The 144179-nt window shown below is 41.4% G+C and overlaps 6 protein-coding genes and 1 long non-coding RNA gene across 9 annotated transcripts; 1 reads left to right on the top strand and 6 right to left on the bottom strand.

Moving 5' to 3' along the window:
* Positions 1-2348: 2348 nt before the first annotated feature.
* On the bottom strand, positions 2349-13201 carry laptm4b (lysosomal protein transmembrane 4 beta). The gene is made up of 7 exons (XM_026156904.2): positions 12933-13201; positions 11518-11635; positions 8452-8525; positions 8235-8357; positions 7893-7991; positions 6178-6273; positions 2349-3063 (listed from the first exon to the last, which is right to left on the bottom strand). Exons 1-7 carry the CDS (start codon positions 13023-13025, stop codon positions 2989-2991), a joined length of 678 nt encoding a protein of 225 aa, XP_026012689.1. The 5' UTR covers positions 13026-13201; the 3' UTR covers positions 2349-2988.
* Positions 13202-19433: 6232 nt separating this feature from the next.
* On the bottom strand, positions 19434-25572 carry mtdha (metadherin a). Of its 2 annotated transcripts, none has more exons than XM_026156541.2 (12): positions 25121-25572; positions 24302-24400; positions 23937-24048; positions 23549-23710; positions 23228-23290; positions 22829-23002; positions 21825-21908; positions 21368-21439; positions 21146-21273; positions 20933-21043; positions 20749-20848; positions 19434-19857 (listed from the first exon to the last, which is right to left on the bottom strand). In XM_026156541.2, exons 1-12 carry the CDS (start codon positions 25493-25495, stop codon positions 19790-19792), a joined length of 1548 nt encoding a protein of 515 aa, XP_026012326.2. In that variant the 5' UTR covers positions 25496-25572; the 3' UTR covers positions 19434-19789. The 2 variants fall into 2 exon arrangements, with proteins under 2 accessions (XP_026012326.2, XP_026012327.2); XM_026156542.2 differs by having other exon boundaries at positions 21825-21902; positions 25121-25558.
* Positions 25573-26994: 1422 nt separating this feature from the next.
* On the bottom strand, positions 26995-32435 carry rrm2b (ribonucleotide reductase M2 b). Its single transcript, XM_026156916.2, has 9 exons — positions 32263-32435; positions 31544-31708; positions 31243-31359; positions 30810-30943; positions 29594-29688; positions 29338-29471; positions 28218-28322; positions 27676-27789; positions 26995-27577 (listed from the first exon to the last, which is right to left on the bottom strand). The coding sequence occupies exons 1-9, from the start codon at positions 32293-32295 to the stop codon at positions 27425-27427; spliced, it is 1050 nt and encodes a 349-aa protein (XP_026012701.1). The 5' UTR covers positions 32296-32435; the 3' UTR covers positions 26995-27424.
* Positions 32436-32616: 181 nt separating this feature from the next.
* On the bottom strand, positions 32617-35694 carry LOC113015000 (nuclear transport factor 2-like). Its single transcript, XM_026156890.2, has 5 exons — positions 35555-35694; positions 34103-34223; positions 33940-34011; positions 33672-33770; positions 32617-32892 (listed from the first exon to the last, which is right to left on the bottom strand). The coding sequence occupies exons 2-5, from the start codon at positions 34205-34207 to the stop codon at positions 32776-32778; spliced, it is 393 nt and encodes a 130-aa protein (XP_026012675.1). The 5' UTR covers positions 34208-34223; positions 35555-35694; the 3' UTR covers positions 32617-32775.
* A 104-nt stretch (positions 35695-35798) lies between these two features.
* bloc1s4 (biogenesis of lysosomal organelles complex-1, subunit 4, cappuccino) lies at positions 35799-41756 on the bottom strand. The gene is made up of 5 exons (XM_026156889.2): positions 41346-41756; positions 39617-39688; positions 39419-39520; positions 37771-37905; positions 35799-36829 (listed from the first exon to the last, which is right to left on the bottom strand). Exons 1-5 carry the CDS (start codon positions 41685-41687, stop codon positions 36731-36733), a joined length of 750 nt encoding a protein of 249 aa, XP_026012674.1. The 5' UTR covers positions 41688-41756; the 3' UTR covers positions 35799-36730.
* A 3965-nt stretch (positions 41757-45721) lies between these two features.
* Positions 45722-81630, bottom strand: pard6gb (par-6 family cell polarity regulator gamma b). 2 transcript variants are annotated; one of them, XM_026156102.2, is made up of 3 exons: positions 81281-81630; positions 73202-73424; positions 45722-47305 (listed from the first exon to the last, which is right to left on the bottom strand). In XM_026156102.2, exons 1-3 carry the CDS (start codon positions 81350-81352, stop codon positions 46242-46244), a joined length of 1359 nt encoding a protein of 452 aa, XP_026011887.1. In that variant the 5' UTR covers positions 81353-81630; the 3' UTR covers positions 45722-46241. The 2 variants fall into 2 exon arrangements, with proteins under 2 accessions (XP_026011887.1, XP_080152709.1); XM_080296583.1 differs by lacking the exons at positions 73202-73424; positions 81281-81630 and adding an exon at positions 47513-47659.
* A 57075-nt stretch (positions 81631-138705) lies between these two features.
* On the top strand, positions 138706-140780 carry LOC145423784 (uncharacterized). Its single transcript, XR_013904821.1, has 2 exons — positions 138706-139012; positions 140561-140780. It is a non-coding gene; the product is annotated as an uncharacterized LOC145423784 (long non-coding RNA).
* The last annotated feature ends 3399 nt before the right edge of the window (positions 140781-144179 follow it).

Genomic DNA, 144179 nt, shown 5'->3' on the forward strand with positions numbered 1-144179 from the left:
ACTACAAGAGGTTAGTGAGCATAAGCTGGGTATTGGAGGATGGCATAGGGTACTATTTGACTTAGGCTGGGGACCCTGTTTAAACTATTTAGAGCCTGATATCTCTATTATTATACATTTTTGGTTGTAAAAGTGCTTTCTGTGGTGCTTTTACTTTAGGTGAAAACCAATCAACACTTCCTGGAAAAAGAAGAAATTAAGTTAAAGCATAACAGCTCCTCTATAAATAATTTCCCCCTCGAAAACAGACTCAAATTCAGCACGGACTAGATGTTTTAGCTTTTTTATTATTCAGAATTAAAGACGTGAGCTCATGCAGATCCAACAAGAAAACAGAGGAGAACAGTCTCATAGTGACTAATAAAAAAGAGCCATCAGCCATCCACTGGTCCAGACACTGTCCAAGCATTAAAGCCTGCAAAACTTAGCAGAAATTCTCCAGACTCATGAAAATGTTCACCTCTGCAACTTTGCAGACAGATCACACAACAAAGATGGAAAACACAAAAACAACCACAGATACAGCAGTTTTCAGTGAGCGCACACTGAGTTTAAAGTGCAATTTCATGTTCAGCTTTGTTGGATTTGCAGAAGCAGAGGCCATAATTCACACAAACAAGGATGAGGACAGAGGGGCTGACACATGGCTACACTGTGGACTACAGTATTAGTATCAAATAGAACAAAACTACTTCATGGTGCACATACAGCTGTGGTCAGACATTTACACACACTCATCTTGAACATGAATGTTGGGTTAAGTTTTGGCTTTTATAATGATATATTTGAGCTGTTGTTTTTCCAGGGAAGAATGATTATACAGCTTAACTCCGTAAAGCTGTAAGGAGAATTGTAGATTTGCACAAGGCAAGGCAAGGCAAGGCAAGTTTATTTGTATAGCACAATTCAACAACAAGGTGATTCAAAGTGCTTTACAGAGACATTAGAAACAAGAACAAAGTTAAAATTGTCACACAGTTGGGTTGTTCCAACAGGGCAATGACCCTAAACACACATGGATAGAGCAGGACAACCTTAAGCTTATGGAATGGCCTTCCCACAGCTCTGACCCCAACCCTATTGGAAATCTATGGACTACATTTAAAAGTCGGTTCCATACCAGGAAACCAACCAATTTAAATTAATTTTCCTGCCAAGAAGAGTGGTCAAATATCCAGCCAGAATTATGCTAGAGGCTTACTGTTGTCTAACAAAAGCGTCTAGTTGAGGTACCACTTGCTAAGAGACATTTAACCAAATACTAATGCTGCATGTATACATCCGAGGCTATGAGAAAATTCAAGATAAATTGTGCATCTAGTTCTTGTATTTTTAAAGTAACTAAAGATGTATGTTGTGCAATCATTCCACCCCAGATAAAGAAGAGTTCAAAGAAATCATTAAAAGCCCAAAAGTACCAGGCCATTCTAAGTAGATGCAAACTTCTGACCACATCTGTATTTCCAAGCCTAACAAGTTGGTGAATGCACTGTTGCATAGACTGAATAATAAAATGTAATCCATGTAAACTGATTAAATACATTATATACTGTCTACTGACTGTTTTCCTAAACGGTTCTTGACAAAGGACAAGCATTTGCACTGTTTAACTAGCGTCATATAATGTATACTGATTTTGTGTTATTATGCTGAACTACTGCTTTAGAGTCCCATCCAATGTTTTCATTTCAAGAAAGTCACCAACGCAGGAAACATCTCATCGCCGCATGGGAAAACTACATGTTACGACACATACATGACCTAGGAGTTACATGATAATGTCACACGCAGGCAAGCGCACATAAAAATGTAAACACACACATAGAATCTGCATGTGCAGCAGCATGTCACAGAATATTTATAGGAAATGCCCTCAGCCCAGCTAAGTTAGCTCAACTAAAAAGATCAGCTCACACACCATGATCCATGTACAAAAAACAAACAAAGACGCAGTCGATGCTGTTGCAGCCAAAACTCGACCACAACACGAGACAGATGGGAACATTTCCACATATTTATCATTATCATTACTCACACACGTTTCTGTGTATTGGGTTTTTGAATGTGTGTCAGGTTTGTGCTAAGGTCTTCACTGGATTATCACAAACCTTTTCAATTTTGAACATACGAAGGAGGCGGCGAGGAAGGCAAAATGGAATACTGGGATTTAAATCAACGGTGCGAACGGGTTTACGCGGCCAGTTGATGGGTTATGGGTTCACATACTGTGGATACAAAAGGAAGACGAGTAATTAGCGGTCGCAAAACCTTTCTTGAAACACTTTCCCAGCAGGACGAGCAACATCAGCACGCCGGAGATATTTTATAAGAACAGGAGATCCTTTTAGTATTCGTGTGATTTCTCTCAGTTTTTACTGTGATACAAAAACATCTTACAAAATTTACATTCAACTAAGGAAATTTTTCAATTTCTGAAAAAAGTGCTTTTGTATAACTAATAATGTAAGTTTCCTTCTCGCTATTTTTGTTGCTTTGTCTCTATTCAGGTAGTTTGTTTCTAGACAAAACACTGCAAAGGAGGTTCACAGTAATGTGGGTTAACAGTTGGTGGCCAAACCGTTGCACTTTTCACGTGAAGAAAAGTGCACATTAAGTCAAGTGATCAAGGCGTGCAGGAGTCACTTCCAAGGAACAGCAGCTACCCAGAGGATTGGCTGAATTAGCGTTGGCGGTGGGGTTGTAGTCTGAAAGCTGATGTGATGCTGTCCTTGGAAGAGGACAAAGGGGACGAGAAGAGGGGGCATATGTCACAACAACCGGGAGGGTGGTGGTGGAGGAGGGGAGTAGAGTTTATGGCAATACTGGCTCAGGTCGGCCTAATTTACTCTAAAGTTGGCAGGAATCCAAGCTGGACCAGCATCTAAGACATTGTTTTTCCAACACGATGCAGCCAGCATTGGAGTCCTACTGCTGTAAGGAGATGTGGTCGGAGGATTGGGGTACATAATCCAGCAGTGAGGGTATATCTCATGCCTCCATATACTGTGGGGGAGGCTCCTTTGGTGGGATGGCAACAGCTTCCTCGTATGGTGGCAGCAGAACCTGAAGTAAGAAAACAAAAGTAGCTGAGTTCCAAATAATCACTTAAAAACATGCTGGCACTCTTTGCTTTCACTTCCACTTGGCAAGTGCTTACACACAAGTTGGCAACATCCATACAAACTGTGAGCGACCACCTAAATGCTAGGTGACCCATGCAAAGAGTTTTCAGGGCAGTATAGACTTCTCTCTGAACAATAAATACAGAATGAAGCCTCACAAAACCACTCACCAGCCAGTGGGGAATACATATTTTTCCCTAGCAAGCAGTGGGCACCAGGGGATCACTGACCAGTGTCTAGAGCCTGTGTCAGTTGAGCTTTAGCAGCTGATTTCACTGCGACTGCCAGCAACATCTAGCAACCAGTTGACAAATACTCATTTTTTCCCTGGCAACTGGTGATTGTTAGGCGGTTGCTAATGGTCTCTAAGGCTGTGTGACCAGAGCCTGAAAGCGATGTGCTGGTACTGTCCAGAGCCTACATGTTGTACCCATTTACTGACAGCAGGGGGCCAAAAATGTGAACAACTGGTCCATGGGATGCTGTGTTTATGCTGTTGTTAATAGACAAAGAGCTTCATTGTAGTCAAATGAAGCTACAAACAATTAAAGCAGTTTACATTTAAAATGTACTGTAAATATTTCATATTGTACAATTTGTAGAGGAAAGAGGAAAAACACACAAACACACACACAGGGCCCTGCTTTACAGGCCAGGCTGCACTCCTCTCTCTATCAGAGCTCCTTCTCTGTAAATGGTGTTATAAAACCAGTACTGCTGCTAATTCAGTGAAAGTGTGAGAAAAAAAAGAATACGCTCCGAGGGGATGGAACTGTGAAACAGCCAGGGATGGCCGGCAAACATATCACAGAGAGGGTTTGAAATAAAGCAGACAAGCAGACAATTATGTAACATGTCCAGGAGAAGGGGAAGGACAGAGGCATATAAAGAGAAGGGACAGAAAAAAATCCCAGAGAAAGAGAGAGAGAAACGACCCTTGTGCATTTTAATGGCATTTATATAAAAGCACTGCAGATAAACAGCTGGGTACTTGATGTTGGTGCTTGTAAAAAGCCATTTAGACACACCTCCAGCTCCATAACAGTAAAAATAGACGCAATGCTCCATTCAGCTGTGTGTGGACACAGGAAACACAGCGATAAATCCACATCATTATTAAGGCCAACGAAAGCTATTTTAACCTCTTTATGTGACACAAATATTTGTTGAACTTAAACCATTTGTTGTCACATAGCTCTCTTATTGAAATTCACAATGCTTATGCGGCAGCCTTCAGGTTTTTCAGCTTTCAAGTCTTTCTTTTAAAGAAAAATAAATATTCTGAATAAATATTTGAATTTTTTGGATTTTTTTTACATTTATTCAACTATATACACAATGATAAATTAATACATTTATATATACACAGAGAGATGTTTTGGTTTACATTAGCCAACTAGAGTGTTTCTTTTTAGATTTGTTTCTTGTATTTAATTAGATGTTTAGGTATATTCATACATTCACTGTGATTTTCACAGGATTTTCACTGATTTTATAAATAATAAATGAAGGAATCTCTGTACGTGTCTCTCTGTGTTGACCTTGACCTACTTCACATTTGCATGTGCGTTTCTGGGGACATAAAGAAGTCTAATATCAAGGCAGTGACTCTACATTTACCTGCTAAATTATTTTCTTTTTTCTTCGAATATATCTAAGAGTCAGTATAATTCTAGATTAAGTATTTGCTTGTTTTCTTAATCTTCTAATTTAATTACACTGAAATAAACACACTTGACAGTGGAGAGAGTGACTGGCACGTATCTGATAGTTGCTAAAAGGCCATATGATACACAATATGACTTCAGCCCCTGCTGGATTAGCTGCCGGGTGTGCAGTCTGTTTCACAAGGTGAAAAACGTCAGCAGCGTGCAGCAGGGCCATGGCGGCACAAGGACAAAGTGACAGATGAAGTGCTGCGTACTGAGACGACAGCGGCTGTGAGACAGATTAATGTCTTGTGTATCATCCTGGAGGATTACAAACGGACAAATGGAAACCGTGACTATGGTAAAGCCTTTCAAAAACCTTGTGAGTGATCGCTGAGGGGGAGCATGTGGAGTGGACTATACCTAACTCTAAAAAGCTAGCCAATCACACCTCAGGACAACCTACAGGGTCTACGATACAGTGTCCCATCACTGACTATATACAGCATAAACTAACATTAAAGAATTTAAGTACAATTACTAGCCACTGTATAACCTGCAATGCAACTTAAGTACATAATGTGACACATGTAGACAATTTATACATTTTAACCAGAAGGCTCTTAATCACTTTCATTTCTCAATATAATAGCGCCTCACTGGTTAAACCTTACTATATAGTAATTATGTATTTATATAAAAAGTTGGACTCTACAAGATTTTATGCTCAACACATACCAGCTTCATCTTTGAAAAAGGCAAATTTATCCAACAAAAATGACTACTGCCGTATTTAAAGAAACATTTTTAACGTTCACTTTGGTGCTACTGTAAGTTGGCTTCATGTACAGCCAGCAAAAACATTTTAAGAGACAATAAGTTCACTTATGAATGGATCACTTTGCTTTCTGCATTCTTTTTAATAGATAATTTAACTGAAATAACACAGACACTGAAGAAAACATCTAAATCTGAGGTTAAACAGTTACACTTTAAAATCTATGACCAGTAACCAATCTATAAACATTATTTTGTCCATATTATTATTTTGTTTATGTATTTAAATCAAAGCGACTTAGAGTTCTTTGATTTTTTTCATTCTGAATTTATGAAAAACTTCTAAAATGCTCTTCTGTGAAGAGTTTGTATTTTTATTGCAGCTAAATAATCCCTGATTATTGTCGAGACTAGAATTTGATATATTTTAGTGAAGTTAATGTGTCATACAACGAGATGAAAGTGACTTTTCTAAGTGTACATTTTTGCTAATATAATGAACAGAGAGCTTTCAAACCAAAGTGTAAAAATCAATGCTGTGCAAATGCAATAAAATGAAGTTCTGACAGCAGAAGGACTGTTAGTGTGTCCTTGAGGTGAGACGCTGGTGGGTGGCTAAGCGGACTCACCGTGGTGTCGTTTGTGGTGACATAAACCAGGACCTCCGTGGTGCCCCTGCCGCTCACATATCTGTAGCAGTTCCACACACAGCCGATCAGGTAGGCCTGTCACAGGAGGTGAGAGCAAACACACAATGACCTTTAGAAACACTCTTCATCATTACAGATGCTGCTTGCTGTGATCTCATCCATTTATCAACATTAGGCATGACGATGGCAGAGATGCATCATATTGCTGTTACAGACTGGTGACACATGGTGATTCAATTCAGCTGTTAAAAATTAAGACAGTTTTATGTTTGGACATTTTCCTGGATGTGCCTCTAACATTTGACCAAAAGCTTCTCTGAGCCTTTGCCTGCACTGAGGTTTGTTCAGCTTGGCAAAGGAAAAGGAGTTCCATTGTGTATGTGTGTGTGTGTGTGTGTGTGTGTGTGTGTATGTGAGCAGCCTGCTGAGTCCTCTGCCAGCAGTAAGAGCAACTAACAAGAAAGCCAAGCAGAGCATAACCAATTACTTTAGCATCTTCTGAGCTGACCTCTTCAAAGAAAGCAGCAATCTACATATATTTGAAATGCTGACAGCACAGCTAGCTCTACTCCTCGAGGATGTTTATTGGGTTTTTGTTTATCATTTTTTCTCTGCTCACTATTCAATATTTTTTGTTTGTTTATGAGGAAAATAATGAGTAGTTGCACAGTGGCCTGGCAAAATCTGCAGTTAACTATCTTGTCCTTTTACTTTGTATGCCTCTTCTCTCTCTCTCTCTTTAGTCACAGAAACATTCATCCATTCACATTTCCTCTGCTGCTTCATCTTCAGCTCCTTTCTCCCTCCAGCTTTTCCTCTTCCTGCCTGTGACATTTATGCCAAATGCAGTCAAGTGGAGGATGTTGGCTTTAGCAGGGACTTTAGCAGGTGTTTGCTATGTTCTGACAGCTGAATGTGTCCTTGAGGACTCACATCTGGCGTCTTTCCAGCAGACTCACATATGATCTACATAGAAGGCAGCAGCTCATACATACTGCACATTCAACCCATTAATATAAATGAGCTTCAATCCATTTTTCTTGGCAAACGGCACAGATCTATAAGCTCTTTTTAAAGCAGACTTTTTCAGGGAATAAGCAGCCAGGCTATCCCACACACTGAAAGCTCAAGATTCTAAGACATGACATTTATAACTCTTTTGCCTGCGAGTCCACTAGTGTGTCTTCCAGTGGCTGCTTCCTGTCATAAAATTCCAGCTCCGGCTTTGGATATCTGCCGAGAACACTTCTAATCTCAGCTTAGAAGGGAAACAACTTGATTTGATTGTACAGATGACTGCAACTTCATGCCCCATCTCGTCCAAGAGCCCCAGAGCATCGCTCCGCCTGGAAAATCATCCAAGCATTAAAGGAGAATTTGTTTGATGGGAGTTGGTTTCCTGCTGTCCCTGACCCGCTGCTCTCTGACTGTGTGATGAGCTCAAGAGGAGCATTTACAATAGCACATTCATTAAACATGCCATATGGTTGATTCAGCTATGAGATGAGCACAGTGTGAGACTTAATTGCCTTAATTACACTACAATGTGAGGAACAAATGATAAAAAAAAAAAAAAAGGATGTTTCCAGAGTGAACAAATACTCAGTGAGTGTTCTGGAGTATTTGTTTTCTGTGTATTTGTACAGTTTTATACGAGATACAAAAGCAAGCTATGCTAGAATATTTATCCTTACCTTGAAGGACAGGATGCAGCCGATGAAGAGGAGGACTGCAAAGACTAGGCACATGTTGTTGGTGGACATGATATCCTCTTTGTATGGAAATGTCCCCGGCTAGAAGGGAAAGTGAGACAGGAGAAGATGAAATAAGTCAAATGTAAAAAGCAAAGAGAAATGTTGGACCTAAAACACACAACTGGCCCTTCAAAACATAAATAAAGAAATATAAAATAAAATAAAAAATCTCAGTTACTCAGTATATTAGCACCTAAGCTAATAACTAAGCATCTTAAATTCCCATTAAGATGAAGACAGCTGTTGAGGTGGATATTTTAGTTGGAATGAAACAGTCCTCACCAGCTGCTGGAGATAGTCCTGCACCGTGTTGGGGTAAACCACCACACTAATGGCTACCAGTGTATTAAGGGCAAAGTCAAATATTTGGTAGCAGAAGAATGGAATGATCCAAGCAGCGTGTTGCTATAGAGGAGAGATTCAGATCAGATAAAAACACTCGGTTAGTTTTCCCAAGTTCAGATTTGTGCTTGAATGTCATTTGCTTTTGTTCGCTCACCTTGTAAGCACCGTATGTCGCCATGCCACATATAAGAATCATGAGTAGGGATATTGCAGTGGCTATGCAGATATCTGAGGAAAGATAAACATACAAAGCAATGGCATGAGAACATGTCACCTTTAATGCTTTCTCTGAAAGACATTGACATTGTACTCATTGGTGATCAGATCAGTGACTGATCTACTTTACAATTAAGCTCTGATGGTATAATGGTTAGAAAATATATGAAAATTTTCTGTTTGAACTATACACACTGTGTTGAAAGGGGCAGATTAGCTTTGTTTGATTTTTGTAGGACTAGATTAGACCAGCTAATCAGAGTTTGTTTTTATCTGTAGGAGTTTTTGATGACTTGTTTTGCTCCCACAATAAATCCTGCAATTAATAGGCAATGTTAATTACCCTGTGGCCTCATTAAAGTAAACTATCCACACTGCAATCCTTTAAAATTGACCATAGAAAACAGTGACAGGTAAAAAAGTCATATTTATACATTTATAAATTATAAATGAATATCTGGCATCACACCAAAATTTAGCTGGGAGACTTAAAAATTTTTTTTAAAAACATCGCTGCATTTAATATTAATTTGGGTTGCTAGGAATAAATTCAATTGTGAGTAATATTACAGGTTAAAAAGAAATATTTATGTGTTAACACTCTTATAGACTCCTACACCTTTTCCAGGTTGTTTCCGTGAAATCTATTTGGGGTGAAGGCTTTTCTGCTGAGGTGTGCTGGAATTTTTTAGATTAACATATATTCATGTCATGAAATGTTGTCACGGTAAATGTTTTACAAAAGAAAATATTTCTGATATCCAATAATACAGATCAATGTTAATTATCAGTCTTCCGGTGCACTATCAACGTAGCCAGACTCCTGTTCACTTTTCCTGCTACCTGAAGCCAACTCAACAAACAAGAGAACAAGTACACCTTTCAATACCAAGCATGACTCCAAACACCACAGATCACATGCTAGTATCTACATCACACAACACGATCAACATGTGGGTATCATTATGCAAGAGTTGTCCTTCTCACGTTCACATTACAGCTGTGAGAATCCCGATGCAACACTAGTCGCTATCAGTGTAGCTCTCAACAAACATCGCTAACATGTGGCCGAACCAGGATATCTGTGTGTATGTGATGGTGTGTAAGAAGGATCCCAGATCACTACTGGGAGACGCTATACTGACTAATAAGTGCTTGTACTGACAGTGAACTATATTAGTTATTATTCCATAACTTCACAAGCTTCACCCTGGTAACACCCAGGAACAGAAGACATGCTTTTAAGCAACACAGACACAGAGGTTCTTACATACTGCATATAAACAATAAACAATACACGCATACATAAACAGACTACCACTCTAACCAGTGCCACATAAGCTTTGTGAGAGGAGACTCTGTCAAGATGACCGTTAATCCGAAAGAGAATTAGAGCAGTCATTTTTAATCAGAGTAGCCGCTGACAGTATCTGTGGTGCTCCAGAGGCGACTGTGATGATGATAGCTGCTGGAGGGGAAGCACTGAAAATACACATGCACGCTGATTTGTTCTCTACGGTGCCCAGCTTACTCAGCTATGTCTGTGCTGAGAGCAGCGTTCTCAGAAACGAAGTGGTTGGCAGAAAGGACAGATGATGCTACAGCTGCAGAAACACGTGGAGTTGCATGGACATGACAGTTGATTTTTAACGAACACCAGCATACATTCATATACTACTGTTAATGAGCTACGAAACTGATGCTGCTGATACATCTTCAGCATCGACTGATCATAATCATTCTTGGCTTCAACTTTGCAGAAATAAATGTTTAATTATATGCGTAAAACTACCGAAAAATGACTTGCTTCTAGCGCTGCCATCTAGCTTCTCAGGTAACATTTTCAGTTGAATCTCTCATGGAAGGAGAGGAATTGAGTAAAGTAAACACCACACGGGTTTTCCTTTCTATTCCTTTATAGTATAACTTAGTTAGCCACTAACCAACCATCTTTTACTTGGTCAGAAATCACAGGAAATTCCTACAGACACAAAATATGAAATTCTGGGTCAATGTCAATACTGATATAGTCTATCCTTGTTGTTTTTAAGCACAAATATACAGCACTTTTTATACGTCTTTGTAAAAAATTATCCTTCTCAGCTGCATATTTCTTTGAACCTGAGTATGCTATTTTTAATAAATGTATAGCATTCATTTTTTCTTATGTTGTAAATTTGCTCTGTACAGTCTTCTTCTTTTTTAATGCTATATTCTTCACTTTTGTATGGCTCTGCATGCTCAATCTGTCTGTTACTTTGCTGCTGGAATATGTGAATTTCCCCATTGAGGGACAAAAAAGGATATTTCTATTCTATCTTGTTCTTATTTTTCAACAGGAGCAAATACAGACAATTTCAAAGTCTTTCAGCTCTTCATCACACTGTTTTCCAAAATTTAGTCAACGCAAAATTTACACAACAAATAAACATCTGTGCCTGCTTTTTTATTTGCTGATACATCACATTAGTTTGGCTATTTCCAGTCTGTTAAATAATGAGAGACAGACACATTAGCTTTTCTACACATAAACCAATACATGCATAATCACTCTCTACAGGCTCATTCTGAATGAGAAAAAGTAAAAATCCACACAAGCGTTTTTGGTTCTACCCTTTCTGGATATGGCTGACAGCAAGAAATCCAATCAGTGAAATCCAATCTCTGAAGCACAAGAACAGGCCCTAACATTCACTTCTAATATTCAGTGGTACATCTAGAACAACCAGAAATGTTTGATTTAAAGTTGCAACCAACTTTTTTTTTTTTTAAATCTCCTATATATCCACTAATAAATTAATCAATCAGTTCCCTTGTGGATAAAATATCAGAAAATTGTCTTGTTTTATATAATCAACAGCCCCAAACACAAAGCCAATCACTTCACAACAGTAAATCCTTAAACTGGAAGAGCTAAAACAAGGCATGGGTTGACTTTCTACAGTCTGAATGCTTCGTTGAGGACATTTATCTTTTAATAACGGGAGGATTAGCTGCAACTTACTCGCATCGTCCATGACGTCGATGTCAGTTCCCAGCTCGGAGCTGGTAAGGTGGTAGCGGTACTGAACTGGGTCATTAAGAGCTGACAGCAGGATAAGTAAGACCACCGCATTGATGAGCTGTGAGGACAGGAGAATCGATATTACAGTTGAACAAAAACGTGCAGTTAGTAATATAACTCAGATAATGTGACAGCTGATTAGTAATGATAAGTTAAGATGCACTGAGCGAGTCAGGCAACTATAAAATAACTCTTGTTTTCCTCTTACACCTTCTTGTATTATTTATTAATGCAACTTGCACTACTCTCTTGCACAATATCAGTTTTTAAAAAATCTTTTCTTTAATTTAACCTCATTTTTTATTTTGTAATCACCTTTGTATATATAAAAATATTTGCACTACCTCTACCTCACACTATAAAGTCCTCCCTACGGATCTATGGGACTTATTTATTGTTTATTTATTGTAGACTGTACTATTGATTATTCTTTATCCTGCTCCTGTAACACAATAATTTCCCTTTTTGGATCAATTAAATATCTATTTATCTGTCCTGAATGAGGTATCATTTAGAGGTAGGACAAGGTGCAGATATATTTAGGAGACAGGTGTTCAAAAAGATTGGTGACCAGTTTGACAATTGCCAGACAATAGAAAACAAGGCAATATATCTAAACTGCTTTCTCCCCTCTTTCCTCATAATCATCACTGATTGTTAGAGCTCTAATGTTATGGGTAATTTAAGGAAAGTGGTATTGATGTACTGCTGAGCAGCTTCAATACAACATACTGGAATTCAATACAACAGAAAACCATAGGACTGGGAGAACAAGCTCATCGGTCTTATGTCACCACTTTCACCTCATGTGAACACATCTCATGGAGGTTTTTGTTGCTTTTTATGGCCTTGTTGATCGGTAGTAGCTCAAAATAAGGGAGGCTTATGAAGATCGGGGATTTCACCAGTCTTACCGAACTATGTTTACGACTTTAAGTTATCCTTTCGGGTGGGAAATATCGGAGACAAACTATATTTAACTGGGTAAACATGTGTAGAGATGGAAAAGGAGGCATCAACAGCCTAAAACTGTAAGCTTAGGATTATTTTAGGAGGAAACACAAAAATAAAAAAGAAACGAATTTGTTAGACACTTTGTTTATATGCTTATATAGCCAAAAAACAACAAAAAAAACCCCAACAGATGCTAAAGGTTATTTTGCTAACATTTTTTAATTATTTCATACGCTGGCACCCTGTTTTTAACATAAGTGAAAAACATGGAAAACAGATGGAGTTAGCTGTCTAATTAACATGACTCGATATTTATTAAATATTTTTAGAATTTGTCCCACATATTCAGCCATATTCATTCACGTCTGGGACCTGACGTGAGATGAAAAAAAAGGACTTACCATATACCATATTCCCAAAATAATGGTGCCTGTTCGTACATGGCAGCAGAGGCAGCAGCTCGTCGAGTACCACCGGTCCCACGGCGAAATCATCTTTTTGTCCACACACTGAATTTCAGGTTATTTCATGAATGCCGTCGAAAACAACTGACTAGTCAAGGCTACGATAACCGAAAAAAGGTGGGAAAGATAACGTCTTCGTTGCTAGGACCGCCGCCACATCCAGCGTCTGTTTGAGGAGATGTTTCAGCAAGTGGGAAACACAGAAACAGAGAGCCGTTAATCTGGCTCACCCGGAGTCACGTGACCACGGGAGGATTTTTTTTTTTTGGCCGGGATGCAAACGCTTCATAATCACGAAATGTTTCAGCAGCTCTTTGTTTGTCCAGTTTTATCTTCCACGACACATATAGCTTAATTTTATTTCCTTTGTTAAAACAACCAAAACGTTAAGTAATAGAAAAAAAGTAGAAAAAGCTCAGCATTAAAAATAAGAACAAAACAATTCAACAGTTCAACGACCTTAAAAGTCAATATTTAGAACAGCCACCTATATTCTTCAACACAGCCATGAACTCTCTTAGGTAAACCTTCTTTTCATGTCTTTAAGTAGTCTTTAGTAATAGTTCTCCAGGCTTCCTGAAGGCCTTTTAAAGCTCTTCTACCTTTTCTTACCTTTTGTTACCTTTTTTTGTCCCACACTGCTTCAATAATGTTGAGCTTTGGGAAGGCCAATCCATGACTGATTTAAATCAGATATTTCAAATATGGATTCACCACAGGATCTGTGATTGCAGATTTTTTTTTTTTTTGGCATACCTCAGCCATTTGTCCCCGTTTCCCTTCACTATTAAATGTCAAACTGAGTTGTTTTTTTATTGATGATAAATGATGTTTTTTACGACAGACTGCTAGTATTACAGTAATACTGCTAGTAAAAGAGTACAATCAACAGATACAATTCAAATTTATTTCTTTGGTAAGATGTTATGTGTAGACAGCTCAGGTTCATCCCTTGAGTTATGTGCCTTTTTGTGTTTAAATGATTCATAGGTCAGTGTTAAGTAAATTAACAAACAAAGAACATTCCTCTGAACATGGTCAGGTACAAGGAATGGACTTAAAGAGAAAATGCACCCAATGTCCAAATAAAAACTTTGAAAAACCATCAGAAAGCCTATTGCTCACGACCATTTAAAAAAAAAAGTTTAAAAAAAAAAAGTGTGGCTATGCCAAAAACATTACTGATTCATCACTGATTTGTTTTTTTTTGTTGTTTTTTTAAATATTTTTTCATTGTTTCAGGTTTCAATATATAAATTTCTAACTAAATCTGTTTAATCAAAAAAGCATTGTGTTCAGAAAAAGGAACAACAGGTCAAGAGAGACCGTCACGGCCCTCTTTTTTGACACCATATGCTTAACACTGAAACCAAAAGAGATAATTTCATTGCACCATTTTTTTCTTGCTTAAACAAAAGCCTCAAAAACCTATAGATTGATGTGCTTTTTGTAATGTTAAGAGCATGAAACTCCAGTTAATCTTGTGCCATTTTGTCTCTGTCTGTGCAAACATCACAGACCAAGCCTGACAGATGGGCCAGTGACCACAGCTCTGCTAAGCTCCAGTGGGTGGACAGCATCATCGGCACATTAGGGGATTTTCCTCTTCTGCTGCCATGACTTAACACCGATCAGACATGCTGGAATAAGACAAAATCTCAAAGTCATGGTCCCATTTTCCAGGCTGAATAGATTTTCCATATTAATTGTGAGTGTGTCGGAAGTTTTATTATACAAAGGAACGGTCCAACTGTCTATTCTTTTTTAGAATAGATGAGCAAGTTGCTATGTTCTTGTTTCAGTTTGTAGCTGAATCAGACCTCTGCATTTCAGACACAGGGATAGATTTTTTTTAAAGCAGCATTAGCAAATGCTTTTCATAGCAAGGCTTTTAGCAACCACAGTACCATCCATTACAGAGTGACCTTCTCTATTAATACATCTGCCTCTCATACACACACACAAAAAAGAAGAAAAAACCCCACAACAATCCCCCCAAAAAAGGGAAGAATGGGGGAAAACCATGATGGTCCACTGAAGTGAATGCGAATGGACAGTGAGCCAGAGATTGTGAGAGATTAAAAGCCGGCAAATCCTAAATGAACTGAGAGATAAAGGATGGAGAGAGATGAAGCGAAGGAGGTCAGGCTCTGTGAGCGTGCCACGCGACTGCCTAACCACATTGACGGATGCAGTGTTTTGGCCGCAAGAGGGTCACTGTAGCCAGGGTCTGACAGAGTCCTGACTAGTGACACAGATTTGTACTGTAGCAAGCAGTGAGTCCTCACTTTAATCATGCCAGAATTGGGATTACTTTGACGGCAAACAAACTACATTAGAAAGAAAATACGAACAACAGGGAACTGTTAACAACTGTTAACAACAGTAAACAGAGTAATGGTACCATTGAACATTACTTATTGATTTAGCCATTCCATACTTGATGGTTAACATGGCACTATTAGTAATACTATTTCTATGTTTCAGTGTCACTGACTACCATCTGTATAGGCTACATATAGCATATAAACTATTAACTGCTAATATGAAATATGACATTTCTCAAAGTCTGCACTTGGATAAAAGTTTAGCTCTCTGGCAGAGTGAGTGCTTTTTAAAGGCAGTTTTTATAAAAGAAAGCTTGCGGTGTTCCACAAGGCAGTAGTTAAGGGCTACTTTTATTTTCAATTTTTTGAAAAGTATTTTGAAGATAATGTCAAAAAAGTATGCATGTTGATGATGCAACATATGCATCACCTAAATTAGTAGTAAGGAAAATTTATGTGTTGGACTTGCAAGGCATTACTAAAAGGCTGCAAATTAATAATACTATATAGTTCATATATATATATCAGATCTGGAGCATGCTACTGGCTGATCATCTGGTCAAGTGCTTTTTAAAAAACATCTTAAAACCCCCTCCAAAATAAAACCCTGAAATTGCATTGAACAGAGCAGCCAGCTCTTCATTATTCTTGCTGTACAAATGTTTACAAGAAGCATAAACAGCTATCCTGGCTAAATGTGGAAGATAAATTTAAGGCAAGCCTCCTGGTAACCATGCAAACTGTTTTATGGAATCATACAATAGACTTCTTTCATGATGCCATACACTCACTGGTCACTTCAATAGGTGCACCTTGGTAGTCCTGGGTGCGACCCTCTTTTGTCTCCTGTACAGTCTTAATTCTTTATTGCATAGATTCAACAAGGTGCTGGAAACATTGCACAGATATTTTGCTCCCTATTGACATGATAGCAGTGGCTGCAGATTTTGTGGCTGCACATCCATGATGTGACTCCATCTTTCCACTATGCCTCAAAGGTGCTCTCTATATGTTTGAGATAAGGACTCAACATGGTCAGCAACAATACTCAGGTAATTGTGGCATTTAAATTATGCTCAGTTGGTACTAAAGCGCCCAAAGTATACCAAGAAAACATATCCCACACCACTACACCATCACCAGCTCAACAATTGATACAAGGCAGGATGGATCCATTATTTCATGTTGTTTACATGAAATTCTGACACCACTATCTGAAAGCCGTAGCAGAAATTGAGACTTATTAAATCAGGCAGTGTTTTTTGGTTCAATTTTGGTGACCCTGGTTATTTTGGTTAGCTGACTGGAGTGGCACCTCGCATGGTCTTCTGCTGCTGTAGCTCATCTGCTGTGAGATTTGAGGCGAAGCTCTTCTGCATACCTTGGTCATAATGTGGTTATTTGAGCCTGTCTTTCTCTGGCCTGCTAACTGAATATTTTCTCTTTTTTTGAACCATCTTCTGTAAACCCTAGAATAGTTGGTTGGCACCACCAACCATGTCACGTTCAAAGTCACCTTTCTTCCCCATTCTGATACTCATTTTGAACTTTGACATCTCATCTTGACCATTCCAACATGTGTAAATGAGTTACCGCCATGTGACTAGTTGATCAGATAGTGTTAATGAGGAGTTAAACAGGTGTACCTAATAAAGTGGCCAGGGATGGTATGTTTTCGCATTTGGTTAATTTTTACATATTAAAGAAAAGTGGCAAAGCAGCTGTTTAAGGCACAGGTAATCGATCAAATCAACAATACACTTCACATGAGAATCTCATGTTAGGAGAATCTTTTTAAAAGAGTTAATAACACCAAAAACCTTCTTCACGATATGAAGGGAAGGGAAAAAAAACATTTCCATGACAATGTGATACAAGCACTTCTCATTTAATTTTCATCTTTACCAAACAAACATAGAAATTTCATTTTTATCTCCTCATTAAACAAAACCCTTCACAAAAAAACATTTCCTAGAGACAAGTATATAAATACGTTGATTGAGTCATCATCATATTCATCAGTAAAAATTTAACAAAAGGGCACCTGAAACCACAGTGACATATCACTTTATCCTCTGCAATCTACCAGGTCTACCAACAACTACCACCATCAGCTGATCGACGCCTTGATGCACTACATCTCACAAAAACATGGTAATGTCCCCTTAAACTGGATGCCCACATGAAAGCTGCAATTCGTCTCCATACAGAAAGCTATTACAGTATAGATACTGAGTGGTACTATGAGTGGACCAAGTACTAACATTTAAAGCAAAAGTTTGATCACTTTATCTCATTCTATTATCAAAGTCATGCAAAATTAAATCAATTCTGACACCAAAACTTGCAACTGGATGGAAACTATAAAAAGGACTCCAACGCACTTTCTATACAACTACAAGTTAAGGCAATGGAATTAAATTCCTTTTATATATGTCTGTAATTCTGTGAGTGTATGTATGTGTGTGTGTGTCTTGTTTAAAATCAAATAGATGTGGAGTTAAAGCTGCTCCACGTCATATCTCTAAGTATATCCTCATTCTCAGTTTAGGTCAAAAACATTTAGCCCATCACACATCTTGGAACAAAGGTCCAAACTAAAAAGATTAAAATAGTTCACAATATGCAAAAGATGATAAAAACATTTCTTCAAAATCAAAAGGAACCAAATACAGCCTTTTGCACAGTGCAATTACAGAACTGGAAAAAGCCCTTACAATCTGTACATATGGCATGGCTTTTTCTAGCACAAAAGTGGAAGAAATGTTTAAAAAAAATCACAAGAGTTCAGAAGTGATCATTAGGTATGGAAAAAAATCTAAATACAATCCAGTCAGATAAAAGACAGACATACTCAGGGCGATATTGTTTATAAAAGTACAGGGATTACACATTTGTAGTCCTACTGCAGTATAGTTTAATCCCACTAGTAACTTCACAATACAGTGCCTCCCGGTGGTTCATATCAGTTACTGCAGCCTAGATGTACAGTTAAGTCTCCAATGGGGATCCAGAACCAGTTGTTTAATATCAAAAATCCAATCTGTCATTCAAAAAGACTATATATCATATCATTTACTAACTTTCAGCCTCCCAACATTTCCCTTCTGACACCCTGAAGCTCAGACAGAAGTGTTTTCATTTATTTGTAGCAAAGCTGGGTTTTGTGCATACAGTTAGACAGGTGTACAGTTAGGAGTTGGACAGTAATGGCTGTGCTTCTATGGCTAAGATGCCTTTCACACCGGTGTAACTGACATTGACCACAGCTGCCACTCATTTGGTCATTAAAAGCACAAACTACACACCCTACAGCAGAGTGTTTTCACTCAAATGACAGAAATATTAGACAAAAGAATACACAAACCTATCTCAAAACAATACTCACATGCCATATGTATGCTGACAGAGCCGTGAGTTGTGGTTCAGTCACGCAAGAGTAAAAAAACAGGACAGCAGCCTCTTTTTAGGGTTGCCTGGTGATTGGATTTATTTAATATTTATGTTGGTAACGACTGCAAGTAGTTGTGGTGACCAACTGGTCGCCCAGAAGTTGAGCATGGAACACCCTCAGCCTCTGGGCGACCACTTTCATTCGCAAATGTGTCTTCAAACAAACATCATTATTCTCAGACAGATTGCTGAAGGTTTTAGAATGATGTTGCAATTAATCCAAGTCAGTCTGCACTGATGGCGATGACACAACTCTTTCCAGTATAGGACTTGACTAGGCTGGTTTTCACCTGGTTGTATTCCTATATAAAAGCAAAGTTGCCAAGTGCCTATATCATTTTGCAGCTACATCACTGTCCTGTAGCACCCATCAGTACCAATCAATGTGTCTAATGGTAGTAGTCACCTGAACACCCTTACAGCTCTTAATGACGGATGTCACATCAAACCCAGTATAAAGAGCAGGAGTATCTTAATCTGTCAGTGTACATATGGGCATGTGAGTGAGATAGGTATATTTCTCTGCTCCATAACCTTTCAATAACTCATAGGGGGCTGCTGCACAGAAATCAAAACAAAGTGCAACACTGTGTGGAACCAAAAAGTGTGGTGTTCTGGTAAAAAACAGAAAAGAAAAAAAAAAAAATCACAAAAGAAATAAAAATTTAAAACCCGTTTTATTTTTTGGGGTTAACAATTACATACACTCTCAGAGGGGGCAAATAAAGTCTCAAAACAAAACACCTTTGCTGTCATTAAATATGTACCTCCACTAAAAGCCCACCTCACCCCAAACTCCACTCTGTTTGCAGTATAGCAAATAGTGCAAATTAGTTAAGTTTTCAGTCCATAGGACTACATTTCATCTCTGAATTTCGCCAAGCAGGTGATACCTTCCACCTGTTTACTTTTTTGTTTGTGAAACTGATCTCTGAACTGTGTACCTGGTAATTATTGCATGTGACACGTTTAACAATCATTTGCATATGCTTTGTCTGGACCTGTGAGGTGAATTCATGTCTCCCTTCGGACCTTTTTCTTCTGGGAGAACTTCGGAGGCTCCGCAATCTGCTCTGACCTCTCTGCACGGAGATGAAAGAAAAAAAAAAGTTTTTCAATTGAAATTTAAGGGCATCCAGTTACAGAACATTTCCTCAAACAAAAGTAAATTCAACAGTGTTTCAACAATGTGTATTATTCGGTTTTCACACGTGCTCTGAATAAATGATCTGATTGACTGAACAGCATCATGTGGGATGACTAACAATACACTCAGCTGGTCTGCATGTTTCCTGTGTGAGTACATTCATTAATGTAGAGACAAAGGAAAAGGCTGCACAGGCTGCTAAAATAACCCTACCGTAATTACAAGAAGAGCTGGACAGAGTAAAACAGAAACGGTCTTAGATTTTTTTCTTCAAAAAAAAGTCAACCAAAGTTAAATCTTACATTTTCTTAACTTGGGACTTTTACAGTGTTGGGCCAGAAAAATTTCAGTATTATTAATTTGTCACATTAACGACGTGTCATTATAGTAAAGTTGACCAAGTGTCTTTCCAATGTAAGCTAAATCTCTCCTAAAGTTTAAATGAGCTGCCACTGTCAGTCTGGGTTGCTGTGGGAAAGCAGGGTTGGCCTGTAAGGCAGGGTTAGGAGAGGTGTGTTGACAAGTTGGTGCCGCCCTTCTGGCAGCTGTAAAGAAGTACTGATTAGTGCATCCGATAGAACAGCAACTCTCTGGGATTTTAGCTAAGTGAAACTGAAAGATGTTCAATGGATGGCTGGAGGGCAAAGGACCGCAGTACTGCTTTTGCCCGCCAGGTGGGCGTGTCACGTGATAACTATGAAATAATGACCTTGGGTATATACCCACAGATAGTGACTTGTGTTTAAATGAAACCTAAACAAGCCGCTCTTAGAAATGATTACAACACAGTGAACACAGATTTGGAGTCAGAGATGTTGAAACCTACTCTGAGTGGAGGTTATGCTGGCATTCTGCCTTTTGGAGGGCAGTGCAGGAAGCTCTTGGGGTTTGGGTATTGTGTTGACTACGTGCGCCGTGCTCACCGTCTACAACCCAAGAAATGATTATATTACAACAGGTTAAATATTCACTTGAAGACCTGATTTTATCAGCTTGGTTTGGTTTATTACCTGAGCGTCAGATGCAGCCTCCTCTTCTGTTTTCTTCTTCTTTTTCCTCTTCTTTTTCGATTTGGCTTCTCCGCCGGACGGATCCTCTGTGTCCCTCTCATCCTCCAACACCTGACGCAACAATAAGACATACAGATCAATTTATGTGAAGCCTATAATAGAAACAATACAGTAAGAAGCCAGAATTAAAACAAAACAAAACAAAACAAAAACCTTATTGGGGACAGGCTGTTCTTTCTGCACAGGAGCTGGTGTCACCAACACGGGGGGCTCTTCATAGTTTCCCCAATGCTCCACTGGGGCATTCCAGTCAGAGCTGGGATCTGCTGCTGCCATCCCATCTAAAAAAACAAATCACACAATACAGATGGAAGATAGTTAGATGGTAAAAACCTGAAGAATCTTTTTAGGAGGATTTGATGCATAGCTACTTACTGAATCCTGACCATTCATCATTAACCTTAGGGCGGCTTGCCCACTGCAGATCCACTGAATTTGAAATTGGATCTGTATGAGACAGAAGGTTATTTGTTAATTTATTTATTTTAATGAGGGACGTAGACTCATTAATCTAGCCATGACAATTATCAATCAATCAATAAGCATCCACACTGGAAGCGATTAATCGCCTTGAAGCTGATGGCTGGTTGCTTGCAGACATTTCTGTATCTAGTTGCCTTGGTAACCCTGTAATGTATTTACTGCCAGGTCACATGCCAATCAACGGCATCACGAGCTTTCATTGTTAGTCACTTCAGTTCCGTCATTTGCAAGCCTTATCCTGGGTCCCGCCCACTCTGTGCTGGCAGCAGCACTTATTTTCCCGAGTGTCACCGACTCGCTTCCAGTGTGGACACAGCTGAAAGGTCTGGTGTGTGACTGGGTGACAAACCTGTGGTGTTTAGTCCCAGCATGGAGAAGGACACTGGGCTGAGGTCAGGCTTTATCCGGCCATCAATGCCACTCCACGCTGTTGCTGACAGCACACAGAAAGACAGGTTATGCTGGTGGAATGCAAACAAACTGCAGCGGAGATTAAACGTTAACAGCATGGTTTCTAATATGAGGCTGGAGTATCTTGTCTTTTTTCCACTGGCACGTTTTCTTGAACACCTCACAGCATGAAATCCAGTCTCCTGGAGATAAAATAACTAAATAAATCAAAATCACATTATACACAAAGAAAGGTCTACTCTAGTTTTACCAAACATCCTGCTCAGTTTCATGATAAATGCACTGTGTTTACCTTGGCAGGCTTACAGTGAGCTTGACATCCACAAGGTTTGTCTGACAATAATCCATCAGGACAAGCCGGGTTATTACTTGGGCTGCCCTTGTTGAGGCAGCAGTTAACTCAAGTTTAAATTTTCAAAGATTTAACCTGCTGTCATAGCTGCTTACTAAATGTTAGCTCAGGTTATAATTTCATTAACAGACTGTCTTTATTTTCACTACACCCTGACCTTATGTCAGTGGTGCCAGTGCTGTGACAAAGCCAGTTCTGTCTCAGTGTCTTCTGAGAACTAGCCCACACTTGGAAAGCATTAAGAAATGATCTTTACATAGAATTTAGAGGATTTGTGGGCTACATCTGCCAATTATTGATGAGTTTCTTGCAGTAGGGTCTCTCACAGCCACTGAGTTTAAACTGCTATGCCTGCGCCAGCTTTTCGACCTGGTTTTATTCTCTCTTCTGCTGAAACTGATGCTAGATTGACCACCAGAATCTGCACTAGTGGAAAAGGGGAAAAGGTCATTTCATTTCATTATCAGCTCTAATGTTTCGTGTAGAGAGAAATCTCCTCCAGTATGTTCAGTCTAGAATCTCTTATGTCATACAAACTATTAATATCTACATTTGTGGTGTAAAAAGGTTTACTCAGATCTAGATGGTACCTTGTGACTCCTGAGCCCACGGCTGGGGTTCTGGCTGGCCCCTGTAATGTGTAGCTGCTGAGATAGCACTCCACTTGTTTCCCTCCATAGTGCTCATCTGACCTGGGATCTTCAAGGACATATCATTCCAGCCTCCACCATTGACCGAAGGTTCCTTCCTCCAGCTGGAGGAAACTGAGGGAACATGCAAACAGGAAAGACCATCAGAGTCCCTCAGTAACAGTTTTGTTCAAAATATGTCACAGGAGGGGAGTTCAGACCAGTTCACTGACAAGAAAACAACACTTACGAGCAATATTGAAATTTCACTGGACTGAGCAGCTTGAAAATCACCTCTGTGATACCTTAAAACTCTGAATAAGTTCACGTTTAAGAGAGCCTCATAAAAAAATGGTTTACCTTTGTCTTTAACGGCTTCACTGGCTGTATCTCCCTTTCCAGTGGTTCTTGAATGAAAAGACTCTGAAACAGGGTTGGAAACAGGGTTATTACCACATAATACTGTGTGATAATGCGGGTAGACTATATATCAAAATTGCATACTGAATATGCTACCTTCTTCTGTCATTTTAGAATAAAATACATTTGCCTTAATGCACTTAGTTGCTGCAATGTGACTGGCTCATTAGATACTTGTGTTAATGAGCACCTCAACAGGTGTAGCTAAAAGAGTGGGTGGTGACTATATTTAAACATAGTGAATTCCTTCTACATGAATACCATGGTTTCCTCTGTTCCTCTTGTTAACTGCTGCTGGTACAGTTGCCTCCACGTGCGTTTTTGATGCTTCCACACTTCCTGAACCGCCAGAGTCCTCAGGACCCTTTTCCTTCCTGCGCTGCTGCCTCTTTTCTCGGTTACTGACTTTTGTCTCCCACACACCTGGATGACACAAACATACATGCACCCCAAAAATAACACGACATTCTAAGGGAATGTGGTATATATCGGACTATGAAGGATATTTGCTCATTACTATATTTTAAAGAGTCTGGCTGCAATCAGAATGACAGGACATGCATGAGAAGCACATTCTGCATAATATTAAAATGTCCTTTTGAAAATGAGAAGCTATTGTGACATTTCCGCCTCAACGGTTGAGCTGTACCGTCATCAGGTTCCTTCCCATCGTTTGAAGACAAAAGCTGAACTGGTTTCACATCTGTCTTGTTCTTCTTCTTGTTCTTCTTCACCTGCACCGGGGCTTGCACCTCCGGTTTCTGTGGACAGAAATAAAAGAACAATCAAGTTACCTCATAATAACAACTTTACTGCACTTAATGTCTTTTATTATTTATCATCCCAACAGTAGTCTCCAAATGTATTTTTTCACTGCACAGAAGTGGAGTTTTAGCAGTATGTCACCAGTAATAAAACTATCTTGCAAAACATCAACAAAACTGAGCAATTCAGGGAAATGCTGCGCCTACTCTGCCCACCACTGGTTTCACATTTCCTTAATTTTGATCATACCTTCTCAGTTTTGATCTGTGCTGGCAGCTTAGAAACTGCCTCAGCCACTTTAACTTCCTCTTGAGCCACAGTCACTGGCTGCCCATTGGACTGAGACTTCTGGAGGGGTGAAAAGACACAGATAAGAAACATACAGCATGACAACCCAGAAAAACAGGGAGTGCTAAAGAAAATATCAACTTACTTAAAATAAAAACGACAGTTTTTGCGTCAACACTAAATTATTAAGCCTTATATGACTGGTTAATAACACACTTATTGTCTGTTAGCTTGTCTTAAAAGTTATATTTAACAGGTTAAACAGATTATCGCTTTCTAAATACGAGCTTCAAAGAAGCGCGCCTGGGTTGCGGACGTCTTTAAAACCATTTTCACTCATCAAAGCGAAAGTTGAAGCTTCAGGTGGCTAACGATGACGTATTAACTAGCTAGCTAAACAGGAGTATCAGGTGGTTGCAAACACCGATAACACCTTCCCTTTCTTAATAAAATACCCTACCTTCATCCATATGCAGTTAGATTACGGGTTTATTTTTGTCACTTGTAAGTGGGTCGTGGAATTGTCCCTAGATGGCCTAATTTGTGCTGTGTAAACAAAGTATACGACGAGCTATACGACCGTCAATTCATACATGCCAGGTAGCTAGCTGGCTAGCTAACGCCAAACTTAACCGCTTTTGTTAATAAAATAATAAAATAAGTGTCTAACTGAACTGTTTTGCAGAGGGAGCACTTAGGTTAAGGAGTTAAATGAACACCCGCGCGTGTTGTGACTGACTCGCTGTGATTAGACGGCTCGGTAAAGGCTGCCTGCGGTACCTTTTCTACCGTTTTCTTTTTGTTCTTCTTCTTCTGCTCTTCTGGTTTGGCAGTTTTAGCGAAACCGGCCTTGAGGGGCTCACCGCCGCCGCCGCCGCTGCTGCTCCTGCTGCTGCCGTGTGTGACCGGGGATCCTCGCTTTTTCCCGGCGAGCAGCCCGCCGCAAACAGCGGCCCACGACAGACTGATCAGCAGCAGAAGACCCGCCGCGGCCGTGGACAGGATGACCCACGTCGGGTACAGCTCGGGCTTCAGACCCAAGTCAACCCCGAATCGAGCCCGAACATATCCCTGTCCCGAAGACAGCAGCTCCTTCAAGTGGCTGGAAAGCAGCTCGGCTTTCTCCAGCGCAAGACCTCGCAAGTCTCCAGCCATCTTTCAAAATTGCGCATACACTAGCTGTAGCTATCATTTCCAGCGCCCGTGCTAACGGAGGAGTGGCTAATCTAATCTGACTGTTAACATCAAGGCTACAAACAGCAGCATATCAATACTACATCTGCTCAGTATTAAAAAGCTCACACTCACAGGTTTGTCCAGGACAGCATCATGCACTTACACGAGCCGCTCTGTAAGAACAGGAGCTTTTCTGTCTTACCCATGAATTTGAAAATTACCCATGCACAAAATACTAAAACACATATGCTATATAAATGACACCTGTCCTGAGGTTAAATGTACACGTAGTTGTTGAAAAAGTGGTTCCAAACAATTATTTAAAAATACAAAATAACAACTTAAAAATATAACAACTAAAATCAGTTACAACCCACTTTTTCTGCTTTGTGTTGATAGACTCTTGTAATTGTTAAGCCTTAAAAGAAAGAGATAAAACAGTGAGACGAAAAAGAAGTGACACAATCCAGTCAGGTGTTAACTCCAAAAACACTAAATCTTTGACAAATTTTGTGTTTATCCGATCTTTATGTCTAGATTGTGTCACTCTAACCAGTTTAACCCACATTACAAAAAGACAACAAATTAATTTTTTGAAATTTCTTTCTTTTATTTCATTTAACTGCATTTACCCTTCACTTTCATGCGTTATTACATTACACAGCTCACGTTTTATTTCTGAGAGAACACTAATATTAGCACTGATTTGCAACCCAGCTGCTCGAAATCCCGTGAGTGCACATATAAAACATTACTGTACAAACATGTTAACAACATACCGAATATTATTAAACAATACACCCGTGGTCCTGAGTATTTTGTTTGAGTTAGACTTATGTCATAATCTGTGAATTAAAAAAAAATCCATTCATCCATGTTATCTTGTGCAACACTGTTACTCTAATATTAACCCTGGTGCTTTATAATTTGAATAAAATAACCATAAATGTTTTTCTTAGCTCACAAGGGAGTAATCTATTGCCTTTGTAGCATAGTTTCAATTATTTTATGAAAAGTGTACAAAAAAATGTATTCAACAAACACTCAAAGATAAATACTAAAATTACAAAAAAAGGTAGGTTCTGAAAGTTGTTTAAATGAATGAAACTGTATGAATATTTAGTATGACGGTGATTATCTTTAATTTAAAGGTTAATAATTTCTAAAACAATATTTATAAAGTCCACTTTTTCATGTCACAGCATACAGCAACCAAAGTATTGCATAAAAAGTGTAGCTTTGATGCCTGAGCTGAAATAATTTTTTTGGATGGTTTATTATTTGTTCTTCTTACATGCATAAAAGAAATTTAGAAAATAGAGTCCTTTTTGAATTTTTGAAGCCCACATTGTCCACCAATCATAAAATGACCCACATCACATTTATTTCTTGTCACCTACATTTGAGAATAAGGCTGTTGTTGGTTCTCAGCTGTACAAACATTTACCTCTTGCATTCATTTACAACACCTACACATATTTGGCAAAACATTTTTTATTGTATTTTAAAAGTTAGAAAATATTAAAGCAATTTGCCATAGAAACAAGCAACACGAAGCAGAAAAGTAAAAATATATTCTGTGTTTTTATTATCCACAATGCTCAGTGAGGAAAGAAATACTATTTATGTCACCTCCCTCATTATTTTATCATGATGGCAAAATGTTGATGCTCACCCATTCTACTTATAAACTGTACTGGTTGCTAAATAATTCTCCATCTCTAATACAAAACAAAAAAAACATCCCAAAAAACAATAACAACAAAAAAAGAGTACAGCCTTCACTTCGTAGCACTGTATCAGTATTACAGTAAGACTTGAAAACCTCTGTTGTATAATAACTGTATGGAAATAAATAAATAGGTTGACCGAATGTAACAAATTTACAGTAACATGCCATGTCAGTTTTTAGAAGTCTGCGTCTAGTGTGAATTCACCGTCCATCATGCTCGACATGACTCCGAATCTTTGATACTCTGCCACCCGTTTCTCAAAGAAGTTGGTTTTCCCCTCGAGTGAGATAGACTCCATGAAGTCAAATGGATTTTCAGCTTGGTAAACCTTGGATTAAAAAAAAATGAGGAAAAAAGACAAAAATAGGTTTAATTTCACCCATTCCGGTGTGCAGAGGGTTTTGAACGAATGATTATTAGCATTACCTTGGTCAGTCCGAGATCAGTGAGAAGCCGGTCAGCCACAAACTCGATGTACTGCTTCATGAGGCAACTGTTGATTCCTATGAGATCTACTGGCAGGGCCTCTGTGAGAAACTCCTGTATATGAATAATAACGATTAGTGACTTATAGCACTGGTACGACCTATTAAGATTTTATTGCTTCAGAATGTCATGCTGTAAAGCAGCGGTGGGAAACTCCAGGCCTCAAGGGCCGGTGTCCTGCAGGTTTTAGATATCACCCTGGATCAACACACCTGAATCAAGTGATTAGCTCATTACCAGGCCTCCTGAGAACTGCAAGACATGCTAAGAAGGTAATTTAGCCATTTAAATCAGCTGTGTTGGACACATTTAAAACCTACAGGACACCGGCCCTTGAGGCCTGGAGTTCCCCCACCCCTGCTGTAAAGCTACAACTGATCCACTGCAATGTGAGTTAGTGCAGACAAAATGAACAGGAATATGAAGTGAATAGCATTTAATAAGCAAGCATATAATGTATGTAATGTGTAGCATTAGCTGACCTGTTCGATGCTAACAGCTTTGGTGATGATGTCTCTGACTCTCTCCTCTGATGGCTTTTTCACCAGGTAGCTATACAGCAGGCAGGCAAAGTTGCAATGCAGACCCTAGCAAAGAACAAAAAAACATGTCAGAACAGCTGATCTGAAAAAATGTGTATTCATGGTGTACTTAGTCCCAGGTTTATTTTAGGAGACTTGTGTTTACACAACAGCATTTATTACATCAGCTTGATCTCAAGGAAGAACAATGATGGTCATGGTTGATACAGCACCCCCTGGTGAATTGTAAGAGAACTGCATGTCCAACAACTACTATTTTGTAATTGTTAATTAATAGGGTGATGATTAGTTTCAACACAGTGAATGCTGAGTGAAAGAAAACCGGGTGTCAGCAAGATGTAAAAGCAGTGTTTTCAGAGTCTGCCACCATACAGTCAGCATAAATGACCAAAAACTTGTTATATTAACTAGTTAGTTGATATGAGGCTCTTGATTTTTTATAACAATAAGATATTTTGAAAATCTGACTCTCAAAACAGCCAGTGCAGAGCTGCTGTTGTACAGTGTTTGCTATAACAGGGAAATATCTGTCTGAGGGCATTTTCCAAAGAGCGAGGTGAATGTGCAGTCATGACTCTGCTGCCAGCTTTGACAGTATATTGGTGTTTATGATTGCTGTTTAATCTTTCATGTTTATTCTTATCATTTGACTTATTTTTAAAGACCAATGTTGTCTTTACAGCATATATGAATTATACAGCTCTTATGAATTTGGCCGCTGAGGCTGCTGCACAAAGTTAAGGAGTCATACCATAAGCATGACAATGCAGGTAAGGGCAGACATACTGTTTCTATTTCTGAAGGTTTTCCACAGCAGTTCAAACTTATGGTCATTATGTGCATCTACTCATTTAGTCACATAAGACTGACAACAGACAAAGCTAGATGGAAAACACTCTGTGCTACGCTGTCATTTGGAAAGGAATAATTACATAGATGCCACACCTCCATTTTAAATATGAGCTGCTTCTCTTACCCACAAGTATGTCTGATTCGCTCACAACTCAGGGATACTTTCAACACATCAGAACACATATTTTTGTGCGTGAATTAGTCTCACCTCGTCCCTGCTAATGAGCTCGTTGGAGTAGCTAAGGCCAGGCATTAACCCCCTCTTCTTCAGCCAGTAGATAGCAGCAAATGAACCAGAGAAGAAGATGCCTTCCACAGCTGCAAAAGCCACAATCCGCTCCCCTGGGGCACAAACGTCAAAAATGACTGTTAAGTGATCAAACACGAGGTTCCTTCTAGGACAGTTTGATGTTATATTTAGTTTTCAGTTGTCGTGTTTTTGTCAAGTTTTGTTTCTCCCTTACCAAATGTGGATTTGCTGTCGTTTATCCACTGGAGGGCCCAGTCTGCCTTCCGTTTCACACAAGGCATGGTCTGAATGGCATTAAACAAATAGTCCCTAAAACACACAAACATGAAAACACATGAACTAAAGACTTTTTAATGTGTAATTATACTGTAGTAACAATATGTAGGGAATAGTTTATTTTGTTTGTCTTTAATCAAAGACACTCAGGAACAGGGTAAAAATAATGCAACAAGACTCATGGAGTTTGCTGAGTGTTTAGACTTAAAAGCATCTGTAAACAGTCTGTTGATGAGTGACGTTTGTTGTTTGAAGGCACATCAAAGTTGCTGCAGCTGGGAAAACAACGGCAGTTACCGCAGAACGGTCTCGACTTAACCTGTGACAAACAGGTGCAGGAGTCTGTTCCAGAAACCAGGCTCAGTGAAAACTCTGAACACCTAATAAAGGTAACTTAAACAGTGGATCAGTCACCAGGTAGTTGCCTTTCTCTGACCCTTTCCCTCCTGCTGGGCCTGACACAGCTGTCTGACAAACTATTTAGTTTCCTCATTCAAAGCACAAACTGGAGAGCACTCATTTGCCTACGTTTACGTCTTTAGACTCTCTGAACATGCAGTGAACTATTTATCAGCTTTTAATCTGTCAGTGAGACAAGGCTGCAGTCTGAATATATTCTGGAAGCATTTCCTGTTGAACTGCTTACATGTCTTGAAATATAATAAATAAATGCTGCCAAACAAGACTTTTTAAAACAGATGTAAAACATTCTTACTAGGTGAGACTGACTTTACAATCAAAGATTAATTACAAGGCATCTTTAATGCATGCTTTCATGGTGCTACATGAATAATATTTATAAGCAGAATGTGATAGGATTCAAGTTTTATCATCCATTATGAAAAAATAAAGCTGGGTAAATGATGATTTGCTGGACTTTGCTGAATAAAATCTGACAGGCTGTGTATTAACTTCCTCAACTTCCTCTTTTTGTTCTGTAAACAACACACTCTGCGTTGAAATTTTAGGTCTACTGTATTTAAACCCCAGGTGCTACAGTTTGTTGTAAATCTCCAGAAAGTTTACAAAAGCAACTCATAGAGAAGCGGGTTAAGGATTCATACTTTCATTACAACATAAACACGACACAAAAACTATTTTCCGACTTGCTAAAATAAAAAATAAATAAAACAGAGCCACCACGAGTAACTGACCTCTCCTTCAGGTCCCTAATGTAAGTGTTGATGAGCATACTGTACATCTCTGAGTGGACAGTCTCTATGAGGATCTGAAAGCTGTAGAAGGATCGCGCTTCAGGGACCTGCACCTCCTGGCTGAACCTCTGCACCTGTTGTGTAGATTAAAAACATTTGCGATGAAGCGTGCAAGTCCCACAAAACACTTGAACCACACCAAGTAAAAAAATAAAAAATTTAGAGTGCCATCTGCATTTATGTTAACGCATCAAGTACGGTTATCTTTTGATAGCCATTCTTGATGTGTGACTTCATTTTTGAGGGCTTCTAGTAATATCAGTTTCATTAATTTTGCAGTTCAGCTGCCAATGCATCAAATGAGCTTGTTCTCAATCTACATGCAAAATATATATTCTTGAAATTTCTTTAGAGGCCTGCAAACTAGTCTCACCAGGTTCTCATTGACGATACCGTCGCTGGCAGCAAAGAAGGCTAAGATGTGGGAGATGAAGTGTTTTTCCTCTGCCTTCAAACGGTCCCAGTGTGCCAAGTCTTTGGATAGATCGACCTAAAAAAAAAAAAAACCCATCAAAACCCTGTTTCAGTTCCTTCATTTCATGTGTGGATATCAATATGTGCACAGTGGAAAGTAGCAGCAGCAGCAACTGTCAAAACCTGATGGTTAGACATTGTTGCATTCAATATTTTCTTCCTAAGATCACTCAGTAAACCACTCAAAGTACAGTACCCACCTCCTCCACGGTCCAGAAAGAGGCCTGGGCCTGTTTGTACATCTTCCAGATGTCTCGGTACTGGATGGGAAAAATGACAAACCGCCTGGGGTTCTCTCGGAGCAGAGGTTCTTCCTCCGTCTCCAAGCCATTCTGGCAGGCTGTATCATCTTCTCTGAAGCCGTTCTGCAAACAATCCTTTACATTTAGTTTGGTGTCTGTCTCGTTTTTGTTGCATTTTTGACTCCTAGTCGCTGTTTCTCTCGCTCCACACAACTCGTTTTACGGATTGTCCCTTTACTTACAACACGGAGCACTGCGCTTGCGCGTTAACTCATTACAAAACAAAGGACATAACATTAACGTGTCCACTTGAAAAACATAAATGAATAAAGCAAGATATTTTTGGTCGCCTTCCATACACATTTTAAACGCTTTAGTTTATTTATTTATTTATAGTCGTTATTTCCTTAACCTCAAACACCGTGACTGACAGCTAACACGAGCAGGAAAGCACTTTCACAGCTAAAACTTGCCGTAAACCCTATTATTTGTCACATTTAGCTAAAAATATGCTTTTCCGAAGCTACAAAGGCTTTAGCTCCCCATGTTTCAATAAAGGGTAAGGTTACTACACAGCTACAAACCTACAGTTACACAACCGACGTCCTCGATACACACAGTAACAATAAACGTTTAAGCTAGCTGTGCTTCAGGCCGATAGTAATGAGCTCCAGTACCTGAGAAGATGACTTTTTCACCGTCGGAGTCATTCTGAGGACTGGATTTGGGTTTTTTATTTAGCTAGCTTGTACTCGGTGCCATAACCCTGCGGACGTAGTTGTAGCTCTGTTGATTTGACACTTTAAATCCCCACATACGGGGGTATAGCGCCCCTAGCGGAAATACTAAGAAGTTCACCTTTAAAACAACACGTGGTACGGGTAGCACGATAAAACTTCCGAAAATGACTAATACCGTGATTTTTACCTACTCATCTCACTTGCACTATTAGACATCAAGCAACACCTATGAGTAAAGAGATTAAACTAAAAAAAAGCTATTTGTTACAGGAAGGCAAGACAAAACTGTAGTTTAGAGTAATAAATTCTTTATTTGAATAGAAATGTTATTAATACATGCATTGTAAACACCAAAAAAATGTGGAATATCTTTCTAGAAGTGGCAGCATGACACCGCAGTGTGAATTCAGAACTGGATACAAGTGAATGTGAACCTACTAATCCAAATCACTACACTGGTATGTTGTGTATCCCCAGTCGAAACACATCATTCGTGCATGCCCACGCACAGTTTTGGGATTTCAGCATAAACACTTGATGGAAGGCCATCGGTGGATCATCATCTACCTGTTGGAAATAATTAACAGCAAAATCGTGAAAAACTAAAACTGTAATGTTGGCAGGAATATAAACTTAAATCACATCAGCATAACTCATTAGGACTCTAAAAACACTGCAGTAATGATAATAAAGCACATTGTATTGTAATGTAGAAGCCATACATGTTGTTCAGAGTTAACATACAGAGTAAAAACAGCAGACCCACACACACTGGTAAGAAGTTCTCTATCAAACACTTAATGAACTGCAACACATCATTTATCTACATGCTCTTCAGAAAGTGAAACAGTCATTTGTACTGGGAAAGTGCAGCCTGCCACAGCCAGACTATCATGAAAATAAACATAAAACTTCCCTGCCACCCTGCATTTCACTGGATTTAAAAATGTAACTCTTCCAACCACAAGGGGGCAATCTACAAAAGCTGCTTTCTCAGAGAGAGTAGTATTGGATCCCAACACTCAAAACAATGACACCTGCAGGTCTGAATGATGATTTTAGAATAAAATGTAAATGTTATTTTTTTTGTTTGTTTTTTGGGGTGAACAAGGTCACATGATATACACAATGCCACTGATATTTGTTCCTCCTCATCTTTTCTGACTGAGCACAAATTGGGTAAAAAGACCCATTAGTGAGAACATTTTGTGTACATTTGAATAAATTCTGACCAAAACTGTAGTCGGAGAAGTGATTTTACTGCAGATGCCTTGACATGGTGTAAGCTCATCAGTAAGCCAGATGAATAAAAAACATAAAATAAAATGTGAAGAATCATAGAATACCTGTAGCTGTCCAAACACCATGATGAGGATACAGCTGTCTACTGTGGGCTGGAAGTCCTGTTCTGTGATGATGTGCTTAATGCGCTTGAAAGGCAAGTTCTGTGAATTGTGAACAATATTATTGTTTAGACTGATGTGCTGATGAAAGGAGAGGCGTAAAAATATTATTAATAAATTCACAGACACAACATAACCTGGATTAGAAGCAGCATTTATGGAGTTTCTTTGTGCATGCCGGACCAACAACCTGCTAAAACAAGATACTTACTACTAGTTTGCCAGTTATAGCTTCTCTCCCCTGAAAAGGTGATCCTTCCCACGTCAGACAGGCATCAGGAGACTGCAGAAACATTTTTTCTTTCATAACTATAGGCTCAAAATATTTTTAACATCCAGCGTGATGGAACTGAATAGACATCTGGAAAGCTTACATAAAGGTTACCCAGTCCCATCCTATTGGTATTGTCAAACTGGTTGTAATACTCCTGGACAAAGCCCTCTCCAATCTTTTGCCAAATTTCTTTCTCACAGGCCATGTTTGCAGCTTTGGATCTGTAAAAGAAGACAAGCTAAGTAAAATAAGTCAAGAAATGAGAAGAAACTTGTGTTTATTATTTACACTTAAATAAGACTTTTCTGGTGTCTAATGTGACTTAAACAAAATATGTATGTAAAAATGAAGGGCCAGTTAAATGACTATCTTAATGGACAGCCTTTTGAAATTGCCAACAAAGGTACTGTCTAATTTAACCCTGCATTTAATGTATTTATATTATTACAGACAGGATTACTTCAGATGTTTGTCACTGTATTTTACAACCTCAATCGCAAAAAACTTATACATAAAAGGAACACAATAAAACATATTTAATGTTTAAACTCAGAAAAAAAGTGCCATTGTTAAGAAAAGGGTACATAAAATTGCAATTGTGAATAAAATACAGCCTTATGCGGTTTGGAAATCACTGTTTGCATTTTGTTTGTGTTCACATTTTACACAGTGTCCCAACATTTCCAGAATAGGACTCATATTTTATTGATTTACACACAATTTCTTATACCATTTTGTTACGTGTGTTGTGTTTAACCTAAGTTTAAGCTGCTGTAACAAAGCAACTTCCCGACTTTGGAGATTTAAAAAAAAAAGAAAAGAAAATATTATCATCTTAAATAAACTTTATTTTCAACCACTGCGAAGGACTGCAGGCAGGATGTAGATGAGTGTCAGGGGTGACTTGTGACATAAACATAGAAGAAAAAGTGAAAGGGAAGGTTTACAAGATGATAGTGAGACCTGCTGACAGAAAGACAGGAGTCTGAGCGGAAGATGTTAAGATTTTCAGTGGGAGTGAGCAGGATTACAGATGAGTACATCAGAAGGACAGCTTAAAAGAGGCATGCTTTTACAAAAAAGAAAAAAGAAAAGAGCCCCACTCATATTTTAAATGAAAAAACAATGGGTTGCCTCTCGTGCTGAAGGATACAGATGTGACTGCACAGCTGGGGGGAAAATGAGGCCTGCTTCTTTAAGTGGTGTGGTTTCTTCGTGCTAAAGTTTCAACCAGCTGCAGCGACTATAGCAAGAGAAGCAGATTCAAGTCTATTGGGAGTTAACCAAGTTGCTGTCCAGGTATTTTCAGACTAGTTGAGATTAGTTAACGCAGTCGGGATTAAGCAGAATATAAATCGGAGCTGTCGCAATCCTGCCGTTTGTTAACCAGAAACCCAAGCTGCGGTCTCAAAGTTTTGGCTAGCCTCTGCTGCCTTTACCGAGAACTGTTTTTAAAACCTTTGTCTCCACATTAAGCTCATTAAACTCGTGTCAACAAAGGCCTCAGTAACCCGTCATCTTCATTAGACACTTGACTCAAAAAGTACTTTACCTTGTCCGCTATTTTTGCTTGCTTTTTTTTTTCTCCAGCAGCAGACGTTTCGGCGTGGGGAAACGAGTCAAAACGAGGCGACCGGAGTTCCCGCTTCCTCCGACTTGTGACTAACGCGTGACGTCAGCACAAGCCGCCCAATGAGAGAGCCTCGCAGTTCTCCGTCAGGAGCTTTTCCTGCTCACCGAGTCCCACCCTCTAAAACACTAAAACTCAGGATCGCATACATGAAACAGAAACGAGCTTGTCTCAAATATTTTTTAATGATTATCTCAAAATCGTAAACCAAATACATACATGTAAAATTAAACATTTTTAATATCTAATTTGGCAAGTAATCAAAGAACCAGAGCTGAAGCTGTGACCATTATTGGCTAAACTTTGCAAGAAAGGGGCCGCACTGCATTAATCTGTTAGGTACTGTTGCTCCCCTCTCCATGATGAGGTCCAAAGTTCCTCTTCTTCCTATTTAGACTGCAGCTTCATCACTGGCACAAAACATAATCAGCAAGTGACAACTAATCTATAATGTGCTTTTTTTCCTAAAAGGTGCAATCAAAGACGTAGCCTCGTGTCAGAGAGAGGCAGTAAGATAAGGCTCGAAATAAAGTGAATACTTTGAAATGGAAGACGTTAAATGCTTAACAGGATAAGATCAGTATTGCTCGGCGGGTGGGGGTGTAGAAGAGACAAAGAAATACAGCTCAGTTCATAACAGCGTGCAGGTCTTTACAAACACTATCAACAGGAATGTAAGTCATAAAAACAAAGCTGGGTTATTTCTCTGTGTATTATTTGAAGATCTTATTGTACCTTCTATACAGTGCTCTACAGGCGAGTGGGACGACTTTGTCCTCCTGACTTGCCACAAATTTAACATCTTACATTTTCTTCACCATTAGTGAAAACAAAACCAAAGACCCATTCAGGCACTTTAAAAATAATTTTGCTACAGTTCAGTGTTTGTTGCTGCCAGGGAAAGGACTTTCAGGAGCACAGATTGTCTGCACCCACTTGACTTCCAGTGACTTGTTCAGAAAGGCTGCTATTGCTTTGTTGAAGCCACTGCACCAATAGATCCTCCTTGCAATAGGTGGCAGTAAAAGTCATCTGTGCAGTTTGGCCCAACAGGCCTCTGAGGTTAGAACCGAGTTATGTTTTGAACGTTCAAGCGCGTCACTGTTCCGGCTGTGACGTGAAATAATCATCTGTCCGAAACACGCTGGGGACTTCTTGACGCTGATGTGGTGCTGGTCGTCTTGGACTGGCTGGTTTCTGAAAGCAAAGAGACAAAAGTTAAAAACCTAATAAATGAAGTGTGGTTACAACTGCTGGGGGAAACCTTAAAAAGAACACTGACTCCGCAGGCATGATGCTGTTCTTGAACACCATCAATCTTAATCAGACATATAAATAAAAACACTGTGGGTGTTTTTGTTTTTATGAAATCTGAACCTTTACTCATAATGATCTCAATGAAGTCTGGATAGTGACTACAAATGACCTGGGTGGCCTTGATCCCAATCTCTGGACAAACAACAAACGTTGAGCAAATCAAATTCTGTGTGGATGCAACTGAGGTCACTAACGGCAGATCGCCAGTTTCCTCCATGATCGTGGTGGAGGCAGTCAATTTTTTTCTTTTTCAGAGGCAATAAATGGCTCAGCAGATATTTCACTGTCTAAAAGGAGAGCACCTAATATTTCCCCAAATCTATTTCATTCTATCCCATTTAGACCCAATGTGGAGAAAGTGGGCAGGGCATGTGGTTTTAGCCATCAGCAGCATTTGGGATCCTGGCTAAATGCATCAAATGCATCTCGGGATAGATGCATTTGATGCACAGCTATGGGTCTTTTGGGAGATTTTTTTTTAAATCCATAAGCATTTTTCGACTTCTCCTTCTTCTTTGTAACAGAAAAGCTATGAAGACAAACCTCACTCCCTTTGCTTCATTCCAGTGGAAAAGTACAACCAAATAAAGTATGATATTAATTTAAACATTGTGAAAAGTGCTGGTTGTTACAAGTAGCAGCAAAAGCTCTGGACTGCAACCGATTATTACAGTACATTGCTACAGTAAGAGTGGGCAGCCCACAGCTGAACTAGTTTGGGAACCTTCTAAATAATAAGTTTTTGTTTAATCCTGCAAACACCAAACTCAGTGGATAGTGGAGAAAATTTATAATTCACAAGTGCAGAAATTGGCTCTTACGTTTAAGAAGCCTGGGACAGTCATTGTGCGGAGGATCTTCTTGAAAGCACCCGGTAGTGTTCCTAGCTCTCCCTCTGCCTGTGTGACCTGCTCCTCCATTGCGCTGACATTGGCTCCCACCATCTTTACAAAGGCCTGCAGACACAACAGCATATTTAAGATTCACTACAAAAGTTACAATATTCAATTTACCTGTGGTTGGCAGACAGAAAAGACAGCTGACACAGCTACGCTTTGTCCCCAGTCAAAAATGACTGTGCTGTTACACCAATGATGGACTGTTACGTTATGAAGCAGACATGCAGATGCCGACCTTGGCTCCACAAATAATTGTAGTCCAGTCTGACTCTTTATTACAAATCAGGAAATATTAATCATATTTTGCAATGAAAAACAAAAACAAATGTGTCTTTAATTTTAACTATAGATTGTGATAGATAATTTCTTAATATAAAAAGGTTTATGCAGTTAATATACAGTCATGTGAAAAAGGAAGTTTACACAGCACTCTATCCACTTCTATGAAAAACTTACAAACTTAAACTTGGCGTGCACCACCTGAGATAAGGGCTGAACAATGAGCATAAGAACACCGTTATCGCTTCAATAGGAATTATGAGCCCAAGTAGCTGTCAGGTGATAAAATGCACTTGATTAACTGATCATCAGCAAGTGTGAGCACCTCTGTAAAAGCAGTTTGGCAGTTTGCTGGACTGTAACACCGAAGTGTGAGTCAACACAACCTTCTCAGGAGTGGACGTCCCTGAAAGTTCACCTTAGGTTTGCAAAGTTGGATATTCGAAAGTACTCTAGAGTCAAATGTGAGGCCACCTGTTTGACAGCTAAAGCTTGGCTGAAACTGGGTCATGCAACAATGATCAATGATCCCAAGCACAGCAGCAAATCTACAACAGAAAGGCTGAAAAAGAAAAGAATTAAGGTGCTGCAATGGCCCAAACAAAGTCTAGACATCAAACCGATTGAAATGCTGTGACGGGACCTTAGAGAGCTGTGCATAAATGAATGGCTGCAAACTGATAAAGTCATACAGAAAATTATTACTTCAAGTTATTTCTGCTAAAGGTGGTTCTACAAGTTGCTGAATTATGGGATGCACCTAGTTTTTCACAGAACTGCATAAGTTCCTCTGAAAAATTTCACATGACTGTTTATCATGAAGTAAATTTTATTTTTGTCTCATCACAAGTTACCTGATGAAGACATTTAATGACATTCAGCTGAAGAAATCGTGAGTATGAACTCAAATAAACATAGTTTTTGCAAATAAGGTCCCCTTTGCTGGTAGATTACCAGACATTTGAATGCATGGTAAGCTTTTACATGAGGAACAGGAACTAATACTTCTACCTTTTCGGTACACGAATGAATAAATAGAGGAAATAGAAAAACAAACAAGTGGCTCAGGGTCTCCATTTGTGAGGATGATACTTTCCGTATTTAATTATGAATAAAAACACTGCACACAAATCAATATACATCAACTCACAATCACGCATTTCATATTAGAGTTGTTAATGTTGCTTGCAGTTTGGCAGGATGCCTCTCTGAGGAATCCGTGTGCATTATAAAAGCGGCAAATGAATATTTTATACAAAATAAAATGAACCGTATGAAACAGTCGCTTTACCTCCAGCTTATCAATTCTTCTGTATATCTGTCTCATTTCATCAGACTTCTGCTGGATTTGAGGTAGGTTTTCATTCACTATCTGCGAGGTATCGTTACGGATCTGTAGACAAAACAAGACAGAATATCAGAAGCAAATTATCCGCGTAATCTAAAACATGAGATGTAAGACACACTTTTATATTCTGACTGAGCTTACCATATCCAGCATTCCAACAAACTCATCCACTCTTGTCAGCATCTCTTCCAAGCTTTTCTCCAAGCACAGGATCTATATAAGACAATGATTTTAAAGTAAGGGTCCCAGAGTGTGTGAAATATGTCATAATTATGCTGCCCACACACAAGCTTCAATACGTTTAGATTGCATGGCCAAAACACAGCAGCCTTTGTGCTCCTTCTTCAGCTTCTCTGTAACATGCCTTGTATCACGCATATCCACTTAAGACTCAAGTCACATGGCTTGGGCTTGAATCAGTTCTCAGGCCATTCTTCTAATGACTTTGGAAGTGACATGAAAAATCCCACAACCCAGTTTTGACCTTAACAGCAGTTACTCGCACCTTCACCCAGATTCAAGCCCCTCGAGTTAGAATTAAAAGCTTGTAAATATATGACTTTTCAGAAACTTTTCCTGCCATCAGATGCTCTAGCAATCATTCTGGCAGCAGCGAATCATCTTTGTGGTTTTCCTCCTGCCTGGCACCTCCATATTCAGCATCCTTTGTCCAATATATCCTCTATCCCATCTCTACACATCTCAAACTCTAGCCCTTCAAACTTTACTACTAAATTCCTCAACCTGCGCTGTCCCTCTGAAACACTTGTCCATTCTGCTCAATCCCAGTGAAAATCTGAACATCTTCAACTCTGTCATCTGTCTTTTTTTTGGGGTCAGAGGCAAACTGAACAAACCATAAATCATAGCAGCACCTCGCAAATCTTCTTTTACTTTTGCTGCTATCCTCTTGACACTTGTCTCTATCTACTTCCCCCATACTCTCTTCCTCACCTCACTTGTGCCCTGTCCATCGCTTTGGATGGTTGACTCCAGATATTTAAACTCATCCACCTTCACTATCTCTGCTCCTTGCAGCTTCACATTTACACTTTCTCTCTCATTCACACACATGTATTCTGTCTTGATTTCATTGACTTTCATCCCCTTTCTCCCCAGAGCATACTTCCTGTTGGTTAATGGTGAGGCATAAGTCATGTGAAGGCCAGATTCGACGTTAATGCAATTTAAAAAGTAAGCTTCAATGTTTGCGAAGGTCTACTTATACTGGTGTTTCCCCTTTTTCTATCAAAGTTCATCAGGGGCTAAATTGTTACTCCAGCTGCTGTTCTGACAGCCTATAATTTTTTGGTTTGAGTAGAGTCCGTGCAGGTACATGTCTTTTTGGGGCTGCATATTTCTTGTGAGACTCATTAAACCCAGTAAAATGTGGGCCACTGTCTTAGTATGTGGTGCTGGTGGACCGCACTACGCCAGTGCACTCGTAGAGCATTTAAAACACAATTCTTTCTACTTTGTACCTGTTTTTGAAATTAGTTGGCCTAATTTGGGACTTCCGACATAAACCTCTGCAATACATCTTTACAGGCCAGCTGATGTAAGAGGAAAGCCAATCCTATCACTACTTTCGTGTCGCCTAGCAACTGTCATTGCCAACACCGTCCTAGTTACTGACAAAAGCAACGTGAAACTTTCTTGTACCGTAACGTTCTTGTTGTATAAGAAAATGCTAGGTAGAATAAGACATATAGTCCTTAATGGAGACGATGTAAACCAATTTATTTGGTACTCATAATGAAAGTGGAACACTTCGTTTACAGGAAGACTGTGTAGGGCTGCTGCGGTACTGACAGTCAAATCATAAACAAAGAGCTAAACATAGCTTAGCTGCTGATATAACAGCACGCACCTCGTCTCCTGCTGTCGCCCTGATGTAGGAGGAGTAGCTGAGCGCGGTGTGCCTCAGAACCTCGTCGTCCTGCTCTGGGTCGTGCTTGTCGGTTGTCCCGGGCTCTGCAGCTTCATCGAGGCTCGGGCTTTGAGAAATAACGTTAGCTGCTCCTGCTACTCCTGCCCCCGCCGCTGCTCCAAAGCTGGGGCTCTGCGACACCGTCCCGCTGCTGAGGATTTCGCTCACCATCGACAAACTGCTCGCACTCTGAGAGACGATTCCGCTGTCTGTGCTGATCTCAGCGCTGGACTCCTCCAGGGGAGACAGCAGGCCCACCCTGTCAACCCGTTGATGGTCCATGTCGCTTGTCTTTCTGATCTACTGCCGTGTTTTGCCTTGTCAAATGACTAGATCACGTGTGTCGCACAATGGACGGAAGCTCGTAAGGGACAAATGTGTTTTTAGTGCAGCAGAAAACGGAAAATGTAAATAAAGAAAAATACAATATAAATAAATAGAATATAATGGAATACATTCTCAATGGTGGATACAAGCGCCATTTATTTGCATGTCTGCCCCTTTGGATTCATGCATCAAAATTAATAAATTCCATTAGCCACTTGAGTTTTAAAAATGTCAAAGTTTTTCAGTTTATTTCCCATCATTTTCATCTTAGGACACGGCAGTTTTACAACAGAATTCCAACCACTGGATCAATTTTAGAGGTTTTACTCTTAAATTTTAGTGCTTTTAACTATAAGGCAAACTTACAACTTGAACACTTCAAGTAAAAAGAGATAACTGCAATGAGATTTGTTATAGTGCAATGAAAAAGTATTTGCCCCTTTCCTGATTTCTTAGTTGTTGTTGTTGTTGGGTTTTTTGTTATTGCATATTTGTCACCCTTAAACATTTCAGATTATCAAATAAATGTTAATATTAGAAAAAGATATCCAAAGTGAATAAAATAAGGGAGTTTTAAAATTATGATTACATTTATTAAGGAAAAAAAGCTACCTGACCCTGTGTGAAAAAGGAATCTCCCCTAAACCTAATAACTGGTTGTGCTATTCTTGGCAGCAAGAACTGCAATCAAGCCTTAGTGCTAAGTGGCAGCGAGTCTTACACATCTCTGTGAAAGTATTTTGGCCCACTCTTATTAAGGTCATACCATAGCATCAAAATCTGATTTAAGTCCAGACTTTGATTTGGCCACTCCAAAAGCTTAATTTTGTTTTGTTTTTTTGGTTTTCTTTGTAAGCCATTCAGAGGGGGGCTTGCTGGTGTGTTTTGGATCATTGTCCTGCTGCCAGATTTGAGATGAGGGCATTAAGCTTTTTCACCTTTTTCTGGTAGAGTGCAAAATTCATACTTTTACTCTTAGAGTATTTTCTGTAGGTCGCCAAGTTGGTTTGGGTAGCCTAATCTAAACTGCCTAAACTGGACATAACATTAAAATTGGGTGAAAAGCTGGGTACAGGCTAACACAGAAAGGCAGATAACCATTTATCATCACACCAACAGCCAATTAGAATCCCCAATTAACCTGACGGGGTCTTTGGACAGGTTTAAACCTGTGTGCTGATGCACCACTGTGGTGCTCCGCTATCAAGTTAGTAAGATTAATCACACAATACTGAACCCTAAGTTGAATTTCACAGCAGTGATCACAACTATCTACTAATCCACTGTGAGAACTTATAATTTTGTCTTACCATCCAAGTCTTCTCCCCTCTACATAAACATACACTGGAAGCTGCACATCCAGAGACACATCTTTAACTCTTTCATACACATGCAAACTCATATGGTATGTATGTATTTATCTTTCCCAAGGACACTTTAACATACGGATGCAGGAGCTGGGGATCGGACCACCGACCTCCTGTATGTGCCACCATTTTTGGGAGGGGCATCGGTGGCAGTTGGGTAGCCAGTGAGAAGCATAAGCATAATCAGATGTGACACCCCTGTTAGCAAATAATTTCTAAAATCGATTTCTACATGGATGAACTTGTATGATTTGACACCGAGAGCATTGAAAAGAGGCAAGTGTAGTTTACTTTTGGGAAAAGATGAAATATTTATGTTGTGGAAAGTGCTGTAGGTTTTTTTTCCAACAAGCACTAAGGACTCTTGCAATAGAAAAAAAAAAAAAGATTGTCTGGTCTGATAAAATACAACAGTAACTTTTAACATTTCAGTACGTGTTATTCCAGTGTCGACCAGCATGTGGCAGAGTGAAATACGGCATGGGGACTTGGGGGAGTTCAGATGTCTGACGCAGGTCAACATGTTTTGTATGCAGAAAAAAAAACCTGCCTATGATCAAAGGGGTTTAACACGTTTCAGCATACAAAGTATCCAATGAAAAGGATTACCTGTCAAATCCGTCAGGCTTGTGCAGACGTTTCCAATAATTCCCTCTGAACCTCAGATCTTCAGTTGGATGTGTTCATGTCCAAGAAAGCATTAAGGCGGCCACGTCTGTTTATTTTGAGTTTGTCGGCTTTAATCGGTGTGCGCTTGAATCCTATATTCTATCAGCTGAACATCTGTATCACATGTGGGGAACATAACATAACTGTTTCTAACTGTAACTGCCCTTCCTCGGCTGACTCTGATAAAAGGACACAGATAGTGAAGACTGATTGCGTGACAGTTAGGATTTCAGGTCTCCGGCTAAACCCACAGTCTGCTGACTGACAGTGCTGACTAGTTGGGTGTGAAGGATCTATTAGATGTATGAGCAGTGTGGCACCCTGAACAAACACAGGAGGAAAATATTCATTAGCAGAGAAGTGAAAGATGTTTGCTGCCGGAGGGCCTCTGACATGCATTCCAGTTGCATATCTAGGTTGGAAGCAGAGGCTGTAGCCAAAAGCAAAATGATGATAAAGCTGTACCCGACTCAAGGAATTCAACCTTCAGATAGTCTACATCTTGACTTTGTGATGTCTAAAGTGAATTATTTTGTGAAACAAGACCTTAATTTCTTATCTTCTCCTTCAGCCTGACTACTGCTTTCTAAAAGCCTAGGATTTGTGGCTTTCACTGTAGCTTTTAATGACTTGAATGAGGTGCAGATGACATCACTACAGACTCATCACCTTTAAATAGCCACAAGTCTTTGTGGTTTTACACGAGTCAAGATTACTTTTACTTAAGCTTCAGAAATGGTGCTCCAGAAATTCACACCACACTGTGTGGTTATGAGTTCCTAGTTACTCTGAACTGGAATGTCAGCCTCTTTGCTTCACCATCAGCTTTGAGTTGAATGAAAATCTTCTGGCCTTTAGTTTGAAACCAAAACTTATTTTTCCATTTTGTTTAGTACAATTCATGCAGTCATCTGTGCTTAACAGCATCTTGTGTCTGTTCAGTACAAAAATACATTTTAAAGTAAATACACTCACTGGCCACTTCATTAGGTACACCTGTACTATTGCTCATTAGCGCAAATATCTATATAAATTGTATATAACATAACTCATATCCATTTTTGCATGTAGATGTGGTCAGTAAACCAGCTGAAGTTCATGCAGAGCATCAGGATGTAGAAGAAAGTTGATTTAAGTAACTTTTAAGTGGCATAGCTGAAATACTTAGATGGGCTGGTCTAAGTATTTCAGAAACTGCTGATATGTTGGGATTTTCCCCAGACAGCCATCTCTAGAGTTTACAGAGAAAACACCCCCCAAAAATAAATAAAACAATCCAGTGAGTGGCAGTTCTCTGGGTGAAAATGAGTTGTTGTCAGAGGTCAGAGGAGAATGGTCACACTGCTCTAAGTTGCAGTAACAAATCACTTGTTAGAACCACGGTGTGTAGAAGATGTTGTTTTCAGAGATGCTCAAGCTGGTGATGTAGCTGTGTGGGGTATATTTTCCTGGCATGCTCTGGGGTCTTTAGTGCAGAGCGACACACAGCCAAAGTGTTGTTGCCAACCATCTCCATCCCTTTATGACCACACTGTACCCACGGCTGCTTCCTGCAGGACACCATGTCAGAATTCAAATCAAACCTCAAACTGGTTTCTTGACCATGACAGTGAGTTCACTGTACTCAAATGGCCTCTATTGTCATCAGCTCTCAATTCTTAAGAATGTGGTGGAATGGGATAATGACATTAGTCGAGAAATCTGTAGCTATGATGTGATGCTATCGGGTCAATATTGACCAAAATATCAGAGGAATGAGCACCTCTGTGAATCAGTGCCATGAATAAGGAGTTAAAACAACAATAAGGTGTGCCTAATGAAGTGACCAGTTGTAGTTTGAAAGCTCTAACAAGCTAAAAAGATAATTATATAAATGCAGAAATGATTGTCTCAATTTAGAAGCCATTAAGTGCATAAGTAGTGGAGCAAACATCACATTTATAGTTTGCATAATTGTGAGACAGAATAATTTATTGAAACAGATACACGGATTTGATCATAAAGCATAAAAGACCTATTAAAAAAAAACAAAAACACTCTACACAGCATTCATCAGAATATAAGAAATATAGATTTACTCTTTAAAACATCCACATAAACAAACCCCAGTTGGTCCCAGTAAGAAGAATGAAAAGGGTCTTAATAAAAAGTGGTCACTAAGTAAAGACACGAGGCTGTAGGTACATTCAGAACTACGATAGTGGACTCGCCTAAAAACAGTTATTTGTTCTGATGCTTATTACAAAACATACAAATTTTCTCATGTATGATAAAGATGACTTTAAAAAAAACAAACACAAGAAATATGTACACAATGCTCTTTCCTGTTTGCAACTTCCTAACATCAAAGGTTTTGTAAAACCAGACAGAAGTTACAGTTAGTATCTGACAAAACACGCACATGCTCATTATTTAGCTGTTCCAGTTTAGTCTCTGAGCAGTCGGGATGTTTGTGTGTCTGTGTTTGTAAGTATTATAGGGTAATGACAGTGCCGTCCTCCTCCACCCCTCCTCTGGGAAGTGCGAGACTGTTTCGTGGGTCAGTTTTCAGTGAGCTGAGGATTTTGTGCAGGCTGCCGTTGCTGTGGCGGAGGGCTGGGTTGCTGGTATGATGAAGCTGCGCGTGGGGTTGATGGCTGTGAAGGGACTGCTGGTGTGGGTTATGCTGAAGGTTAAGGTCTTTGTGGAACTGGTAGCTAAGACTGCTGTGTTGGTGGTGGTGGGACCCTCCATTTAGACTCTGCTGGGAGTGGAATGAAGCAGTGGAGACCACCGATAGTGGTCGTGTGGGAGGGCTCGGAGGGGCCGCCGAGCCTGAGGTGGTGGTCGGATTCTGGTGTTGTGTGCGGGACGCACTGGATGCCAGCGAAGCATTGGACCTCTGAGATGGCCTCTTGATGTTTTTCTCTATGACGACGTCATTATCCTCGTCACTCTCCAGGTCATCCTGATAACCATGCGCCCCAGAAGGTGGCATCCCCCCTATGTTTACATACATGTGACCGGTTGAGCCGTTGCTATCGGACGACTGGCCCGAGCTGCCGGAGATCCTGCTGCTGCGGACAACGTTGTTGCGCTGATTCACTGGTTTGACGGTAACAATCAGGTTGTGGCTGTTGGCGATCATCATATCTGTTACCTGATCCAAGGATTTCCCCGTCACTTCAATGCCGTTCACTTCCAGCACCTCGTCATTAACCGCCAGCAGCCCGGTGCTCTCCGCCAAACCTCCAGGCACCAGCCGAGATATGAAGATGCCAGGTACTTTCTCCAGTCCGTGAGAAGTCACGCGCACGCTGACTCCATCTCGAATGTAAAAGCCCAAAGGTTTGTCTGAACCGTGGCGATACAGGCGGACACGGCGGTGAGATTCAGGCAAGATGTCCACATCAATGATTGAGGAAACGGGTCGGAAGTCCTGTGGCATGCCGATGCGGATGTGAGGACGCTTGCGGTTGACGTCGTTGCGCAGCGCGACCACAGGCTTCTTCTTACGTGTTATGGTGTTGGAGGCAAAGTTGGTATAGTCTATCTCTTCTGCAAAGAAAGAGACGAGACAGAGAAAGAAAAAGATTTAGTGACAAGAAAACCATTTCAAAATGTTTATCTTCCATGTGTTAAACCAAGGCCCCATAGAAAAATAACTATTTGCAAGTATGAATCATGGAAAACTAGTCAAAGAACAAAAATATAAATCTGGAACGGAACAAGATAAAAAGGACTATCAAAACCTCTGTTACAAACCTTTGTGCAAATGATGCACAGATGTAGCTGACCCGAACTGTCCTGGGAAACACCTGCTAATCATTTACACAACTTTTATTCCAGATTTGACACAATATTTTAATTAGAGGAAAGTTATAAACAACACCGGAGTGCTCAGAGGTTTACTCACAAGGTTTCTATGCAAAAGTGCAACTTGAACAGGTCAACTAGATTCAGATGCTGAGAAGCTGTGTGTGTGTGTGTGTGTGTGTGTAAACTGCTGAGTTTGCTGAGCATTCCAGTGCAGAAAGCTGTGACCCACCCCTCTGCTACCAGGCTGCAGCTACATGGATAACAGGGTTGCATTTCTGCATGCAGATACAAAGTCACATGAGGTACATGTACCATAACCCATACAACTCAGTATCAAATGTTAAAAAAACAAAAACAAAACCCCTCATTGTGCTCTTTATAGCTAATTAGAAAGTGAACCATCTTCCACGACCTCAGTTCACAAGTGACCTCAAAGGACAATGAGACAACACGATGTGGAAAGAATGAGCTGAGGGAAGATTTGTTTGCTAATCTCAGTTAATGCTCGATGTTTCCAACCACAGATTCAGAGCCATCGATGAAACAATGGAGGCCTTCATGGTGGACTTGATTAGTGCTCCCTAGCATTTTTATAATCTGACAAACCCCACAGGAACAACATCATCCCCCCAACTCTGAAGCAATTCCAATCAACTGTTATTTAACTCCTAAATGTTTATAATGTTAATCATTTGTCATCATGTCAAACTGTCAGAGAGTTTATCAGATATGTTAAAGCTTTGAGCAGTTACAGTTTTAACTACACAAAGTCTCTAGGAATTACTTTTAGCCATTTCAGTCATTATTGAACTTTGATCAATTTTCATTTGTAATTTAATAACTGCTCTGAACATCATTTTAAATAGCAATTTTACCCAGTCATCCCTTACCTTTTGTTCTGTCTGCATTTATTAATTACTTTTAATTAACTTCTCAGGCCAAATTTGTTCAGGTTCACTCATCTTTTCAATTAAAATTGTGCTACAGAAAAAACACCTCCTCTGGTACTTTTTCCCTGGTTGGAAATCAGTGGCTTGGATCACCCTGTCAGTGAATGACTGACATTTAAAAAAAAGAAAAAAAAAAAAAAAGTAATCACTGCTGAGCATTAAACAAACAACAGCAACAAACCTTTTTTTTTTTTTTTTTAAAAAAAAGGGATGAATGTGTATTTACAGTTTCACATTGACTCACATATGATTACACATATGTTCACTGAGTTGTATTTCTGACAAAGATGCAAATAAGAGGAGGAGAGGAAAAAAAAAATAGCTCTCTAATCTTCTCTTCTCAGGCAGGCAGGAAATCTGGACACAGTAAACCGTGATGTGACAGGAAGCGAAGGTCCCCAGACAGGAGAATCAGCTCCAGCACTTCCATTACTATGACTCATGTTTGCCCGACTGTTAGGGACACTTTAAGAAGAAAAAAAAAAAATGAAATTGTGTGTTTGACTGTGCACTGATGGTTCAGCACACAGTATTTGTTGGGCCTTTATTCAAACACTGAAATAAATTTCAATTCTGAGCCAGCTCCAGCCTCAGGACCTTTGCCATACACCTCCATATGGAGTGCCGACTCATCATCATTGTATGTTCTCCCTCTACAACTTCTGTGTGCAGACTGATGACTAAGCAATATATTCAATTTTTTCCAAAATCCATCCTCTTGGCATGCATGTTGGCAACGAATCTGGGAAGTTTTCCAGGCGGGTTAAGTCATGTTTTGAATACACTTACCTACAGCCCAACCTTAACAACAAAATACCTGCCAGCTCTGTGGTGGCAGCTAAGTCGCGAACCTCGACTGTGTGCATGCATCAGTTTTGATTGGCTCTGTGGGGTCAGAGGGTGGGACAACTGCAATTTTTTGTTTTTAGAGAATTAATTTTTTTGGGAGAATTAACTTTAAAAGTTAAACATCGGCAGGTTAACATAGCTCTACAATTTCTATTCAGAATACTTTGAGTGTCATATCTCTTTCTGATAATGTCTGTATGATGGACATGAAAAGTAGAGAAAAGAATATAATTGTTGTGAAACGCAACGTGTGCTCAGGGTCTTAATGCTGTCAGGTGAACAGAAGCAGCTCCCATGAAATCGGCAGTGTTGTCGACCGTAGAAATCATGGGGAAACACAATGAAAACAAGGCAAAAATAGAAATGATAAATGTGCAAACTATAAGACTGACATCTCCTGGCTCAGCATGAAATAATGTTGTCAAGTCCTCAAAGACTCAAGCCAAGCTGCTGTGCCAGAAGTGCCCGATAAGGAAGAATAAATTGCTTTGTAAAAATGCATTTTTTAGCAGAGACAGTCTGAATATAATCAAACTTGGTGCTTGGTATTCTAAAATGTATTGTGCATGTTGCAGCAGAAGCTGATTTGATTGAAACCAGACGAGGCATTCGCTGTAGCGCGGGAATTTCTACCACAAGTGAAAGTCTGTCTGATGGGAACCATGTTGGGTGGGATTGCAGCTAGAATGTCATTACAGGTTTTCGGAGCAACACCCTCCTTCCACACCCTCACCTCAGTCTGAAGCAATGCCACGCCACATCATCGCGGTATATGGGGCAACAGATGATTCCCCCCCCCCAACTGAAAAGTCTGTAGTTTGTATGCAATGGCTCACAGCTGTTCTGCAAAACCCCAAAGAAGCATATATTTCTGTAATTTGCTTTAAGGGACTTGCATATTTACAACAGACTACAGTGGTGTGCTGATATACCCAAAGGGGAAGAGCTGAAGAGGAAAGACTAGTTAAGCTGTTTGGGGTTGTGTTTGCATTTAAGGGGAAAAAAAAAAAAAAAAAAAAAAAAAAAAAGGTCACTGTATAAAATCTGCCCCAAATTATCTTCTTTATTTCCAATACTATGATTTCCCTCCATCTTATTTATAAAAACAAAACCAAGACAACAACGATGACAACAACAAAAACGACTTGTGACACAATCAAAATGTATGCAGACGGCTGTTTACCTCTCTAAAAAGAAAGCCTCAAACTCCATACACCTCAGCAGGCAAGTACCAAACACTAAGTAATACCACATAGTTTGATGAAAGAATGAGAGCCAAGAGAGCCACGACAAAAGGTATTAAATAACAACGACAAACAGCCAGAGGCAACGCTGTGAATTGCAACACACTTCACGGGAAAGCCTGAAGTCATATTATATTTAGGAAAACAAAAAAAAAGTCCTTATAAAAACCTGTTTCTCAAGAAAATAATCAGTAGATAAACTGATGATGGATCATATCTAGCTAGTTAGGTGATATGTAGCCAATCAAATTGAGATGTTGAGTAGAAGAAGAAAACAACAGTGGCCACAAAACTTAGTTCATGTCTGTCTGCTGGACTGGGGTAATATATTAATCAAATTAAAAAGCACCTTTCCACTGCAAAAGCTCAACACCTAGTGTCTGCTGCCTGTTGAAAACCCCTCTACATAAGCACAGACACTGTATGCCTTCTTGGTAAACTCACATGTGTTTCTTTAGGGTTTAATAAAGCAGGAAAACTCTCTCTTACTTGAACGTTTGCATGAAAAAGAAGATGTTTCTAAACTAAATTAAAAAGGTCAACTACTTGGAAAAGAACCGAGTAAGGATGAACCATCAGTGTCATAGCCCTGCCAAGTGTGGGAGACGCAGACAAACCCAAAGTGAGCATGTTCCAGCTGATAACACGATGGTTAACATAACAACTCCTGACAAACCTAATCCCTGCAGCACGATGAAGCATGATGGGTAAGCTGATGTGAACCCGCTGATCAAAGAATGCCGGGTCAATGCTGAGTGTTTGCAGGTTCGCCCTAATAATTAAAAGCCCGTGAGAAGACTAAATGTTGATCACAGTATGGAATAGAAAATGAGTCAAATTTAGGAACACTTATATGCATGCACACTCGCTAGTAACAGCTGTTTGTACTGTTACTTTGCCCAGAAATACTAGAGAACTCAAGCCAAGCCAAACCAGAGGAGTGAGGTTGAATGCTGACAGATGGAAAAAAAACAAATGAAAACAAAAACAAAAATAACGTTTAACAGTTGAGGTGTGAAGTATTAGCAAAGGTAATACGGGAGCTCTGATTCCTTTGAGAGGAATTCAGTGTTGCAATGCTTAAATCAACATGTGAAAGGGAGTTTTATTTAGCAATACTGGCTCCAAATGCACCACGATGCCAGAACACCACCTTATGTGGCTCCGACTGCTTTGAGGTCAGAGGTGAAAAGGAGTCTACATTCTGCTCTCTGTTGATGTGTGTGCCTGCCACTCCAAGAATGTGGTGGTTAGTCGGCGATATCTCCGATCAGGTTGAACTCCTGCATTACGTCAAGACAAGACACAGCAAGTGCCTATTTTAAACCTGACTATCATTTTTTTTGGCTAATGAGCACCTTTGCTGACATATATATTTTTCTGTTTGTTTTACCCACAGTTTTTAATGAATCCTTGAAAGGCTGGTTAGCAAATGAGTTTCTGCCTGGTTCTCAGCTGCTATTAAATGCCCCATACTGTTCACACCTTACAAAGCCAAAGGGGGAAAAACTGGAAAAATAGCCTCTGATCCACTCAAGCCCACCTCTAGTTAACCAAAACTGTGAAAAGAAGGCGTTTTCAAGTCCTACTGCTTTTCCAGCCTTTCCCATAAAAAGCAGGAATCTAAAAAGTTTTACGACCCAGCCATTAGGACCTCACTGCACACTTGTTCCTGGCAGGTCTTCTGACATTCCCACTGACTCAAAACAACTTCAGAGGGGCAAAGTAGATGGAAATGAAACACAGCAAGAGTGCACTTCCATTTTGAGGCTGTGCTTTAAGCCCTCTCTGTCAGCTTTGGTAATTTCATGTTTGATACAACATGGCTAACACGCATGATTTAACGGAGGGAAATAAAATCGCAGGGAATTGGACCTGGGTGTGTTTGCTTGTATAAGCTACTCTGTCTAACATCATCAGTCCAGCACACTGTCACATACAAAGTGTTAGGGGTCACCTTCAAGATGTGTGAGCAGTATGTTAAAAGCTTTGCTTGCACCTGTGCAGGAAAAGAGTGCAACCACAGAGAAAAACAAAGTACCTGCTGGAACCAGAGCCTGAACTGATAAGGTCAGTTATTAGTGCGTCTTGTACCATCATGTGAGTGTACATAGGAGTTAAACACTGCTGCAAATACGGTGTAAGACACTAATCAAACAGTGTTAGTTCAGGTATGCCAAAGGGCAACCCCAGAAGATAAGCTAATGTCAATGCCAGATGATACCAGGCATTTGACTGGCTAATCTCACGTGCATGCTAGTCTTGATTGAGCTTCATTTCCTCACCATTTAAAAGCTGTTTTTTGGAAGAATTAAATGCAATCAGTGATATTAAGCTTTATGGTTTTATCACTGCAAAAAGAGTTGTCATAATGTGGGAGTGGGTCGAGGCATCTGCACACACAGCTGGTTAACAGCTTTAGCAGTGGTCTCCACAGTGGTGTGAGCCCAGATACAACCAAGACACAAACAGCCAAGCTGAGGAACTTCAAAAACAACCACGAGGCCAATCTAAACAAAAAGCACTAGTTTGCAGTTTTGGTACTTAAGTAAAGCACTCGTTTTCTCTTCGCCATCATATCCAACACCTCCCAGGCTACTGCTATTGGTAAATAAATAAATAAAAATTTTAAAAATGTCAACCTAAAAGGGTAATTAATAGTTGAACTTTGTGTTTCTGCAGTTATTGCAGGTATAAACGGACCACTTTCATATTTTCACAGCTATGCTTTCTTGTGAGGAGTTACGGGAGAAGATCACACCATTTCTGGTCGGCAGCATTTGGCTGCCTCTTATTTACTACACATGATTGCAATCTTTTCATCAGAGCTTCTGCAAGGACGCCAAAACGTCCAAAACGTAAAACTTTATCTCATAATTTCAGCATTATCTCATAATGCTGAAAAGTTCCGACTTCCCAGCTCATTTAAAAAAAAAAAAAGAAAAAAGTGTTGGATATGGAGAATTTTCACAGGACATGGCATTTTATCAGCTCACTGCAGCAGCAGCCTATAAGCATCAGTCTGCTGGTCTATCCGGCTACAGTACAGCTATGCATGTGACATTCCTGTGCCCCAACAACCCTTCCAGGCCCCACCAGGGTCTTCGTCCAAGCGTGACAAAGTGCTTAGTGACAGCAGAGACTAATCACTGGAGAGGGAGAGACGAGGCATATAGAGAGAACAGTGAATAGGGCTTGACCCTGCTGCCTTTTGCATTAGGTCACTGGATGCTGTGGCAGTGGGCTCCATTCCTGAGCCCCACAGACAGACACACACAGACATACAGCTGGGAGCTCCTCACTTTCACAACCACCAGGAACATGGCATGATGCAGGAAAGGATGAAACCTCACATGACAGAGCAGAGCCTCGCAGGACAAAACCAGACAGCTCAGTACAATGCAGGACAGTGAAGCCTATGCGTCCTACTGAAAACATTTCCCCACTTTACCCGCATTTACATTTTTTTTGTCCCGTTTGCATTAGAAAAGACGAGATTTAATGAAATGCAGAGCATTCTGTGTTGCTTTCTCCTTGTGCGTGGGATTGCAAATAGCTGGTTTTCATGACTATCCGTTGTGGTTTCACACAACGCTTCCAAATACAGCAGAATGAGCTGAGCAGCAAATTTCTACGTCTCTTTCCCATGTCAAAAAAAGGAAGAAAAAAAAAAAAAAAGGCAAGAAAAACTCAGAATGCAGCGTGCAGTATCTTTTAAATGAGAGGTTAGGTTTTCATCTTTGTCTCAGTATCAAATGGAGGAACCAAAACAATCCGTCTTCTTGGACGTGTCCGGGCCTCCCTTTTGGAGATGGCTGAGAAGTCCCTCTTTGTGTTTAGGAGCAGACTACTGCCAAGATTTTTCCAACTAACACTAACATGGAAAAGGAATCCAGACTGAATAAAGACATTTTTAAACATGCAAACATATTTCACATTCTTGCAGGGGTGGATGAGGCAGAGCCCGAGTGGAAATTTGGAGAAGCTCGATAAATGTGCGTGGTTATAACAGACAGCTGCACTGAGGGTTAGGGTAGGAGCTAACTGGAAGTTTCAGTGATTTTGTGAATGCACAGACCATATTAAGGTTTACCGTATTTCCATGACATTCAGTGTTTCCAACAGAATGTGATTATATTTACGGCAGTAAAGGGGAGGGGATCTATAAGTGGACTCACACTGTAACATTTGTATATTAGAGCAATAAGCAGCTAAATCAGAGTTATCACTGAGCCTTGAGGTTCGACCAGCTCCACCGTCTCGGATGGCAGTTAGCAACAGTGGTACTACATTCTCCCACATGAACCAGTTCTTCACCTGCTGCAGATTCTGGTTTAATGACACCTTCAGATGTCCACAGCAGAATGAAGACTACAGTCACCAAATGCAATCCAAGACAGTGGCATCAAAGTCGGTCATGGCAAGTGGTAAAGAAACATGAGACAGGAAGGCCAAAAAAGGTAGCTGGTTGTCAGCTAGGGAAACTTTCAAAATAAGAGTGTGGAGATAGAAAACAAATGGCATTGTTGCAACTGATAAAAGGCGGGGGAAAGAAGCTAGAGCATGAATGGGTGTCTTTATGTTGTCCCTGTGACAGAAGTGACGTGTCCAAGGTGTCTCTTGCCCTATGACATCTGGGAAAAGCTCCAGCCCCACTGTGACTAGGGATGGGTACCGGTTCTGACATAAACAGTAGTAACCAGACCGAAAAGCAGCGCACATTTCAGTGCTTTATTTCGGTGCTTTTTTTTTTTCTTCTTGAGCTGTCATACAGTTTGGATTGTAGCCAATCATTTTACCTTTCCAAGGATAGTAGGCGGGCCCAGGTACGTACGTTCTTTTAGAGCAGAGCTACAGATTAAAAACGCACACGGCGAAGCGGTCAAAAGTCTGGCTGTACTTCACAGAAAAAGATGCAAACTCAGCAGCCTGCAACAAGTGCTTTAAGGTGATACTGTGCAAAGGAGGTAACACCTCGAATCTGATGAAACACCTGGCGACACATAGCGTTTTTTTCAAAAGCCGAGAAATGCACCGTATTTGATAGCTTGCTGCAAGACCTCACACCGAGCACATCTACTGCGGGTGTGTTATCGGACCCGGAGTTAGCAACATCCCCCCCCAAAGAACCCGAAGAGTAGAGTCCTGGCCCCTAGCCCTGCCAGTGTAGCAGAAATGATGACGGATGATGATGATGATGATGATGATGGCAGCAGCAGCCATTCTTCTCTGAGTGAGTAGCTTAATGTTGTTCGTGTGTAATTTACGTTGAGTAGGCTAACCACATTATTAAATTAATGCACATAAGGAGGTGAAATAGCAAACACCATCGTAGTTACATGCGGCTGTCTTCTTGTTTGATAGAGTGATACCATATATGCCCTATAGCTGCAAAAAAAAAAAAAAAAAGAACAACAGCAGCTAAACATGAGAGGTTGTAGGACAAAGTTTGTGTTTTCCATTGTTTAAGCACTGGTTCCAACCAAAGGAGGTATGTTGTATCAACAGAAAAGGCTAACTTTGTTATCATTTTGCAGAAAAAAAAAGACTTCTAAAAATAAAAACGTAAGAGGTTTTTGGACAAAGTGTTCTCCATTCTTTAAGCACCGGCACCATTTCAAACGTACCGGTTTGGCACTTGTATTGCATAAAACCTAAACGATATCCATCCCCAACTGTGACCCCAAAATGGATCAGCAGAAGAAAATGGATTACAGGATCGGTGGAATTTAATACATCAAAGCTAACTGCAGTTGCAACTAGTCACTTAATTATTAGTTAAACTGTTTAACATTGTAAAATCTCACTGTGCTTTTTATGCACATACAGGCAATTCGACAGTGAAGCATTTCTTAATTTTTGCAGTCCTACTTTCACTCAAACAAGTTCATCCACAAGTGACAGAGAGGATACGGATATATCCAAACATAAATACACTTCAATGTGAACTCCTTCAACCTGCTAATTCCACAAAGATGGTAGCAAACCACAGCTTAGAGCCACGACTGTCATGGAGATTGCTTAACACTTCAAAGACCTACAATCCTTTGTTTAGTCTGCATTCATATTCTCTGCATGCTTCAGGTAGATAATAAAAAAAATAAAAATTATGGGATAACATAAAAACAAGGGACAGTCAGTTTAGAAATATAAACCGTTAGCTTCAGGGAAACAGCAGTCTTAGCTTGTGCCAAATACAGATTTTGGGTGCACACTCTGCACGCACCGCGTTCACACCGGCTTCACTCATTCAGCTAACAGTTTCTGCAGCACACAGAGGCCGGGCTGCACATCTGGGACAAGTTAAATGGAGCTGCTTTGTCTGCTCCACTCTGGCTTGGCTCGTCTGCGTGGTGGGGTGTGGAGAGAGTCACAGGTTTGAGATTCGCTGCAGGTATCGCCCACCCCCATCACGCCCCCTCTGACCTCACAAACCACCAGAAACTTTACGTATGTGGGTGTCGGGCCAAGTCAGAAGGGAAGATGCAAGTTAAGGGAAAATAGGAGTGCATTTAATGGAAAAGGGAGTGTGTGCACGCGTACTTTAAGAGATTAATCTGTGTTTATGTGTAGGAGGGGGGGTGGTGGCTGACAAGGCACAGAGGAGGGGAGAGTGAAACATCAAAGAGGGAGGAGTGTGGCGAAGTAGACAGGTCCTGCATTCCTTCAACTTTTCAAAAAGGAACAATGTACACTCCATCAAGTGTTCCCACTTACAAAATGCCTTCGGGGGTGGGTGGTGGGGTGGGGGTGGGATTCATCAAGTTTCCTTCCCTTCATCTTTCTCTTGAACATAACCAACTACTGCTTCTGCTTTTAATCCTGCTGCCTCTCTGCTGACCATATGCATGCTTCCAACCCCAAAAAACACATGCTGTTGATTTAAGCTCCCAAAAGCCTCCGCTGCCATATGGCCGCAGGTAAACGCTCTACTTTCACTGCTTACTGACCACATGAAGATATAAACACCCTTATACATCACCAAAGTTCATGTACATCTTACACTCTTTACATCACAGAGATGCACTGAGACAAAATCCAGGTACAGACTGCTTTTATTTAAAAAGACAACGAGACGACACTCAGCGCCGGCGCATGATCGCTCGCACGTCTCATAACCATACAACAAGTAATATATTTTACAGGCATTCTGGCAAAGAACGGATGCGGGGAAATAGATTCTGGCAGCGTCCGGGTCACAGCAGCAGACCTGGACTTGAGTACATGCCATCTGTCTGGACTTCTGTTAGTATGAGACATGCGAGTGATTAAGTGGGTGTGTTTGGAAGGACGGGAAAGACTTAAGAGGAATGCCTCCAAAAGCTTTCAAATATGAGGAAACAGAAGATATTGTTTCTTAATAGAGCCATCTTTGTGCGTCTCTTCAAGACAATACAAAAAGACATTCTTAAGGAATACTCGGAAGACATAGGGCGAAGAAAATAGCTGCAGTCTAACCTTTTGATTCCACTCCCACCCTCGAACACGAGCTTATCGGCCTCTTCAACCATCAAATAATATTTAATGAGCCCCAGGCTGAAAAGATTGGGACTCTGGATTAGCTTCACATTGTTTAATGGAGAGAACAATGTTTACGAGTCCTGTGCGCATATTATTCACGTGCGCTCATTTCAGGAGTGAGAAAAAGGGAACACGGTCCATTTGCAGCAGCTTGTTGAGATGGTTTTATGCTTTATGCTGAAAGCATTGATCATGAAGTTTAATAGGAGCAAACAAGTCGAATGAATTGCCAGAGGGGGAAAAAAAAAAAAAAAAAAAAAAAAAAAAAGGTTTTAGATTTTATTATAAGAATAATAAAAACTAAAAACGCGTAAACGGAAAACAGTGGCTGCTGTTCAGTTGGATGCATCATTCTCTATACTGAACAAACACGGGAACATTACACTGTGCCCTTCAACCATGTATCAGTACTACTGATCAGAGATCATCCCCGGTCCAAAATGGTAGGCCTGATCTAAAGATGGAATTGGAATCCAAATAAGTAAATCCATGATAGCAGAAATGTAGCACTTGGTAGCAGTAGTACTGACATAAGCAGATATTGATGATGGCAGAATGTTTATTCAAATGTTAACATTAGTATGGCTTCAAGTAGCCTACCAATCACCCCACAAGCTATAATGCTAGTTGCATTATATTAGCTCAAGCATTTATTCTTGTTTACCAGCTGCAAACATTTTAGCCTATGGAAAAAAAAAATGTGGCTTTTCCAGCAATTTCAAACAAAATCATATTATTTTGGAATAACATGAGGATGAAAACAGTTTGGATGGTGATAGAATGAATGATCTGGATGATGGTCTTTTATGTGGTTTGCAAAAACTGGAGGTATTTACTCCCTTGGTCTGAAAAGTATGATGGCACCTTTTGTAATTGAGGACGTTGAATTAATCGTCATTGTGATTAGAGGTCATACTGCCCTACGCCGCACTAGTTGCTTGTAGTTTTTCCCTGTGCTTTTTCCATGAACAGAGGCTGCTTAGCGCTTTGTGCATGGCTTCTTTAGCCACAGCAGTGACAGCACAGATTAGAAGTTTCACTATTTTTTTTACCCATTACACTCACTGCTGCCATCTTGGATGTTAATTCTGAGTTGGTAAGACTGCTCAGATTCTCCGAGTTGGAAATCTGAGTTGAAGGAGCATTTCAGTTTCAAAATCTGACTTAATCTCCAACGTACCAGTACACTGGCTAATGTACCAAAACAGAACAAGTACTACTGCGCTGTCAGAATTTTGGCATCAAGTATCAACACACATAGACTTCCTGTCCCTTTAACTGTATTCTTATTTCCCCTCAACTTGCACCGCTGCTTGCGACTTAGCACGATACCAACATGGTTTGTTTAATTGTATCCAAATAATCAACCTATAAGCAAAATAATAAACATAAATTCCAAGCTATAACCCTTTCAGTTTAACAGAACTCTTTTACAGAGGCTACTTCATGATACAATCTGTGTGATCTCAAACACCACGAATGAACTCTTGAAGACCTCTTCTGCCGTTTTCATGACCTTCTGCTTCATCCTTCCCAACCTTTTAAACCTAATCTTTTATCAGCTGCAGGTGACAGACGACAGGCAGACTAGGAGGATTATGGTCTCTCTGGAGCTCACATGCAGATACACAAACATTCTGCAGACAGGCCAGGACACACCGGAGGTTGTGACAATCAAGGCGGGCAGGTAAGGAAGTAAGTGCACAAACAGGCATGTGAAAAATTTAGAACAGCTCTTGTGTAAACAGCTGAGGACAAGTCGTCGTATTGCCTGCGCACCAGTTTTGTTTCTGTAAACGGACGGCTCAGGGGAAACACACAAAGAGAAACCGAGGAAGGGCGATTCTGCCTCTCTTCAAATAAGACTTCGTGCTGAGAGGGTCTTACATCAACTCACAGGAAAAGGGAGCCTTTGTTTTGAAGTTGCCTCTGGAGACGTTCATCTCCCGTACTTCATGGTAGAAAAAAAAAATAATTTTTTTAAAAAAGGAAAGAAAGAAAGAAGGCCAAAGAAAATATTGCGTTGGACAGCAAATGAGATCTTTTCATTCTTATCCAAGCAGACGAGTATGCAGCAATCACGTCCAGTCAACTGTGCTTATTTTGTCTAAAATTAAGCGATAGCTGAAGCAGAACTTTGACTACTTGTCCACATTCGATGTAGCCGGACGGCTTCAGTCTTAAGCCTCAGCGTGAGATTTGCACTGCTACGTACTCAACCATTCCCTTAATGTGAGCAAACACATTGAGCTCTAGTGAGTCATGAAAAAGGGGTCAGTCAGCCTCCAAGTGAGTGCCCCACCACCACCACAATTGCTATGGAGTGCGATTGGGAAAATGGTCTGCAAGCTTGGACAGGCCCCCTTCTTCCATCTTCTTGAAAGATAGCACCTGAAACATCAACTCTTACACAACCACACAGCATAACAGAAAACTTCCTGTGCACAGTGACACATATCCTTGGTTTTTCCTGCCCCTGCTTTGCTCCACTGATTTCATTTGCAGTTTACTTCATCTCGCAGCTAGCTACAGCTAAAACAGTCAGTACTCTCCTCTGCTCTCTTCCCTCTCTCTCACACACCATGTCAAAACTGTCTGTGGGAGTATTTCCACATGAGCTGTCAGTAACCATTGTTTCAGGGAGTCTCTAGGACACAACTCGTACCAGGACAAGAGTCAGGGCTCATTCCTCCCCTCCTCCATTCTTTTCCTTCCTCTCCCGTCCTGAACTGCTGAGTTGGCCTGATTCAACCACCGACTCGTGGCCCACATGTTTAGAGAACGGGGGATGGTGGTTGGGAGAAGTGGGCAGCGTCTTCTCACGGTGTGTGTTTTTGTTCTGCTCATAAGATCAAATGAAGAGGAGGGCTTTTTCCTAAAACCTTTGTGGGAATTTATTGGTGTTTGGGTGCTGACTGCATCCCCAAATGGGCTCAAAAAGTAAACCACGTTTATGAGACTTCAAGTTTGTCCTTTGCAAGATTATATTAAAAGATGCACAAGTGCCATTTGAGAACCTCTCACATCCTGTGTGACAAATACACAGCTGCTAAAAAAAAGTGTTGCATCCACTATAACTTAAATATTGCTAAAGCTCCCTCTGTTAAATCATGGACAGGCCTTAGCTAAGACACCTTGATTAGAGGTTAATTGGGGTTTACTTTGATGCACGTTGCAGGGGCCACTGTCAGGCTCTGGTGATTTGTGATGGCCAATCATAAAAGGCTTCAAGCACAATTGTAGCCAATCAAATCGTGACTTTGAATGTTATGGCTGAATAACAGCCAGAGTCGCAGGGGCATGACAGCTTGTCTCATTGTTATAGCCTCATGACCTATATAAGACAATGTACTGTATTTTAACTACCTAAAAATCGCACACACGCTCACATACCCCTTTAACAACCAGATGTGAGTAAAATATAAGTAATATATGATATAAGATAGAAATAAATTATACAAAAAATATATCAATTATAGAATCTGTTGGGGCTAAACAACAAACAAGAGTGTTTTCCCTCACCAGGGACAACAAAAAAGGTTCAAACTCAGAAATCCAGCCCCCCCTTTTCCACTTAAAAACAAACAACGAAATGGCCTCTTAATTCATCAGTGTGGCGTGGCCACATGGGAATACAAGAAAAGTACACAACCCTAAAGAAACACTGCACTCCCTCTCAGCGGAACCAGCTCCAACCACTGTAAGCGTAGAGAGGAAAAACAAAACTACACAACACATGAAATGTGCTGTGACACAAAAATGACTACAGGCGTGATCTTTACAGTGTGCATAAGACACACTGGTGACTGTGTGCATGTTAAGTGTGTGCATGCTCTGTTAGCTTCACATTTACTGACACCACTGTTAGTGAGGTTCAATAACCAAACACCAGAAACTTACAAAAATAATAAACAGGGACCCCTCAGTCCTCCCATATGTTTGGTGGATTTAGCGCTGTATGATTTTGGCCTCGGGGACCTCACCAGGGTCATCAAATTAGGAAAATAAAGTTACTTTGCTCCACAGTTGGATCTGAAAGACGAGTCTACATGTTTAGTGCATCTGCAAGATAACACCTCGCTATAAAATTTATAGCGAGGTGTTAAGTGCAGTCTACTTGTTTATCACATTCATGTTAGCCATGCTACTACTGGTCACCACAGAACCGTTTCTGTAGCCAGGACACAGCTAACTTGGAGTTAGCTGAGCGACTCTGCCCGTGGGGAGTGTGTTTCTGTGGCTGAGCTCTCGAGAAGCATAGTCAGTCCCTCCCTTTGTAATTATGGACTCCCAAAATAACTCTTTGCAGAGGCTAAACTAGGTTGATGTTGTGCTAGCTAGCAAACACTTCTTATAGCTCAAGATGTCACGAAGCCTTGAAATGCGCAGTAGCTTTAACTTTAATGTTCAAATTTGAAATTAATCCAAAAGCTTTTCACCAGGTGCAGAAAACAGAACAAATATAAACTACACTGAAGCCACGTCCAGGGTTTTGAGCTGATAATTGCACCGCAGACTGCCGCATACACTTAGAGCCATCTTGCACGCTTTGGTGATGGGATTTCCTCAAAAAGGACAAATCCTTTGCTCAAGCTTGCAGCTGTGTTCATAACATTCACATGTGTGAATGAGTGTGCGTTTTCCACTGCTGCACACATACACAGCAGCACTCTCAGAGCATGCCTGGCCTTGTCCTTCAGTAGAGCTGTAATTAAGGAGGAACTGCAGCGAGCTGTCTCTGCACCAAACCAGCGACTCCTCCCTTGAAAACCCACTAACACCCACCCAGCGGCCATATTCCCCGCTCTCTCTAACCCCAAATCTTCACCCTCTTCCCTCACGGTTCGGTCCAAACTTTGCCTGGGAATTTTCCACTGCATTCTTGTACTTGACCACTCTCGGTCTGTCTCTGTCCTGGCTGAAGGAACTCATCATCATCATCATCCATCATTTAGGTCTGATCCATTGCTGGAGATAAGGCTGACGGATGTAACTGTTATAGAGGGACTAGTTTGACATTTTGGAGACTACAGATGTTTGCCATCCTGCTCAGAGATCAAACTCAAACCCACATATACTATCTGTCTGTATGGCACACCTGAACCTCCCTTCAACCAGGTGTAGCCGTCAGGAATGGAGGGGAAAAAAGGAAACAAACGAGTACGTGCATGTGTAGGGAAACACAAGTTAAAGCTACTTTGCCAACTGTGACAGACATGTTGACAACTGTAAACCGGTCATGAATGTTTCCCAAACACACACTTCCTTTGCTCCTAATTTGTTGGTATTAAATGTGAAATTTGCCATCACTCACCTCTGTCCGCTTCGTCAACGCCAAACACATCATTAGGTTGGGTACTGAAAGCAGCACGTTTAGGGTACCGACTGAATTACGTTGGCATTTCTGAATACAGAGTCCCACAAAAATCAATCTGTGCTAAATTTAGGTATCAGAGCCAAACAATGCATAGTCACTTCTGTAAGGTGTTGAATGAAAACAAATGCACAGGGCAACTGGCAGCAGCGGGGAGCAGAAAATAAAATAAAATGTAGTACTTTTACTCATTTGAGTGTAGTATCATAGTGTATTTTTCCATATGCTCCCCTCCCCCCCCCAAAAAAGACCAAGATACTATCTGTTCGGTTGGCATGAGTCACAATTGCCTGAAAGAATTTGTATAAGAGTCAGGCTGAAAGCACAAAAACAAAGCTGTTGAAATGATTCTTAAAACAGCTCCCAAACAAACACAAACGGAGAACAGAAACCCACATACAGTTGGGATATTCAAAGTCACACATGTGACAGGATCTCATTCCACTTCCCGGCCATAAACCAGGGGAAAGGACAAGCTCGTTTATGCTCTTTGAAGGTTCATGCTGCTGGTAGTGACTTGGGAAGTTGTTTGTTTGTCTCCGAAGGACCGGCTATGTTCATGACATTCATCACATTTCCAGAGCCCGGCTCTCTAGAGCTTTAAGTGCATGCAGGATGAATTCAATTTCAGAGGCCCTGAGTTTTTCTTAAAAAACAAAAAAAACTGAGTAGACATAACAGACACTCTGTTGAGGTGTGATGGGATTTTTAAATTGAGACCAGCTGTGTATGGAGTTCATTTTCACCCATATGAAGAACTGCAAATCAGCTGTGTCCTCGAGGAAATGTGCCTGTCAGAGAGAGTAAAACATCTGATCGATTTTCCTTTTCGGACAAGTTGACAAAAAGAGCAATGCTGACTCCAGACTTTTCAAAGGCAAAATAAAAAAATCAATTAAAATGCCCGTCGTAAGTGGCAAGCAGATGTTCGGGATGGGTGCCCTGACACAGACGCTCTCCCACAATGTCTGGAAACTTCATCGCGGGAGAGCGGAGGTGCAGTTCAAAGTGAGGTCGTAAACCAAAATGAAAACAGAGACTTAGCAAACACAAACACGAATACAGCTTTGACAAATGCAACAACCCTTGAACGTTTCATTAAAAAAACCAGGACTTTCCCTCCCAGGTCTTGAGAACACAGCGAAGCGCTGCGTGGTGACTGTCGATCACGTAGGAAAGTATGCATTCGACAATAAGAAGTGCTTTTGTTACGGGTCAAGCGCAAGCCCGGCCTCTGGTGCAGTCATCATAAAATGATGCACTTCCTGACTGGCTGCATGGTTAACATTGTTGTGCTGTCGCTTTAGTGCATTCTCACATGCACATCCATCTCTTTTTTCCTGCCAGCTGAGACGATTTACAGCGTCATGCAAGCTGGTTTGCCGTGGCTCTGTTGTCCACCCATCAGTAATGGCTATTGCCGCTCTGTCCTGATCCTGGCAGGAAGCGGGGATCTTAATCACACTTTAACTATAGCTAGCATTGTCTGAAGACACAGAAAAAGGCCACACACAGGTTTTCTTGTGACGCCCACACATACACAAGAACTACACACGGTTTTATGGCACAGACACACACCCCCCCCCAGTAGAGGCAAGGCTTCATATTTCTGACAGTGACTGATCCATGAAACCTTTTCCCATACTGCTGCCCTCTGAATGTCACACAGATGTGACATCAAAGTATCTGTTTAAAGCTTTCAAAAAGCACTAATAAAAAGTCTTTTTGTCCAGTACCGTTGTTAAAATTAAAGCTAAAAAGCTTTTAATCTTTTTCACATTTTCCTAAAAATTGCTAATTTCTGTTGGTTCAGATTGGAAGAAGAGGACAAGTGCCAGACCACAGGATAGAGGTGGACTCGACCTGCCCGGCTGTCTCTCCTTCCTTCCCCCTTTCCTGCATGTTTGTCTGTCTTACTGTCAGGGCGACTCCCCACTGTCTGCTGTGGTTTTCTCCCCTCTTTGCCCTTGACGACTGAGTCATGTTTAAGCGCCAACATGAAAAGAATGAGGACTGGCTGGAGCTACCTTAAGTAAAATACTTGAACACATACCAAGATGATCAGATACTATAGTTTTGCTGCCATACGTGCAGAAACTGCACTTTTACATCTGTTCTGAGGACAAGAGCAAGCAAAAGAGAGGAGAATTGTAACAAAGAACAAGACAAGGGAAGAAAGAAAAAACAGATTAAATGACAACCACTCTTTCCTCTTTAGAGCCATATGCAGTGTGTCGGGTTGTTATTTCACAGCAGCCCCTTTCACTGAACCTTCATCGCAGAGCCAGGGGCTGCTCTGTGGTGCCAAACACAAAGGGACGAGGTACTTAAGGTTCCAGCACAATAGACGATACTGAAAGTCATTCTTAATGACACCACAAATGGAGTCACAAAAGCACACTAAAGGCCGAGCAATGAGGCAGTGCCTTTGCATGACCAAAATAGATGTGCTGGAATGAGGAAAAAGATGGTTTCGGGCCATCGAGGGAGTTCACTGGAATGAGAGTTATTAATCCACCGAGCGGCATCTGAAATGCAACTGAGCACAGAAGATGAAACTGAAAAAAAGAAAAGAAAGAAAAGCTGCACTGGCAGGAATAAATGCTGAATTATCTACACTAATCAAAACATCTACTCTAATCTGGTGTCTTTAGGGCTAAATCAGCTTAAAGAGGCGTCCTGGAAAACACAGCCAACGCCAATTACTGAGGGGACTCTCTCCCTCTCTTGCCCACATGGATCAAAGGCTGTGAACGGGGACATGTGGACAAAAGTACACACGTGCATGCACGTGTTCTCAGAAGCCCTTTGGCCATGGTGTGAGAGTGGCCAGATGTGCTGACAGGATCTCTGCAGTTGACCAAAACAGCAGCACAGAGCCTGTAAGGATCACTGCACAGGCAGTGGCTCTAAAAATGTAGAAAAGCTACTATAAAGACCCGCATTGAGGAATCTTTACAGTAACTGGTTTGGAACAAGTTTACTTTTGGGATGCAATTGAGAACCTCATTTCAGAAAATATACGCAGATGAGGCCCAACATATAGACCTTTTTTTTTTTTTTTTTTTAAATGCAATGTTCTGCTGGGAAAATGTACCAAACTGGTGCTACAGACCAAGCACGCCATGCTACAGAAAGACTAGCCTTCCCAGAAGGACAATGCCTCATGCAAACTGCAAAAACGTCTCAACAAATACAAGAACGAGACCAAAGTGATGACTCAATGGCCAAACTCCACCAATTGCAGCGAAATAAGCGCACTCCACAGTTCCATCATGTCCCTGGCACCACACAGGACCAGGATAATCCCAGTGCCAGACACCACAGCAGGACCCGCAATGACCTGCGTCTATGCCTCAATGAGGTAGAGCAGTTTTGGCTCAATGAGGGGATCCCACACAAGACTAGGCAGGTGGTTTACGAAAGAAGAAAAGGCTATCAAGGTGATTACTGTATTTACTTTGTTCTTCTATTGTCGTAATCCTGTACTGCTGTACTTGTGTGAAGCACTTTGATGTACCTTGGTCTTTTTAAATGTGCTACAGAAATAAAATTGAAACTGATGTAATGTTCGGTAATAATAAATGAGACTTGAGACAAAAATCACGATAAGAAATTCGTCTCCATGGTAATATTTAAGCATTTATGTCATCAACACGAAGGCATAAACCACCTTTTAGCACAACAACATTTTTTCCTTCTTACGGTAAATTCTGCCTAATATCTTCTCTTTGATAAGTGTTTCTGTAATTTCACAACGGAAATTTAATAATTTTCTATCACATGAAAAACTGAGGCAGGGTAAGTGAGGAGGGGACGTGTATGCGGGTTGCTGAGTGTGGTTTTAGTTTGAGCAGAGCTCCTGCTCTTTGTCACAGTGACTCCAGAGTGGGAAAGGTCAGGGCTGGTTTGGTTAAGGTCAAACCTGTGGGCCTCACCCATATCACCAACATCCCCATGATTCCCACACTCAGGCTTACTTTGGCTGCAAGTATATGTGGAGGCAATAACAAAATCATCCCTGATTTACTAGGGGGGAATCCCTTCAGTCTTGTTTGGAAAGATCATTTCCTTCTAACTAACTCACCCTGGACCTTTCCATCACATGTTTTCCACTGCTTGGCTTGGCTGGCCTGGTTGCCGTTGTGATGGTCCTCAATATCATTTAGCCACTCCTCCAAAGACGATCTCATCCTGGTGGACGCTCACCCAAACTGTCGTGACAGGTGGACTCGAATGTAGTCTGTTTGTTCTGCAGACTGAAAAAGCAGCCGAATAGCTCGCCCAGTTATTCATTAAGTACTTCACAATTAAAATATCTGCAGAACATGTGTGCCTCTTTTACGTGTGCAACCCTATCTGCCTCAAATAGAAGTGAAATTAGTAGCAAACACTGCATGGTGTGTGCACCAGATACCACAAAACACATTGTTGTGACAAAGACTCCTCCTTTGATTCATCTGTGATTCATTTCAAAAGTCTTATTCTGGGATGAAAGAAAGTCGATTTTTCAACCTCCCATATGTTCCTCCCCCATCCTCACAATTTGGATGTCAACAGTTTGCAATGAACAGAAGCACCTGATTAAAGTGACTCTTATGCTAAAACAATTAATAACCCTTCCACTCAAGCAATTTCAGCAGGCGGCATTGGTTCTTCCTGTTACTATGTAACTTTACTGCATGACAGCTCTGTAGTTGTGTTAGGAGAAAAAAGTAAATAAAAGGTCATCTGCGGGAAATCTGCAAAGTGGAGACATTCAGAAATATATATTTTCCTTTTTTCTTTGATCTCCAAGCAACTGTGCAGTCCAAGCTGTTGTGTAACAGCCTCGGTCTGGATGTCTGCACAGCTCAGCTGAAACTGGCACAGCTGCTGATACAGTCCACCGCTTTTTCTATTTGTGCTGTGGTGCCACATCTTTCTTTAGTTTGGCCGATATTGGTATCTGATCGCAGTTTTCACAGGTGGGGAGAGCAGCTGGGTTGCCGGAGCTGTAAACGCCCAGCACGCTCAGACACAACCTTGGATCTATTTATTTAAACTTTCAGCCCTTTGCCAAAAAGGGGTCTCTTGTCACTGTTGAAAGTTTAGTCTGTGTGCAGGCCACTGGCATAGTCTACAAAAACAACTGCAGCCCCCCCCCGCCACCACCACCCTCCCCAAAAAACAGCCCTTTAAAAACAGGAATGTGCTTTGCTTGGATAGACGCAGATTGTGTCTGCCATGGTGTAAGTGCAGGTACAGTTTCAATATAATTCAACATGCATGTCCTCGTTTGAGCCCCGCTTGTAATCCAGTGTACACAAATCATTAAAGACCTTCATCACGATTATTAGAGTCATTACTGTAGTGTGGAAAATTAGTAGCTGTGCACCACTACCTGCAAGACGGTGCTGAAGCCTGTCAGCTCTCAAAGCTTTTCAGCACATTAAAAGCCTTCATGTGCAGTTCCTGTTATACTCCAGAGACAGCTTGGATAGATTCAGTCCAATGTTGTGTCGACCAACAGGGGTCAGTTAATATTTCTGTTAATTTATGGGGAACTTATTACACTCATTTTCAACTCCACATTTTACATTCTTAGACTCTGTTAGAGTAATTTTGTGTGATTCATAGCGCACTGCTCTTCGGCGCAGCCCAGGCGGTTTTAGCTCCTTTGTCTTCTTTTAGAGCAGTGGTGTCAAACTTGAGGCCCAGGGGCCAGAATTGGCCCAACAAAGACCCCAAAGCTTTGGAAAATGTGAAGGAGGGCATAACTTTTGAACAATTACTTGCATTTTCAGGAGTTTTACATCATTTCCTACTGATAAGGACTTCTCACGTTGCCTTTCATACATGACCAAATAAACCGTTAAATGACAGAAAAGTTCCAGTTTTTTTTTCCCCCCACCATCTACTAAAGATTTCTTAAAAACATAAAAAAGGTCATTTTCTGCTAACTAACAAAAATTGCCCAATCTGGGCAAAGAGTTGTGCTTCTAGATTTCTTTCATTTACTACCAGCAACAGATGGTTACAACACACTGTTGTAAAAGCAGTTCTTTTTCTTATACAAGATGTGTCTGGGATTAAATGTGCAGTTAAACTTCTAAACAGTGACAGAACAGGGAGGTTTCACTGGCTCACTTAAGAATAAAGTGGGCTGTATGTAGCCCACAATGTAAAACGAGTTTGGCTGACCACAAATGGAACACTGAAGGAAGACAGAGCTGTGTGCTGAGATGATCATAGCAGGACGACCTCCTTTCTTTTGCATTTGGAGCAGTCTGAAGCCTGAGCTTGGGAACTATATGCCAAGATTATTTGAAACTTTTGCTATATTGCAACCATACAACTAATGACAAAGAATAGTGAAAAGCATATGAATAGATCCACTTTAATAGAAGAAAAATAAATAGAAGCTGGTGAAATGCTGACATCAGTGTAAGGAGTGGTCCCCTCTTAGGCTTATCTATATCTTAATTTGCATTGTTTTGAGACAGAATATGAATGGGCAGTTAGTACTTCTGCAGTTTCCCTAGATAAGCGCACCATAAACATCTGACAATACGTCAGACGTGCTGGAACACTGTAGGAGTTACTGACGTATTAAACTGGAAAGCAAAAGCTGAGAAAACAAGAGGGTACAGGAGTCACTGTATGCATTGCCCCCAAAATGAGATCCCAATTTAGAGTCATTAGTTGGCAACACAACAAACTGCTCACACACTGGAGAGAAGCAGAACAACTCCACACACAGAACTCCTCCAACTCTTATCTTCTCATGTGTCCTATTCTCTCCCCCCCCCACTTGTTTGCCTCTATTCTTTGCGCATGGCAAGTATTTAAGAGTCTACCCTGCCAGACAACGACAGCAATCAAAATCACCTTCTGTAAACTCAAAAACGGACATCAAAGATATCTCAGTTCACTCCACAATGTTAACAATTATCTTCTCTTTGCTATGATTAAATACAAGCACCCTGTAATGAGAGGCTACTTGGACAAAAACCACAAAGTGTAACCCTGTACTCTGCAGGTGAAGTTTTACCACTAAAAAAAAAAAAAAAAAAAAAAAGCTGCCATCAGCACCTACGGGCGGTAACTGGTACCATCAGCATCACCACAAAACTGTGGCACGTGCTGAAGCAGTTTTACCAACAATGGAAATGTAAGCCTGGCAGGGGAGTATCAGGTAGATGAAAGAGACATGGGCACATTCAAAATACCCACTGTTAAATGGAGCAACACTGAAAAGGTACATGCCCATACACAAGCACAGACAGATGACCAGTCACGTGTTGGAAGGGAGGGTCTGTCTGAGCAATGAAGTACAAAGATTGAGTTATTAATCATAAACCCTTTAGACCAAAACAACATTGGTATGTCAGGGCACCATTTAATGTTTTTCCCCTCCCTAAAGCTTTCAAAGTTTTTCATTATAAACTGCATCTATGAAACAGCTACACATACCATCCAGTGCTGTAACTTTTTTAATTCTATAATTAAGATTTTATTTTCATGTCTAGATCAATATGAAAGCCACGGCTGGTTGAGGTTAAACACAATCCCCCTGCTGTGACTGGATGGTGAGTCACACTGTTTTAATGAGTGTGTGAAGCCTTTCCTTTCATCTGAGCAGACAGAGAAGTAATGTGGCGACACCACTGATGACCCGCACTAACAGGCTGGTACTGACTGATACAGTCCACACACACACTTTCCCATGCCACTACACTGGTCACAGGGGCATCTTCTCTCAGGCACAAGGTACTCACACTATCATAAACACACAACTCTTTGTCCAGCACTTAACAATAGACTATACAAAGACCAGTGTTACAATTTCATTTGTGAAAAGTCGAGTGATGTAAATTTCAACATCAGACACTGAATGCGGGGAAGGCTCTGTGCAAAGGTAGAGGTATGTTCTAGTCTGGTATGAGCACAAATGCACTTCTTCATAGGAGACTCCAGGTAGTTTAGAAAGTAGAACAACTACATGGTCATGACATCCACATCGCCAAGAGAATCCCAGCGACGGGGCCCATTTACACTTTCCATTCTCCTGCGTGTGAACGGCAACGGATGACAAAAGTGACATCATACCCGTTGGCACGAGTTGCTCTTTGCCGTTTTTTCGCCCAGTTGTGCATCTCTAAATTTTTCCAACAGATGAGCTTAAGCCAAGACTGTCAGCATGTCCACCTGTGCAGGTATTTCTATTACACAGGCACTCCCAGATTCCCCATGGAGGGAGATTTCTGCAACTTTGAGACAAAAGCGCCTTAAAAGCAAGTATAAATGGATGAAGCGTCATCACTGGTGTCCAAAGCAACCACTGCAGCGAGCATAAATGAGCCATAAGGATGCTCTGACTGTTTCAACATCAGTCACAACAATGCAAATTCCTCTAAACCACATCAGCAGTTCACCACCACAATAGCACTAAATACGCCCCCTCCCACAATAAGAGCAGCCAAATCTCTATCAGCAAAGACTCCTCTGTCCTTCTGGTGTTTGAGGGAATTTCCCCTTTGTATTAAATGCTCTGGAAGAAGCCAGCAAGGGGGAATATTCATGACAATCAAATGCATCACCAGAGGAATATAGACACTGAGATAAGCAGCAGGACAGTGAGAAGTAATGCACGACGTGTCAGCTAAACCACAAGGACACAAGTTATGGCTTTCAGGTGTTACACTTACGCGACCTGACTGGTCGAATCAGCCTTTATTTTTAAGTCAAACATTACTGCAGGATGACTTATGAGCCAACTTACAGTTAGTTGGTTTTGGTCTGGCCATTTAATCTCTCGAGGCGGTGACTCACACTCCGATTGGGCCTCTCAAATATCTCAACCTGGTTTCTTGCTGGAAATCTGTGGATATCTTTTTGTTTTTTGAACCACTGGTTGACAATTAAAACAAAACCCTGGAGTGAACCCGTTCATTACACAACCGAGCGAGGGACATTCCAAGGAGGATTGTGGGTATGAATAGTGAATGGTAATAGATTCATTTGTATGCTCGATGACTGGCTGGCAGCAGTCGAGACCCTCTCCAGAGTTGGGATCAGCGAGAGAGTGCGCGAGAGAGACTAGGAGTTAGTTCCCATTCAGAGTGCCGTGGTGTTGTGTTTGAACAAATACATCAGCACATGCACACACACACAAACTGAGAGAGCCCGGTAAGGAGTCTCTCTTTTCATGCAGATCTTTTGTCTCTCAGTAATGTCTGGTATGCCGGGATACAGGCCTTTGCTCAATGACCTGATTTCTATGGGACTGCCGAGACACTGGTCTGTGTGCGTGTGTGTATTTTTCGTGTGCGCGCGAGTGTGTTTTCATATGCCTGCGAGGGCTTCCTCTGGATCAGGCACAGGACTTACCAAGGCAGACAGAGGCAGACTGAAACTTATCCAGCCAATAAGAGAGCCGGAAACACAAAAGCACATATACAGACACACACAGAAGGCCTGGCATGAAGTAAACAAAAAGCCCTCATAATTGGACCAGGAAATATTCAGGGGGGGGAAAACTTGATTCTAGTCAGCACCATAATTGCAGCCCAAGACACAGTTAATGCAACAGTTGATAGTTTGGTAGGTTTACCAGTTGGAAGACATTTGGAAAGAAATATTTAAACTAGTATTAAAGACGTAATCTGCGGGGGATAAAGAGGCGAAGGAAATCGCACAGTGTAGATCAGCTTACCTTGTCTCTGTATGAAGATCCTGAGGAGCGGGTGAGCGGTTGACACCGCCTTGACGAAGTTGTCGTCGTTGTTGATCGGGAGCAGGTCGCCGTGAACGTCGGCGTAACCAATCATCACCTCCATGTTGGCGATGCGGTGGATATGCAGGATGAGTTTGTAGAACTCCTCAAACTTGCCGGGCTTGACCCGATCCACCGAGAACCGGCGAAACTCTGCCCCATACTGAGAAGAAAAAAAAAAAAAAAAAGGAATAATCAAAAGAGGAGCTGGGAGAGGGACAACCAAACAGGATGAGGAAACTGGGATTCTGACTGTTCCACATAAAAGTCACAGGGTGGAAGTTCACCGAGCATGTGGTTGTGACCTTAAGTAACATAAAGCACCAAGAAAGGAAGGTTTTTTTTCCTGAAGCAGTAAACAAACTGAACAGCTGTGATTCTCTGCAACTTTAAATACCGCAAGAGGAGCGTAACTTTCCAAACAACTGGATTACACAACATGAAACCTTCAGGAAATATAGAACAAAAATACTTTCAGTAGGAGTTAGCTGACGACTGATATCTCTGTGCTAAAGCTACAACTAAAACTGCTTACATCAGCAATCTGAAGGTGTGAAAATCCCTCTACAGTCACCTGTAAATCTCAGCCCGAGTCTTGTTTATATAACGTGTACAAAAAGCTAATAAAGCTCTCCCTGTTCCCCTTTTCTCCGGGTTTTATGCTAAGCTATGGTGTCTGCAGCTTTGTATGAAACTGACAAATCTCAAAGTTTTGTTATCAAGCTTCTGGCAAAGAAATGAATGAGTGCATTTGCCAGAATGCATAAACAATCCAGTGATTAATAACTCAGATACTTAAAACTTCTTAATCATGAGAATAAGGTTACTTTCAGCTTCTCTCTTATTAACCAGGGGTCACCATAGCAGGCAGCTGTGCAACTTTGATTTATCTTTTTAATATCAGAGGCCTGTCTTGTAAATAGTAGATTAACTGGTTCCTGTCTTTTCTATGCTTTTTCTACCCAAGTGCTTTCTAACATACATAAGTGCCTTGAGGGAATGTATAAATAACACCAAATTGAATTAACACACATTGACACTCCGCTGCATGTGTTGGGGTTCGGTATCTTGCCCAATGATATTTTGTTATGGATTGAACCCTCACAGTGATGATTCATTGGTCGGTGAATTACTCTTTGAAAGAATATCAAAACTTAACAACTGTTTTCTTCAAAGATCCAATGTTGATGGGTTTATTGTAACTTTTTTCATTGGTGCAGATGCTTTTAAACTGTTGTCATTTGTGTTGCCTTTTGTAATTGATTTCACTCTTTAGGCTTAAACAACTACACTTCAAGGATAATGTCCTAGGAATCACTCCTAAGACCTCTGAATAAAGCAATATTCATTCTGTGTCTCTAAATTTGCAGTACTTTGAGCGCATTACAACATGAAGACTCCAGATAATCTGAAAGGACTCAGATGATGTAGCCAACAGAAAAATAAATACAAAAGCTGCAAACTTCTAACTCTCAGTGGTCCCCATCTTGCATACATAGTGGATTGGAAGAGAAGAACCAATTTTTGTCACTAAGAGAAAGTTCCAGGGGAAAGATGCACTCCTCAGAAGGAATTATGCATAATTTCCTAAACAAACTAGGAAAAAAGGAGAAAAGTCAGCACCAGACTTCACACTGAATTTGGATGAAATGAATTTGATTAAAATAAATCACCAAACAGCAGCATTGGTATTAAAAAAAAAAAAAAAAAAAAAAAAAAAATCCATCCCATTCACCTTATTTGTACCGTTTTAATGACTATTCTATGCCTTGTATATAAAACTAAACTACACTCCGGAGAGTCAACATTCACAGAGGTCTAGATACTTACCCTAAAACATTTGCAGGACCTAGCTCAAGTAGCTTTTCAGATTTGAAAACAAGACAAAAGTAAACCCACCTCAACTTCATCAAAATACTTGGAGGGAAAAAAAAAGAAAAAAAAAAGAAAAAAAAAAAAAAAGAAGAAACGAACAACATTAGGGTCATGAAAGTTTGCACAATTGCTATAAGAGGTCTTTCTTTTCCCCAGAATATTTTCAGCCACATCTGAGATGGTCAGCTGTGAAGCATCTGAAGCGCCAACATGGAAGGACCCACAAGTACATTTGCAGCCCCTCACTTCACGCGTGTTGATGTTCACAATTCTGAGACATCATCTCAGTCTTTATACAAAGCCAGGCTGACATTTACTAGATGGCCTTCATATACTGAGCACACCAGTCTTCTAGTTTACTTATCTGCAAGAAGCTGAATGAGCACATTCCCTAAAACCCAGTCCCTTTACATCTGTGCCTGCTGTTGGGATCTTCCTACACTGGCTAAAATTATAACCGGATAAGATGCATCGGGGTCTGGGTGGTTCTCCATCTCAGCTAAATCATTTCCTGGGGGAAACGCTGTAGCTTTACGTGCGACTCTGCACATCAAGATCGTATCACCGAGAAAACAAATTTCAGCCGCGCACTGCCTGAAAACACCAGGAAATGGAAAGCAGGTCCCTATACAATAGCAGAATTCAGGTAGCTATGCATGACAGTAGCAGGCAGCCACTCCTCCCACCCACTATTTATACACAAAAGCAAAGACTTGAACAACTGGGCTTCAGCTTTTCCTGGGTAGGCCACTGTATCGCCAACGAGAGCGTGCCTGAGGGTCACGACAAGGTCATCATGTGACAGACAAGCACACAAAGGCGCGACTGAGGCGCTGAAGCACGGTACAATAATCTACAACAACAGACAGCAGCAGTGGCAGCACCGGGGTCTGAATCAGAGTAGTAATTTGTAGACTAAGGCGCTGTTTGTTACTGTAATCATCAGCTCACAGCTGAGGGAAGCTGACAGCAGAGGAGAAGAGTGGGGAGATGATCAGGGAGCAGGAGGAGGAGGGAGAAGAGGAAAACTGCTGACATAGGAGAGCAGCAGAATACTGACTGGAAAGAAGAAGAGGAGCTGGGGGGGATACATTAACCAGCTCTGTAATTAGAAGATGACACATAAATTTAAGCGGCGGTGTGTGAGGAGACTTAGGGGGATACCGGGTGTAATTTGTTGCCAGGCTGACTCAAGGCAGCGGGAAAGGCAAATGTGTGAGGCTGCATTTTGAAAACCTGCCACCCACCTTCAGCTCATAAACCTCAGCCCGTATTACAATGACACAACAAGCAGACAAGCAGGTTCGTCAGAGTGAAGTAGGTGCTGTTAGCGTCGAGGAAAGTGAATCCGAGGCGCGCATATACTGTAATCAACTCTGAAAGACATCATACGCTACGCTCCACATCATAATTATACTTGTGTGTATCACTATCCTCTGAACGCGACTGCTCTCTTAGTGCAGCACGTGATCAGTCTGAAAAAAGAAATCTGTTTGAACCAGCAGAACCCGGCCCTCAGGTATGAGCAAGTCTGAACATGGCGCGATTAATCACGGGCCTCAGTGCTAAACCTCGACTCTTAGAGCACACCACTACAAACATGACATCACTTGCTCCGCTGGCCTACTGCTGCAGAGTGACGTCCGACAGGCTGAAACATGTCTGGAGCCTTTTAACTGACACACTGAAGAAAATGGAAGATAACCGACTTCTTGTCTCTGGCCAACGCTGGCTCTTTTCTTACCTAATATTCAGTAAGTCGGGGAAACTCACCTCAGAAACTGCCTACAGGCTCCCAGGATTTTAAAAGACGACTAAGTATTTAATAAAGGAGAACCACAGGACCCCACTCCACTCAACCCCCTACATCTCCTAAAACACTCTGATAAGAGCTTGATGTGAGTGAAACCAGCAAATCCTGGCTGAGGCCTCAGTGACAGGCAGCCAGACACCTCCAGTGTTAGCCCTGATAAGCTTATCACAGAAACAGATTCCTCTCGAAGGAAAAAACAAAACAAAAAAAACAAAAAAAAAAAAAAACATGAAACAGTAAGAACCAGTCACACAACAGCAATCAATCACATATGTAACACTCTTGACACTTCTGGAAATCTGAATGTACCTCAGCATTTCTGCAGCGTCTTCATAACAGACATTTTTCTCTCTAGAGCCTTATTTGGCATACGATTATTAAAAAGGGAGTGCACCTAAAGGCCATGTTTGCTTCTGCTTAACAAATGAATTATTTAGACTTTTTTTGGTTTAAAGAAAGTAATCGCATAACAAAAATGAATGCGCAAATGTTCAACTGCACCCAAAGACACTCAAAAGATACTTTTGGGGGCTTCCTTATTCACAAAAAGGTCACCGCAGCGACCAGTTGCACGCGTTTGACTTGGGAGATTTTGTGTCCCTCGGTTGCAACCAAAGAAGCGTCTCCTTCTGCAATCGAAGCGGCATCTTTCTCCTATCAGAGTTTGTTTCAAGTCACACAAAAACCACGTACTGAGAGAGAACTCCATGTTTAATAAAGCGGCTGTAGGAACCAACAGTAACTGTTACAACTTTACATTAACTACGCAGAAGGAATGAAAACCTGTTTGTCACGGCACAAGTTTGCATAACTATATAATAGAGCTGGGCGATATGAGATTTTTTCATATCACGATATGTTTTTTTCATTTCAGGCGATAACGATATCTATCACGATATAAGCCAAATAACTATATTTGTAAGATTTAAATGTGCCGTTGCTCACAAGTAAAATGTGAAATAATCAGCAGCTTGTTTTTATTTAAATATTTATTTCCCATAATAAGTTCAACAGGGTAGATGTACTTAAGGAACATGAGACTTTTTCAGATAAATAAAGGCAAATATTGCAAACTACACAAAAGGCAGCCGCTAAAGCGTTTAAGTTTCAAAATAGAACAAACAAAACAGACTAAATTGTCAATTCCACTTAGAAACAAAATATTAATTCTAAAAATAAATCTTAGTTTGTTTTACAGAAGAACAGACAAAACTGACTAACTTTTGTCAATATCAAATAAACTGAGAACTAAAAGGAAATTCTCAATCTCTCCTTGTTGTATAGCTGAGCTTTTCAAACAGTTTTAACAGTTACTTTAGTCTGACAAAAGCCGAATGACGAATTAGCGCTTCCAGTCAGAGACTGAGGCTACGTCCACACGTACACGGGTATTTTTGAAAACTGAGATTTTCCGTTTTCGTTTTAAAAAATAATCCCGTCCACACATAAAGGCAGAAATGAAGGAAAACGCTGCTATGAACATGCCAAAGCAGCAGGTGGCGCTAGATTCCTAACCGTGCAGAAATATTGGCCAATCAGAAGTCTAGAAGCCTCGGTGGGAAAAAGTAAACAAAGCTGGGGCATAGAAGCAGAACAGAGTCGTATGTGTGGACGGACAGTAACTGTGTGTATATGTAAGCATTTAAACACTGCAGAGAGTAGAATTAACAGTAACAGTATTGTAGAAATTCATTTCACCGAAACAATAACGTGGCGCACAGTGTGACGCATGCTCCAGTTTATTGTATTTCCAGACTTGCTTTCGGCACAATTTACAGTGCACGCTACTCTGTTTTTTGTCAGACTTGAAATAGCCGAAATACCTTCACACTACGGAACTTCTATGGCTCTTCCGTTTGACAATCTCTCCGGCATTGGAACCATCATCTGTTTTCTCTTCGGTCACGCTCGGTTGATTTTTCTAGTCGGCACACTCATTTCCTCCATTACCTGCTGGCTGCTTCCCAAACAAACACACGTGCGGCTTGGCACTTGTGCTGTACGTTACAAGTCACGCCACGTGACGCTGCGGCTGTGATTGGTTCGGCTCTGCGCTACTTAATTTGTATTGGCTGACCTTTTTTTTTTTTTCTTTGAGGACAAGAGCGGCGAGGTCTATCGCGATAGCTTAATTTCTCTATCGAGTAAAAGTTATATCGCGATACATATCGTTATCGTTCTATCGCCCAGCTCTACTATATAAAAACAAAACAAAAGTGAATACGAGGATGATTCGAGTCGGTAAATAAGCCGTTTGGCTTTGGATATTACCATGAACCATAGTTGTTGTTATGGAAACATTTGTATCTAATGAGAAGGTAGGAAGTCCGTATACATTTTATTGTGTATTTTTTTGTTTTGTTGGCGTTTACATAAGAAGGTAAGTCTTGATGAGTGTTACACAATTTATGAGTCCCAAACCTCATCGATGGGTCTTGTTTATTTCTGTGTATTTCTTAAAAATGTAACAATTTTTACTCATTAAAGTAAAGTATTAGGTTACATTTACAGCACGCTTTTAGTGCCAGTGTTGGCAGTCTGGAAAATCTCATTTTACAGGAAAAAAAACAAAAACAAGATAAAATGGTAAATGGGCTGCATTTACGATAACTTTATCTTATTGGATAAAACAAACACTGACAAAGTTTAACTTTGAGGACATAATCTGCAGTTTGAAAATGGTGATAGATTGCATTACATATTACTGCAAAACTTTAAAACTGTAATAATATTGTAATGTGCCCTTAGTATTGTGAGGATATCATATTATTTACTACTAAATGATGAACTGAATTACGTGTAGCTGATCCTGCTCCTCTGTGCCTTCAGAGGCCCAGACTGTGGCAGAGCTATGTAACAGATAAGATTTCCCTTTACAGGTATTCAAATGTCCTCAACTGTCAGTGTGCTATTTCTCTCCAAATAATCAGCTTTTGTTTCATTAACACGCTTGATTTCTTCACTGAGGGAGATGAGGGAACATGAGGGACGGGGGTTAGAGCTCCCAACACACCCCAAACGGATCAAAACAAAACAAAACCTGACGAAGTAGAACAAAATGTGAAACCACTTAAAGTGACGTGACGGAGAGGGATGAGTCACATCTGATCCAAAAGTGGAAACGTGTGACGTGGTGGCATGACGGTGTGCCGTGGTGACGCCGGTGGACCTGTCTGTTCTAGCCACAGAGCTCCTGGCGTGCCAGTCCCACCCACAAACAATCTGCGGCAGCCACGGAGTGACCACTCCTGTCTCTGTGGAACAAACCCTGCAGCAAAAGAAATGGCAAAACAACAAAAAGAACAAAAAACCCACCTACACACACAAACACTACTCGCCTTTTTGGCCGTTTTTGTGTGAGTACATGCGCACCCACCTGTCACCATCAGAGCATCTGTGCTCCATCTGTCCACCACCCCACTGAAACTGGGCGGCCAAAAGGTGGAAACAACTCAGGAGTGAATGAGTCACCTTCTGCACCACTTGCCCATCTCTCAATCTAACCCTCAGGTGTGAACACATGCGAATACTGCATTATCTCACAAATAAATCAGAAACACTGGATTAGAATGCAGGTCACCAGCAATCATTGTGGGGTTCACAAGTGATGAGTGTCAGCTGGTAGTTCTTCACAGAGCCCACACAAACAGTCACTTGTGTATCGAAAAAACAAAACAAAAATAAAACTCTTCCTCTGCAGTATAAACTAAAATAAGAGCCGCATAACTCATGTGGATGTATTGTGTACGTGTTGAGATGAAAAGCTTCATAAATCAGGGCACTCCATTGAGACATAACACTTGAAATCTTGGCAATCCACTTGATGTTTGTGTGTCCATTAGTCTGTCAGCGTTTAAAAAAATGATCCAAAACAAAGAGCTAGGCTGATACTGTGTAGCAAGAACACAAAAACTCAGTGCAACTAATGCAACGTCTGACTTTAACAGGTGGAAACTTTGTTGCTGTAGGAAATCTGGAGAGCTAGGTGCTTCAAAAACAACCCCATTACCCACCTACCCAGCCCCCCTCCATCAACCACCCACAGCAGCATCGGGAAAGAAAGAGTCAAATCAGCAAAATCTGGATAGGAAGTAAGAAGCAAACAATCACTGCAAATGAGAGAAACATCCAGAACCTGCAACTTTCCCCGCACAACTCACGGGGGAAAAGCGGAAATAGTTATGTGGCGTAGGCTGCACACCGTCCGACCAGCTCCGGCTCCGTGACGGGACAGCCATGTGAACATTTATCATGATTATTATTATTTTAATCCCCCCAAAATCCTATCCACCCACACCACCACCAAGCAGGGCTTTCAAGTTTCCACTCACCTTGCTTTTCACTTCCACAGCGTTGCAGTTAGGATTTCGCAGAGGTTGCGACTTATTAAAGCTCCGATTCATTTTTTTCCCGTTTGAAGGAAAAAAAAAAAAGAAAAAAAGTTCAGTCGCCTTTGCCCACAGAGAGAGGGGCTCTGGTCCCGGGCTTTCTGCTCTAAAAAATTCTCCCTGTTCGCTTCTTCCACAGAACTTCGTGTTTCTTTCACCTCCCCGACTTCTTTTTTCTTTTCTCAGTGCGCTCCGACAGACATGAGGGAGGACTTCACGAGAGAGCAGGAGGTGTGCGACTCGCCGCGTTGACTTGAGGAGTGTGAGTTAAGTTTTGAAAATGACATCAGCCCTCTTTAAAAAAAACGGGATTCTGGGATGCATTCACGTACCGCACGAAATCCCCAACTCCCTCAGTCGGGATCTATTTGTATCCTTGCTGTAGTCAGTAAAGGCTGAGTAAATAACAGCTACTACTGATAATGGATTAAGGTTTAAAAATGTATGCTATCGCAAAACAAACAAACAAAACACACACACAAATATTTATAACAATAACAACTTGATATGTATTATGTCCTGTTAATAAAAATATCATATTAAATCAGCCGTGTTTAGTCGTCTTTTGATGCATATGAAGAAAAAAAATAATGAAACCAAAATATATATATATTTAAAAGTAAGCATTTAAAAATATAGATGTAAAAAGTAAGCAGACTTCCTCTAACCCCGCCTTCTCCAATTTATAGCCTAATATATTCAGGGTAAAAAAAAGTGGTCTTTCCGGTTAGTTCGTGCATTTCCAGAATCTGTGAAGGCAGCACTGAGCACGCTGGACCTCCGAGACACCAGAGGACGCGATTTTCTAAACATTTTTTAAAAAGGTCTGTAGCTAAATGATTGAATTCATTGATCCAAACAAGGTGGTGTAAGCCCACAAACCCTGTGGTGTGGAACAAGTATCTTTTAATATAACCCCCCCCAGTTCAGTTTGCAATCATTACCTCTGTAAGTGAAGGTGAAGTGTGAGCCACTGGGAACTCAAACACATAAAAACACCATAGTGTGAAGAAAACAGCCACATATCTTTATATTTAACCATCTGCTGTAGCCTGCTCAACTTTTCAGATACATAACAGGTGAAGATTTACTTGCATTTTTACATTGTCCTCATAATATGGAGTTAAATATGGCCTATGATGCCTTTAAGTCTTATTTTTGTGATCTTTTACAGACCACAAAACCATCTTTTTATCCAGGTTACACGGGATTTGTAATAAAACCTGCCACCCAACTTGGGTGGCCAAGAGGAAGCTATTCTTCTGTCAGCAGAGAGCTTCAAAGTGCACCAGGTAAACATCTCTAATTGCCCCTGGAACGTGATAATCTCACACCCCCTCCTTTGTGAGGTATAGGCATCCTGAGCCATTCAACCTGAACAAAAAACCTCACAGCGTAAGAACCAGCTGATCGGGAATATTCATTTTCAGCTGGGTTAATTAGCATCCATGACCGCAATCCTGCTTGACAGCATTCCTGGGCCCCTGAAGCTGGCTGTGCACAACAGCTGCAGGCTGCTACCCTCTCAGTAGCTCAAAGTGCTGCTGGTTTACTCTCTTCAGGAATGTGTTGACTGCTTACAAACAGAGCCCAAACCCAGGTTTCACTGCGATCCTGCAGCACAGACTCTGCAATGCTCCCTATGTGACTGCATGCAGGGATAGTTACGCTGTAGTAGATTTAGTGAGTAAATGTTTATCAACTGTAGTCAGAACTGCATCTGATGGGTGCCCACAATCAAGTTAGGACTATGGTTACATTGACATTTGGTTATTAGCAGAAGAGACAGTGATTTTTGATGTGTTTCTACAACATCTGATGCTGTCATATTTGCTGTTCGTTAATAATTAATGAAATATTGTGAGGTAAATGTGGTGGTGCTCTATATAACTAGCTTTATGAAAACGAGTAGTCAAGCGTATTGCGCCCACTAACGGCCGATGTGTGGTATTGTTTTAATGACTTTAACAGTGCAACAGTTACAGGGTCTGCATATGTTTTAACTGAATTATGGTGGAAAAATACAGACCTTCCTCTACATAAAGTTAAATCTTTTGCAGTTGTAACCATCTGGGCCTGAATCATCACAGGTGATTGTCATAAACCTACCATAAGGAAAGATGGATATATGTTTTTGTTGTGTGTCAATCAGAAGAATTAATTTCCCTGTTCCCTGGTTGCCAAAACTTGGAAGAACATCCATTCATTTCCTTAATTAGCATCTGAATCAGAATACTTTAATAATCTCAGAGGAAATTATGTGGTCACAGTTGATCCAATAAGAACTAACTAACTAAACTAAATAGAATACAATATATTACAAAGTTACAAAATATAACAAAATCGCTGTAATAAATACAAATAGCTCTAATCATAAATATCCCTGTATATTACACTAAATTACATATATATGGGTGACACTGAGGTGCCCCCTTTGTTATATTACAGTTTTTTCTGATTGCTTAAGCACATTTTTTGTAACTATTGGCTAATTTTGCAAAACTCTTCACACAAATAAGAAAACCTGTCACCCAATCATCAAAACATTTTAGTTCTCTTGCAAAAGCGAACACAGCTAGATTAACTCTTCACACCTTTGTAAAAATGGTGTTTCCGTATCAAACAGTACACACAAGCCATCATCTACTAAGCACACAATTCACCAACTACACACTGATGGTATGAATGAAAAACACATCTGGCTTTTGCTTTCTCTGTGCACAAGGTAGGCCATGTCAGTTTGAGCTCATACTTCTGTTATAGATCCATCCAGTGCTACAAATCTTAGTGCAAAGTGACTGTACTTACCGATTCTCATTTCGAAATGTCCTAATGATGCTTGCCACAGTGTAGCGGCTCAGTTTAGGCTGAACACGTTGGCCAGCTTCCCTCAGGGTCATCCCATGGTTGATGACATGGTCCACTATTGTAGCTCTGGTGTCATCAGTTATTCTGTTTCTTACTCTTCTTACCCTTCCTCTTTCCTCTCCTCGTCCTCTTCTTGCTCCTCCACGTCCTCTTCCTCCAACTTCTTCACCTCCACGTCCTCTCCCTCGGCCTCCTCTGATTCTCACTCTTACTGCTCCTTCCATTGTACTCCACATAGACAGCTTACCTGTGGCCTGTTCATAGTGCTTAGGCTGATTGCAAAGTGGACTAATTATCTAAAACAGTTTTCACATGTGAAAGTGTGCCAGACAGTTGGCAAATTAGTGTTAATGATAGCCATACTGTACATGTGTATACTTTTGCTAGGAGTGTGTTGGAAATTTGGTAATTGAGTGTTGTGCAGTGAATTGTGCCTACAGTTTTGCAAAGTGTGTGTTACAAAATTGCAAACTGAGTGCAAAGCAGTTTTTGTGCTTTTAGTTTTGCAAACTCAGTGAGTGGTTTTGCTATAAGTCTGAATAGTTTTAGAAATTGTGCTACAGGAATCACAGTTAGGGTTTAAGCATTCAGAAAAAACTGTAATTGGAACTTTTCTTTGTAGACGATGTGATTTTAAGTGCGTGCAACTATTGCAGTGTGTACTTGTGTAGATGGAGGAGTTATACATAGTGATGGCCATAGGAAGAAATGACTTCCTGTGTCATTCAGTGGTGCATTTGGGCAACGTGCTCCTGTCTGACCAACAAACCATGGACTCGATGAGAGTTTATTGTCCAGTATTGTCTCTATCTTGGACAACAACCACCTTGAGTCCAGCTCCATCCCTACAACGCTACTGGTCTTGTCTGTTGTCATCCACGACACTCAACCTGCTGCTCCAGCATGCAACCACTGGTGTCCTAGGGAAAAAAGCAGAGCACATCTTGGTCAGGTTGCTGATCTGCTGCAGGCCGCTTGGAAGAACAATCTAACACAAGTAAAAATGACACGGTCTGAAGGTTTAGGGATGTTGTCTTGCCACGAACTATTGTGGATGCTGTCAGTGAAGGTATGCTTTCAATCTTTCTGTTTGTCATCAACATTACACAAAAAGTAAATGTCATGAAACTTCATTGAGCAGTAGTGGAGCATGTGCAAAGGAAGATCTCACTAAATTTTAGTGTTGGCCCACATTGCCTCTTTAAAACTGCAGTATAGTGTATTGGCGTTGGCAGGGGGAAACCGTTTTAGTTTTCTGTGCAACTAAAGTATCTTGGCTTAAAGATATTTATTTTCTTCTTGTCTCAAAAGCCAGGCAATCAATTAGGAGAGAAAGAGACAAAGGGGGATGTACATTTACTTTAATCAGCTATCTTGCAGCAAAGCCATTTACATGATTTTGCTTTTTCTGCAGATGGTGGGACAACATCCAGACTTTCTTTTAAATATAAAACTTTATGCAACATCAAACAGAATGAGTTTTTTTTAAAACATAGATTTTCATCTCACATATTTGATGATTTAAAAAGAATTCTGTATGTGTCATCAAGGAAACAAAACAAAGCCATAACTCATAAAGAAGCTTCAATCACTAGTATGTTCTTTGAAATGGAAGTTACAAGGCTTTCATGATCAATGAGGATTGCAAGGCAAACATATAAATTTACTCTGGACGTGAATAAAAATACAATGAAACCACATCAAAGGTGCTGACTACACACAAGTAATCGATCAGCTCGATACAGACAAAACCAACTAGGATGTTGGCTAGTTGCCATCCAATACTCTATTCAGAATGAGTCTAAATCTATTAAAGTTATCTCAAAACACGACAAAGGGGTCTGCTACTGCTTCGGGGCTGATCGGCAGTGAGATGAGTCTATATACCAACAAACAGCAGTGTGCAGAGGCCCCGAGCCATCCCTTATTTCTTTATATTTTGATGGGAAAATAGGAAATGTGTGCAGTGATTTATTTAAACTCGTGTAAATGGAAATATAGTGTATAAGTGGAAAACCGAGTTTGCATTCTAACAAGCTTGAAAGTCAGCCTGAACTTTTTTTGACAGGCTTTCTAGTAATTTCTTTAATAAAGCTCCAGGAATAGTTATCCAGGCTTCTTGAAGGACATTCAAAGTTCTTCTTTGGATTTTGGGTGTCATCTGTTATGTTTCTTGTCAAGATGATCCCACACTGCTTCAATAATGTTGAGCTCTGGGGAGGCCAATTCATGGTTGGTAGTGTTATATTGTGTGCTTGTCTGTCCAGTTGTGCTTTTATGGCATTGGCAGTGTGTTTTGGATCATTGTCATGCTGAAAAATGAAGCCCTTACCAACCAGACACTTGCCAGATGGGTTGCATCGCAGATTAAAATCTCACTGGACTTTTCTGTGTTCATAATCCCCCCCCAAAAAAGATCTCCAACACCACTGGCTGAAATGCAGCACCAAATGATGACAGAGCCTCCACCATGTTTTAGAGATGGTTGCAGACCTCTCTCCTGACATCCTTAATATATAATGACAATGATTTGAACCAAAAATATAAAATTTGGATTAATTAGTCCATAAAACCTGTTGCCACTGATGAACACAACGCAGTTCATCCCACTGATTCATGTCAGTGATAAGTGGCTTGGAATATTTTGGAAGAAAAATGGCTCAAGGCTTTTGTAAGGTCCTGTATGTTAACCAGATTTTTGATACAATAAGCAAGTGGCTGTAATGGTGACAGTGAAATATTGAATCTTCATTGTGTTTATGGTTGATTTAATTGCATATTCTTCTTTTTAGTGAACAGAACAACATGGATTACTATATATGACAGCACGTGGATTTCCAATGGAATGTTGGGATATTGATTTTTTTTACTCTGAGATAGTTCCCCATATGGCCACCAGAGGGCAGACCACACCCACATAAGATACATACAGCAAGCACTTGGGGGATGGGATCAGTCACATAGAGAGCTGACACAACAGTTACAACGCATGTTATTCGCCCCCCAAACAAATTATATGGTTGTTTGATATAGGCAAAATGCGGTTTTACTTCAGATACTTGCTGTAAGAGTGACCAAAGCCAAATATTATAATCTTAAGAGTGGCTTACGATTTACAACCTTTCTTACCGTATGTATTAATGGTTCTGCTGCTTATTTGCTTTGAACTGTCAGGGGATATATATGAGGAAATCAATAAAGAGAAAAAAATAACAAAAGATAATATAGAAAGAAAGAAGGTGTGGAAAGGTGTGCAAGTAATACATAAACAAATTACAGGTACTAAAGAATAAAAGATTGAGGAACAAGAAGAAAACAGTAGAAGAGGAATAACAGGTAAAGATGAAGAAGGCTGGATGCATCATTGCTTGTCTCCATAATGAGGAGACAGTCATTTTACACTCAGAGCTCATAGCAGTTTGTGGTTTTTATCCAGCTAACTATGTCTGAATTTAGGTGGTCCTTTGTTGGTAATGTGAGATGAGATGATTACAGTGAGATGAAGAGATACACACATTAATCCATCCTTTGTTTAGAGACAGGAAAACATCCGGAGCTGGTTATAGTAGGGTAGGAATGCCAGCCAGACCAACAGAAAGGCTCCTCAACTCAGCCCACCACGCTGTTCTGCTTCACTCACTCTCTGATTAAAGAGAAAAGAGGACCCACACACGCACGTACGCACACGCACACACACACACACACACACACACACACACACACACACACACACACACACACACACACACACACACACACACACACAGAGCCAGATCTAAAGATTCAGGTCATACTGAACAGACACCGTGGTTGAGTTTTCTCATAAGCAGAGCTGTCTCTGGAATCACACTGCGTCATGACACACCACCAGCCTCTCCAGCCATGTCCTTTGACTTAAATGGCAAAATTAAATGCGGTCCAAGTTGACAAATGGAAAATTAATCTCTCCGTCTCTGCCTCTTTTTTTCCTGCAGCGTGATTCTCTTGGAGTATATGTCTGTGCATAAGACAGAAAAGAAGGAGGAGAAGCAAAAAGTATAAAGAGAGTGAAGTAACACATGCAGCGATGCTGGGAGAAGCTCTTTGGAAGGTTTTCACTGTTACAGAGGCGACTTGGTAAGTAGTGCTGATTACACATCTGCTGCCATTTGATTAAAAACACATATTTGTACACTTCAGGCTGGTGAGATTTCCACTCAGGTACTATCACTAACCCATAGCTTAGTGCTGAGCTGTTTTCAGGACTTCATCTTGGGATTTCATCCATAGAATTACACATTTTCATTAATTTTTTTTGTTTATCTACCAGTTCTCAGATTATCTGCCATTGACTTTTCTCTACTAATAAAAAATATTTTTACTACATCATCCTATGTCCTTTTTCTTTTTTGCACCAGTAACCATGTGACTGTTATGGTGTCCCTCAAGGCCCTGTTGCGGATCCTTTAGTTTTTCTACTAGTACTCCCCCCGTCCCTTCAACCTTTGTTGAATAATATATACTTTTTTTTATACAGATGGCTTAAACTGGTCTTGATTAAATAAATACTTAAAGTAGAAGAATTTGGGTCTCCCAGCTATTTCCATTGTAATATCCATTGTATGATGTCATCTAAACCTTTAGGTCCTATTTCACTAATTCGCTTTGATGCTGAAATAAGAATGGTGCTCTTTGCATATAAAAATATTTAAAATGAGATATCCTTATAATCTTATGTTAGTACGGAGGAATATTATTTCCAATGTAAAACCATCTTTTTCTTAGTTTTCTGAACTGTGTAGATCAGCAGCAATGGGTATCTTTGTTTATCATTCTATCTTAGCCAATTCTACAAAATGCTTCCTTTAAAATACTGCCAAATTTTAGTATTTACTGATTTGTGAAGTAATAATATGTTATATTTGAGAGAGAGCTGGATATTTTGAAGCTTAAATAGACCAATAAATTAGCACTGAATGTTTTGGTACATGCCGTAAGGGGAATGAGGCATGTTACATTTTTAGCATGCGATGCAGCTCTGGTTGACTGCCTGTAGTTGCTGCTTGCAAGCTTCATTCCATTTGTGAACTTCTGACCAGTTCTAAGGCCCTTTTACAAAGTTCCCCTGAGTGCTTCTATAAATCCTGGAGCCTTTACGCTCAGCACGTCACTGCTTGGACAACCCCTCAACATTTTCTCCAAGCAGGTCTTTCAATATAGTCTCTAAAGTGTGGTGGTTGGTCTCTTTTTTGGGATGCAGTTTATTTGTCTTCAACTGAAATATTTGCTCTGATTAAGTCTCCAAATATCTCATATCATATCCCCAATAAACCATGGGACTGTCATGTGTGTTTACACACACACGTAAACACACAAGACAGAGGATTAAGGCAGAGAGCATGAGGTGGAAAGAAAGGCAGGAACTGACAGGTCAGTATGGCTACAACAGGGGGGCCATGCCATCCTCCTCACCTCAAGCCTCACCTCCTGAACTGAAATCAGGCCTATAATTCACAAAAATGTGCAAAAATATGAAAATGTATTCCCGATATTGTAACAATTACTTATTGTCAGCAGATTAGACATGTAACCCTCCCACCTCCAGACAGCTGACAATGAGTCAACTAAACAACAACAGCTGGTTATAAACTAATGTTGTGCCAACTAAGTTATTGGGCTTGAGCTTCCTAAAAATCTCACTTTCCATCTGATAAATAGTTTGATTGGATTCCCACTCTTCTATTAGAGTTCCTTGGAGTTTATTCAAGTTTATTCAAGTGTCCAAGTCCGACTTCAAAGAAAGTTTCACTTATACTGATTGAAACACTCTGGAGCGAATCCAGTCTGGTAAACATCCATCAAAGCAAAACTTTGACTCACATACACACACATTCTGGAAAACTATCTAGGACCACTCACTATTGTTTAACAAAAAATAAAATATTTAATTGGTACCTGCTATTTAATTCAATATTTTTGCCAAGTATTTAAATATAAATACATAAATAAATAAAGCGTATGCATGTTCTGTCTACTTTACTGACACCTATTGGTGAGATTTTATGTACTGTACCTTTAAGGGTCAATAAAATGTTCACAAACTTTACACCCTAACAACTTGTCGCTGTACACTAATGACGGGTAATTATTTTTCGTTAAACATGTTTGTTTGTTTTTATTTGAATTTTATGAAGTTTGGTTCATGATTATCTTTGTTTCTGTCACTATTCTCGTATGAGAGAAGGATTTTTTGTCGGTTTCTATTTAATGGGAGTCATAACTACTTGGTCACAGGATGCTTGTCGAAACATTGTACATGTTGAATGACTTCTATAAATAAAGTTTATCAATCGTGAGCACGCAAACATGGAGATAACTCCATCACGGTCCTGCCACCACCTGAGGGTGCCATTGCCTTACCATTAACCATGCATGAACATGCGCTCAGGCACGTACACAGGCCTGCTTTCAGTCATTGTCTCGGTCGCTTTTTAACACCACATACGCACACACGTGTGCACACGCAGACACACACACACACACACACACACACACACACACACACACACACACACACACACACACACACACACACACACACACACACACACACACACTTTCTTTTCTTTTAAACAATGAAACCTCTCACTCATTGACGCCTGCTTACTCTCAGCCTTGTGCAAATGCTGCCTCTTGTCCAAACCGAGTGATTTGTGGAGTCTTTTGATGTGTAAAGTGGCAAAGACCTGGAGCTGGATCTGGACTTCGTCACAGTGCTGGGAGTCAGAGACACTTTACTCCAAACTCAGGCCTGTTTCACACCAAACTTTGAACAGTTGAACCATAAAAGGAAGAGAATATTTTGAACACTTTTATCTCACAGGTATAATTTGATGTTATAAAGTGTGGCCTTAGAAAAATCTTCCCAAACGATATGCAACTAGAGGAGCAGTCTCAGCAGCAGCTCTCTCTGATTCCTCCTGGTGACAAACCAACACCTCCATCATTCTTGTGACGCTGTAAAATGTGGAGCCACTCCTGGTTCATTTCTTCTCCCTCCAGAATGAAAACATCAGCCATCTGGTCTAGAGGTGAAAGGTCAAATCTCAGGCTGTTAATGAGGATGGCGTTGCTAGGTGGATGTAGGATGTGTGAGTGTGTGTACGCGTACATACGTGTGTGCCAGGGAGCCTCTCTCATGAGCGTGTCTGCTTCCTGAGTGAGCATTAAACATTAACGACTCAGCTCTATGAGTCTAGAGGGAGGACAGGAGACGTGAGTAGAGAAAGAGAGAGAGACAGTGTGGACGAAGTCACTTCAGAGAGGGAGAGAGAGGAAAGAAATGTGCAGGTGACACATGAATGCATGCACTCAACACACACCCACCCACGCACGCATGCGTACAAATGCATCCTGGATCCTCTCTTCCTTTCAGGCACTCTCGCTTCAAAAAGCTTTTCCTCTTGTTTATTGACTCAGCCTTCCAACATTCAGTACGTCAATAGCTGTGGTCGATGAGAAAGAAAAAGGCGCAGGGGATACTGCTGCGACGAAGGCGTGTGCGCATCTCTATATGCGTGTGTGTTTGTGTGCGCGTTCACCAACCTTTTCTTTCACCTGAGCCATTTCATCCAACACGTCCCACAATCCGTTCCAGTTATTTTCCACCATGACTGTAATAATTTCCCCTGCATTTCAGCTGGCAGTATCTATAACATGCAGGTCTATAAAAAGGTAAGCTGTTAGATAATAGTAACAGGTCTCATTTGGCCTTTGCAGCGGTGCTGCCTAATTGGCTGGAAAAAACAATGGCGAGACTCAGCAGTGCAGTCAAGTACAGAGAGCTCACAAGTAAACTGAGTTATACCCCCCTTTTATGCTCTTTAGAGACTATTATGTGTGTCTGTGCATGTGCCCATGTGTGTGTGTGTTAGTTGCCATGGAGATCCAAAAGATGTTGGGAATAATGGAATATTTAGAGTCCTCAGGAGTAGACTACCACCTCTTTGACTAACCGGTAACCTTTAAAGGTGTTGTAGTCTGTCCCCAACCTGCAGAGCAGCAGGCTATTCCTATAATCATCACATGTGAATGCAAATAGTCCATTTGTCCATCCTCTTGCTTTTGCTTCAGGGGCCCAGAGCCCATCCTAGCTGTCAATGGGCGAAAGGCAGGGTACATGTTGAAGAGAAGCAGACAACCATTCACGCTCACATTGACGCATTAGGACACTATAATCACTAGTGGACCTGACATGCATGTGTTTGGACTGTGGGAGGAAGCTTAAGTACATCGGGAGGACTTGAAAACCACACATAGAAAGGCCTCAGCCAGCTTGTGGTTCAAACCTAGGACCTTCTTGTTTTGATGCAACAGTATAAAAATGAACTGCAGCTATTTGTTGATGTGCATGGATATTTAACGGTCAAATGTGGTCTTGTCTTCAACTAAAAGAACGTGGCTTTGGTAGATGAATTAGAATAATCTGTGCAGAATCATTCTTCATCTCATGAATAGAGACTACACAGTGAAATCCATATCAGAGACACAAACTGCCCTCAAAAAATCCACTAACTCTGCTCATGAAAAGCAAAGATCACACTCGATTTAAGTTTACCTGAGGTCGTCTCCTGCAGCACCTCTGAAAACTTTTGCACATGCCCATCTTCAACTTCTTAATCGTCCTGAAAGCAGACCTCAGCTTCTGTGTAACACAACGAGATCTCGGTGTGGCTTCTTTGTCGACCAGACGGCAGTGTGACCGGGAGCTTGCTCACATTTGCTCTTATGCTCTCCCTTTATTACCACTTTTCCATCAATTCCCAGCAGATTATGGCAGATTGCTTCTCCTTCCTGAGCTTGGTTCTCCCTGGTTTCTTCCTGTTAAGAGGGAGTTTTTCTTCCCCACTGTTGCTTAGCTGACCCCCCGTTGACCCTACTTTAGGGTCTCTACCTTACAGCATAAATGCCATCAGTCAACAGTTGTAATCCGGCGCTATAAAAAATGAATTGAAGTGAATCGTCTCGAAGTGATGACTAGTTTAGAGAAACAGTGAGGAGCAATATTAAAATCATAGATTATGTATTTACACAGAGAGGTTTTCTCGAAGCCAGAATCTATTTGTCACAACAGGAACACTCAGATTTACTCGCACTTTCAGCTGTGATTGCTGCCTGATAGAAAACAACTACTGGCTTCTCATTTACACAGTCAAATGTGTCGCACATAACATTGTGTGATTTTTTTTTTTGTCTTTCTCTATTAAGATTCTCTGTGAAAATATCTCCTGTTGAAATTCAGGTCATAGATTTATAGAAGCTCTCTGCCCACAGGAGTTGAAACAGTTTGTCTCCTGAACAGCGGCGTGACAGCGCACCATACAGAGAGAGCTCAACTAACAAATGTTTAATATTTTTCCCCTCTTTGGTATTTTCTGGAATAAAATATCTGAAGGGAGAGTTGCTTGGCCGAGTCATTAGTGTGTGTGTGTGTGTGCGTGTGTGTGGTGTATGACGCATCGATTACTTATATTTTAAAAATGTGAGCATGAATCTTTTGCTTGTGGGGAAAAGCTGAGGACAGTTTTGAGATTCTCCCTTGCCTTGACAGCTGGATAGGTGTAGTTTGTCTTAGATTGCAAATACTTGGGGCAGCAGGGGAAATTGAAGACGTAATTCAGAATCCATTCAACATCTGCAGGTGAAGTCTGCAGTGGGTAAATAAAACATACTTTTCTGATAGGCCTTTGGGCATTTTATAACCTCACTTTTTATTTCTTACTCTGTATAAGCCTTAAGGCAGAGACGTCAAACTCATTTTATGTCGTGGACCGCATGCAGGCCACTTTGATCTTAAATTGGCTGGACCAGTAAAAACTACATGATAAAGGTGTAAAATTACAGAAACAGTTCGGGAACTTCATTTTGCAGACTGTAATTATAAAATATATAATCATTAATTCACAGAAAATATCCTTTTTTCCTGTGAACCAACTATAAAACAAAAGACATCTTGTTTTAAATCTCAATTAATGGAGTGGTGGTGGGTGGTGTGTGTGTGTGTTTGTGTGTGTGTGTGTGTATGGGGGTGAGGGGGTATCAATAGGAAAATACACTTAAAACATCAGAATTTATGCACTCCTCTACATTTTCCAAAGCTGCCTAGTCGCCGAGACTGGAGTCATTGCCGGGTTGATTATGCCCCCTGGGCCTTATGTTTCATACTTGTGCCTTAAGGAGATAGACCGGCCATTAGAGAAACTTCTAGTCCTTTCTAGTTGTGAGTACATTACAACTAGAAAGGTGTGGCTGAGAGTGTGTATACTGCTCTAAATCTATTTGCAAAGTCACATAAGGACACATCTTCCTTATCTGTAAACATAAACCTCACGATCTAAGAGCTGATTAAAGTTTAAGTAAGCATTCAGGAAATGAATCTGAGTCAGTGTCCGTGTGTGCATGTGTGTGTGTCTGCGTGTGTGTAGTATATTATTCAAAAAAACAATCAGAGATCCAAAAAAAAAGTGTTTTTCTGTAACAAATGAAAGGATAAACCTTGCTAACACATGTGCACTTTTGTAATAGGTCACCAGAGATGAGTGTTAATAGGTGAACTCAGTGTAAGAGGATATCAATCAGACATGAGGCTGTGATACAGATGACTACAGGATGAGTAATGAAGGCTTATTAGGGTGAAAAATAGTCATTGTGTAGGACTTTAACCTCGAAACGCTATTTCCTTTACACAGAACAGAAGAAAAAACCCCAAAACAACATGCTAATGACGTGTTAGCAAGAAGCAAAAACTGTGAGAGCACAAGAATAACGTTGGTACAACTGAGAAATCGGGATGGGGTGAAAAAACGTTTAGTCAATGTGCACATGGATGCATTTTAAGGAAAAAACCTGCCAATATGGCATCCCGCGTCAGCATCAGGACCCCCTGAGAAATATGTCGGTTGTCCTAAAGCTGTGTTGGGTTTATGAAAAGTTCCCATCAATCTGTGAGACCGACGGAGACACACGGGGACAGAGACAGGCGGATGCAGAGACAGGCGGATGCAGACACAGCGTCTCGGCCTGTCCTCCTCCCTACAAGAGCAGTAAAGAGTGTTTATGCGTGCAGTCTGCAGCATGAGAGCGTCCCACACGGCTCCTTGATTGAAAGAAAACAACATCAATCTAGCACAGGCCCCGAGGCCTTTAAATAACCAGCAGGCTGTTTAGAGCAAAGATCCCATTCCTTCCCTGCTGCTGCTGCTGCTGACTTAGGACACACACAGTGACACTCGCGCGCACACACACACACAAAAACAACACTCACACACTTTTTGCCCTCTATATCTATGTCCATAGATAGATAGATCTTTGCTCCTTCACCATTTGAGCCTCTCTGCTCTCTTATGATCGTCTCCCTCGTCTCCCTCCTCCCTTTCGACGTTTATTGTGGTCATTTTCATTCATCGCCCCCATGATGCTAAAATGTCAAGGTTAGAGAGTGCCAGTTTCTCTCTCTGTCTCATACACACACACACACACTCCCTCATGGTCAGAGGAGAGGGAGGGGAAGGCACTACCGACTCTGAATACAAGGATTAGTCAAGCGTGTATTTTCCTTTTTCTCTATTTCTTTGCCTCTCGCGCTCCTCTGCTGCTTTGTTGGGAAGAGGCCTTTGGTGTGTGTGTGTGTGTGTGTGTGTGTGTGTGTGTGTGTGTGTGAGAGAAAGAGTTTAAGGGGTGAGGAGGCTTGTCGAAGGTGTTTGCCAGAGTTAAACTGATTTTGTCTGTGTGGAGCTAAATAACAAACAGGCAGCTCATTTTGGCACTGTCTAGTCACGTATCGTTCCCTTAACCGTGAGATTGTTTGAAATCCACGCTGTTTTGAGAACACGATTTATCAAAATGATAAAAAGTCAGGCCATGAAAAAACACTTTGTAGAGCTGAATTCTTAATTACTCATTTACCTCTCCCTTCTTTGAATGTAAGAGAAATACCCTGAATGTAAAGCTGCGAGGAGAGGAGGCAGCTCGTGCTCAAATCTTCATTTCTGCTCGGCTGCCACGAATGACTTGTAGTTTCTTGGGTCCACATGTGTGGCAGTAACACCGCGTGAACTGTGTCTAGGTGCGAATGTCGTGTGAAGAGTTTAACAGTTTACAAAAAGGGAGTCGAACGTGCGATAATCTGAGTGTTCGAGGGTGAGCGTTTGTTCCTCAGATTTTACTGGACCTTCTGACAAATGAAAACAAGTCTCGCTGAAAAGAAGGGAAGGAGGTCTACAGCACCTTGGCCTCCCCCAAGTATAAATCTTTATATCCCCCCTCTCCCTTTCTCCTAAAGTACTCCCCACAGCACTCCACCCCCCATTCCCTTTTAGAAAGAACCACCCTTTCCCCCTGGTGAAGCCAGCCCCCTCCTCCGACCCTAAAGCAGTGCCCCAAGAGAAGTGAGGTAAACATGGCCCCCCTCCGTTCTCCTCACCCCCACTCCTCGCCCTCCTCCTCCTCCTCTTCCCTTTCTCAGTTTGTTTGCCGACGGGCTGCTTTTTGGACTTTTTTGTTTGCCGTTATGGCCTTAAACTCAGGCCACACTTTGAAGATGCTGTAGAAAAAAGAAAAAGAGGTGGCAATGATACAGATCAATTTCTGAGACTATGAGGGAGCATCTGCACATGCTTCTTATGTATTTACAACCCGAAATCATTTAGTTGATGAAAAAAAACCCTGTGCAGACAAAGCTGTGTAATCAGTTGCAATACCATTCACAATGTATACATTTAATGCAAAAATGCGGTTAACCCTTAATGCCTGATGCATTATATTTTATACATACAGCTTTTATGAGTTTTTGAGCATTATCAGTGTGATTTCCCCCCTCTCTGAAAAATCTAAATACATTGTGCAATACATTTTAAGCAATAAATTGCAAAAAAGTAAATAAAAATCAGAACGTTCATAAACAAGGTTCATAAACACTTTATTTTTCAAAAAACTGTCTGGCAATTATTTCATGGCTTTAAGGCTTTAAGGGTTTTTTTTTTTTTAAACATCACCCTAATCTAATTTTTTTGAAACAATATCTGGCATTAGATCATTTTTGTTTTTCTCACTGCTGTTGTCAGAATATGTCAGCGATTTTAAAAAAAAGAAAGGAAGAAAAAGAAAAAGAGCCTGACAGGTTTACTGTACAGTCACGGGGTGTTAGAGTAGAGACTGTGTAGGAGTGAAAGATAAGCGTGGGAGAGACCAGCAAAGAGGAAGGAAAACTGCTGTTGGGGGGGGGTAAAGAGTATGTGCTGTTTTTATCCTTCAGTGAAATTAATCCTCAGTTCAAGAAAGGAGACAAATAAAAGAGCTCGTTTAATGAGTTGTACTACAATATAAGAAAAAAAGATAAAGCGGGGAACTTTCGTCTATGAGCGGCACATTTACATATTCGGTAGCTTTGCGAGGTGCCACATATGGAGAAACAGGGAGCTGCTGTAGTCACGTGTGCTGCTACTTCTGTGAGAGAAAAGAAAAATACTCGAGCTTCACACCAATTTGCATCCAATCCATCTACGATGCCCCCCACTCCATCCTCTCTGCAGATGTGGAGATGGATGAGCCTTTGCCATGCATCTCTGTCACCCAGTAATGCAGTCCACTGGGTCACCTGGTAAAACAGCCCATATGGTGGGAGGTTTTGACAACATGTGCCCCCCCCCCCCCCACAACACACACACACACACACACACACACACACACACACACACACACACACAGACTCTGCAGGAAAGTCTATCCACTTTTTTTCTAAACTGGAACATGATGCAGACCAGTCCCCACCTCCTCCTACACACACTTCTCCATTACAAGGTGTTGCTGGTTGAAGACAGACGAGGCAGTGCTGGTTAGGATTAGCTCACTACAACCCTATAGCCCTGCCCCTGCAGTCTAGACTTGGCTTTCTTTGCTTTAGTATCTTTCTTCCCCACCTGTTCCTGCCCTGATTTGTGCAGTAGCCCTCTCAATACTCAGCTAATACATTTCCTTTGAAAGCTAATTTTTATTTCATGTGTGGACCTTTTTGTAGCCGCAGACACACACAGTGGGGGGACTCGGGAACATTAGAATTTAAAACTTATCTACTGCTGAGAAGTTACAGCTACTACCATGCGCCCTCCAAAGGTCCCCACAGGCTGGATTTATTTGCTTCAGAGCCTTCAGGAAACAGTCTTCATTGTTCTAAAGGTGTGACCCCCCCTCAACCCCACCCCTGAATGCCTCTGGGGGTACGCTACCTCATAAAAGAGACTGTTAATGTACTCTGACCTGGGGTGGGATTATTATTTTGGCGGTCTCTTGGCACGAGGGGAGGGTTCGGCTCAGTCTGCCTGGCTGGATCATTCAGAGCAGGCTGGACAAGGTGCCATTGAAACACAGATGTGGGAACAGCTATCAGAAACAAAAAGCTAACTAGGTGTTTTGGCTCGACTTGTGACACACACCACATGGGCGAGATGTAGCAGAGGAAATATGTACAAAGACAGCCTTATGCCTTTGCAGATGCAAAGCTATATACAGAATGTATACATGCTCACAACCACGAAGACAAGCAGCTCTCAGGTCTTCTGCGACTGATATCACTTTTGTTTTGAACGTGCTTGTAGGAGGCAGTGGCTGAAGTTCAGGGAGGGTGGGGGTCTTAGCACACACATAATGTAAGCTTTGGAGGTTTTGCCAATGCACCAAAGCCTAATGTGAAGTGTGAAACTGATTCTAGTGATGAGCCTAGAGAAAATTAAACACCCTCTACAAATAATCACATAGTGTAAGTATCTGGCCTGCAGCTTTACTGCAGTACTTCACCATTATCAAACACAGCATTGCTCTGTTTTCAGCAGATATGCAAAAAGCCACAGTTTTGCACTAAATGCATGACAGACAGAGTGAGGAAATAACTGGTGGATTTCCAGGAGCAGCTAAAAACCGAGATATTTCCCCAAGGACTGTGTAGAAACCAAAACGGGCTAAAAATGAGCAGATACAAAACTTTGATCCATCATGCGGACGGAAACATGACTCCAAATAAAAAAAAAAAAGTCTCTGTTTAACTGCTGGGTGTGTTAATAAGCAACTGTCTACAAGCAAGTTTGCCGATGTCATTTGAGTTTAACCAGTCAATAGTGTATGTGTGTGTGGGTGTCATGGGAGCTGTGGCAGATTTAAAGTCACAAAAGGGATTGAAATAGAAAAAAAAGTGTTAATCTCGATAAAACTGAGTTGGGGGGAGGGGGGGGGGGTGTTGCATTAAAGAAGACATGCCTCTTTAAACAAAGTTAGGTCATTTTTTCTGCTGTTTCATGTGCTCCTATTGGGGTGGCTGTGGCTCAGGAGGTCACGCAGAACCAGCTCATTTACTATTAAAATTAACAACATAGCTTAAAAGGATGTGTTGCATTTCAGTATAAATAAATATCACATATTTTGCTCTACATACGAGTATTTGAGCATTTTAAAGCTTCCATATGAGTCTTCTTGTCAGTTGTAACATTCTTTAAAAGGGACATCTAAGAAAAGCCTCCCTCTCTAAAAGCCCACAAAGTCTATGTATAATAATAATCATAATTCTAAAATATACAGATCCGTCAACAGACTATATTTAGACTCTTTCATTTATGCTATATGCACGCTTGTGCGCTTCTTTGTGTCTTTGAGCCTGAAAGTCTGCAGCACCTTCACACATGTACCTGACCTCACACAGTTCTGTGTAGCTTCTGTTGCACCTCGCCGCATATACATTTATACGCGCATATGTGCGAGCTGCCCCTCGAGGAAGTGGTTACCTTTTAGGCTTTCTGGTTTCACATATCTTGTTTCGTCCGGTGCTGCGAGAGTGTGTGCATGATGGGGATTAAGAGAGGCCCAGCTCAAGGCAAAGACAGACGTGGCCACTCTTTCCTTTGTCTTTTGGTCGTTCCGTCTCTCTCTCTCTTCCCTTTCCAGTCTTTTCCTCTCTCCTTTCTCCCTCTCTTCCCCAGTGGCACGGTGATGGATGGCAGACTGCAGGGGTGAAGGTGGCGGAGTGTGTGATCAACAGCCAGGCCTTTGTGTGTTTCTGTGTGTGTGTACTTGTATATGTGTGTGTGTGTGTGAAGTTCTCTCTAGGAACGGTTGTGTTGAGAATAAGCAGTGTGTGGTATGAAACCTGTAATGATGAAATGAGTCACTAATCACAGTGATTAGCAGGTTGATGAGGGGGAGGCAGCGACTGGCACTGGGATGGTGCTGCTTTCAAACTAAAGCAGACTCGCACAAAAAGAAGAAGAAGAAGAAGAAGAAAAAGAGGCACCTACATGAACAAAAGCACACGGGCAAAAGCACACGTGTAGCAAGGCAGCGCTTTTTGCACACATATGCACAGACAAACACTCAAAAGAGTCAACCATTTAGAAACACACACATCTGCTAACACACACACACACACACACACACACACACACACACACACACACACACGTGTTGGCATTAAAATTAATTCATTGAGCTCATTTAATGGTCTGTGCGTTTATGCTCTCACGTGTCACTATCGCTTATAATGGAAATAAAATCTGGGCACATTACACTTCAATTAGCCGTTTAAATACGTCCCATTAAAAGACTCCTATTTCACCCGCTGTATGATAACAGTTTGAAAAGTGATATAGAATTTTATAGGCTGTCTTCAGTAAATCTATACGGTAAGCGGGGGGCTGTGGTGGCTGCACTGCATGCGGTAAAAATGAGCAATGGCGCAGCTCTTGTGAAGCGCCACAGATTGCATGTTGAACAAGTAAAGTGTTTTTGGAACTCGCCTCATGAAAACTGTGAGGCACCTCAACAGACTGGTGAAAGAGTTTCAGTTTAAGGTCAGGTTTTACCGCAATATCCCAAGGACATCTTTTGAAAAAATTAAAAGCTGGGGGAAAGAACAAGGATAAGCACTACTTGTCTTTTGCTGGTCTTAAATGTGTAAGAATTTCTCAAGAGGACAAAGGTTGACTGTCTGCAACACACACACACACACACACACACACACACACACACACACACACACACACACACACACACACAAACATGCCTTATTTAATAGTTTCCACTTCCTGCTTTTTACTCAGTGATGCCATAGGTTACTTTTTAGTTAACCTGTAGAGTCGTGCTAAAAACAAAGCGTGCCCTCTGTCACTTCTAAAGGTTAAAGGTCATTTTCTGTATGACTTTATCACTCTCTCACAATGGCTCGCTCTTCTTTACAGTGTTGCTTCAGTTCATTGACGTTTGCAGGTATTCGTTTATTCACAGCATTTCGTTCACGTTGAGGTCTGGACCTTGACTTTTTCACTCATTCTGTTGTAGATTTGCTGCTGTTGCTTTGACCCTGTTTGTGCTTTCAGACAGCTGTCCTCACATTTGACTCTATAATATTTTGGTATACAGAGGAGTTCATGGTCGACTCAATGAGCGCAAGGTGCCCAAATCATCCCCCTTCCGCCACCATGCTTGACTGTAAGTATGAGTTATTATATGTTGATATTAGAGGTGGGAATCACCATACACCCCACGATACGATATTATCACAATACTTAACTCACAATACTGTGGTGGACCACTAGAGGGCTCCACTCACACCCAGTGTATAGGAAGTGTGTTCCTGTGTTTTGTGGCGCGATATGCGCAGTTGATGTTGGAGACGAATAAAGAAGGAGTGAGAACTGAGAGCTCTGTGTCGTTGATGCTTACATCCACATTGGTGACCCCTGACTCGAGCATGTAACGGGCCGCAGATAACGCAGACTTCGCTATGGATGCATCAGCGGCCGCTGGACCTCCGCCTCCTGTTGCAGCTACGTTCACTGTGGCGATGAAACTGCCGGACTTTTGGCTCCGTGACCCCCCGTCATGGTTTGTACACGTGGAGGCTCAGTTTGCCCTTCGCGGCATCTCGGCTGACGACACGAAGTATCACCATGTGGTGGCCTCGCTCGACCCGCTGGCCACCCGTCGCGCGATGGCGCTCCTCTGTGACCCACCCGCCCAAGGGAAATACGCCGCCCTCAAAGAGCTGCTTCTATGCCCTCTCCGACGCTGAACGAGCTGAAAAGCTCCTCAATCTGTCAGGCTTGGGTGGCGGTACCGCCCTCGAGCTCATGGAGAACATGCTATCGTTGCTCGGGCCGGATGACGGTGGTTTCCTCTTCGCCCACCTCTTCCTCCGCCAACTACCGGCCGCCGTGAGAGCTGTCCTCGCAAACTCTCCGCTTCTGCCTGCGAAGGATTATCGCTCCCTGGCTGAAGAAGCGGATCGCATTCTTCTGGCTAGCCGCACTTTCGACGTTCACGCCCTGGCTACGGAATCGTTGGCGGCACCTTCCACGCCTCCACCTGCCTCCCCCGGAGCATCCGCCCCCTTGCTGACGGCAGGGATTGCTACACGCCGGCACCGCGGAAAGAGCATCTGTTTCTACCATCAGCGTTTTGGCGACAGAGCGCGTCGCTGCCTGCCGTCTTGCGCTTTCACGGCCCGGGGAAACGGACCCGCCAGCGCGCCGTAGCAGCCGCGACCGCTGGTAATACAGAAAGGCTGCTCTTCATAGAGGACTCGCGCTCCGGGAGACGTTTTCTCGTGGACTCTGGCTCCCAGAAGAGCCTCCTTCCCTCTACCGCTGCCGACGGACTAGCAGCGAACTGTGGGCCGCAGCTCATTGCAGCTAACGGCTCTCCCATCAAAACGTTTGGGGAAAGGTTGGTGACTGTTTGTTTTCATGGCCGGGATTTCCAGTGGAACTTTATTGTTGCCGCTAGCTCTGTACCTATTTTGGGTGCTGATTTCCTGTGTGCTCATGGACTGCTTGTCGATGTTGCTAACAGACGTTTAATCGAAGCTCTCTCGTTTTCTTCGCTATCCTGTTTTACTCGGGCCGCCGAGCCCCTGATTCGGGCTAATGTAGTGACCTCCGGGGATGCTTTTCAGCGTTTGCTTTTAGAATTTCCATCGCTGTCTGTCCCTAATTTCTCTAGCATGGTAACGAAGCATGGGGTTGAGCATTATATTCCCACAGTCGGGCCCCCGGTGTTCGCGCGCACGCCGCCTCGACCCCGCGAAACTGTCCGTCGCTCGGGAAGAGTTTGCAGCCATGGAGCGCCTTGGCATTGTACAGCGTTCGAACAGTGCATGGGCCTCTCCGCTTCACATGGTGCCCAAATCGGACGGTCGGTGGCGGCCATGCGGAGATTTCCGCCGTTTGAATAATGCCACGGAGAATGACCGTTACCCCATCCCCCACATTCAGGATTTTTCTGCCAATCTCGCCGGAACGTCGATTTTTTCTAAAATTGACTTGGTGCGGGGGTATCACCAGGTTCCTGTACGCGCCGAAGAAAACCGCTGTCATTACCCCCTTCGGCTTGTTCGAGTTTTTGCGCATGCCGTTTGGCCTGAAAGGTGCCGCCCAGACCTTTCAGCGGCTGATGGACTCCGTTTTGCATGGGCTGCCGTTCGTTTTTGTTTATCTGGATGATTTATTGGTGGCCAGCTGCTCAGCGAGCCAGCACGAGTCCCATCTGCGCCAGGTTTTCCAGCGTTTGGCAGCGCACGGCCTGATCATCAACCCTTCCAAGTGCCAGTTTGGATTTCCTTGGGCACCGCATTTCCGCTGAAGGTGTGGTTCCATTGCCCGACAGAGTCCAGGCCGTTTCGGCTTTTCCGCGTCCCACGTCGGTTAAAGCGTTGCAGGAGTTCTTGGGGATGATACATTTTTACAACCGCTTTCTCCCCAGAGCTGCCCACCTGCTACAGCTCTATGCTGCCTTAAAAGGTAAAACAGCCAAAGATCCGGTTGACTGGCTGCCGGAACGCGTCCGTGCATTTTCCGCAGCCAAGTCTGCGCTGGCTGACGCCGCCCTGCTGGCCCGCCCATCGGCGGAGATCGCGTTGACCACCGACGCGTCTGACGTGGCGGGGGGGTGTTGGAACAGCGGGTTTCAGGTCTCTGGCAACCGCGCGCCTTTTTCAGTCGTACGCTCCGGGATGCTGAACGCAAGTACAGTGTTTTTGACAGGGAGTTGCTGGCCCTGCACTTCGCGACGCGACATTTTCGTTTTTTCCTCGAGGGTCGCAACTTTACTGCGTACGTTGACCACAAACCTTTGACGTTTGCGATGTCCAAGGTCTCTGACCCATGGAGCGCACGTCAGCAGCGCCAGTTGCCGGCCATTTCAGAGTTTACCACAGACATTCAGCATGTGGCTGGTAAGTCCAATCACGTCGCTGACTGTCTCTCACGTGTGTTGGTTTCTCCGGTGTATGTCGGCATCGACTACGCTGCCATGGCCGCCGAGCAACGTGCTGACCCGGACGTCCTTGCCCTTCAGTCAACAAAAACGGGCCTCGTGCTGGAGGACACCCCGGTGTGGGACGGCGGTCCGCACCTTCTTTGCGACGTTTCCACCGGCCGTGTTTTTGACTCAGTGCATGCCCTCTCTCATCCCGGCGTCCGGGCCTCGGTCAAGCTGGTCAGCGCCAGATTTGTTTGGCCGGGCTTTCGCAAGACGGTGGAAGAATGGGCGGCGGTTTGTATCCCATGCCAAGGCTTGAAAATCCACCGGCGCACACACAGGCACCCCTCGAACCTTTCCGTGTCCCGGGTAGGCGTTTCGATCACGTTCATGTGGACCTGGTTGGTCCCTTGCCGCAGTCACAGGGTTTCACGCACCTTTTGACTGTGGTGGACCGCACAACCAGGTGGCCGGAGGCGGTACCCCTGGCGTCCACGACAGCGGCGACGGTGGCCAGGGCGTTTTTGTCAACGTGGGTTTCGGCCCCCCTGCTGACATTACCTCGGACAGGGGCCCCCAGTTTGTTTCTGAGCTTTGGTCTGCTATGGCTGACGGCCTGGGAGTCAAGGTCCACCGCACCACAGCATACCACCCGCAAGCTAATGGGATGTGCGAACGGTTTCACCGGTCACTTAAGGCCGCGACTGGGTCGACCGTCTTACGTGGGTTTTTCCTGGGATTGCGTAGCGCAGTTAAAGAAGACCTCGGAGTTTCCCCGGCTGAACTGGTCCTCGGCCAGCCTCTCCGGGTCCCCGGGGAATTCTTACCTGAGAGCCCTCCCCCATGTTTCGATACCTTTTTGTTGCCTTTTCGCCCCCCAAGAGACTCATTTCCTGTTCTTGGTCCTGTGCACCACTGCCTGCCTGACACTTTTGTTCCGAGTTCGTTGGACTTTGGCGGTCGGCAGGAAGTTGTCTCTGTTGACAGACTTAAGCCTGTACATGTTATGCAAGAGGATCAGGTGGTCCTGGCCCAGGCCCCTCGCCGCGGCCGCCCACCTGCCACCAGGCTGATGGATTCTGTTTTTTCCCCCAGGAGCGACCCAAAATCAACGGAGTCCGAGTCGTCTGCAGCTTTTTCTGACCGCCAGTGCCAGCCTCGCTCCCAGGCTGGGTTGCCTTCTGTTAGTTCCCCACCCCCCCAGTTCAGCCGTTCCAGCTGTTTGCTTAAGCCCCGGGTCCTGGACTAGTTCTGCTGGGTGTTCAGGGGGGGGCATGTGTGGTGGACCACTAGAGGGCTCCACTCACACCCAGTGTATAGGAAGTGTGTTCCTGTGTTTTGTGGCGCGATATGCGCAGTTGATGTTGGAGACGAATAAAGAAGGAGTGAGAACTGAGAGCTCTGTGTCGTTGATGCTTACCTCCACAATACGATATTATTGCGATTTTTTTTAATATATTTTTGCAATATTCTGGGTATTTTAATACGATATTTTGTGACTTATCACATATTTTTTCTACTGCAGATTTTGTCCTTAAAGGTAAACTTTATCAATATTCATTTTATCTAATAATAAAGTCTCACACTCAGTCTTTCTCTCATGTCAGTCAGTTTTATTGCTGACAAAGTGAACGGTTTGTATAACAGTCTAGTAACCAACTTAACTGAACGTAACTATCTGGTACAATTATAGCTTAAAACAAAATATAATTTTACATTAAATAAAAAAGTTTTAAATTTAAATAAAATAAAACATTTCTTAAATTAAAATAGCATAGCATAGCATAGCATCTTTATTTATAACGCACTTTACATCCAACAATGTTGACCAAAGTGCTACAAATATAAAACAGAGAGGAAACAGTTTAAATTACATATAAAATATCTTAAAATTAAAAATAATATAATTAATAAGAAACGTATTAAGAGACATAAACAAGTCCTGCTGTGCTAAAAGCCAAGGTAAATAAATATAAATAAGTAAACTGTCCTGTTTGTTGCTGCCCTAAAAAGTTAAACACATTTGGACAGTGAAGCAATGTCAGCATTCTTGCTCAGAAAAAGGAGCTGATCAACATGCTCTGAAGTCAGAGTGCTCCGTTTTGCTGTGACGATGTCTCCAGCGGTTGAGAAGACTCTTTCAGCCGAGACACTAGTACCTGAGATACAAAGGTATCTTTTTGCCAGCGTGGCCAGGAAAGGATAGACTTCCTCATGGGATTTCCACCAGCTTAGTGGGTCTTCTGTGAGTGCCAGTGTCGTGACCTCCTGGTATCTTTTCACCTCCTCCTCAGCTGTGGCAGATAATGATTTTGGTGGGGCTCCAACATCACCATAAGTCTGACCAAGCAAGTCTGTTAACCCACAAGACTTCCTCATCTTGGCTGGTATGAGAGGGGGTCTGGGATTTTGTTCAGTCTCGTCAGGTTTCTCATGATGTTCATGGGCTTCTGGCTCACAGATGGGCTGCTGCCTCTTTTCTTCCTGTAGAAAACCCACACACATACAGAGAGAGGGAGAAAATAAATATTTCATATCTTTTAGTATGCAGTAATATGTTAGCAAATTATAATTAATGTATTTAATTGTTAAATAGAATATTACCAATATGACAAAAATATCACCGATCGACTAATATTGTAAGTAAGTTATTTAAATTATAACACCAGAATGTTTGCTTACCTGAAGGGTTATAGCCTCAGCAACCACTCTGGCATAGGTTTCCTGTCTTTCCTCCAGTGACAGGAACGGCAGGGTTTTAAAGCGTGGGTCGAGAGCTGATGCTGTGTAGAGGGTGTTCCTCTCAACTGTGCTGGCATATCTCTTCTTAAGATCTTGACTGATACTTTGCTTGATGTTTCTGACCAGCGCTGTGTCACCAATGTTGTCTTGGGTGTCGTGCAACAGCTGTGCTAGCAGCGGTGCTACGAGAGACAGAGTAGGATTCTTTTCCTCAGACATCACAGTAGTCGCGACTTGCATTGACTTCAAGGCCCGGACAATTTCTTCAATGTTCCCAATATTCGTCTCGTTTAGAGTAAAGATATCTGTGCTACTCTTTCTGACTTCGGGAGACAGCAGCGCTGCACAAATCGCAGGTTGTTGTTCAAGGAAACGCTGGAGCATGTCATAAGCACTGTTCCATCTCGTGCAGACGTCCGCGTTGAGCTTGTGAGTCGGGAGCTGTAACATTTTTTGTTTTTGCTCCAGAGCGTGGTTTGCCACTGTGCTTCTATTGAAAAACCCAGTTATGCGCCGCACTCTCCCCAAGACCCTGGCTACTGCAGGCAGGTTTAAGGCTCGTTGTGATGCCAGATTGAACGTATGGGCGAAACACTTCACATGCAGGTATCCCGCTAGCTGAGTGGCAATTGTCATATTAGAAGCATTGTCGGTGACAACCACCAGATTTTTGTCGGCAATCCCCCATTCCTGTGCTGCATTTTGCAGGAGATTTGCAATGTTCGCTCCGGTGTGACTTTCATGTAATGTTCGAGTTTGGAGAACGTAAGACAGCAGTTGCCAGTCCGCTGTGAGATAATGAGCTGTTATAGTCACATATGAATCCACAGCCCGCGAGGTCCATGCATCGCAAGTTAATGCAACCCTTTCTGCTGTGCTCAAACTTTCCTCAACTTTACGCTTCACATCTATGTAGAGATTGGGTACGGCTATTTGATCAATTTTCCCATGTGCTGACCTAACCTCTGCTGACCTCACTAGAGAAAAAGCTCAACCGCACCATCTGGTGGACTGGAAGTTTTTGGAACAAAATATCGATGTCTGCTGTCCCTGTATCGATACATTATTAGCAAACAAAATATCGCAATACTACGCAGTATCGATTTTTTCCCCCACCCCTAGTTGATATACTGTTTGGTTTTCTCTAGATGTGGTGCCAGACTTCTCCACTTTGGCCTCCTCTGTCCAAAGGATATCGCTCCAGAAGTCTTGTACTTTGTCCAGATGCAATTTTGCAAACCTAAACTGTGCTGCCATATCCATTAGAGAGGAGAGGCTTTCTCCTGGCAATCCTTCCACGCAAGTCATACTTGTTCAGCCTTTTAATAATTGTACAGTCACGAACTTTAACATGTCACATTCTGCGAGGCCTGTAGAGTCTGAGATGAAGCTCTCGGATTTTTTGCATTCTGTCTTGAGTAGTGCATGGTCTGACTTCAGGCTGAATTTGCTGGGATGTCCCCTCCTGGGATGACTGTCTGAAATCTTTTGTGCATCTGTGCAAAATGTTTCTCACTGTAGAACTGTAGAGCGTTAAAGTGCTTTGGAAAATGGCCATATAACCCATAATAGGCTGAAGAGCAGGAACAATTGCTTCTCTAAGATCCTGCTGATCTTTCCTCCTTGGCATTGTGTTAACACACCTGAACACTCCAGACTAGCAAACTGCCAAAACTTCAGCTTTTACAGAGGTGCTGATTATCGGTTAAGTGTATTTGATTAGCAACACCCAGCAGCTACTTACCCGCTTAATTCCTATAGAAGCAGTAAGAGTGTACTTAACTTTTCACACGCTGACTTAATTTTTGTTACATAAAGAATGACACAATGTAACTTGTAATGTTTTATTCTTCATCTAAGGTTGCGTTTTCCTAGGGTGTAGTGTCTTTTTCCCATGGCTGCATGTAAAGACACACTATGCCCGTGTGATAACTATGACAAAACATGATCCTCACTTCCCACGCTTATATAGAAATTACATAATGTCAGCTCACAGGATATTTTGACTCTGTTGCTTGAAAACTGGTGCAAAGCCTTTTGCAGAATTACCTAATTTCCACACTGTAGACTATCTGAACTGTATATGCAAATCGTGTCACGTTGAATTTCTCTTCTGTGTTTCTGTTTCTGTTTTATCTCTATGTTTAATGCATACATGTTATTCTTGAACACGGTTTCCTTTTGAAAAAGAGATCTTAATCTCGAATGTGAGAGTCTGTGTCAGCCAGAGTACCTCTGGATCTTCGTTAATAGCAACTGTAAAACTGCAGCTGCGTGAAAAAAAAGAAAAAAAAGAGTGTATTTATCGCCTTTGCACACCCACTCCACAGTGACCTGGGTGCAAGTATGGAAGTTTCGCTTTGTTCACACAATGTATACCTCTCTGAACTGTGTGACAGTGATGTGTTACAAATGCTGGGAACGTCTCAGACATGTTTTTAAGCCAGCTTTATAATATGCATGTAAACACCTTCATCTCACACAGGCTGCACCTTGCTTCCTGTGTATGTGTGTTTGTGTGTGCGATCACCCAGGAGAATATATGTCAAACCGCTGCGGTGTCTCACCCACAACTTAAACACACACAGTGATCGTGCAGCCATGTAAGCAGCATGCAAAACAAGCCTCACTACCAGCAGCACCACGATGAGGCCTCAGCGTTCAGCGACGTGCAAACACAGAAAATGAGTGGCTCTCCTTTAAGCCAAAACACCGACTCTGGTTTGTTCCCCGCTCGCTGTGCTGATCTTAGAAGCCAAAACAAACGAGAACCATGTTTAGGAAAAGAGAAGGGAAAAAAAACTGCATTACTAAAACGATGATCAGTGTAATTCTTCATGCCTATCTGTCTGAAAACCAGAATCCACTGCAATTCATCATTCTCAGGGTGAGTGAAGATGTGGGCTTGTGTGCTGGCGCTTTATTGTACATTTGTGCATGTCTGTGCTGGTGATTATTCATGCACATACAAGCCTTCATGTAGATCTGTGCGCACTCTGTGTGTATCTGTGACACACCAGGCAAAACAGCAGTAAGGAAATTGTGATCAATCGATGCTTGCCCGCAGGCTGTGTTTATTAACATCTCCATCGTAGGTTAATGAAATGCTCTAACGCATATTCTGAAGCACATGCACGGAGGAGAGCGGGACTTGGAGAACAAGTGTCGGGCTGCGAGAGAGGAAAGAAAATAGGCTGATTATTCCACCAGGTCAAACTGCTGCATAATCACTGCATATTCTGTGGAGTGTGTAAATCAGCTCGGTGGTTTGGGCTACTGATCGTCTCAGCACTTTACACACACTGTGTCACTCTGGCTCCTTCCACTAAATTATGTTCCTATCAGTACATTAATTTAGATTAGTGTGACAATAGTACACTTTGGTGCTTTAGCTCTTCAAAATATTTAATGTAAATGAGCCAGGGTGGTTGTTTTCAGAGTAAAAAGGAGATCTAAACACACAATTATCAAAGCGTCTAATCTGAACATCTTGTTTTCCTCTATATTACCGCTTTACTCACGCAGGCAGCATACAAATCTTTCCTTCTCTCACACTCGCAGAAGGAATTCACCACCAGAGGCAAACCTGCCCGCTGTCCCATGCTTGAACAGCATCAGATGGATTATAAGTGTTCCCCAGACATACCTGCAGGTAGCAAAAGGAATCCACTTTGGAGCAAACTGTCAAGCGTAAAAGTTTTATTTTCGCTCATCAACAAATCGCTAACGCATCCATCTTGGCTTCCCTCGCAGGGGCTACAAGCAAATAGCTTCAGAAGTGATAGCTATCTGCAGAGGCTGAACTAAGCAATTCGGCACTCGTACAACCCCCACCCCGTAGAAAACGAGATAAAAACAAGGCCTCGTGGAAGCCGATGCAGGGAGCAGCACGGGGATGGCGTGGACCTGATGTTTTGTTCGTTGCAGTTGGGTGGAAATACCACGGTGGATGCATGGAAAACAGGCTCAGGTCATAATAACAAACATAAGTGAGGTGTCACAAATTTGCCGAAAACAAGGGAATTGTGAGTCACGCAAAACCACCTGCTAGCACCCCGGGGAACAGTTTTCAAGTTAGAAACATGTCTTTTCCACCACAGGAGAAAAAGCACATCCTCCTTACTAATACTAATAGTACTCTGACCTTTGTGTAGTCCCCCCACCTCCACCCCTCTCTACTTACCTTAAAATGATGCAGTTTCATACCATCTGCTCTTTGAAATATTTCCAAAGAGCAGAGCTTGCTGGGACATTGCGTAATATGAAATAGTACGTCTTTGTTTCTACATCAGTCCTTTTACACGTAGTTTGTTTAGGCAAGCATCAAATTTATTTGCAAATCAAATCAGCCTAATCAAAACAAAGACTTTCTCTTTGTTTTTCCTGGATTGTGATATTAAAAGTTAATTATTACAAAGCTGAAAAACTTTAATACTTTTATAAAAATGATAGTAGAGACATATGAGAAGATAAAATATTTAAACAGTGAAGTTCTAGCACACAGATGCAACTTATCATCGCTGTGCTAGAACCGTATGCTTCTAGTGAATTAAGAGAGTAGAAGCATACGTATACAGAGCTAGGATGCTGGCGTGCGTTATTGACTATGTGGAGCAGCGACTGACAAAGATAAAGCCCCGTCAACATAGGGGGGAAAAAAGTGTTTCATTGAAAAATCCACGAAGGGTTTTTTTTTTAAGAATCTGCTCCGTAAACGTTCAGAGAAGAAAAGAGATGAATTAGCAGGAAGAGTTTCTGGTGAGTAAGTACTGAGTTCAGTCAGAAGCCGAACAGAAACGCAAAGGCAGACTCCCACTCTCAGTTTCGACAGCTAGCTTCATGGCTGTAAGAGCTGCGTAGTCTTTTTTGGGGGGGTGAAACAAGTGATGATCCAGCTGTGAAATTCATACAAACAAAGAGAAGTGAAAACTCACTTAGCTTTCTGTCTGAAAAAAAAAAAAAGGAGTATAAAACGCACACCAGAAATCCACTTCTTACCAATGCACTGTGAGCTGATTTTGAATTGATTTCTCGGGCACCACTTGGCCTTCACTGACCGTCAGGCAGCTCTCAGCTCACTGACATCCTTCTAACAATAAATATTTGCCTCCAGATTTACGCCCCGTCAATGCCGGACATAAAAAAGTTTAAAATGATGGGTCCGGACACAGATTACCTATGCTGCACTTGTCAAATATGATCTCACTGTCCTGTATGTGTTGATGAAAGGCCAAAGCTGGCAGAGGGAAGTAAATCTAATTCCCGCTCAAATTGAGGAGACTGTCAGAGCAAAGCAGAGCTGACACAGTCGCAGGAAAAACCCATCAGATTCACTTCCAGGCGCAGAGAGAGAGAGCACAGCGGATATGTCCGTCCATTTAACAGAGCTGACAGAGACACACGGAGCAACAAGCAAACAGAAAGCTGCGTGACCTTGTATGTATTAGGAAATGTATAAAAGCACATTTAAAGCTACAACATCAGCCTTCAGCATTACACACTTTGATGGATGTATACAGGATTTTTTTTGTGCGTCGTTATAGATATCTCAATAAAGTTGTTTTAAATTTAATGATGCACAGAAGGTGGCATTGAAGGCACTCACGCACAAACGCACGCACATACACACACTGTCAATTACATGAAAATATTACATGCCCTGATGGCACATGCTCCGTGCAATTATTCAATTTGCCTGGTCTGCAGATGACTGGAGAGCACAGCTGAATCTGAATCTGCCACTTCTCTGTCCTTGAGAGAGAGAGCAATGGAAATAAAGAGAAGGAGAGAGGAGCGAGCGAGTGGAGGGTGGTGTTTGAAGGAGGGTGAAGGATGGAGACACCAGTGACATCAACACTGTGATTTGTGTGTGTGCAGCCAGTATAAAATATATCAATCAATCTGTTATTGAAGGGTCTTTACCTTATAATATAAAGCGCTGTGAGGCGACTGTTGTTGTGATTTGGCGCTATATAAATAAAATTGAATTGAATGCATTCATACAAAAATCTATTCCATGCTATTGTTGTATATCTGGACTAGATAGCAGTTAATCTTGTTCTATTGCACAATGGCTTTAATAATAAAGGGGAAAAAATAGATCCACTCATCATCTCAGTCCCTGTGGTTTTATTTTTTATATATATTAATATCTGTAGTCTTAAAACACTGCAAGTCCTGCACATCCTCAGCAGTGAATACATTTAAGTGTTACTTCTCTTTAAACTGGTGAGTTCCCTTTTTCCAGAGGGTAAAATTAGCAAAAGAGACTAAAACTATTTTTGCAGCAGGATGTAACAGTGGATATTTCTGCTTTAAATTGAGTCATTTTAACATATGAGTGTGTGGAGAATGAATATAAAGTCACCTATTGGTTTCTGAAGTCTCATTTTGAAGCTTCCAATTAACATTTTCATTTTGGCTTCTTGGTTTTAAACAAACAGATGCGGTGAGGAGGTGCAGGTCTGACTGTGTCACTGCTTGCTCATTGAGCCATCTGCTAATCAGCAAACTAATAATAATGCTCTCTCCCTCTCAATCTCTCCCTCTCTCCCTCTCTCTCTCTCTATCTATCTATCTATCTATCTATCTATCTATCTATCTATCTATCTATCTATCTATCTATCTATCTATCTATCTATCTATCTATCTATCTATCTATCTATCTATCTTTATCGATAATCAAAATAAATGACTGAGGACTGAGCTCAAACTCATCAGGAAAACATGTAACACTGTCAGACGCTGTATACCCTATATACCTCTATCAGCCTGGAAGTCTTCCTCCAACCACAACTATCGCCATCTGGTGACCTTCGGATTGAATGCAGCTTTTCAGACACTTCCTCACACATCCATGTTTTATAGCACATTCCATGTAAAGTCGGAAGTCATAATTCCAGGGTTTTGAAGATTTCTTACCCAGAAAATTCCCTCACCTAATAATCCAAGATGGCGTTACTGTTGGTAAACATTTGTAAAACTAACCTCAACTGTATATATGTTTAGGTATTTTGGACTGGCTATATGCAGACTATTACAGTTTTTCTCAGTCGCTTTGGTGCGTTTCTCAGATCAGAATTGAAATTCTCATAACTATTAGTTCAACCTCCACAACACTCAGTCATTTGTGCACATCATAGTAGCAATTTCTCCTCTCTCTGAACAAACTGCAAATGATTTTGGACATGAATCAGTTGCTTCCATACATTTCCCTGCTGCTTTCTGACATTTCCATTTGCTTATGTCATGTCAGTCAAAAGTAATCATACCTATGGATGCTGAATAGTCATTCCCAATAAAACTAATAGTCATACATCCATTGCTTAAGTCATCACACACAAAATTGTTGAACTAGTTATCACATGCCAAATATTGGCCATCTGTCAAGCAAATCCTATACCTTTCTGTATCATTGTTCTTGGAAATGTCTCCGAAATTGAACAATTGATCTCAGGTGAATTACAGCTGTCACTCATGAGGAGGCTCTACCAAATGGGTGATTTTATGTTTACATGTATTCTACAGTGAACAAGTGACTGTAGCATATTTTTCTTTTGCACAATTCTGTAGGATTACAAACACTTCTACACAATGGAAATGTGAAACGTACGTATTCAGTGTCTTAGTTACTCCCAAGACTCCCATAACATCTACAGTGACTTTACTGCACATTTCAGATGGCTGTACAGGTAGGCCATAGTGCTGTTGTCAGCATTTTCAGGTGTCACCAATTGTTTTTGCAATGGGAAACACTGAAATTATAAACTGTCATAGTGGAAACATGACAATGCCATTTGACTATCTTGTTCATAAAGATGGTGTCAAGACTTTTCATTTTGATGGCACTGACAGTTTCATTGACATGGATACTTGCTTTTGAGGTATGGATAATCAATTCTGTGCATGTGACGTGCTTTTGCAGGCTATCCACTAGGTTTTGTAGTTTGCACTAATTGTTTTGGGAAATGCACTAACTGCTGTGCAAATGTTAATGGTGTTCTGAGGAACGCACCAAAGCGACTGAGAAAAACTGTAACCATGAATGTGCTGCAGTGCTGTTTTTAAAGCACAAATCAAACATTGTGGTGTATTGCTAACTCTGCATGAATGGCTCTACCTTTGATAAAGGATGTTCTTGTTTTTGCTTTCCCGACTTTATTATATATTATTTATTATTTAATTATTCTGAATGTGCCAAACTCAGAAGTGACATCACTCTCAGCTACAAGATCCGACTTCCGAGGCAGAGGAGCAGAGCATTATCCTGCCTATGGTACTGACTCACTTTTTCAGGAACCCTCAAGTGGCCATTTGAAGAACTGCAGTTTTAAAAAGTTTTAGTAACATGTTCACTCATTCTTTTCAACCAAATATATATATATATATATATATATATATATATATATATATATATATATATATATATATATATATATATATATATATATATATATATATACACACACATATATACACACATATATACATATACTGCAGTGAAAGACAGTGTAAACTAACAAAACGTTCCACTGTATCGCTGCACCAGCTTACGATGGTTAAGAAATCACATGTATTTACAGAGTGCATGATGAAAACAAAGGCGTGAGCGTGCTCTGAAATGAAAGGCGTGTGGTAGAAGGAGTGACTTTTTGGCTGAGCGGTATAATCTAGCGGTACAATATGAAAAATTGCCTGACATTTTTTTTTTTACATTTCCAAACCTCAACTCAACAGAGCACATTCATGGTTTCAGTGTTGTATCAAGTTGCTTCTTTTTTCCGCTCTAGTTTTTCTTTGGCTTTTGAGTTTCATATTCCCAGTCAACCAGTAAAACATATGTCATTTGTAAAGTCATGTGACACTGTAAGTGAGCTCACAAGCACTGATGTGGTCCAGTCACACTAAACCAAAATGACACTACTGTAATTTAGCCAGCGATCACGAATAATAAAGGGAAAAATTCGACCAAAATGATCTTTGATCATATCTACGAGTCATTAGTCTGCTTTTCTTTAGGCCAGTCTTCTCCAATCAAACAAATCCCTTAATGTTTTTGCTGAAAATGTGCATTATGATATTAACTGCACATAAAGAATTACAGAAACAAACCGGTTCATTATGCGACTGATGATATTCTTTGCTCTCTGGTCATTGCTGCAGTGCTTTTGCATGCTGTGGCTGCACCGGGGCGGAGCAGTTAGCACTGTCGCCTCACAGCAAGACGGTTTGTGGTTCGAGCCCCGGCTGAGGCCTTTCTCTGCGGAGTTTGCATGTGTCCCTGTGCCTGTGTGGGTTTCCTCCCGCAGTCCATAGACGTGCATGTTTGTGTAACTGCACATCTAAATTGGCCATGGTTGTGAGGCAGCTAAAGTCCTGTATGGTTAAAATGTGACTTGTAGTCTGAAGTGGCAAGTAAACTAGAAAAGCCCTGTATAAATGTGAGTACTTAAAAGAGTTTTTTTTAACAGTCTTTATTTATAGTGTGTTCTAAAATTTTCCAAATGACCAAAATAAAGCCAGAGTTCTATTTTCCAGACAGCTAATCTAAGAATAAAGAGCAGCCACATTTATAACAATGTAACTTTTAATAACTTAATTTTTCCTCATGCATGTCTCTCATCTGCCTCATTGTAACCTCACCTGTGAGCACCTTGCAAATCACATTTGTGCCATCTGCGCACCTTTCCGGTGTCATTTCTTTAACACGGTGTCACCTTTGTCACCCAGGTGCATCGTCCGACTGTCACCCAAGTGCTCCCTCAAAAGACACCTTTGTAGCACCTGTTAGTCTGACACGTCTGAGGCACAGCTTGGTGTCTTGTGTTATGGTGGAAGGAGGGAAGACGAGATAGAAAACTCCATCCTGCTTCTCTTTGTTTTCGCTGTGCCTCGCTAGACTCCGTCCTCCCCCCCAACTGTGTCCATCTGTTCATCTCTCAGCGGAGCAGGGTGAGGAGGAGGTGAGACATAGATACACAGGCACACAAACACTTACATGGGCTGTAAACATGTACTCTCCACTGACACGTGCGCGCGCACACACACACACACACACACACACACACACACACACACACACACACACACACACACACACACACACACACACACACACACACACAAGGAGGACGCAATCAGCATTCCCCTCCTGCTATTAAATGACAATCTAGCCTCCTCCCCCTAAAACTCAACAGGTCTTTAATCCAATTGTTTCCTTCAACAAAGACTGACAGGAAGGGATTGCTTTTTGTACTTTCTGGAGCCCAACAAATATGTTTACCTAGCGGATATTTCTGCCTATATTGGCTCTTTACTGATATATTGCCTGATATTGGCTATTTGCCGAAATAGCCCCCAATATTGACTATTTGTCAGTTTATCGGCCGATATTGCGTCTTTGCCAATATATGTTAGTCGATACTGGATCTTTGCAGATATGTTGGCTGATATTAGCTCTTTACTGATATGTCAGCCGATACTGGCTCTTTACTGATATATTGGTTGATATTGGCAAATTGCTAAAATAGAGCCCAATATTGGCTATTTGTCAATTGTCTTTGACGATATTTGTCAGTCGATATTAGCTCTTTACTGATATATTGGCTGATATTGGCTATTTGCTGAAAGATTGCCCATTATTGGCTATTTGTCAATATATCTGTGTAGAGATTTATGATGGTCGATAAATGAAATTTTTAAAAGTAAAGAAGACACAGGAGTGTTAATGTTGTGTTAATGTTGTTAATGTTGTATAGTTTATACAACATTAACCAGGGTGGTTACCTTCTGGTGGATATAGTTTATCCACCAGAAGGTAACCACCCTGGTTGCAACACAAGTGTTTGGAATGCAACTACCAGCTGATACGAGCAGAGTTGGACAGAGGATAAATGAGTCATTCTTGTTGTGACAATAAAATGAAATTATTTTTAACTCGCATTGTCATGTTGTCATAATAAGAACTCATAAATAACGACATGTAGGAAATGATAAGGAAATCGGTTTATGTTTTGTGTGTCTGAAAGAAAAAAATGTCAGCTGATATATTAAATTGGTAAATATTAGTATCGGTATTAAGAAATCCTGTATCAGTTGGTCTCTAGTACTTTTATTCATAACCGATAATGCCATGAGATGATTGCAGGATCTGTTTCCCATTTTTTTATTCGCTTACATAATCGAAACTCAGTGACAGTTGGTACTCGCAAATATCTGAACTCACTAAACTCCTGTTGGATTCAGATCAAAGTCTTTCTCATTTAAGCTTCTCAGTCTGTTTACACACAAGTTAAATATTACTTGGCTGTTTGATCAATAATTAACAACCACGAAATGCCGCTTGTAAACGCTTCATTCAGTTTTTTAGAATCACACAGCAAAAAAGATCAAACAACCAGTTAAACATCAACAAGAAACAACCTGTTATTACAAAAAAGTGAGATAGGCAGTTGAAAGATGAAGGGCAGAAATTCAGCAGTCTAAATGCATTTAGCTCGGCCCGTCTAACTTTACAAGTGATTTCGTAACCTCACACTGGTGAGAATGTTCCCCCTGAGAACGACACTAGCACCGTGATAGGGCCATGCCCTTTGCACTCCGACCCCTGCCCTTTGCGACTCTTTAGGGGGCATGTGCCATCAGTGCTGAAAAAAGGCCCCCCTCCCACCCCGACTTCATGAAAATGGATGCTACAGAATGCACATGTTTATGTTTCGAATGCATGTGTCTGCATGTGCACTCTCTCCAGCGTTAGAATGAACACACATGAAACACAAATGTAGGAAATAAAAAGGGAGAAAGAGAAAGGAGGGGGAAAAGGGAAGGAAAATGTAAATATTTGATCAATTGACAGCTGCTTTAATCTAAGCCAGCAGCCTGGCAGCAGAGGAACACTCCCTTTGTACAGTCGCATTCACATTTCCTTTGCACGCAGTTGGTTTTCCTCCTGGTGTGCTCTCGGGCTCGGTGTCACACAAACTCTGTTGCTCCACTTATAGCACTGTTCCTAAAAAGCCGCATGTTGAGGATTAATCTTAAACTCTGGCTTATAAGTGATTTGACAGAGTTAATAAGGATGCTGTCATCTGTCATAGATGCAGCAATAAATAGAAAGTTGGGAGTTCGTCCTTTTATTCCTTCAATATTAAATCACGGAGTATAATTAAACAATTTCAGCCTGTGTAAGTTTTTATTAAGCCTAAGAATCAAACTACATAAATGATGCATAATTACAAAGTAAAAAAAACCAAATATATACAAGAAAGACTTTCTGAGCCTCCATTAAACCTTTCAGAATAGAAATCCTTTTAATCTGACTACGCTATAGAGAAACAACAGATTATATACGAGATGGTTCATCTTATTTAAATTTGATTTTAATCCTAATGCTGTGCCCATTTGTTTTCTAAGGATTATCGTGCAGACAAGGAGCCTTTTTAATACTGCAGGGTCTTTACTTTATAAAATAAATCGCCTTGGGGTGACTGTTGTGCTGAATTAGTGCCATATAAATAAAACTGAACTGAATTTAAAATGAAAGTGTCACTTCAAATTTAGACATGTTTATACTGAACCTGTGCTGTCCCTATTTCACTTAGTGCATGTCAATATTTTTATTATTATTTTTATCTCACAATTTTCACCAGAATTCATGAAAGTTCACACACTGCTTTAGTATTTGATTAACCCGGAACGACTTGATAAAATTACACATCAAAAGCAAACACAAGCAATAACAAACAGCCAGAAGGGAAAACAAAGGCTTTGTTACATTTTCCTCACTGGGAAACTAATTGATGCTTTTCTCTCACACTCTCTCTTTTTTTTTGTTCTTGTTTGATTTAGTTTTTAGTCATTAGGCCGTTTTGTTTTTCACTTCCAGTTTGTATTTACAGTCCCCCGGTGTCTCCTCCGTCTCATCCTTGTATGTCTCCTCGTTTGTCAGGTTCATTCATGTTTGCGCGGTTCCCTGTTTCAGTTATGGTTTGTTACTTTCTGTTTTATTTTGGTAGTAATTTATCTTCTGTGTCTTGCATTTCATTTTAACCCCCACCAACCCTATTAGTATTGTACTAGAATAAATAAACCTGTGATTTTACACATTTCAGTTGGATTTTTACTTCAAATCACTGCTCAAAGTTTATTTAGGGAGTTTTTTTTTTCCGAGTGTACCCTCCTGCATTGTTGTTTCGGTCATACGTGTATAAATAGTCCTGCCCTAACCCCTTTCCTCTGTCTGTTTGGCTTCAGGTTGCTGTTTTTTTGTGTATCTTTAAATTTTTGAACAAAATAAACACCTCACCTTTTATTTATCACCGTAGCTCCTACACGATCCTCACACTCCACATTATACGACTTATCTTCCTGTTTCTTTCGAATCACTGATTAGCTCCTAACCCGGATTGTTATCCTGGGCCAAATATGTTTTGGAGGTCAGATTGTAGGGCTTCAAAATATAGCTGAACACGGATCTGCTCCGGTATTCAAACAAAAGAGAGATGGTTGCAGCTGCTGAACCATTGTTCCCACACGTTTCCTTTTCTAGCACCTAACTCGAGGAGATGAAGAGTAAGACAGGGCTGCTCTCTCGTGCAGCTTTACCACGGAGATAAAGCAACACTGCATGTTACGGGAGCAAAATATTTTTCGTAACAACAGCCTGGACTCCAGCTGTATAATTTAGCCTTCTTTTGTTTGTTTACCTTTTTTGGTAGTTTGTGTAAGGATAACAGACTTTGAAAACTGATTTACAGGAGAAAAAAAACACTGATTATGCGTGTTTGTATACGTTTCTTTGTGCATCTAATTGTAAACAATCGCAAGCTGCTCCTAATTTTGTTGTCAAACACACACGCTCGGAGAAATAGGGCCTGCCTGGGTGCACAATGAGCACTCATCACTGGGCCGCTCCGGCTCTGGCACTAGCTGGGAGTGTGTGTATATAATAAGTGTGAAAAATCTCATTAATGCAGCGCGGCTGCTGGGCTGCGGCTGCTGCTAAGTCCCTTGTATTGTCACTTTTCTCCAGGGCCCCTGAGTGCTACCTAGCTAACTAGCATCATCGCCATGGAGACCCCAGCAGCTATGCCTCCCCACTCATCCTCAGCACTCTCACCCTTACACTGAGCACACACACACACACACAGTGGCACGGTAGGGAGGGAGGTACACACTCCTTCACTCTCTTCCTCTGTCGCTGCCTCGCTCTCCCTTTTTGTCCTCTGACAAAGCTTGACAAACCACATGTGACTTGGAGGGCTTAGCACCGGGGAGTTGTCCCCCTCTCTCACCAATTCACACGCAGTTCAAACTCTAAATAAGCAGCCATATTGATTTTTAATGATCCAAGCCAGTGGTAGACCCTCTCTCTGCTGAGGAGGATGAAGGGTGAGCTGGATGGAAAGAAAAAGAGATCGGGGTGGATGAGCTGAGTCACTTTTCTTTCACTGGTGCTTGTTGAAATTATTTTTTTAATAACTGCTTTTAAATAGGTTTAGTTTTCAGAGGGGTGTAGTTATTCTCTTGAACTTTGTCCTTTATGAAGGGCCGATATTACCTGACATATTCCTGTTATCTGGGGAAGCGTGGCAGCAGCTGGGAGTTCAGTCTATTCTGTCTTAAATGCAAAGCTTAGAGACCGGCTCCTGTGATGCTTTTGGACAAATACTCAAAAATATAGTGACCGGATCGTTTTTTGCTTTGAAGAGTCATCGACTCCTTTTAAATTTATCTTGTTAAAAACTGCCTGGTCAAAAAAACAAAGGAATACTCTAATATTTCCTTGGCAGTACACCTTCACCTTGGCACATTTTCACAGTGATTAAGTAATGTCACAGCATTTTTTTCCATCCTGAGTTGTATTAATTTTTGGACCACTGCATGAAGTCACATCCCAAAGATTCTAACTGGAGTTAAAGTTAACTGGACTCTGTAGTGCTTAATCCTTGCTCCCTGAACCACTCGTTCACAGTTTGAACCCACTGAATCCTGACACTGTCAACTTAAAAATGCCAGTGAAAAAAAATCTGACAGAGCGAAGCAACACAAGACCACTTAGACGTGAAGTGGGCCGGACCAGTGAAATTAAACGATAAAGCGTTAAATAAAAGGTTCTGGTAGATCATACAAATGAAATAAACTTTTCATTAATTTATAGAAAATGTCCAAATTATTTGGTGTAGTGTGGCTGGCAATGGGCTGTGTGGGTCTTTATCAATAGAAAGGGCTGTAAAATTAAAAAAAAGGACAGCTGGATATCTTAAAAGCTAGAAAAAGCTTCTAAAGCCATCAAGCGGGCCAGATTGGAGTCTTTGTTGGGCCGATTCTGGCCCCCTGGGCCTTATGTTTGACATCCCTGGTTTAAACGATTATCTTTTCAGTTTACTTGATTTTGCACGGCTAAAGCACTTTGAAACTAAAGTTTTAAAAAGATCTCTGTGAAATCTATAAAATCAGGATTAGTATCACAAGTAGCAAGTCTCTTTTATTTTGCCAAAGTTAGTTTACTCAGAAAGAAATCTCTTAAAAATCACTGTCAGCTGAATCCACTTAAATACACATTAGAGTGGTGTAACGGTATGCAAAATATCTTTAGATTTATTGTTTACCATCTGTCATTATGCTGGGTCATGACAGTTTGGGAGACTCATAATGAACCGCATACAACCTCCTGCCTACATATGCGGGCCACCTCGGTGCTAAATACATAGCTGGCTACACATATGGAGGTGATTTCATAGATCAAAGTGTCGCCACAGCTAATTAATCTATATCAGTTTTAATTAATCAACTTAACCTCAGGCTTTACAGACCACCCTCTAATCACTGTGCTTATATGTGTGTGTGTGTGAGACAGAGAGAGAGAGAAAGAGCGAAAGAGAGAAATGGCTCTTAATGTGTGTGTGTGTGTGTGTGTGTGTGTGTGTGTGTGTGTGTGTGTGTGTGTGTGTGTGTGTGTGTGTGTGTGCATGCAATAGTGTAAGAAATCAAACAAGGTCACCTGGTTTGACTTTTAAACGCAAATAGATGTAATTTAAGCGAGAGAGGACGCGAGAGGGGATTAAATAAAAGGAACAATGAAAATTAAAACAGGAGCTGAATCATGATGTATAGAAATGTGCTGAGACAAAAGCCTATAAGCACAGGAAAGAGAGAGAAAACACTTTCCTGGGGAAAAAAAAAAGAAGAGAGCGAAGTGAGGAAATGATTAACCTCTGAGACATTTACCTAATTAATTCTATCCATGCTTTAAATGAAGTGAGCAACCTTGGAGCAGTAGCCGGTCAGTGGAACTCATGTAAAATGTATGTCACCCTATATTACTGTGCACAGAACAAGGGCTGCCGCTGCTTAATATAGTGACACATGTAATCTTTATTCAACTTGCACCCTTGAGGCGTACCGACAAGGAAACAGCTAACCCTTTAGCCCACAGCTAAAGCTAAATAAACTGACACGCTATTGACACAGGTGGGAGCCCATAAAAACATGTTTGCATGTCATTATGAGCGCGTATGTTGGTATTAATGATGCACTAACATGGAAGTTGGGGGTAAATCGTGTTTCCTGCTTTTCATGTATGTGTGTGTGAACTGTGTAAAGTGATTTCAAACTGCACAAGGTTTTCCTGCATGACATATCATTTGCTGCTGCAGCTACATTTATCTTTATTAGTAGGCAAATAAACTACACAGTGCCAAACACAGTATAGTTTTTCTGTAAGCGTGAAAGAGTTATTGACAGCAGAAGATGATTTTTAAAGCAAATCTCAGGGTTGCCCTTACAGTATGAGAGAAGAAATATAGGCAGCGCTTCACAGGGAATAAAGATTTTATTAAAGGTTTTATTAATCAGTTTGTTGGTAAAATTAGTTGCTGAATCTCTGAATGGTTACTGAAGTTGTCACTGCTTCATTAATGATAAATGGATTTTGGACCATTTCTTGGAGGAAAAAAAACACACAAAAGAGAAATGAATAACAAAAAGAAACACAAGATAGTATAAAAAAAACAATAAAGTACGATTAAAGACGTACAGAGTCCGATGAAAAGTACACAGTGAGACTACTCCCTCACTGCTTTCATAGGCAGCCAGGTGCTGCAAATCAAATGGACTTGAATAATTGATCAAGTGCACAGTAAGTGTGAGCAAATCTACAGAAGCAGAAGTTTTGTAAGTCAGGTGTGTATTAACACAATGCTAAAATGTTCCCAGGAGTAGAAGAGCAAATAAGGGGCACATTGTGCAATGCTCAGATAAACTGAAAAAATCCCAAGAACTACACGCCAGACTCAGATTAGCATGTCAAATGTTGAAGTTCATAACAGTATAACTGGAAAAAGACTGCCTGGCAGGAGAATTCCTTCTGTCTTTCTAAAAATGTGCAAAGATACATTTGAACGAGTTACAAAACTTGAAAACAGCGTTTATTGGACAGAAAAAGAGACCAAAGTAAAAATATTTAGTGAAAACCAAACACAGGACATCAGCACAAACACCTCATACCAACTGTCAAGAGTGGTGGTGGAAGGGTGATAATTTGGGCTTGCCCTGCACCCACAGGATCTGAGGTCCTCTGTATGCCAAAGTATAACTGAGTCAGATGTGAAGCTTGGCACACATTGGGTTATACAGCTGCACCAAATCTCCAACAGAATGGCGGAAAAATAAAAATAAATGGAGGTGTTGCAAGATCTCAGTCAAAGTTCAGACCTCAAACTGTGCAATGAGGAAGCTGTGTTTAAACAAATGCCGGCAAACCTCAATGAACTGAAGCAACAGTGTAAAGAAGAGTGTGCTGCAGCAATCTGAGAGACTGATAAGGTCTTACAGAAAATGATTACTTCAGGGTATTTCTGCTAAAGGTGGTTCTAAAAGCTAGTTAATCATGGGGTGTACTTAGTTTTTCATAGTCCTGTGAAAATGCAACTTCAGTTTCGAATAATAAACTGCCCTAAAATAGATAAAGTGCAGGAAGGTGCAAAGCAGACACTAAAATTACTTAGCAAGAGGGAAAAAAGTGAAGAGAAAATCTCCAGCGTCAAAATAGAGAGCATTTTCCACTGTTTTCTGTTCATGCACACGCATGCACTCATACACAGGGATGAAGAGCTGCCACAGAATGCAGATGAGAGCTTCCTCCGCAGAGACGAGCGCCTGGTGAAACTGTCAAGTGCAGCAAAGCATCTGCCTGAGCATTCCTGCGGTTTAACACGACGCTTTGAAAATAAGGAGCCAGGCCAAGTCCCCAGAAACATCCCCCCGCCCTGATCCATCCCACACCACACCACACCCCTGTATGCAAAGCAAACATCATAGGCAAAACCACAGAAAGGACTAAGCCCCATCATGCACAATCCCGTGTGGAGAGGAAGCGCACAGCATACACTGAAATGTGTACACCAAAGATTGTTTTTTTAGGTACAAGCATTCACGTCCTGGACTGAACGATTTTCACGTTTCATGTTGAGCTGTACCGCCGTAGTAGTTTCAGCGGGGTGTGTATTCTCATTAACAGAACAATGTCACAAAGTCAAACATGCATTAAAAGTAATTTACAGCATCTCACTCTCTCACACGCGAGTACACACGAGGACACTGTAGTGACACCTCAGCTGACTGTCAGCTGTGTGACCAGCCGGCATAGACGAAAGATCTGACAGCTGCGGAGCAATGAAGCCCACACAATAGTAAATAAATCAAATGCAGCCTTAAAATGAGTTTTTCACTGGTGCGGTAAAATAAAATCCATGTGCTCAATCGTAAGATGATCAGAAAATAAACTGTGTGATGGAGAACTGGAATTATTCACAGGGCTGACAAATGAAGAAAACTTTTTTTGCTTTCACATCACAATAGCAGGCGTTATTCTAACTGAAACTGGCGGCCGCTGTCCACCAGATTAGGCGGGCAGTTCAGATCCATGTTTGTGTTTCTGATGCATCTGTTGAAACTGAGAGCAACATTTGTCCCAGCTGCACGTTGGCGGTTTCTAAAGATGCTTTGATGTGAATTTTTTAATCTGTCAAATTTCTCTCAATGATATTCAACTTGGCAGCACCATTAACGCCCATCTGCTCTACACAGGGGGAAAAAATCAGCACCGAAAAAAGATGCACAAGACACGAGTATTTGTGAATGTGCCTCTTTGTGCGCGCAGAAGTGTGTGCTGCGTGCGGCTTTATGAGCATACGTGTGTGTGTCAGCGTGTGAGGGCCTTGCTTGTGTGTGAATGGGCATTTGGGGTCAGGCGACCATTTAACCACAAAAGGCCTCCAGTGGAACGGAGAGCGCGAGCACATGACCGGCCCTGAAGAATTTTATGAGTTTATATGTGCACGGTGTGTGTGTGTGTGTGTGTGTGTGTGTGTTTGTGTGCGTGCGTGTGTAACTCGTGCAAAACTTTTCTGTGACACTATTCAGTCTTTGAAACCAACCAACAAAGAAGAAACATGTTTGTGATGTTCAAATCACGAGGCAAATTCAGTTGATTTGAATTGACTCAACACATGTGGCTGCAAGATGTGTAAGACCAAATCAGTGGAAGCTCCAATAAAGAACACTTGTGAATTATTTCAGTAGCTGACAGGATGTGACATTTTTTGCAAAGTAATTGTTATTAATAAGATCCATAATTGCAGACGATAGACCTCTTTACTGCAAACTGTGCTACACTGTGTGTGCTATTTCGGTATCAGCACACACAGTGCTGTGCAAAAAGCTTTGAATTTTGTTACATTTCTTTATATTTTGCTAGAAAAATAATGGATAATAGGTTCATTAGAAATGTGCAAAGACACATAGAAATACAGCATATAAGACAAAAACAGAGTTTGTACAATTCACACTAGCTTGACCACTATTATTATTTTCATGCTGAAAAATGAAGCTGTTGCCAATCAGATGCTTTCCAGATTGTATTGCATGGTGGATCAAAATATGATGTGCTTGTCTGTGTCCATAATTCCCAAAATTTTGGCAAGATTCCCAACAACACAGGTTGAAAATCAAATACAAACCATAAACCAAGTTTTCAGCTAATAGCTAGTTGTGGCAACAAATTATGTGTTTCTGTGACAAGCTGCTTGTAACAAAGTGCCTAAAAAAAGAATGTCCAAAGAAATTTTTTTTTAAAGACCTTTGAAAGAAAGCCTGAAAATCTAATGCTCAAACACACTTAATCAAAACAAATCTGGCTCCTTGGAAACAACCGATAATGAAATGAGGGGTGGCTCAAGACTTTTGCACAGTGCTATATAGCATGAAAAGCATTCATTTATTGAGAAGCAAGAATTAATTGTGCACTCATTTCCACCTCCATATTTTCATCCTTGAAGCTCATCTCCTTTAAGGCCGCGCTTTAAGACAGGTTTCTTATTATTGGCTGTCCCAGCCAACAGAACAGCAGGTGGATGTGGCTTCTACACTCACAGCCTGACCAGTTATAAAGATCCAAGAGTAGAAAGAAAGCATTTTTAACTTGGCAAATTTAGTAGCACATATGTGCTTCTTTCTGCTGACCTCAGCCACGGTCTCATGGAAAAAACACGCTGAGAGATATAACGTCTAAAGCTGATCACAGTTTAGTCTGGAAGAAACCTGAGTGATGTGCTGCTTCTGTCACTGAATGCAGTGATTTCTCTGTGTAAATCCTTTTCTCTCCTCTATGTCTACGACACAATCTCAAAAACACACACATAAAAGCTGATGCCGGGTATTAAAACCCAATCTGGGCCAACTGTGCCACTCAGAACCAGACAGCCTCCATCAAAGGCAGCATGCCCACGCCGCTGAGAAGCCACTGTATTGCCTGCCGCAGGGGTTGGCATGGAGGTTGAAATGTCACATACAAGTCCTTCTCTGCGAAAGCCAGTGACAAAAATGGGTTTAGCCTGACAAAAGAGGTGTGATATCCTCTGTGCTGCTCTGCTGCCAATCTAACAGTAAGAGAATAATTGACTGAAAAATGGAAATGTTCGCTGGAACAATCTGCTGGATAAATTTGGTGCAAATTAATCTGCTTTCCTCTCAGCGCGCTTGTTGAATTATCTTCCAATGTTAGGTGCACGCCGGCTTCTGTTCCGGTCAGACACTGGTATTCTAATTTGATTTAACGGTATTACATATTTAGGAGCTGCTGCATGCCTGCTTTAGGAGATTTCAAGCTTGCTTGCACCTTTGGATTAGCGGCATTATATTTACATTACAGAGACGTTAGATTTCCTTATATGACTTTCAGGAGCAGCGATAAAAAGCCGTTTCAGAAAATGCACGCTGCTATCCTGAAATCAATTGGCTGATTTCCATTTTTGGGTCGGGTACGCAGCCTGTCCAATATTTATTCAGGTCAGGCCATTGTCTTTTCTTGCGTGCCGCTGAAATGTGCTTTCACAGTATAGCCAACAAAGCTCAGGTGTGTTGTGTTTTCTCTCCGTCTGCTCAGCCGTTACACAAACACGCCGTCATGGCATTGTTTAAAAGTTTTAGGCTGGCTAATTGTTGTGTTTGGCCAGCTTCTGCGGTTACGAACAGGCAGTTGACAGGTTCTGTTTTAATTTTCTGCAAAATCTAAACAACATAAAGTGTCGGAGACAAATAACTTCCCCCTGAGCCGGCAAAGCACAAAAGCTGCATTGGAGAAAAGAGGAGAGGAGGGGGAGAATAGCCAGCACTTGTGTGTGCGTACGTTTGGGTCCTGAGTCTAATCCTCTGCCCGATCCTGGGCTACATAATGGAGGTGTTTGGTCTCCCAAGGCCAGAGGCAACGTCCACCTTAATCAGAGGTTGTTGAGTGCAGAGCTGAGGTCAAAGGTCGTCATCTGGATAGTTTTAGTTTTTGGGAATGTCCCCTACAGCGCTGATTGAGGTCATGAAGTGTGGCCTCAAAAACCTGTGACCCCTAATCCCGTCTGCAGCTTTCTGACGGATGGCGTAGAGTTTCCACGCACAGACGAAAAGACTTGACAAGCGGCCAGCTCACAATGAAAACCTGTGTGCATGACCTGCTTTTCTTTTGCTTTAATGAATAAAGATGCTCCGCGGCATTTGTTTTAGCTGTCCTAATTAAGAAAAGATCTCCGAGTGTTTGCGAACGCACTCTGAATGACAAAGTTTGACAATACGTGTTTCCTACACAGGAGTTTAAAACAATAACTGACCATCGCTGGCCTGAATCCTCTGTTTGCACGAGTCAGTGACTGATTGAGCCTCGGTGTCCCTTTATCCAATATAATTTTATGTGCTCCCACTGTGTTAATAACATGAAGTTTATGGACTGTGCTCTGTAATTAAATAATACAGGATGACTTTGAGGGGAACACAGTGGATTTTCTTTTTTCATGCGCTCTGCACCGCAGCCCTCTCGTGGCTCTAATGGGATACAGATGGCGGCCAGAGGTTGGCCGACAGGCGGTCGGCACCACAGACTGAGACCAGCGGGGAGTGTCTTGAAACTTGTTCACCACATTGCTGTGCCCCACATGTCATGGCTGTGGCCATTGAGCGTATGTGTTCGGGACAAAGAGACAAGAAAAGGGACCTCTCTGTTAAACACCTGAATAAAAAACACGTGTTTCATTACCCACCTGATCTCTTAGCTTTCTTTGGTTTTGCAGATTTGTAATGGGTTAAACTCTGTTTTTCTATCCATATAATGACTGTTTTCTCTTAATAAATGTAACTCTAGTCTTCACCAGGCTCTCCAATTTCACTCAACCTCCGTGGCCTGAGGCAAGGCTAGACCATTAAAATTTATTGCCACAGAGGAATCTGTTGGGTGGAAGGCATTAAATACAAAACAACTTGACAGTAAAAGAGCCAATTTATCTTGAATCCAGACTGTCTTCAGCAGCAGAACATTCCCTAATTGTTAACCTATAACTCAGACGTTATTCTGAGATTAGCCAGACTGTGAACACTGCGGTAACATTTTGGCGAATGCCAAATAAGCAACACATGCCAGAATGTGCCACACTGAGCCTGCTCAGAAGTTTTACATTTTTAACATAATTTTTGTTAGTACGATTTATCCAGATTTTGGGTGATTTCAGGAAAGCAGCAGGATCGCTATCAGCTTGAAATGCTGAAGCACTCTGTGGTACAGTGAAAGGCATAAACAGGACATAAAATAATATGGTTTGCTGTAATATGACACCCAGGGGTTAAAGTGGGTGAGGTAACCTTGGATCAGGTGTAGTAGTGCAGTGTGGGGAAATGAATAATTTCTATTGTGAGCTCTAGCACATTTTTCTTTGTGTGCAGGCTGTGATCAGCTGACATGTGGTTCTGTTACTTCAATATGCGCTGCTCTTTGTGGATGCAGCCAGCTGTATTCAAAAAGATATAAGCAGATGTTGCATGAGCTGTATGATTTCCAACCCCTATGCACTATGAAACTAGCTTAAAAGATGATGAAGAGTCAAACAAGCATCATCACCTGAAATATAAATTTATGTTTTCTGGCCTTGATGTAACCTAACGCTGACCACAAACACCGCAGCCCACTCTGCATAATACATCACTAGAAACGTCACCCTGATGCTGCAAACGGACGAGTGAAGCCTTCACTAAATCTTGACTGAACTGCCTGATGTTTTCACTGAGACTTCGAATAACACAAAACTAGTATTGTTCAGTTTGTTTTGCTTTTTTCTTTGCCCATCTCTCAGAAACAGTTTGTGTTTTTCTTCATATTCACTGGCCTGTTCGTAAAGTGTCACCCGGAAAAGCTTTACTCCTCTTCTGTAGTGCTGACTAGACGCCGAAGCAGCGCAGCCGTAACGTTATTGACATTTGCAACATGAACGCGTTACAGGGATGAGATGAAAAACGGGATATGTTGAAGGTGTAAGCAGGTTCATGAGACGCCATTATTTTCTTATTACCGAGCAAGTACCTCCATGCTGTTACCGGGAGCAACGCCAGGCTGCAACACACGTAAAATTAACTCATTCGACAGTAATTTGGATTAGATTGAATTGCTCATTAATTAAAGGTGCCGGAAAGCCGTTCCAGATCGTTCCAGCCCAATCTAACCTCTGATTGGATCATTTAAAACAAGGGTTTGTGTGGAACCGACATTATTGGCTGTCTTTCCTCTAATTTGATCTCTTTCTTTTCAAAATCAGGAATATCAAATTAGTGCCCAGATAAGCCAATAAGTGTTATGTCGTAAAGTTAATTCCCCTTGCTGACTTGACTGTGTGTTGTGAAGGGCTCACGGTAGGATAGCAATGAGTTTGGATCAGTGGGAGGGGGGAAAAGCCTTTTGATTTATCATACAAATCCTCCTCCGAATGCTCCAGAGAACTGATGGGATGTGACGTTTCAAAAGATCTGTGGGTCACAGAGCCTTTGAACTTTGACCCTTGAACTGTGGCTCTTCACAAAGGCTGAAAGACAAAGGGAGCGAGTGAAAGTTGCACGTTTTCCACAGCAGAGTGTGAAAATAACGACATGCAAGAAATCTGATATTTTGGGAATGAAGGAAAAAAGCTTCAAGTCGGACTCACACTTTGACGACATTAAAGTGTCACACAAAATATATGCATTAAAAGAAAGGATCCCATTAAGAAAATGGCACGCACGTCAATTATGCTGGTTCGGTCTTCTGAATATATAAACAGGAGAAAATGAGAGCGTGCAGGACAACTTGAGAAATCCATTGAGAGTTGTCAGCCCTCCTGTTTGATTAGCCATTAGCCTGTGGTGATGGAAGTCACAGTCAGAGAGTCACTCCCTTTGATTACAGCAGAGAACACGGGGAAAAATACATCTCCCGAGCCAATACATGTCACTTCAGGGGGCTGATTTGGCTTGTTCCTTTACTCGCTCCCGTCCATGATGTAATCAGCGATGCAGACATTGTCTAAAACAAATAAAACAAAAAGAAAAAACCCAAACAAAACAGCGCCACATAATTATGACAGAGTCAAAACTTTCGAGGAAAAGGGGTTGGGAAGTGTTGGCCACCACAGCTGCTTTTCAAAGATTATCTGGGGAGCTGAAACTGACTGATAGGTTTACACACCGCGAGTAATTTCCATGCACAGAACACAACCAACATAAATCAAAAGCCACGAGCGTGAGAAAGGCGGACACGACCAAACAATGAAGTAGATGAGTTTTTTAAGACCCACCTCTTCTAAAAGCAGAATGGCGATAACATTTTTATGACACCAAGCACTTTGTGTTGGCTCCATAAACTGTCCTGTCAAGTAAGCGCAACCCTTGCCAGCATAATGCTGCGTGCTTTCGATGTATTACTTGAGGCGACTTTTGAGGAACACAATACTTGCTCCAAAGGCTCCAGCTTCAGTCGGCAGCGACAGCGTGCCCCTAGCCTGCTCGCGTGTCCTTGAACATGACAACAACTCCCAGCAAGCTCCGGGGTTGCTTCTCTGGGCTCTCTGCTTCCTGGATTCGAGCTCAGATCTCCAATTTTTCTGCGGGGCATTAGTATCAATGAAGTGAATGTCACAGAAAAACACCTTGTAGGGGAATTTGTGTTAATTTGATCAACGCATGCAAATAAGAAAATAGTCAGAGGCCTGTTAATGACGCATCAGATCTGACTTCACCTGAAGCCAGAACTGGGCTTCTCCTGTCCGAGATGGATGTTTTGAGATTTTTTTACTCCGTGAATTCAGCGCTGAACACAACAGCTGTCGGTTCATGCCCCCTGCTATTTTCTCTCCCACACACCCTTAATTTCTTTTTGGCGCCCCCTCCCCTTCTTTCATGCTTGACTTGCAGCAGCTTTTGTCCAGTGGCAGAGGAGCTCATCAGTGAAGGGGGAGTTGGTGTTGTTGGGGCCCTGTGGCTGGTCTGTGTCGGGGCATTTCTGTGCTGGAAGAGGTTTCCTGCAGCCTACACCTCCTTCAGATGTTCACTCAACACTTGAGCAACATGTCCTTTTCATTAAAAAAAAAAAAGAAAAGAAAAGAAAAAACGGGGGCTGCCAGTTGCAACATCTGTTAATGAACCAATGTGGCATTTTCCTTCCTCCCTTGGGCTTTACTTGCTCCTCATCTAACTCCCTCTCTCTCTTGTTTATGTACGAGTATTCACTTCCTGAGCGGCTCTCGCACACAGTTAGAGACCAACAATGGATGCTGAACCATTGGTTTGATTCTGGCCCATTCACCTTTAATGGTTCCTAAAAGTAACCTGGTTTTGGATGCCACTAAGTTCACTTCTTCCAGGTTTAATTCTGCAAAAACTGCTACACTTCACTCTGAAGGCTTTTAAATATCTGAAAACTTTTGTTTCCAGAAACAAAATATCATTGTAAAAGAAATCCACCCGTTCTGGATTTATTTTTTAAAATAGAAAGTATCATTACATTAAGAAATAAATAACAGCATCCTAAATGGACATCGGGTGACTTAGAGATAAATTTAAACCATTTATACAGTTTGTCACTTTATGCATTTACAGCAGATCTGATAGAGATCTCAACAAAGCAAAGGGAACGCAATCAAGAAGCGTTTCAGATGGACTGAAATCTAAATGCAGATCTCACTGCCAGTGTTGCTTTGAGACAGCCACAACTAATTTGTTTTTTAAAGGCACAAGGTCTCGTGCCTTTTACACACATACACTGCAGCCCTTATCTGTTCTCAGCATCATCTAACTAATGTGCATGCGAGAGCACAAACTTCCAGACAAATTAGCTATTATTGAACCTCACAGCTCCTGAATATTAAGCCCATGTGATGTGTGACTGGCTGAGCTCACTGGTCCCTTGCTTAAATCACACACAGAGACCACTTTGGAGCTGAGATATTGCTCGATGGACGCTACACGTCAGACAGAATAGCTGTGGAAAATGTGCCAACCTGGATCTCCTGTAACGGATCCAAAGCTGATGTGCGAAAATGACCTTATTCTCCAGAATGGGTCAAGTTTTAGAAACTTTAGAAAGCACAACTCAGCTGTTTCTTTCATCAGACTCTCCATGGTCCCCATGTAATTCTAGCTTTCGCATAAAGCCTCTCCTAAAATTCGTAAAGGAGTAAAAGCCTTAAAAATCACTGGCCGAGAAGAATTCCCTGTAACTGAGTAAAGTGAAATAGAAAAACATCTAAAAGAAAAAAAAGAATAGATGTCTTTGAATACATTTGAATAGAGAAGCTGTTGAAAGGAAATAAATAGAAAGAAATTGTTAAGTGCAAATTGGATAGAGGGAGGGCCCAGACAAAGGAAATAGCTGGGGGGCGGGTTGCGTTTGTTGGCCTGCTTGTATTGGGGAGTGTAAGAGTCAAATGAGATTGTAAAAATGCCAGTCTTAACAGGCAGCAGCAGGATGTGCTATTAAATGAGAGCAGCCAGGTACACACATGCAAAGCAGCGCGTGCACAGATGTACTAGTGCGCACTGGAAACGCAGATTGCATGCAAATGGGTCGAGATATCATCCTTGCTAATCAGACTTCTCTCTCCCCAAATCCCACAACAGGCCGGCCACGTGCTTCGTCCCCACAGCATTGTGGCTAATTCTGCCATTGACAGCCGGTGCTGCGCATTAATCCATTACTAGATGCTGGAAATTGATTAGTGTGCAGAAGACTCTCCCATTGGTAATGAAGTCAAAGCCTAATCAGCTAATTTTAAAGCATATGACATACTGTCTGGGAGTGTAAGTATATCGGTATTGGCTTTCACAAATAAACAGGAGGATAGCTGTTTATTTGTGAGTGACATGGAGGCGGTTAAAAAAAAATCAGTTTTTTCTTTCCTCTCTTCTTTTATTTCCCTCCAACACAGACCTGTCTGTCCATCTCCAGCATTTTAAGCCAATCAGCCATTCGCTCCACACATGCTTAATGAGCTCACGGGGGACGTGACATGACTGCGGCGACAAGCGCCCACCGCTCTCACCCCCCCCAAAAAATCAGCATCCAGCTGCTAGCGTCTAATTGTCAAGTAAGTGGCAAATCATTGTAATATGGCAGACAGTGGGGAATCTGGAATTTTACAGGGAAACACACACACACACACACACACACAGAAACACACAAACAGTCACAGTCTCTATAAATGAAATCAGCTCTTAAAAAAAAAGTAGCGGCAGAAAAAACATTAGCCTCTGTTACCTTGATGGGTTTCGTCTTTTCCCCATCAAATAAAGGTATGAGATGATTTTTTGTTAACAAAAACCCCAAAACAAACTCTGAACGCCGTCCCGCTTCCACATAAAAAAACACACAATAAAAATTGTTTATTCATTTTTTTGACCCAACTCGAGAGCTTAGCTGACTTTACACCACTGCACTAGTTTCATTGGCCGCCTTTTATTAAAGCACTATCGTTTGGCTGAATGCAGGCTACTGGTTGCCATAGCGACACAGTCATAATTTATCATAACCAAGTGGCTAATATGCCTATAAGCACCCTGTGATCTTTGACCCCACACTCACTGGCTGAAATGCTTAATATTCCTATTTCATTGTCTGGTAATTCTTCTCCCCCCCCCTCCCCCCACCCCTTCACTCACTCTCACTCACCAGCTCTCGTTAAACGCATGTAATTGCCTAATTCAACATGCATTAGAAATGTAGTGTTTAAGTAATCATCGCAGATAAGATTGGGATAACATTTCAATTACCTTGCCGGTGCGTTATCTTTCCAGCAGTGTACATAACAATTAAATAATCAGAGCAGCTTGACAGCCACAGCTGGTATGTATACAATGAATGTAATCGCTTTTAATAAAACTTATATGGTGTGCAGTGGCTTTTTTGTAAAGTGAGTGGAGCTTGAACTGTGCATGAGAATCCTGCTGCAATCAGAGGTGCAAATGCAAGGAAGGGGAAAAAGCACGCTGATAGGTGGTTTGCATGCTTGTGTGAAATTGCTGACAAGTACCAGACACTCAAAAGTTAAAACAGAGGAAAGAAAAAACAAAAAAATCGTACTTAAACAAAGCAAGTCAATCCGTTTGGCTGACATTTATAGAAAGAAACACTTTGCGCTGCTGGAGATGACTTTTCCAAAACTTCACAGAACTGAACGGAACTTCGCACGCAGCCGAAGCTGCACAGATGATGTGCAGAAACGGCTCCAGATGTTTTCTGTTAGAGAATGGGGAGCCCTTAAATAAGCTCGGATAGCCACTTCAACACTTTCCCTTCCCCAGCTACATGGTTTTATCAAAATACATGTGAGGAATGTTGGTTAATAACTTCCTTACCAGCTCTTGTGGCTTTTTAGGTGAACGGCATCATGTATGTGCGTGCTGCTATAATAACCCCACATCTAATGGACCAGGTGCAAGTTTCTTCGTGCACAGAAAGGCGAGCCGTCGACAGCTGCGCTGAAACTGTATTGCTACAAGGCAACGATTGCCCCTTTAACCCTTATGTTCATACGCAGAGTGAGATTTTGAATGTTTTCTCCCTATGTGACTTAGGTAGAAAGGTCACACAAGACAGAAGAACTATTACAGGAAGATTTAAAAAAAAAAAAGGGGGGGGGGTGATCAAATGATAAACCCCATGTTCATGCCAATATGATAAAGCCTGCACATGGTCTAAAATACTTGTGTTTGTCTGGCATGTGGGCTCCGACAGTTAAAGCCGGATATCCACTTTTACTTCAAAACTTGTTTTTCTGTGCCTGAGGCAGATAGCAATCTGAAACTGTTCAGATGCAACTTTGAAGTCGCGGGGTTTGTGTGAGATTTGCGACGTTTCTGAAAAGTTCAGTCAAGTTGTCCTGTAGCGCGGCAGGCTCCATCATCGTAGTCTGAAGAGAGAGAGAGAGAGAAAAAAGAAGAAATCTTCAAGAAAACAATGCTGAAAATAGACGCACACAAACTGAAATGGCAGGGGTGCAGACGAGGGGAAACACTAGTTTTACTGTTGCAGAATGTTGCAGGCCGATGAGGCCTTTCTACAAACGGGTAAAAAGCCAGCAAGCAGGGAAGTTGTGCTTCTTCCCTGTTCTATTTTTGGCTGTTGGAGAGAAAGCAAAACACACACACAAACACATATACATGCACATGACCACATATTCACAATTATACTCCAACACTTGTTCAGCATCTTATTTCCATGTTTATGGAAAAATACTAGGATTTCTCCCAAGTGGCAAGAGCACTGACAGAACATCAGCCAAAAACTTCATTAGCTGTTGTTTACAGGGAACAACAACAACAACAAAAGTCTTCATGAGGAGGGGGATCATTTAATGAACAAAACATACAAATGATGTTAAATAAGGAATCAGAGAAATGTAATGTAAATGTCTCTGGCCTCACTAGGAGTCATCTCAGTCCTGTTTTGCTACATTTTAATTTTAATGTTGTTGCATGGCTACATATAACTTTTACAAACAAGTCTTTACTTATACATTGATTATTATAGTGCAGCATAAATTTGCCAGAGTTACTTCATCATAAGTGAAAATAGACAGAGAGGCAGGTAGGAAAAACAGCCTGACTAAATTTTATTGGTTTATAATTAAATGCAGTGTTTTCGATAGTTTGTGTGTGGTCCAAAAACAAAAACCAAAAAAAAAAAAAACTTTATAGAGGCACACAGCAGTTAGTGGGTTCGACCACATGCTTATATTTAGATCAGGGAAACCACAATACCTTGTTTCTCAACCGTCTTCTTTTCTTACATGCAGCATGGAAAAAAGTGCTCTCCGATCCACCTCACAGCTCTTCATCGTTCTCTGCCTCAGTCCCCACGTCTCTCTTTTTCCTTCTCACATATTCCATCTCTTTTATTCGCTCATCTTAATGCACTCTCACCTGAGTTTCTTTGTTCTGCGTCTTACATCTGTCTTATTTTTGCCTCTAACTCACTTGGTTTTCAATTGTTTCTCTCATCTGTTTTTTCTTACTTCCTTCACAAGCTGTCTTCACCCCCCCCAGGTCCTCATACTCGCTCCATCTTGCTGGGCTTTGCCCGACCAATATTGCTCCTCTTCATCTGCAGCTGTGTCTGAATTGAACTGAGCACATCTGCCTCCGGAGAAGCTTTAAAAAAGGAGAGAAAAAAAAGAAAAAGGACAAAGTACAATACTCAGGAGTCCCTGCCCCTGAGGGTCCATCACAAACTAGACAGCAAGCACGAAGGGCCTTCGCCTTGCAACCCATTGTTCTCGATCCTGTTGGGGGGGAAGTGTGTGAGGAGAGCAGGGCAGCCATGCAACCTAAAGCTGAGGGTGACTGAACACAAAGCCTTATAAAGGAATGCCTTTAAAAAAAGACGGGCAAATTTGGCTTGTTTTACATGTGTGAGGGTGACCAAACCGTGTTAGCCTGAAAAAAGCTCCACAAACAACTTTTCGTTCTTCTCGCTAACTTGTTTTTAGCAGTCAATTTGTCCTTGGCAATCTACGCCCACAGTGTATGCCTGAATGCAAATGAGCAATAAATACACCGCTCTTCTACACGATGACTTGAAAAAAAAAAAAAAAGAAGGAGACGAGAGATGGAGCGAGGGAGGCCGGGATGGGGGAGGGAGGGAGGAATGCACATCCAGTGATCCCATGATTTGCTCGCAGACAAGCCTTCTATAGCTCTTTTCAATGCGGGCACAATGAGCACTCTATCGAGGAGCTAACCAGCCATGTCAAGCCATTGCTCGTTTGATTAAAGGGCAAGAAAGAGGGGCTTTATCTGTTAATGACTAGGGGGAGAACAAAACTTATTCTGTTTTCGATTGGTATGGCTGGGAAGAGGACTTTGTTGTGCAGATTTTTCTAGTCATGCATAGGAAGAAAATATCAATGTTTGACCCAGTGTTTGGACGGATGGAGACTTTGGCTTATCCAGGCAAAGGTCAGTGAGCCTCACAAACAGTCAATATCAGATAGCAAGATGCATACAGGCATTCAGGCTTAAAGAAACAAGCTAGGCCAGACACAATACTATAAACATATACACAAATATGCATACACAGCCACCCACTCCCTCTTTAAGATATTTAACCATCAGTGATAAAAATGTGGACACCCTTGATGATGCTATCAAATGGTACTCCAGACATGATTCTGATCACCATTCCTCCTCATCTCCTGTTTACGTGGCAGTGCTTTGCCCATGTCCAAGTCTGTGGCCATTTAAAAAACCCCATCTGCTCTAAAAGTAGACTACACCGCCACCACCTCTGGATGGCAACAGATCAGCTAGATGTTACCAAATCCTTCAAATTAGTTCAGCCAAATCGTTTAGCTGCAGTCATTTCATTTTGGACACTTTATCAAGAGGAGACCAAGTAAGTGTAATAGTCATATTTCCTTTAATTTGCTTAATTTGCATCAACAGTGAGTTGAAGGTAAGAAAACAAACAAACAATCCTTAAAGACATTTTGAATCTTGACCTTGGTGCACATTAACATAACCTGCTTTCCTTAACAAATAGCTTATTCCTGTTGGGAAGAACTGAGAAGGATAAGACTGCTGGGACAAAAAGCCCAGCATACATTGATTCTAAATGTGAGGAAAAGAGAAGTCAAATTGAATGATTGTCCACATTAAATGATTAACTAATATATTTGTGCTGCTGAATCAGTTGTTCCTCTATCTGACCATTATATAATCTCTTTGCTGTTCTTAAAGTGATGTGCAGGTGAAGAAGCCCAGAAGAAGTTCAGTGAGCACACGAACAGAAAAGTTAGGACTGCATTTTCTCCCCAAGAAAAAAAGTGTGTTCTCCCAGCCTGAAATTCATGCTTGACTACAGACCTGATGTTAAATAAACTGCAGTCATCTTTCTCATGTTTGCACGCGCTGTCAGGACAAGCTGGGACTGGGCGAAACAGCAAGATATACAATCCTGCACTGTCATGCTGCATAATGAATTCATGCATGATATACAGAGACTGAGAGGCCAGCAGCTGTAAGAGTCATGTTGCACTTAACCACATGTAAAATGCAACATGTAAGAGATGTTTTGATGTACATAAATTTACGTGACTTAAATAAAAAAAACAGACTTCAGTAAAACTAGGGTGTGTACGTGGAGAAGACGTTGTGTGACAGTGTTCACAACATTTGGTAATCAAATAAGATACCAGTGAAGTGTGGGTTAAAAAACGAAGACGTGTCTTTAATTCTTTCACTGCAGTGATGTGTTTGAAATAGTCTGACCACACTTCTATTCCACGTGGAAACAGCATCACTATCCATCATCTCAGGTTCAGTGTTGCTCGGATGTTACAGGTAGCTGGCTGTTGGTACATCTTTGTTTGGACTCTTACATGATGTGTCAACATTGAACATGTCTCATGTTAGCCCAATCATTCTGTTGTCCATCTTCTGAAAGCCAACCACTCTCTCTCTCTCTCTCTGTGCTTTAAATCTCATAGCTGTTATTGTGCCTTTTAGAATCTCATTTGTCCGGCCCATCTCCATCCCATCTCTGCCTCATCCTGGCCAGATAGAGATCCTCATCCACATCTCCACCTGCTTCGTCCCTGCCACCATTGACATCTAGGTTCCAGGGGTCCTGTAATACTTCCTACCACTGTTGGACACAGCTCTGCTATGCAGCCTCATCAGTCTAATCGCCTTTTTTAACTAATAAATCATGTTCAATTCCTTTAAATGAACTCTCTTTATTGAAACAACCTTTCCACTAAGATATGATTAGGCAGGAAAGCACAGGTTAGGTAGGTAAGTTAGCCAACCAGATGTAACTACACTGCACGAGTTTCTATCCAACCACGTTCTTATAAGCAGTTAAGAAACTGGTTGGATGGACATTCATGCAGGATGTCCGGAATTCCCAGGGCAGCCTATCCCTGCTGACATGGCTTAATCAAGCATGAAACTGCTGATGTTTATTTCCTAGCACTAAAGAAAATACTTCTAAATGTTGTTTAGCGGACTCTTTTGGTCAAGCCTCAACTACACAGACCTAGAGGCAGGTTGGCGACCATCTGGTAACAGCCACAAGAGAAAATGTGTAGTCGCCAAAAAGTGAGTGGCTGATGGAGGTTGCTGTCAGGCGGTGAAAATGGTCACAAAGGGGTATACGACCCAGTGGCAAAAAACCTCCTTATGATTGCCTTAGTTGCTTGTAGATTACTAGCTAGTAGCACACACTATTGACCCTTAAAGTACAAGCTGGACCTCACCGCTACAATGTGTTTTAAAATCACAACTTTTGCTTTGAAGGTGAAAGATTTCCATCTATGGTTTGCGTTGCACTTTTCACTGTTTTGCTATCACTCGGAGAGTACTTAGCAAATGTTTGCGTACAAGTCAGCACCTTCCATGCAAACTGTGTGTGAGTGTGGCAATCTGTAATCAATCAAAACAATTATCAGCTCAGTACAATATACTTGTTTGCAATCAATTTAACCTGGTGACTTCAGTTTGTGAATACATATTTTTCCTTAACAACATGCTTGACTGGGGCTTTAGCAATTGATTTCACAGTGACTGCAATCAACCTTCATTTATTTGGCAACCAATCAGACAATACACATTTTTACCTCGCAGCTGGTTGTCTCCAGATGGTCTTTGACTGGTCTCTAGGCCTGTGTGACAGGGTACTAGCAAGCTAACTTTAGCTAATCTTGCTAACTGCTATCACTGTAGAGCCAAAGAGAGGCAGTGATGTGGGGTACTCAGAAAAGACCGTAAATATAACATCCTATGGATTTTGCTGCCAAATTTCATATGTGTCCTTATAAATCAGTCCACATGCTGGTGAAGGGAGACTAGTAAGTATGGTACTCTTTTTTTTTGTTAGTTATGGTACGATCAGTTAACACATTGTCAATTAAAAAAGAAGGGTTACATAGCACTTTTAAAGAAGTAGCATTTAACTTAAATACCTGTGTTTAAGCATTTACGCATTCGATTAACCTCGAGGAGTGGTTTACATATTAATCACAATCCCCATGGCAGATAAAAAAAGTCGGGTCATTTCAGCCATTTTTTATGTTTTTTTTTTAATGATTTCTCCAGCAGTGACAGTTCATGTAAGACCTAGTTTCTAAATTGCTCACATGGTTCTGCTTCTGTTTTATATAATTGTTAGATGACATTTTGCCTCCCACTTTCCGTGCGGAGTGCCTCCATTTTCCACCAGAGACCTGAATCGTTATCTGTATTTGTATCTGTATTTAAGGAGTTATTAATTGCAAGCTCTCTGATCCTAACGGGAGTCTTAATTAGAGGCTCATTAAAGACAGGTGCACTTTAAAGGTCAAACACTTAGATGGTTGACATGAGTTGTTAGACAAATACCCACTATGTAGCCTGCTGCAGGTATCTAATTGGAGGGATCAAGCTCTTGGCCATTGCTAATTAAATCCATGTCAGTTTGATTAAAATAATGTTTCACAAACATTTGTTCTTTATACCTTTCCCTCCTTTCTTCTACTATGCGTGGGTAAGGTGTTTACAGTAAGCAGACTGCATGCCTGGATCCAGACATATGAATCCAGGTAATCAGAGTAAGCAGGCTGCATTGTTTGGACAACTTACAGTGTGAACAAACTCCTGACAAAGATGGTTTTAATATTGATTACATACACATAGATTTTTCAAAAACAAACCTGAAGAGCTCTGAGATTTAAGTGTGTTGCTGACTTATCTGTATGCTGCATTTTAAAAAAAGCACTCATAAAACGCAGAGCCCTTTGCTCTGCAGTAAGATGGCAGAGCCAGTCCCCTTCTTCATTTGTCATTTAATAAAATGCCATCTCCTCAGTGCACAACTCACCAGTCGCTGACCTTCAGCCCTCAGACTACTCTTCCAGACAATTCACTGTGCCTCTGCATAAATCTCCCCAAATAGTAAAAACATTTCTTTAATCTGTGTATGGCATATCAGACTTTTATATTTATATATCAGTGCTCCAGGATGATGGCAGCAGATCCTTTGGGTCTTGCGGGTTCCTTGATGGGACCTCCTCAGTGATGCTCGATGAATGATTTGGAGGCAGGTCATCGCATTGAACTCTTGGTTCTGTAAGTTGAGCTGTTTTTGTGCAGTTTATGCATACTACTGAGGAGCACTGACCTGAGGGTATTTAAAAGTAGAATGGGAGGCAGAACCTTCAGCTTTTGAGCCTCTCTTCTGTGAAACAAATTCCCATTTTGGATTTACAAGACAGACACCTTGTTTACTTTTAAAATTGGGCTTAAAACTTTCTTTTTTGATAAAGCTTATAGTTGTGGCTGGATCAGGTGACCCTGAGTATACCTTTAGTTATGCTGGAATAGATTTAGGCTTCCGATGATGCACTGGGTGTTTCTTCTTCACTCACCTCTTTTCACTCTCTATGTGTTTATACACCACTCTGGATTTAATCATTAGTTATTATTAATCTCTGGCCCTCTTCCACAGTGTGTCTTTTTTTTCCTGTCTCCCTCTCCTCAGCCCCAACCAATCAGGGCAGGTTGCTGCTCTCTCTTCTTGTTAAAAGGGAGTTTTTCCTTCCCACTGTTGCCAAGTGCTTGCTCGTAGGGAGTCATCTAAAAGATGGGGTTTTCTCTGTATTATTGTAGGGTCTTTACCTAAAGCACCTTGAGGCAACTGTTATTGTGATTTGATATTAAATGAATATAATTTGACTGAACTAAGTGTTTAGGCTGCTGCTGGCATAAAATGTGTATCCTTGAATGGGTCCATGCACACCCATACAAAGAGATTATTGCATTGCAATAAGATGTTCTTTATTATTTATTTTTTAAGGTTAACAGTGTAGAAAGTTTGAGGGCAGCAAAAAATTTGCTCATAGGGCTGAACACACAGTCCATTTTCTGTAAGGCTAATACAAAGGCCAGAATTTGAATCTGCCTTGAGGCAATTTACTAAATGTCTCCCCACTGGTCTTTTCCCCAGCTTTCCTGTCTTCTCTCCACTTTGATATCAAAATAAAGGTCCATAAGATAAATATATTTTTAAAAAGTAAAAGTTCTCGTTAGATTATCACATGATATCATGCCATGATATCACTGACAGGATGCATCAAACAAAAGGTATTTG

Source organism: Astatotilapia calliptera, chromosome 22 (genome assembly GCF_964374335.1).
Source record: "Astatotilapia calliptera chromosome 22, fAstCal68.1, whole genome shotgun sequence".
In the NCBI taxonomy this organism is placed as follows: domain Eukaryota; kingdom Metazoa; phylum Chordata; class Actinopteri; order Cichliformes; family Cichlidae; genus Astatotilapia; species Astatotilapia calliptera.

Coding starts and splice junctions, on each gene's coding strand:
- laptm4b (XM_026156904.2), bottom strand. CDS start 13,025: ATGATTTCGCCGTGGGACCGGTGGTACTCGACGAGCTGCTGCCTCTGC. Junction 8,358..8,451: donor CGACATACGGTGCTTACAAG/GTGAGCGAACAA, acceptor TCTCCTCTATAG/CAACACGCTGCTTGGATCAT. Junction 7,992..8,234: donor AGGACTATCTCCAGCAGCTG/GTGAGGACTGTT, acceptor TTTCCCTTCTAG/CCGGGGACATTTCCATACAA.
- mtdha (XM_026156541.2), bottom strand. CDS start 25,495: ATGGCTGGAGACTTGCGAGGTCTTGCGCTGGAGAAAGCCGAGCTGCTT. Junction 24,049..24,301: donor CACAGATCAAAACTGAGAAG/GTATGATCAAAA, acceptor TTCTGTCCACAG/AAACCGGAGGTGCAAGCCCC. Junction 21,274..21,367: donor TGATGAATGGTCAGGATTCA/GTAAGTAGCTAT, acceptor TTGTTTTTTTAG/ATGGGATGGCAGCAGCAGAT.
- rrm2b (XM_026156916.2), bottom strand. CDS start 32,295: ATGACTCCGACGGTGAAAAAGTCATCTTCTCAG. Junction 29,472..29,593: donor CGACAGCAAATCCACATTTG/GTAAGGGAGAAA, acceptor TTTGTGCCCCAG/GGGAGCGGATTGTGGCTTTT. Junction 27,578..27,675: donor CTGATCTCGGACTGACCAAG/GTAATGCTAATA, acceptor TTTTAATCCAAG/GTTTACCAAGCTGAAAATCC.
- LOC113015000 (XM_026156890.2), bottom strand. CDS start 34,207: ATGGCCTGTGAGAAAGAAATTTGGCAAAAGATTGGAGAGGGCTTTGTC. Junction 34,012..34,102: donor TGGGACTGGGTAACCTTTAT/GTAAGCTTTCCA, acceptor ATGTTTCTGCAG/TCTCCTGATGCCTGTCTGAC. Junction 32,893..33,671: donor TGGTGTTTGGACAGCTACAG/GTATTCTATGAT, acceptor TATTTCCAACAG/GTAGATGATGATCCACCGAT.
- bloc1s4 (XM_026156889.2), bottom strand. CDS start 41,687: ATGGACCATCAACGGGTTGACAGGGTGGGCCTGCTGTCTCCCCTGGAG. Junction 39,689..41,345: donor GGGCGACAGCAGGAGACGAG/GTGCGTGCTGTT, acceptor TGTCTTATATAG/ATCCTGTGCTTGGAGAAAAG. Junction 36,830..37,770: donor CTGTCCCAGGCTTCTTAAAC/GTAAGAGCCAAT, acceptor CTTTGCTTTCAG/AAACCAGCCAGTCCAAGACG.
- pard6gb (XM_026156102.2), bottom strand. CDS start 81,352: ATGAATCGGAGCTTTAATAAGTCGCAACCTCTGCGAAATCCTAACTGC. Junction 73,425..81,280: donor CTGTGGAAGTGAAAAGCAAG/GTGAGTGGAAAC, acceptor TTTTCTTCTCAG/TATGGGGCAGAGTTTCGCCG. Junction 47,306..73,201: donor GATCTTCATACAGAGACAAG/GTAAGCTGATCT, acceptor CTTTCTTTGCAG/AAGAGATAGACTATACCAAC.